Source organism: Serinus canaria, chromosome 3 (assembly GCF_022539315.1).
Source record: "Serinus canaria isolate serCan28SL12 chromosome 3, serCan2020, whole genome shotgun sequence".
NCBI lineage: Eukaryota > Metazoa > Chordata > Aves > Passeriformes > Fringillidae > Serinus > Serinus canaria.
In genome coordinates this window covers 73183980-73328158 of record NC_066316.1, presented here as the reverse complement: position 1 = coordinate 73328158, position 144179 = coordinate 73183980, and the positions used below count along the sequence as shown (strand labels likewise).

At 41.5% G+C, this 144179-nt stretch overlaps 2 protein-coding genes across 2 annotated transcripts; one reads left to right on the top strand and one right to left on the bottom strand.

The window, feature by feature from the left end:
* The first annotated feature begins 40931 nt into the window (after nt 1–40931).
* POU3F2 (POU class 3 homeobox 2) lies at nt 40932–41656 on the top strand. Its single transcript, XM_050972696.1, is given in 2 exon segments — nt 40932–41327; nt 41329–41656. Coding segments are annotated over 2 exon segments (645 nt in total). The 3' UTR covers nt 41578–41656.
* An 18864-nt stretch (nt 41657–60520) lies between these two features.
* FBXL4 (F-box and leucine rich repeat protein 4) lies at nt 60521–119516 on the bottom strand. The gene is made up of 9 exons (XM_030235666.2): nt 119412–119516; nt 113121–113293; nt 111926–112515; nt 102711–103056; nt 95820–96064; nt 87401–87614; nt 74896–74967; nt 73867–74179; nt 60521–65918 (listed from the first exon to the last, which is right to left on the bottom strand). The coding sequence occupies exons 3-9, from the start codon at nt 112432–112434 to the stop codon at nt 65755–65757; spliced, it is 1863 nt and encodes a 620-aa protein (XP_030091526.1). The 5' UTR covers nt 112435–112515; nt 113121–113293; nt 119412–119516; the 3' UTR covers nt 60521–65754.
* Nucleotides 119517–144179: the final 24663 nt, after the last annotated feature.

Below are 144179 nucleotides of genomic sequence, written 5' to 3'. Positions count from 1 at the left end.
TTGGTATTCACCGACTTATTGTATATTACTTATGTAAAAAGCAGCTTTTAATTCCAAAAAAAATTAATGGCTCAAAATTCCAGTCACGATAGTGTGGGGTGGAAACACTTAGTCTCATTTCAACTCTGTCCTACTCTGACATAAAATGCAGGGCAGGGGTCTTCAGGGTTCACCTCTGTAACCTCAGCCCAGGAGCCATCAGCCTTGCACAGATTTCTCCTCTGTCAGAGAGTGAAGGGTTGGTAAGGGCATCTGAGCATCATTCTGTGAAGTGCCTACACCTGCAAATTAGGCAGGAACAAAGCACAAGATGCCCAGCTCTGCAGGTAGCAGCACACTCTCCACCTAGTGCCTGGGAACAACCTGGGATGTGAGGGAAAGACAGCTGAAAGCACACAGGGTTTGGGGAGAATAATGTGCAGCTCTCTTAAGCTACTTTGTGCCACATGTCCCAGCCCATTGCACTCTGGGGTTTGATGTGAAGGTGTGATTGCTTTCTGGAGAACATCTGATCCCTACAATGTGGCCATGAAGGGAAGATGGGGTGTGAAATAAAAAGCAAAGTGCTGTCCTCAAACATAGAAATGCACCTGGGGAAGGGCCTGTCAGCTGTCCAAAGTCAATAGCATTTGGACATCCAAACACTCCAGGAAGGCTCCTACAACATGTGCTGGTGTGTAGTTATTGTCCTATGCTCTATTTTGTTCTAATCAGGTGAAATCACCATATTTCTCAGTTTCCTACTGCGGGCGTGCCATCACTGAAGTTGGGATGGCCGCGGGCTCTGGCCCCTGCCCGGGAGCTCAGGTGTACAGAGTCTGTCAGCCAGCCTGAAGACTGATGGCAAGGGGACATGTTTTGGAGCTGAGGCCATTGAGTACTAGTGAGACAAGGACAAGTTTCCTTCCCAGGCAGATTAGAGATGGGACAGGGGCCTTTTACCTGATCAGCATATTTTTGCTTTTGCTGAAAACACCCATTTGTTTGCCCAGTGAACCATTCACTCACATTAGCTACACACAATTTTCATATACCTCAGCAGAAAGACTATCAGCTAACTGGTTTTCTGACTGCCCGTTGATTGGTTGTCAGTCATCTCCATATGTAAACCTCTTTGATTGTGCCAATGATCAAGTAAAAATTGAAGAGATTTGTCCTTTTGTCTCACTGTCTATTTCAGCAAGACACTTCCACACTGCTGGTCCCACAGCATACTCCTAGAAAAGCTGGCAGCCCACAGCTTGGGCAGGTGCACTCTTTGCTGGGTTAGGAACTGGCTGGGCTCAGAGAGTGGTGGTGAACATGGTGGTGGTGTGCAACCAGCAGCCAGTCACCAGTGGTGTCCCTCAGGGGTCTGTGCTGGGCCAGTTCTGTTCAGTATTTCTATTGATGACATGGATGAGGGTGTTGAGTCTTTCATTGTAAATTTGCAGACGACGCTAGGCTGGGAGCATGTGTCGATCTGTTGGAAGGTAGGAGGGCTCTGCAGAGAGACCTGAAACAGTTGGATGGATGGGCAGAGTCCAATAGGATGCAGTTTAATAAGTCCAAGTGCAAGTCCTGCATTTTGGTCACAATAACCCCCTGCAGCATTATAGGCTGGGAACAGTGTGGCTGGGCAGTGCCCAGGCAGAAGGGACCTGGGGGTGCTGGCTGACAGCCAGCTGAACATGAGCCAGCAGTGTGCCCTGGTGGCCAAGAAGGCCAATGGTGTATCCTGGCCTGTATCAGGAATAGAGTGGCCAGCAGGAGCAGGGAGGTCATTCTCCCCCTGTACTCAGCACTGGTGAGGGCACACCTTGAGTGCTGTGTCCAGTGCTGGCCCCTCAGTTTGGGAAGGTCGTTGAGACACTTGAGAACATCCAGAGGAGGCAACGAGGCTGGTGAGAGCTTGGAACACAAACCCTGTGAGGAACGGCTGAGGGAGCTGGGGGTGTTTAGCCCTGGAGAAAAGGAGACTCAGAGGTGTCCTTATCACTCTGTACAGCTCCCTGAAAGGTGGCTGTAGTCAGGTGGGGGTTGGTCTCTTTCTCTAGGCAACCACTGACAGAACGAGAGGTCACAGTCTCAAGCTGCACCAAGGAAAATATAGGTTGGATATTAGGAAAAAGTTTTTCACAGAAAGAGTGATGAAGTGTGGAATGGTCTGCCCAGGGAGGTGGTGGAGTCACCATCCCTGGATGTGTTTAAGACAAGACTGGATGTGGCACTCGGTGCTGTGGCTTAGTTGAGGTGTTAGGGAATGGGTTAGACTCGATGATCTTGAAGGTCTCTTCCAACCTTGTGATTCTGTGAATTCTGTGTCTTGATGTTACATTCTATTCCCCCTAGACTCTACTTTTCACAAGATCTCAAATGCTGCAAAACGAGAATTGTACGTTTTTAGAGAACGCTGAAAGGATGATCCTTGCTGACAGGCCTTCACTCGCTATCTGCCACAGGTAGCCCAGCATTGAATGCTTCAAGGCACTGAAAGGATTTGATCTAATCTTATGGTATAAGAAGCATCCAACATGGTACATTCTCTTTTCCAACACAGACACTTGTGTACAGCCTAAGGGCCCAATCCTGCTCCTCTAGAAATCGATTGGAGTTTTTGCCTTTGCTTCAGCAGCAGAGTGGGAAGGAGCAACTTTTGTAAGGGTGTTAATGGTGGCTGGTCCTTCAGTCTTTCCATCCTAATCACTGTCTAATGGGAGAAGGCAAACACAACATTGCCGGAAACACTACCTGTGTAATTAGAGCAACCTGACATCTAGCTTTTTTTCTGTCAGTTAACTTCTCTTTTATTATTCTTCCTTGCTAAAAATCTGAAATTCGTGCACTGACTGGTAATCTGGATTAAGGAAAGGAGAGGCCCTTTCAGCAGAGACAGAGTTGTATGAACATCAAAAGATTCAGGGTTCTTCTGTAATAAAAACAAACTCATTAACTACATTAGAAGAACATGCACACAGAATGCAAATACTCTCAATAACTAAACACTTCTTGTAAGCAGCTGATGAATTGTGCTTATTGAAACAAAGCCTGTATACAGAAGCCAATGACTAAGACTTAAGAATGCTTTTCATTTTCTTTCCCATCTTGTTAGCCAGTAAAATGCATTTATTGTATCCCATCATGGCCATTCATTGTAGCACATCAGACTTTAAACCAAGCAGATATGTTACAGATACCGTGCAGAGCTGCATAGCTGGGAAACATGAGGACTTAGTTGAATGCAGGTTTTCTCTTCCTGATCTTTGCTAATAGGAGCGTTGGAGCACTCATAACGACAAACCCAGGGACTGATCTGGCAGTGTTCATGCTGGTGATCCTTTCTCTTACAAATAACACAGGTCCTTAGAAACTGCCTTCTAGCTGCTTGCAAGAAGCACTCATCTATTTTGTTTTTTCTATTGCGTGGAACTACAGGACTTGGGTCAAAAATATGCAAGTAAAAGAAAATATTTACCAAATTTAAGGACTGCATCAAATGCTTTTAATAGTTTCAAACACAGAGACAGAAACAACTACAAGACTGGGGTCCAAAATACACGATTAAAAGAAAATATTGAATAAATTTAATGACTGCATCAAATGCTTTAAATAGCTTCAAACACAGAGATAGAAACACATATCAGTTTGAAAAAACATCCAAAAACATCTGTTTTCATATCACATTATCCATTCCTGGTTGGCTGTAAGCAGCAGAGCCTGATCCAGCTAGGTCTTATTCATGTAGGTAATCCCTTTGACCCTAGTCATAAATACATTATTCTAGTTCAAGATAATCTCCAAGTATCAATCTGAACTGATGTCTGTGCTCTTGAACACAAATGCACATTTTCCATTTCTTCCATCTCAGAGCTGTAATGCTGAGCCGGCTGTCTTAACATAATATTTTGCTTAAAAAAAAATACAAAAGTATCCCACCAGAACTGACTTTTAAAAAGAAAAAATCCAGGTGGCTCAATTTGGAAAGAAACTTTGGATTTGTTGTAGTTCTCTTTCCGTGTGCTTTTTTTTCCCAAAGGCAGACATTCATACACATATAATTCCCTCTTCTTGTCACTGGGCTTCTGGGTCAGTGAACATTCCTTTGCTGTAGTGTTTTTCAGATGAAACTCCAAGAGAAACACTGTCCTCAATGATGGGTCGGATACAGAAGAGGAGGATGGGCAAATATTCTAAGATTGGCCTGGATTCTTGCCAGGAGCAGAAGAAAAGAGCCTTTGTGTTTGGACATCTGAAGGCCAGGCATAAACATGTTAGCCGATACTTAACACCCAAAGCCAGAGCCAGAACCGTTAGACACCCTGAATAATCCCCGCTAGGCCTCCTTTGGGTTTCAACTGCCCATTACAATGGGGCAGCCTCCTCCAATTACCAAATGTGTTTCTTCTAAAAACATCCTTACAGGAACTCCCAAAATAGCAGCGATTAAAAGCAAACAGCCTGTAATTCATTGACATATGCAAACCTTTTAACGTTTTGCAGGAGACAAGTTGCAACTTTTTGTACCTACAAGACTATTTATGCATTTTTAATAATTACCCTTGTATATTATGTGATACAATTCCTTTAGGCATTTAGTTAAGAGAAGCAACAGAATTCACATTCAAAAGAAACTGTTAGTTTTGCTGCAAGAAGCGCAGCTAATTTATGTGGTGAATTTTTTATACATTTTTCCCCTGATTTCTCTTCCCTGCTGTCCTCTTTCCCCTTTCTTCTTCACTACATTAAGAAATTCTGATGTGCCTGCAGCAACATCCACTGGTGGGGAGTGTCTGCAGTGATGCCAGCCCTGACTTCCCAGCAGTGGAAGCCGGCAGTGCGTGCTGCTTCAGCAGGATGCACTCCCTTCCAAGCCCCCTTGGGAATGGCCTCACCTTAGGGTCCTCTCTAATCACACACCCTCGGCGAGCTGGGGGCTCCCGTGTCACCTGGCAGACAGCGACCCCCAGCCCATCTGATCTGCACAGAAAACAGCAGGAGGAAATCTTTCCTGCAGATCAGGAATAAAGATGCCTTCGTGGTCACAACCAACCTGGTCCTGCAGGCTCTGACTTTTATTCGAGTTCAGATCCTCATGTTGCCACCCAGCTCCTCAGCTCTAGTTTGGGATGAGCTGATCCAAGGGCCAGGCAGGGAAATTCAGGCACGGGGCTGGGCATGGCACGCCTGCAGTTCCCACCACCAGCACGGGCACACACAGGTTTGGGAAAGCAGTGCCTGGACGAACAGCACAACTCGTCAAAGATTCTAGCAACAGGCAGTGCTTTACCCTGCCTCGAGGGTAAAATGTAGAGTGCATTCCTTCCTCACCAGAGGCAGAGGACCAGATCGCCAGCTGTATTCCTGCACTGATTTCATCCATTAATACCTGCTGAAAACCTGCTCCTCTCTCTCTTCTTATGACAACAACCAAAGAAAACCAGGTCAAATACTTTCTTGTTACTGTGGTTTGACAATATATTTGAGGAGAGATTTTCAAGTCAGCCATTGCAGATACTACACTTAAGGGAAATAAATTTCTATTTCTTAGTGTGTGCAGGTCACAGTTATTGCACAATAACATTTCTCTTGGCCTCAGAAGGCAGTTTGTCAAATCAAGGACTTAATCCTTCCATTGTAAATTAGCAGTAGATAATTAGGAACTGCCCACAATTAAATATTGATGTTAAAAAATAAGTAAATCCCAGCACTTCCCTGTTTAGACAGTAAGAGGACTTTGCATCAAACAACACAGGACATATGAGAATGTGAATAGTAAAGAGCTCATAACAAAGAAGGATAAACTCTTCATTGTGTGCTTACAGCATTCATTTCTTTCTCTGTAACTGAGAACCTATACAAACAAATGGGATAAAAAGACAACATATACTGAGATATCAGCTGTAATCTGCCAATTCTTCAGCCAAACCTACTGGAACACAAAGGAAAGGGGCAAGGTGTACACAAGGTGCACACTGAGTCAGCTCTTGTCTCAACAAAACTCCTCCTCAGCTCCTATAGCTGCAGCAGGACAAGTCTAGGTAGGACTAACAAAACCACCTGCCCAGCTCTAGCAGGATTTCAGCCCATCTCTTTGCTCATCCCTGGAGTTCACTTGAGACTGTGACTCACAGTTATGTGGGTGAATCCTTTAGTGGCTACACTAGCAGCAATTTCAAGCCCTGCATCATCAAAATTCCTGGGCACCCTGCTGCGTGGGAGGCATGGATCTTTGGCTGCAGAGCACAAGGTAGCTTCAGTATCTGAAGGAAAAAAACAATTGAGCAAGAAATATCTAATCCTGTCTCCAGTTCTCAAGGCAGGACTTGGGCCATCATTCAGCCTGGAGTGGAGCCCCTGAGTGTGTGCCACAGAGGATGCTTGTGCTCACTTGTGTGTGCCCACAGCCTGCTTGCAGCCATAGCAGAGGTAGGGCAGCCAGGTGGCTGGAAATCCTCAGCAAATGTGCACGTGCTCCAAAACCCTCCTTAAGAAGTATTCTAGGTAGGGGAAGACAATCAGCCACAGAGAACCCTATTTGTATGGCCTTGTGTTCTTTGGGGGAGTCCTCTCCTAAACTTAGGTACCTCATCTGTGGCTTCCTACCTCCAAAAATTACCAAAGAATTCCTCAATCTCACAGGAGAGCAGGGCTGTGCCTGAACACATAGAGCTACTGGATTGCAAAAAGAACTGTTTTCCCTGACCTCATCTCAGTCCCTTGGAACAGGGATCACTCCCCTCCTGTGACTTTACTGCCAGGAGTAGAGGAATGGAAATGTAACACCGTTTCAGTGCATCACAGTGACAGTGTTTGTAGCAAAGTTTGGCAAAGTTTTATTTTGAGAAGCAAAAAGACTTCATGCTAAGAAAGGTTTACCAAAATATCAGCAGCAGCAATTCATGTAACAGCAGCAATTTAGAGCAGAAGTGCAAGATCATACCTGTTTCTGCCTCTGACACTTCAGGCAGCATATCCTAACAGGAGAAATTGTGAAAGAATTACTGAACCAACGTTGTTTTCATTCACTTTATGGGCCAAAATTATTGTCTCAAATCCTTCTGAAGCACCCAGGTGCTCAGGGTACTTTGCAGTACTGTCATCCCAGTCCAGGTGGATTTTCTACCACCAGGGAGAAGCTAGACAGGCTTGTCTCAATCAGTGATGCTGGTGTCAGCCTGGTGAGCCTGATGAATTGGCTTTGGTTAATGGACCAGGCTTGCTTGTGGCACCATCCCACCCACCCAAGTGTCACATTCCTCCAGAAACCCTTAGAAATCAGTCACACAGCAGCTAAATGGAATAGTGGACGCTCATTTGGGATGGCAGCTTTCCTGCACAATTCAAGAGCTATAAGGAGGTAATTATTCACTGGTTTTTCTCTGTGACAAAACTATTTAGAATGGATTGCAATCTGATGAACACAGCTGAGGGAGGAGTGCCCTCCTTTAATTCCCCAGTAAAATGGAGTCACCACCCAGCATCGTTCTAAGCCTCCTTATTTCTCATTAACCTTAGCATTTCCTTTCTTGCCCCTCAAAAAGCACAATTATGTCGACTGACAGTATCTCTCCTGCCCTGACTACAGTATATACCTTTGCTTTTGACCCTCTCTCCTGAGCCAGATTTAAGCCCCTGGTAGGCTTCATGCTTACACCTCTGTAAGAAAAGCAGGACCATTTAGGAGACAGGCAGGAGAGTTATCAAATAAACTTTCCATTTTATTTACAGTTCAGGAGCCTTGCAGAATGACACACACTTATGGTTTGGGATCACTAGCAATTATTGTAAAGGTGAAAGCAGATACTGCAAATTTAACAAGCCTTTTGTATGAACTAATTGCATTAGAATACATTAGTAAGGGTGCACATTGTAGGTTTTATGTTTCATTGGAAAGGTCATCCTAGATTCTGGTTGAATAGTGAAAAAGAGGAAACCATATTAGCAGTTTATCCAGCAAGTGTCTCTAGGATGAATTTCCTTCAGGTCATTTGCATTATTTGATTGTAGCTGAATAGTTCTCCCTCTGCTAAGCAAGTAGGGGAAGACCTACAGTGACAATAGGGGAAGTTCAAAGTCTTTGAGCCTTATTAGAAGGCTCATTTTCTGCACACATTTTCATGCACTCATTTCCCAGAACTAGGCTAGCAGCCGTATAATCAGGACAGCAACTTTACATGCCTCCTGTGAAATGCCAGCCTCCCAGGGAAAGCTGCTGTTGGTTTTCAGGAGGCAAGAGGGCTCCTGCTTCTTCAGAAGTACAGCACCCTGTTATGCCACACCGCACAGCCCCCCTTGCTGCTCCCTCTGCAGATGATTTGTGCCAGTTCCAGCCCTGCTTTAGCTACCTTGGGTGTCTCTAAAACACTGATGGAGACAGTCACTAGACCAACTCTGCCAGCCCCCAGGGCTCCAGTGGCTTTGCGAGCCTAGGGGTGGGGGCAGCCCTGAAGGGGTTGCAGAGGGCAGAGGCCAGGTAGCAACAGAGCCAGTTTCTGGGGAAGAGAGAGGGAGAGAGCAGCCTCCTTGAGGAGGTTGTGGGGTGGAGAAGCTGAGCCAACTATGGCACAAAGTTTTGGTTCAAAGAGAAAACTCCTCTTCCCAGACAGACAGAATTTCTGGGAAACCATCTTCCAGTGCTGCCTCATCACATGGCTGCAGGAAGGGGACTAAGTGACAACCAGAGAAGGGCAGAGACTGTGTCTATCCAGACATTGTTGACCAGACAGTATAAAATCTTCTAGTTACTCCATGAATACCCATCAGGATTTCCAGAGGAGTAGCTAGTGTCCCCTAGTTTTACTGAGCTGTGTATTTCAACAACCCTCCAGAAAAGCTTACTGGGTAAAAATCAGGAGGTGGCATTCCACTAGGTTAAAGAGTGCCAGCAAACCTAGAACAGAAGCTAAATTGATGCTAAAAGTTGTTCCCATCCTCCTCAAGCCCCTCCCTGTTGTGTAAGTACAAAGAAAACACAGCACCCTCTGGGAGGCTGTAGTGGCATTTACGCTGTTGCCAGCCACCTTTGCTCTGAAAGGAGGTGGCTTCTGCCCATCTGCCACTCCCAGAAGATGTAAAAGAGAGGAGCATATGGTTTTGAGAAAATGAAAGGTGCTGGTATCTCAGCTTGGTAAAGCTATTGACTTACTGTCTGACCTCTGGCAAGACGCGTGCCCTCCATCTGCCCAGCTCAGGCTGGCGAGACAAGCCAGAAGAGACTCGAGTGCAGAGATGCTGAGTTTGAGTTTAGCTTGTCAGAGCCACAGCATCTGGTCACCCCTTTGATGCTGACAAGCTACATTAAGGCCCATTTCAGTCAGCTCATAGAAGCTGGGTCTCCTCACCCCACAAATTCAAACTGGCTCTAAGGCTCCCAACAACATCCCAAGCCCAGGAGCACAAGGAGTGTAAAAATGTGCTTAGTATGACTGCTGCAAGGGTGAGCTGGGCCCCCCTGGGCCCCAGCTCCTCTTCCCTCAGCTCCATAGCCCATTCTCCAGCTGCTGCAGCCCCACAGGCTGTCCACATCTGCTGGGGCTGCACGTTCACTCCTCGCCTATAGCTCCTTTATACAAATGCTATCACTCAACCACGGCCAAGGGAGCGAATCAATCCACTCTGCATTGAACGTCACCTCTGGCAAGGTTAAAACTTCTGTTCAGCAAAGCCCTTGTGCATTTGGCCATGGGGACACGTCCTGTGCTGCAGCACATCGTCTAGGAGAGCTCTGATTGTGCAGAGGATGACTAAGCCCCATCAGAAACCAGAGGCACCTCAGCCTTCCAGAACCAAGACAGCAAAATCATAACATGAGGATTGTAAATATTGCCCATTCTTCACTAAAGCTGCATAGCAGCCCAAACATTAATTTCTACATATTTTAAAAACATAATACTTCAAATTTTAGTGTCCCATAATTTCCATATGGAATTCCAGGGAGAAGATTTGATGGAGTATGTGCCATAGCTCCTGTATGTATGTACTATATCCAAAGGACATGACAATCTAGCATAACACCAGGGAAGTCCTAATAATAGCCATATTTTAAGGCCCATTTTAAATATTTAAAGATACAATCAGAAATGGAGTGTGAAATGTCCATATTAATAATATTATCACCAACCATTACTAAAGTCAATAGCTTGAGTTTACATCACTGCTACAGTCCCCCATTAATAACTTTATCCTGATAAATGCACCCAGGACCTCTATTTTCCTCTTCTGGGCCTGCTTTATCATTTCTTTTCATAGGGAACTAAAAGCTGCAAGTTCTAGAAGAGAGACGAAAACCTCAATATCCCATCAGGTCCCATCAGCACAAATACCCTGAGGCTGCTTCTGGTCCCTTCTTGGTGCCACTGAAACAGGCCTGACAAACCCTGTAATTCAGTGGCACCCAGCACCTTTTTCTCTCCCACCCTACACTAATACAAACATGTTTTCCCTGCCCTCCAAGTTCCCTGATGAATTAATAGCTATGAAACATCTGGAACTTGAAAAATATTTTTAAGCACCCTCCTCCAACCCGACTGGTGCCTGCCACCTCTGTCACCCCCTTCCTAGTTCACTTCACCCCTCTTAGATCCTGGTGCTTCTCTCCAATGCAGTAGGAATGGGAAGGGACAGTGCTCCTCACTGCTATGAGTATGATGGGGATGAGGAAGAAAGGATTTATATTGGTGGTATATGGGCTAAATATTCATTATATCAATGTCTTTACACAGCAACAAAATAAATATAAAACTTTTAACAATGTGTTTTGAAAGGTCATGAAAATACATTGAAATACATCAAATCAATAACAAGAACTTCAAACTACTCTCAGAAAACACTAAATAGCTACATATAAGAATGATAAGCATTGGAAAGAGTTCCATATAAAATCATTTCTCACTTCAGTACCCTCTCATGGTCTGATGGAAAGATTTTTCTGCTCTGAAAGAAAAATATTTGTTTGTAATATCAGTCTAATGCTATTAGTTATATTGATTCATGTTTGACTATAGACTGGAGGAGTTTTCAAAGCTTTAGCATTACACAACTTATGAAAAACCTCTCACAGGAGCTTTGGGCTGGGCAAGGTGCATAGCAGGGTCCACCAAGTGATGTATATTTTCCTGGATTATGTTTAATCAAGTCATGCAATAATTACTAAATTGTGTTGAGTTGCTGAAATAATTTTATTAATACATCAAAATCTTGAGCCTGTTTCCTTGAATTATTCTACAATTCCATTCCTCCTACTATTCTCTTATTCTTCATGAGAATAAATACAGTGTTCTTGGTAAACACAAGCACCTGGAACATGCTTGCACAGGACACTTCTAAAGACAGCACATAATCATTGAGTTACAACAATAACCCTAACCCTTATATAAAGGAAAACTGCTGTGTGGGGCTTCTGTTTGCCAAAGCTCTCTCACTTTTCTGAATATTATATTTCCAAGTGTCATCACAACAAATTTGCTTCTTGGGATGATCCCTTAGCCCTCGTGCTCCAATGATGCATGAACACCAAGGACTGAACATATTGTGCAGGGCTCTGCAAACGTGGATTACTTTTTACCTCAAAATTCACAACTGAAAAAGGTAATCTCCTGTGGACCTGCTTCCCTGAATTGTTTACAGTCTTGGTTGTATTAAAAAAACCAATTATATTAAAATTCCTTAAAATAAAAAAATAAAGGTTTGTTAAAGTCTAGAAGATTAACAAAATAGAAACACTGTTTAGGGTGATGGATCATTTAAGGTAATCACTAAACTCTCAGACTGTAAAACAGGATTACACACCATTCCTTTTTTTTTTTTTTTTAATTTTCTCTCTTGGACACTGCAGTATCAACTGCTGTAGTCCTAAATTTAGCCAAACACTGCAATTATCAGATGTATTCAGTTGCAAAAGCTTTTGTCACTTTCGTGGTTGTCTGTCGGTGTACGGTTCAATCATAAAAGGGCAAATGACAGGCAGGTGTAGGAAATGAATTTTCTTCTTTTTCCTGACATACCAGGGGAAGGCCCCCTGCTGTAATATGGAAAATCTTTTATGCAAAAGAGCACAGCAACTTACAGCACACAATCACTATGCAGACTTTTGTTAGAGTATTTTTTCACAATTCAGCAAAGGGAAGGGAAGAAAAGGCAGCCTTAAAATCAAGTTTAAAAGTTCAATTTTGATTTTAGCATTAGGGTATATTTTTAGGTTTAGGGATCTGGTAATTAAAATGCAGCAAAGCTCCTTCTAAGTAAGAACACGCCTTCCTTAAGCAATGTTGCTTTTCTGGTGATCCTGAGGCCACAGCAGCAGAGTTTTTCACACACAGCTGAAGCAAGGTGAGAGGCACAGAGGGATGCTGAGTCCAGCTGGAAGCAGTCAGGGCAACCCCATGTTGTCTACTTGGAAAACAAAGAGAAGGCTGTATATTTAGTATTTATGCTGGTATTTCTGAGCATTAAATCTGGGAGAATCTGGGAAAACACAGAAAAATATCCTTCCTGCAGGTTTTAAGTAACTGCCTTTGGAATAAATAATCTCTCCTCCTTTCCACAGAGAGGACTTTAACACCTTCTCAGAATAAAGAGATTCTTAAATTCAAAATTCTTAAAGAGGGGGCAAAATTAGCATTTGTCATTTTAAGGTCCTGGTGTGTAGTGTTATTATGGCAAATAAGCATCACTCAGATTATCCACAGTGTTTCCAAATGAAAACAGGTATGGCATAAAAGCTTATTATTTGCCAAAAATACACTTTGGCTCACAGTCACTGCTCAGCTATATGAACCACAGGTGCCAACTCTGAAGCAAGAAGAAGGTCTGCTCCTTACACAGCAGCTGACAGGGGACACCGTGGCAAATATTCTGGGGTTTCTCAAGTCAGTGACTCTTCAGCTGGAGGGAAATTGGCCAAACCTCAGGGGCATGGCACTGCCTCCTGGGCTGGCCTTGGGAGCTTCTCAGGCTCCTGTCCTGGTCAGGGTGCAGACCCTGCAAAGAAAAGGAAGAGCATACAGAGGGAAGCAGAGCTTTTACACCCCCAAACTACACTTCCCATCAGGTGTTGGCACAGTATTTCCAGATCAAATGTGGGGTCACTTTTATTTTTTTTCAGTCTTAATAAAAAATAATACCTTTTTTTGTTCAAGACATCTATTTACTTGGCACTTTTTTTTCCAGAAAAGGCTTAGGTTTTGTTTCTAAAAATCTTTTTTTACTTAAGAATCCACATTTCTGGTGAAAAACAGTCTCAATGAAAAATCCCTTTTGAATGGCTCACAGAAAACAGAACAAACACCAACAGCTAGACATATTAGGAAGGAATATTTAGTTCCTTAGGAAAAAAGTAGCCCTTCAATAACCAATGGCTAAAATACAGCAGAACTGGTCCCAGTGAGTGCAAATCAGCTACTGATTCGATGAACTTGTGTCAGTCTACCCCAGGTGAAGTTCTGGCCCACCGAGCTCAGAGAAACAAAATGTCACCTTTACTTTCTAAACACTCTTTCTCAAATCACATTTCCCTTGTAATAATGTGCAGCAAGTGTTTAGCTCAACATGCCTCTTATAGTTTCTGTTTGGGAGATGATTTTTCTTTTTAATTTCTCTGTCAGGCACACTTATTGAAGCGCACACGCTTTAGACAGATGCAATCTGCAAAAAAGGTTTGAAAGACAGTGATTTATTTATGAAATTCCTGGTTGAGAGGGTGAGGTAAGCCACACAAAAATTTTAAAGCTTCTCACTAATATGAGGCATATGTGTTATATATGTAAAAAAGGGGGAGGGAAAACATTTAGAATATTTGGGCACAAATCCTTCACAGGGTGGAACTGCAGTGGGAGAAAAGGGGCAGCAGGTGGAGAAGAAGATTTAAGGACAAGTTCTGCTCTGCCTTTAATTTCACTTTGTTACCTCAGGGCCAGCAGCATTTATCATATGGGCATTATACATGCATCAATTTTTTTTCTTCTGTGTTTTATGCTGTGTAGTCAACACAGCAATCAAACCTGAAACTCCATGGTGGGAGCTTAAATTTACTAAAAGCATAAATTCATTGAAAGTCCCTGCAGTAAAATGTTTTGGTTCTAGCTAAACACTTCTCCATGACAAAGTCCTTTGCTCCAGCTGGGAGGTGTTTTAACTTGCAGATGCCTTCCAAAAAAGTGGGCACACCAGAGTCCAAAGTGTGCACTGGGGAAACAATTTTTTGGCTGGGAAAGTCCAACAGCTGCCAGTGCCAGTGTCCTGGGGTAAATGTGCTCTCCCTGCACAAGGCTGCTTTTCCTGGCACTGTGGAAGGTGGGAGGTCTGGCAGACACACCCCAGCAATGCCACTCTGCAGCCTTAAGAGGGATTTGTCCCCGTCTATGCCCCACCACTGAATGCCCCTGTGACAGAGCTGGCTGAAGAGAAGGTGCAGCCTGACCCTTGAGAAGCAGCTGGCTGGGAGCAGCCAGTGGGAGCTCTCTCCTTTCCCATGCCAAGCCATGACTCACCAGAGATTGTCTATACTCACTGGGAAAAATTAATTGGAGGACACACATGGAGAGGAAAAGCACCTGTTTCATGCAGGTTGCAGCTAAAAGGTGGAACTGAGCATCCTGAATTATGGGAGGGAGAATGATGTAGGGAAGAGCAGCAGGAACTGGGGATAGAGAGATTCCACTGGAGGCTAGTTAGCCAGGGATATATCCAAGCATCTTTTAAAAGCACATCCAAAAAAGAGATTTTTAAAGGGCTTAACAGTCCTAGCTGTAAGCAGGTGGCAATTTTTGCAGGCTTTTCAGCTGAAATGGCATGGAGAATTGTGGAGGTGAGGTGGCAGTGGCTGAACTGGCTGGCTCAGAAAGGACAGCCTCTGCACAGAGGCAGGACCATCAGTCTGCTGACCCTGGCAATCAGAACTGCTAAAGTAAGGCACGACAGAGATCAGGAAGAAATTGGAGCTGCCCTGTATCCTACTGAGGACAGGAAAGTTGCACTCAGTAGTGCAGCTCTCAAGGTGGAGAGTGGGGCTTAGGCAGAGGGATTCAAGGTGTGAGGTGAAAAGGAGAAATGTGATGTGGAAGACCAGGGAAAATGATGATCCTAACAGGGATAACTGGGATGCATAGCCAAAGGCACTCTCACCACACTCGGGGGAAAATCTGTACTTATTATAAAATCAGGTTCTGCTCCACCATCTTGTCCATCTTCCTGGCACATAGTATGGAAAACAATGTCAAACCCTGTGGGCACAACACCAAACCACCATCACAGAGGGCACCAGTGCCAGGAAAATGCAGAGCTGGCAGAGGAGAAATCAAGCCAAAAAAGATCCAAGGAACTTCCTAACACTGGACAAGCCTTTGAGTCACCCAACCCTGCTCCAGTGGTGAGGAGCAAAATCCTTTCTGTCCTCCAAAGGGAAGATCAGTGACTTAGGAGGCTGCCACTAGCTCTCCACAAGAGAAAAAGGTTAGAAAAGGAGTCCTCACCTGCAGTGTAAGAGCTATTGCTGGCGAGATCAGAGCTGAGGAAATTAGAATCTCAGACTAGAAAAATCATATTTGTGATGTTTTCTCTTTCTCCCTGAGGGGTGGGAGAGTTAGATGGAGGCAAAGGTGAGGAGATGCTGAGTGTTGGGAGTTGCTGTGAGGATGTACAAAGGAAAAGATGACATTAATCAAGGTGGGAGATGAGAAGAGTTTTTGCAGTGCCCACAGAGTTAAGCTGGAAAGATATGGCAAGCATTAGAGAGGACCCCAAGGGGATGGGGCTGGGGGTGGAAAGGAGATGAGAGAAGAGGCACAGAGAGATACCAGATGTAAAAGATAATAACCCAGCAGAATTTTGCCAAGAATAAAGGCTTCTGAGCCATCACTTTGAATTTACATGTCCACCCTCTACTAGTAAAACCATTAGACAGACAAGAATTAAGAGGAGAGGAATCAGTCTCCTGCAAACAGCTTGCTGAAGACATGACATTCCTGAAGAAAAATGTACACAAGCCTAAGCAGCTTACAAGAGTGAGCTATCTCACCCAGCTCACCCCCCACGAGCACTGGTAAATCCATGAGAATCAGAACAAGGAAATTGTCAGGGAAAGGCTGCGATTAGCCAGAGTCTTGACTAGAAAAATAGTTTATGAATTGTCATAAAAATTTAAAGCTCAACCTCACATTAGCTGCTGCAGTGTCTCTGCTCCCACCTACAGTACAGTTCGTCTCCTTCTATCTTCATCACTGACTGTGCCAGCACAAGGGGGAAATCTTCTGAATGTTTCCCCAAAATTAAATGCTGAAACAGCATATCATTATTTTTGATATTCGAATCTATTATTAATAAGCTATACACTACAAAAAAGATTCTGAACATGAGTGATACATCTCATAATTCTGACCTATTAACAGAAGTACATGAGTCTCCCTGGACCAAAAAAATAGTTGTTCAAAAAGATTAATCGCTTACTCAAATCAAAATAACATGACAGTTCCATGAAAGATTTCAAAATAAAAGTTAATAAGTTAATGGATTCATTTTACTGCTCCTAGGATGCAAAGAGACAATGCAGAACAGTCATCTTCTTATTAAATAATATGAATCAATGACTCCATCATGTTTGTATTAAGCAACAGGCACCAGAACTCTATTGGTGTATTAGGGTGAGCGTGTCAGTAAGAGGGCAGAGCCAAAGCACATTCTGAATCTTTGCCATCAGTGACCAGGTACTTAAAATTTTGTCATATTCCTAGGTATTATCCTGAATGCAGGGGCAGAAATGTCACCCCAGCTGATGCCAAAAAGTCTTCCTGATTTACAATTGCTCCTCATCCTCGTGGTTTGTGTGAGACTGACCTTAGCAGCTGCCCTTTCTTCTGCCATGCAGCAGAGTGCTGGGGGCTCCCTGAGCCCCTTCTCCTAAACACCTCTCCCCTCCAAGAATACCCAATAGCTTCTGATGGAGCCCAGGCAAGTGGCTTGAACCAGGCTGCTGGTTTTTCAATAGCGAAAATGAGGGGAGAGGAATACCATGCTCAACGTGCACTAGAGGAAAATGTTTCTCAAATTTTGGATTTTTAAAAAAGTAGGTTTTTCTCCAGTATGAGCAGGATAAAAATAAAATGGCATTTCCCTGGTATAAAAATAATTCTTCTGGCTTCTTACAAGTGCTGTAGCCTAGAAGTATTCCTAAGGAGAGAGAAGATACTTGGAAAGAAAGTTGCCCTTAGGGAGTGGTAGAGGAACTTTCTCCAGCTCCATGGATATCCTGTTCAGTTTTGGCTCCATTATGTGGGCTTGGTGACCAAATTCTTTATATGCACAAGAGTTACTTTAATAGGAATGAGGGTTAACAAGAAATCTTCCATTTGAAAGTGGACTACATTGTATAGGCATAAAGGATTTCACTGCCTGCTCAGAATAGGTAGATGGGAGGCTTTTAATGTAAGAAATCAGGTGGTGAAAGGACAGGACACAAGTGACTTGTGGCTCCTGCCATTTAAGCATGAAAGGGGCATGTGAAGAGGCACTACTTTCAGCCACACTGGGCTGAAGGGTAAGGACTATTCACATGAGTAAGGCTTTGGAGGGCTGGGCTCGTAAACCCCAGTGCTTAAACAAAAGTCCAAGGCACCTTTTTTTCAAGAGCACCTAAGTCTGGTTTTCTAAAGGACCTTCCCCTCTAAACTTCTTAGGCTACATCTACCCCTTCCACACTGGATAACAGGGGGGCTGTGCCTGGGCTGGTGAGGAGGAGGGCTGAGGGAGGCTGTCAGTGAGTGGGGCTGTGGGCTCAGCAGGACCTCCACAGGCTGCTGGTGCAGGGCTGGAGGTACTGGCATGGGCAGGGTACCGGGATCTGCCGCTATCCCACATCTTTCATTCCCTCAGGCATTTCAAAAGTGCTGCCTTAAGCCTGCAGCAGGATTTCAGCAGAGGTCTCTTAGGCTTTAAGCAGCTTCTAACTGTATTTATGTGCTTTATCCCTTGAGTAGGATAAACAGGTTAGCAATTAACTCTGGTTTTCTGACCTCTAGCTGGATAACCAGATCTCTAATTATATTTTCAGTGGCAGTGAATCTCAAGAGTTGTGTGACACTATCTGAAAGTTTCCACTCCCATGTAAAATCTGCAGCCCTACGTGGAAATTGGCAGCCAAGAAATTATTGGCAAAACAGAAAGCAAATTTTTTCCCCCTCCGCAGTGCTTCTGCCTCCTCAGCACTTCCAATCATTTCTCTCTGTTGCTTGGAAAATATTTACCCTGATAGGTGATTCCTGGTATGCCAGACAGGTCATATTGAAAACCAAAAAATCCTGAGAAGTATTTTATTCAAAATACCATTTTTTTAAATAGGATCCTTGTGGTAGACAATATTCACAGGAATTGGAGGCAATGAGAAGCCCCATGCCTTGATAAGTTCTCTTCTATCGTTTCTCAACAGAGCACTATTCTGTGAGAGAGCATGTTTCTTAGGGTTAAAAAATATTATTTATGAAAAAGAAAAGAAAGAAAAAGAAAAAATTTAATGTAGCATTTTCTATAGAAGCACAAGTGACCTTCAGAAAGGTGATGTAGTTGGAGGAACAGCTCTGGAACTGGCAGAGCACACCTCAGGAACAGAGTCCCTAGATGGCCTGATGCCGGGAGTTAACAGTGACAAAGAAGAGCAATTTGGAAAATCAGCTTGCTGTCATCCTGTATGCATGTAACTCTTGAAATAAAACAGTGATCTAATATAGGGGAAGTATATGAATTTACTCTGACAGCAATGCCAAGTGTTCATTCTAATCAAGTGCCACACATATTCTCATTTTAAAAGGGGTAAAATAGACAGCAAATTAGCTACGTTCACATCTTCAGAATGAGTGGTCTTTGCACTAATTTGTCCACGTGGATTCCTACTACAGAAAATTCTTGTCTGTGTCTCAGTCCACTTCTTACTTCACTGCCCTTACAAATTATCCTTTCTGAAGACAGATGTGAAAGAACTGTTGAAGGTCTGCATCAAACCAGAAGAAAAATAAACTACTTCTTACTTACATAGAACATGATAATTTATTGTAATAAAAGCTGGTTTGGACTCACACCACAATCACTTCCACGCTTCAGGCTTTTGTGCTGCAAAGATTATTTTGTAGAGCTGTGCCAAATTTTCCTGTCATCAGGACAAATGGGCAGTCAGACACTGTCAGATGCCTTCTCAAGAAGGTGAAATCTAAAGTAAGGTGTGCACACCATCAGATGATAACCTACAAAAGTAAAAGCCAGGAGAAGAAAATAAAGTTCACACATCAACTGGAAAGTTAATTATACAGGTCTAGAGGACCATGACAAAGTCGTTTTAGAAACATAATTTTGATTCTCAACGCAAAAAACAGAGGTCAGCTGATCAGTTCCTGCTTAGATCTTTTCCTTCTCAGTGCCTTCCTAGTTTCTCACAACTTGACATCATTCTGTTCTTCAGGGGCCAGTGCATTACACACCCAGGACCAGCCAAGTCCCTACTTTGCCTGGGCTACCCCCACCACCCAGACAGAAACTCACAACAAAGGTTACACAGTGACTCTGAGAAGAGATGCCTAGTGAGCCACTGCTGTTGGAAATCACATTCCCTCTATTTGTGCAGAAAGGAAACAGTGGGAATGTAGTAATGAAAGCAGGTAGGGATGCAGTGCAAAGGGATGCACACCTGAAGGAGTATTCAAGAAAAGAGAAAAAGAGGGAAGATCAACTGAAATTTTAATTGTTCTTATCTTTTAAAGTAGTGGGCTAATTTTTTCATCAAAAATTTTCAGACGAGGACTTAAGGAACAGCCTTAAACATCCAAATAAACTTTGTGGAGGATATAGCTAGAAGTCACTGTACTCAGAACACCTTAGCAAGGTACAAATAGTGTTGCATGAGGGCAGACTTAGCAGAAGTACAAAAGCACCAGTAAAGCTCATGTTACTCCTGTGTCGAGCATCCAGCCTGTACAGTGCCTGCTTGGCTCACATGGCACAGCTGGAGCCATGTAGTTGCCCTTCTGCCTCACATATAGACAGACACATAAGGAACAAGAATCCAGGAATGAAATTGTTGCAGATCACAGATTCAGGGCACAAAATATTCTGAGTACTCTAAATAAAGGTCTAAAAGAAAAAAAGTATTATACTGTAAAATTTATACCTCAGAGAACAAAATGATGGGGATGATTCTGTTCTTTAGATGCTTGAAAGATTCCAAATAAATCAAGACCAAATAAGTAGGCAGGATATTCTAAGCTGAGCTTGTAGGGTAATGTGCAAAAAGAGTTGTTTCATGACTGAGCCTACCCCATAAGTGTGTTCTCATCCTCTATAACCTGCTTCTAGGCTAAAAAAAGACCAGGCATCCTTCCTGTTTCTAAAAGTTCTGCCCTGTTTTTGTTCTTGGAAGAGGTCATAAAGGCTGAATTCTGCAACTACCTGTCCAGCCACAAATATTTTTTAGGTGGTAGAGCAAAGAGGGGGATCCAGTGGTTGTGGTTGAATAGCAGCAGTAACTGTTCATGCTCTCTGAGTGCATCCTTCTCCAAGAAGCTTTGCTATTTCCCTGTTCCTAAAGTGGAGAATAATTGCTTCATAATTGTTTGCTTTTTAACAGCAAGTGATATACATACACCAGTATTCAGATAGTCTGAAAATTAATACTAATCTCTGTGGCAGTTTCACATGCTTGGTTTTCCCCTTTCCAGCCTGTGTTAGTTTTTTCAATCCCATTAACAAATCACCTAGAAAACTAAAAGTGATCCCCAGTGATCACAGTGTAAAGTTAGTAATGAAGAGTGGCACTTGTCCCTTGTCCAAAGATGCCATCTCACCTAATCACACTTTTAATGCATAAAAAAGCAATATTTATGGAAGGGAATAAAACCGATCTGTTACTGGTAGCTTTTAGTTTGGTTTAGTTTGCTCATGAAACGATGGCTTAATAAGAGCCCTCTCACAGAGAGAATGCAAGTCTGAATTAGAAGTGTGAAACTGAATTTATGAAATAACCTTGGCAGTAAATAATAGCACACCTCAAACCAGGATTCATCACACACCTGTGTGGTAGGGAATGGAAGTCAGCTTCATCCCACTCAGAGTATCAATCACTCCCAGGATGCAAATTCCATGAGATACAGAAAGATTACTTTACATAAACTGCAGAAAGTATTTGAATCAATGTAATAAAATTTTCAGCACGGCATTGTACAGCCTATGAGTGTCCTTACAAACACCCTTTTTTTCATCATTTTCCATACAAACACAAGTATGTTTGTAGACAGATGAACGAGCTTGTAGCTGCAGACATACTGCACTTCATTCAAAGATTTATTCAAAGCTTTCAGTAATGAGTCTTGGCTCTTCATCAGAGGAAGCCTCACCTTCCTTCAATTAGCAGCAAAAGGCCTGTGACCTTCACTCAGGGTGGGTCTTCCACCCTAAAAGTATTTTGAGTGCTCTGCTTCATTCTGACAGCATTTCTGAGCCGTGCCCAAAGGAGGCTCAGCCAGCAGGACACGCAGCACCATTCGTGTGTGTCCCAACCATGCTGGCTGGGATTGCTGTTTTGGAAGTGCTCCCTTGGGACAGAGATCACTTGATGGACTGCAGCTCTCTCTCACAGACCTGCCTCTGCCTATACTCCAGTATAGGCACCCTAAGGAAACACCTGCATTTCCAAGCAGCCCAGAATCCAGTAGCAAAGCTCTTCTGAAAATCTGAGTGGGATAAGTACATTAAAGTCAAATCCTTTTAAAACACCAGTCCCAAGACATTGGGCAAACCCTTCTAAACCCCAGTCCTTGGTGGCCATGCCAGGTGCCAGGCAAGAGGGAGCCAGCACAGCACAGTCAGTCCAGACAGCCACTGCCCCCTGAGCTCTGTGTGGCAGGCACAAGCTTAGCCAGGCATGTTGCTGGGAAGGCAGACAGGAGACAGACTGAACATACAGCCTCCTAAATACTCTGTTATTTGGCAAAATTGTACCACAGTATATTGCAAGGGATTTCTGACGCCAAGATACCTTAGGAAAAAAAAGATGCATGTGAAATGCACAGTAAAAAAAAAAAATATGAAGGTCACTTCTTCATTCTCATGGTTTTTTGCTGTCATCAAAGTATAAATACATAAACATAAAAACATAAATCTTATAACTCATTTTATATGTGTCTTATGTATTAAAAAGAATTGTTTACCTTCAGTTTCTTATTGTATTCCTTTTGAAAAGAGACTAATATAAAAAAGTTTTAAAATTAGTCATTCCACTGCCACTTCTTTTCTATTGTGCTATTTATTACCTCTTTGAGACTGCAGAAGAGGGATGCAAATAACACTTTATTCCATAAGTCTTTGGGTCAAACTCAGATGCCTACCATGCTGATCAGATTTCCTTATTTTAATTTTGGCAAGGGCTAGTTATAACCCATCTTCATATTAGATTTTGCAATATAATCCTTGTTACCTAAGCCCACCTACACCTGTGAGCACACGGCTGTCAATTTTTCTTGCAATTTCTTTCTTTTCTTTCTTTTTTCTTTTTTTTTTTTAAGATTCACACACAGAATTCTCAGCGTACCTGATATATGAAACATCAGGACAAAAGATAATAAAATTGTTTGCAGCAATTTGGCAAACCTGAGAGGAAGTGTGGGGCCAGAGAGCTGGGAATGTCCAGGTCCTGCAGTCACATCCAGAGTTAATTGGAGCCACTGCCAGCATCAGTATAGCAGAACTGGAAGTCTCTATTCAGAAAGGAGGAAAAAAAAAACACTTTAAAGACGTGCTTAATTCAGGGCACATCAGATCACCAGCATCACCCACCTGCTGGAAATCAGGCCCACATCTAAACCTTGAGAGCAGATCAGCTCTCATTGCTATTACATTTCCATTCAGGGGGGCTGGGGAGGCTGCACCCCAGAGCACAAGGGCAACATTCATAACAGCATTCATTCACTGTGCTGCAATAATTCTTCTTCCTGTATTCTACAGAAGAGTCATTTAATATTTGCTTCTGGGTAATTAATTTTGGAAATGCTCTGCATTAAAACTGAACTGATCACTGTGTGTTCTGCATGTTCTGCAGGCACCCAGGTAACCCGGGGCTTGTGCCGTGCAAAGTTGGAGACAGAGGAGCTATGGGTGGGATGGAGAGACTGCAGATTTACAAGATTGTTTTTAAAATGTGAATGAATTGGCAAACCTAATTTTTATTGGTGCAGCAATGGCTCATCTCTACTTAAAACTTATTAGATGCAGACCTGTGTTGAATATTCAGTGTGCAACCAAGACTTCTGTCTTTGCTGTGCCCTCACTGGAAATTATTAAGCTTGTAACTCCAGAAAAATACTAAACCTCTGTTCCCACAAGTTATGTTCACTCTGCCCACCTCAAATTGTTATTTTGGAGCATGATTGAAAAGTGATTGAGAAGGAGGAGACAAACAGCCCTCAAACCAGGGCCCTGGTTATGGCTCTCCTGCAGCTGCTCCTTGCCCGTTCTCATGGACAAGTTGGACCATCAGAAACTTCTCCATCCTGTTCTAGGGTAGTATTAACCAGTGTCCATGGCTCATCTACACTTTAGAAGTTTGGGATACCTGATGAGGATAACTCATTTCACAATGCTACTCTCTATTCTCCCCAACAAATTAAAAAAGTGATACTTCCTTTCACTTCCAGCCAGAAGACTGAGTATAATGAGCTTGTGTTCCAGCAAGTAACAGGTCAGATGTCTTATCCTGATGAAGCCTAGTAGTGTTCCACCCACATTATAAGGGAGGCTTTGGAATAAAAATAATACACACACAATGTCTAGTTGCTGTCTATCATTGCCAAATAGAAATAAAACCTAAAACTAATTTGTTCATTTTATCAATTCCTCCCAAGAGGTTCACTCCACTTCAGATGACCAGTCTTAGTCAACTGGGACCACATATGTAATCACACAAGCACATATTTATTTATGTACACAAGAGAAGAAACTTAATTCTGATATCCTGTAACTTTTGAAGGCTCAATTATTCAACCTTCATACCCCTCAAACAGATGGAGTTCAGGAGGAGGAAAACTTTATGACTTGTTTTAAAATAAACCTATCACTGGGTAGGAGAATTAAGTCCTCCACTCACAATGAAGTCTGTGCCGTCATTCATTGCTTGAAATAATGGCAGTAACAGGCTGTTATCTTTGAAGTGCTGCTCACCAGAGGTTTATTAGAGCAGGGGTGTACGGGAGCATGTTTAAGACTACTGCTTAAACATTTCTGTTTGTCAGAACACAAATGCAGAGAGATGACACTCTTGGATCCTGTTGTGGATCCCCTAGGGAGCTGCACACCCTTTGGCCTCTTTCCCTCTATCCCCCTTCAGCGTCATATTCTATCCTATTTTGGGCCCTGATGTTTCCCTCATCCTCTTAATTTCATCCTGATTTTCCACCTTCCTCCTCTTTTCCCTTGTGTGAACCCCCATTCTCCCACCATCTTTCCACACTTCTGGTAATTCTCCCCCTCCCAGCACTCCTGCCTCCTCCCATAAGATTAAACACATAAGATCACAAGAGAACAACCCTTGCTGGCTACTCCCCTGCCCAGAAACACAGAAACATAAAGTCATCACAAACAGGGGTTGCAGGGAAGACCTCCCCCAACCCACTCACCTGTGTTCTCTTGCTCCATCCAGAGCCTGGTCATGACCTGGTGAGGGGAGAAGCTGAAGTGTGTTAGAGGTACCTAGAGCCTGCAAGGACTGTGTCTGGCCCAGGATAAACAACCAGCTGTGAGCTCACATATTCAGAAATATCAGAGTTTGGTTAAAAGCAAAATTTTGCAGTTCTGTACCAAATATTAATGTGCTAGACTTTCATAATGAAAGAATAGTGATAATTTTTCAGGATGTTCAAGTGTATCAGTTTTGCCTTAATTTCATTCTCTGAAACCATGGAACCAGGAAACTGACTGCTTCCAGGATAGTTTGCTTTGAGTCAGAGACTAGTCAGAGAAAGCTCTTTAATTTTTATAAGTTTGACAGAGCTATAAACAATAGTGCCAGTCCTGTGCATTAAGAAAGTACAAATCAGGCTATGCACAATAAGCCTCATAGATTAGCAGTAAAAATTAGTCGTTTGGGGTTTTTTTTAAAACCAGTAAAAGCAGACACCTGTTGTTGAGGTGCTCTAGATTTCTCATTGCATTTGCAAGGCTCCCCTTGCAAACTTTGCAACTTTTCAAACTGAAGAATCTTTTCTTTTGCGATGAAAGATAGGCTGCTTATATTTTCACTTGTCTCCTGGATCCTGATCTGGATGAAAACATCAAGCACTGAAACACTCAAATCAAGACAGATGGCACAACTATATAAGCAAGAGGAAGCAGAATTTCATGATGAAAAGCATCAAGGAACATATCTATAGGTGATAGCACCAGTGTGTCCATCAAACTCCTCATATCTCTTATGATAAAATTCCAGCCAATGAATCTCAGCTCTGTGGTTAGCTGTGTGCTCCTTTCCAGTGCTTTGGATAAGATTTCACTGCATGACAAAAAAAGTGATTTAGGGGTAGCAGTACTCAGAAAGTAAGAAGAGAGTTCAACTTCTTGCCCTGATCATCTCCTTTCCTTGCATCATGTCTATTTTCCTACCTAAAGCCATGAAAAAAAAGAGCTGTAACATTTTTAAACCAGCAGCAACCCCAACAAGCCCCAGTAAAGTACAGAGGACCACGGCTGAGGCAGCAGCTTACATGAGCAATGCCTGAGAGGGGTCAGACCCTTCTGGGGCCAGGCTCAATAGAGAAATGGGCATCAGTGAGCACAACTGTGTGCAGCCCCAGGTGCTCCAGGAGCTCCCTGGCACCCCAGGCTACAGTGGGAAGAAACACACCCCTGTCTACTACATTTACAAGAAAGGTTGCTGAAGAGCTTGCTGAAAAAACTGCTTCCAGAGATGCCACGTTTGGCTGCCCTGGGAAGCAGGGTGAAACTCTGTGGAAGATGGAGGAAGGGATGTCTCCAGGGTATGCCCCTCTACAGTCACACCCTCCATCCCACTGGCTGCTGTGGGCACTTCTGCCTCTGCTGACCCTTTTTCCAGAAAGTAAACCTATGCATAGCACTATTTGTGCTGACTTGATACCGCAGGGATTTGTTGAAAGAAAAAACAGATATGAAAACAGAAAGTAAGTGGATGCTTGTTCCCCTACTTCTATATTCCAGTAGCTTCCAGAAGAGTTTCCTCAACATGTACCTAACCCCTTTTTAAATGGCACACTGACTTTGGCCACTGCAATGCAAGGATGATGCTAAATGATGCTAAAATATCCAGAACTTCCTGGGACAAGTTTATGTGGAACTGATAGCACTGTCAGCAATATATGGGACAACAGTCCAGTAATAAACTGGGCTACATGGGCATAGAGATGGAAAAAAAAGATGCAGAAAGCAGAAGGCAAGAATCCCAAACCTTCTTATTTTTAAAAAGGGGAACATTTCAAAGTGAGTATCAGGCACCTGTTGTTCTGTGCTAATGGGGAAATCTTTCCACCAGATCCACAGGGCAGGTCTGAGATAAGCAGCTGGAGAATGATAAGTTATCTCTGTTTCGATTCAGGAAATATAGATGCTTCAGATGCTAATGGTGTGTCAGCAGGGAGCCAGGCACACAGTGGACTGCGGTTAAGTAAGCCCAGGAAGGTGTTTATTCATGTATAACATTTGCAGAGAAGGTGACTCCCTGCCTCCCTCCTGGCTGCCCGGAGGAACTGCTTATGACCAGAAATATGTTCAAAGAAGTCAAGCAGAAAGGTCAGGCGGGGCGAGAGGTGAATCCCAGCCGTGACAGCCCTGCCGTGAGCACCGGCACTCCCCGGCTCCGCACACCGCCCGGAGAGGACGGGGGTCTGTCCGCCTGCCCCTGCCAACCCCAGCACCTCGGCCGAGCCCGGCCGGGCTCCGCAGCCGCTGCCGGCGCTCAGGGACCGTGCCGTGCCGCAGCTCGGAAGAATTAGAGGTCACTTGTGCATCCTTTGGCACTGGGCTGGATCGACTGCAGCTAAACCATTCCCAGCAGACTTTCGTCCAATCTATTTTCAAAATCCTCCCACTGTCACTCTAGGCAATCTATTCTTGTGCTTTGCAACTGAAAGTTAGAAAGCTCTTCTTAATGTCTTATCTAAATCATAAGTCAACTTTAAAAATGACAAGCATGGTTAAAAGTTTCGAAATTTTTCCTAATAATAAATGTGGTTTTCATTCTATTTCTCTGTTGGTTGCTGCACATTCAGGGTACTTTCAAATAACCTTTTAAAACATCCCTCTAGAATCATGATGTATAGAAACCAAATTTATTATTTTTCACAAGAACTGAGATTTTAATTTAATTACATAAATCCAACAGTAGGAGATTCAAGGAGGAAAAAAATTACAGTAAGGTCCTGAGAGAGATGCCAACACTTAATTTAGCTGTAAAAGGTTTTCAGGGGTTTTTCTATCTGTATACCTCACAGATCCATTGCCCAAAAATATTCTGAAGTAACAGCAGTGTCAAGCAGAAAAGACATTTCACCCCTAACTAATAGAGAAAAGTATCTCAGGTGTGGGAGACAAATATTCCAGTGTATATGCATACATATTCCTTCATTTACCACTCATCAAAGTCCCTTCTAACTGTCCCAATCATGTGAGCACAGTCTTTCTGTGGATACTTTGCAAGATCCCATTCAAACCAGTTAATAGCAAGAGAGGTAACTCTCTCCTGCCTCACTGAAGATGAAACCCTGGAAAACTGACACTTTGCTCTGGTGCTTGATTTGAAAAATATAACTCAAGAAAACCTGGACTCACTTTCTGATTCAAGCTTTTTGAAAGTGCAGCCTAAGGTGGCTACCAACCCTGATTCAAACACAGAAACACAACAAAAACACAAATAGGAGCTCTGATCCTTTATATCAACAGCACCAGATATGAAGGAAAACTACACTGGCTCAACTTTCTAGATACACATGGCTGGGCACTGATTCATCCCTGGAGACAAACATGCTCAAAATTTACATCTTCAAAGCTTGTTATTTATCACTGGAAATTCCTAGCTTTTTAACTAGGGTGTCACATTAATTTTGCTTAACTTTAGCATCCGTGGCATAGTCAGCTGTATCTGAGTGAGTTACCCCAGGCACTGCACTTCCTCCCAGAGCAGACACAGCAGCACAGCAGATGAGCTGTGCCTCCCCTTGGCTGCCAAGGGCCCCTGCACTGCAGACATCAGGAGTTAGGGGACATTGCCATCACCCTTGCTGCCTGCATCCTTCTCTCCAGAACTACCCGGGGAAGAGCAGAGAGCAATTCCTGGTAAGAGACGAGCGGCTGTCTCTGCTTACTATTTCCTATCAGCAGGATCAGGCCTGCCAGTCCTGTTCAAGGTGCCTGTTTATCAGAATTGTAATTGGGATAACCTGGAGTGCACTACCAGGCTGAGAATTCCCTTGGAAAGCCAGGTATATAAAAATTAGGTATTGCAACACTGAGTTTCAGTCTCTCTCTAGGTATCTAACCTGAGATACCTAGAGAGTGCATTGCTAGTTTCTTTTCTGGACCTTCAGCAGACACAAGGGAGGGAAGAGGGCTTGTGGGTGTTTTGCTTTTACCACATCACACCGGACCTATATGTAGGATGTGTCTTTTTCTTTATGGATATAATACATTATTTACAAATTACATTCAAACCAAGAAGCAGTGTCTATGGTCTTGCCTTTTGCAGACCAACCTAAGATGATAAATGCAGTACAATGAATGGACCAGGACTGCACACTCCTAGAAAAGAGGAACAACCATTCATACTCAGCATGTCAACCATGCACTTAGAATGTCAAGGCGTATAATTTCCAAATGGCCCCAGTTTCCACCTTCAGCATGCCTGCAGGATGTACAGCATCAGGCTGGGTGATCTCAGCTGTGTCTGGAAGAGCCAGCTCTGTTATGCTATGTACATAGCTGTGTATATAAATACATACAAAGGTATGCTATGTACTTAGCATAACATCTGAAGCCAGTCCCTTTCAATCTGTTCCCCACTCCCTAGACTTTTTTCTTTGCCCCATTGTAGATTAAAATCTAAAAGATGAAAATTTTTGTCCTCATTTTATAAGTGCTGTGTGGCAATAGATAATCTGGGCCTTGTTGAAGCAATCTAGCAACATTATAAAACCAAAAATGTTTAACTGGAAGTACCATACAGCTGTAACAAGGAGCAGCTCTCCCGTTCCCACCTGTAATGACCAGGATGCATTCAGACAGGAGGCAAAAAAAAAGAGTGAGGTCTTCATCTCCTACCCTTAAAACCAAAGCAGGCAGATTTTTTAATTAATGCATTTATTTTTTGTCAGCAGCCATGAATACAGACCTCTTTCAAAATAATGTATGATCACTGGATGTTGACCAAGCTTCTCTGGATAGTTACTACATAAATATGTTTGTATAGTATAAAAAAGGACTATAAAAAAATGAAGAAAGGAAATAATGGGGTGGAGTATAAGAAACCTTGCAAGAAATTTGGGAGAGCTGGTAGAAGCCACTACACCACTAAACTGCCCTTGAGTAGTCCAGTCTAACTATGTTTTACCATCCCAAAAGGTTTGAACCACCAATGGCAAAACTCTGGAGCAAAAGGCCTAAATCAGAGACCCTTTTGGCTGCAGGGAGATTTTTTATTTTGAGCAGAGAACAAATTGTTGTGAAGACATGGCAGGGAAAACACACTGATATGGGGTCCCCCAGGATTGCTGGTGCCAAACACAGAAGCTACTGTCAGCTCACAAAATGCTTTACTGACATGCCAATGATAAAAATTCTATATTGCCAACCACCCTCACCACACATCCCAAAATGTGCCATATGGCCGAAAGTGCGACAATGGATTTTGCCATTCCTCGGGTTTGGGTGTGAATTGACAATGAGTCTAACATATAAATTACATCATCTTTTAACTTTTTGTGATATATAACATCAGACAGCTTTGTCTGGGACAATCCATCATGAACTAGTCTTGTTGACATTCTGGATTCTCTCTGCTGACCTTGTCCTTTCAGCACAGGCATAATTGTGCTTATGATAATTTTATTCCCAGTTAGGCAGTGATTTTGCACACCTTTGAGTTACAGAATAACTAAGAAGCCAGTTCTCTGTACGACTGCTGAAACAAGGCACCTTGAACCAATTTATGCTGAAGCGCAGTCCGGTAGTGTAGCAGTAAATAAAAGTGGATAAACTCACCTCTCTCGGAGTGCATAAGTAGGTTAACTCTTTACTCCTGTTTACTGCTAACTCTACCACAGGTGCACTCTCAGTTGGGGGGTCTCCACTGAGGAAACACCAACCATATGTCTGCACAGCAGAAAGTGGAGGGGGGATTTACAACCCAGTCTTCATGGTCTGAAGGGTCTAGCGGGCAAAGGGAAGGGATCCAGGTTCATTTCTGCCACCCAGCTCACATGCAGAGACTCCCATTTAAGCCACGGATCTCTAGGCTCAGTTATCACCACTAATTTCTACATGCTTGCGTATCATCATGGGGGTTTAGGGATTTTTTTTTTTTAGAAATGTAACTCTTCAGCAATCATCTGGGGTGATGGGCAAATCTTTTTTGTTGAAGGATCGACTGTTCAGTGTCACTTTAGTGGGAATATACAATTATTATGGTACATGAATTATTTGAGCTGTTCCCTACAAAGACTGATTGCCTTTCATGGGCTGTGTGTGGGAGCAGCAGAGAAATCCCTGCTGCTCCAACTGGTGTCAGCACCCCCAGACAGTCAAGCAGAGCTGTGGAAATGCAACTGCCACGTCACCTGTAGCAGTGCCTGAGTCACGGTCCCTGCCCACCCTGCACTCAGAGCAAGGGAGTGATTTAGCTTGTTTCTAACCACTGCATTTACACAAATGTGAGAATTAAACTTTCAGCTGTCACTCACCACAGCAGAGAGAAAGGGGCATCCCAGCACATCCCCATCTGCATTTTCAGGGGAGAAACAGTTATGTCAGCTGTAGCCTCCTCTCAATATGAAACTTGTAGACCAGTTATTAGATTTTTATAACAAATAGGCTATTGCACTCCCACTGTGATATCTTGGTAACCAGAGGAGTGCCAGTGTGTTTTAGTTGAAGACCACTACCACCCAGTCACTTCAGCCCTCTTCAATACTTTTTTCAGCTCTGCCACTGAAGCTGACAGGAGGATATGAAGGAACATATGCTGCTATGAAAGAACATATGCTGATATGAAAGAACACACTGCTTTCTGCCTCTGCTTGACCAGAGGCAGAAAGTAAGTTCCTACAGAATAGGTGGTTCTAAAGCTGGAAAGAGTGGACAACAGTGGGAACTCTGCAGGTTGCTACTTTTTTAGCTGATTGCCACAATATTCTTTTGTGTGGTTTCTAGATCTGTGTCTGTTAAATGTGTTTTTCAGCTGTTTCTGGTGAAACTTCTTTTTACTGGATGTGGATGTGTTGTTGAAGATGCTGTTCAAGTTTGCAGACTGCTTGTGTGTCGCAAGCTAACTTTTACTGCCCTCAGTTCCTCTGGTCCCCTGTCTATCCAACTTTATTTGCCATCAAATTTAAGATAAAAGGTATTTGTTATTTATTGGAAAGATTAACTCCTTGTGAAATAATTACTTGTTTTTAGCATTAGTCTGACTGCATGGCCTAGGCTTCAGACATGAAGGAGAGGTGCTTCTGGAGACCAGGACGGAAGAACAAGACAATTTACCCTTATCTCTTCCACAGCCTCCTCACCTACTCCATTTCCCAAAGCTGTTACTTAACATAGCATTAAACATAAATGGTTATCAATCCAGTCCAGAAAGTGGGCAAGAGACATTAATAGACAAGAAATGGATGTTTTTGACAAATTCTGAAGCTCATGGAGGAGCAGTAACACTGCAATAACAGAAACCGAGTTTCAATTGAGTTAAAAAAGCAATTATCTGGTACTACAGAATGAAGTGAGAACAAGGAAACATTTTAAATGTTATGATTCCTGTTCCTAACAGTTTTTCGAGGTGGGTAGGGGGTTGTTATGACTTTTGCATTTAACCATGAAGCTGCCAAAGGCCACCTCAGCTCTACTGCACAGTTGCTCTCCCAAAACAGCCTCTGGGTAGTAACGTTTGTCTTAGTCTGGCTTTCTCGGACTTTTCTTCAGGAGCTTCCCGAGAGGCTCAGCACAAAGGCAGACACAATGAAGAGCCATCGAGGCACAGCCAGTATCCGACCACCAGGCAGAGGATGCTGCCAGGAGGACGGAGCCGACAGGGTCGCCTGCCCCCGGCATCCTCCGCCCCACGGGTGAGCACCCTGCCATACGCTCCCGCCTCTCCTTTTTCTCTTTTTTTTTTTTTTTTTTTTTTTTTCCAATTTATTTTTCCCCTGCAGAAGTCGAGGTTAAAGCCCTGAAACCCGAAGCCCTGAAACCGAGCTGCTTGGCCCCGCCGGTGGCACGGCCCCGCCACACCCGCCCGTGTCCGCTCCGTGGCCCGGGCGCCGTCGGGAGGGGCAGGGAGGCGGCGGAGCAGGGAGGGGACGGGGCCGGGAGCGCCGGCAGCGGGCGGGCGCTGCCTGGGGTGACCGTGACCCGTGGGTTATGCCTGGGTGACCGCGGAGCTGGAGGGGTGAGGGAGCAGGGGAGAGGGGTCTTCTCATGGGCAGGAAAAGGCAGGATCCCGTGTGCCTGCGTGGGGGAGGGAGGGAGAACCGCTGAGGTTTTATTCTTGAGAGAAGCAATTAAACTGAAATTAGTTGCACTCATGAGCTGGGAAGATAGCCCCGTCTCTCTGCCCTTACTGCTCGGGGCTGCCGACGGGGGCAGCCCCCGGGGCAGCGCGGGTGTCTGGGCCGCTCCTCAGAGCATCCCCGGGCGGCGGGCGAGGCGCTCCCGCATCTCGCTCCGCACCCGCGCACCCGCGGCGCGCCCCCGCCCCGCCCGGCCTCGCCACCACATCCGGGGCGGTGGGTGAGGGAAATTCAAGTTACAGAAGGGCTGACCCAGAGCTGCTCCCCGGCCCCGATCCCAGCCCGCCGTGAGCCCCCGGGATTCGGGAGGAGCGGGACGGGGCCGGGAGCTTTCTGAGAGGCCGCCGGCTGCCGGCGACAGAACAAGTCCGGTCTCCCCAGCCTGCATTTTAATCCTGAAATCTGGAAATGGAAATTGTTTGATGTATGAGGAGACGTTATCTAATTAGGGCGTAAGAAATTTAATCTTTCCAGCAGGCAGGTCATATAATTAATGTTAATTTAACGCTCAAATTCTCAGTCATTAATTTTTATTCTCTTAAATGTAGTTTGGCAGGGCCCCCTGATCCATGGCAATGGATTTTACTGAATGTAAGAGCACACTTGGTCTTCGGAGTGAATTACTGCAGCCCTTCCTATCCCAATAACAAGATCACATCATGTATGCATTATTAAGCCATGTAATTGAATGGTCCATAGTTTGCATATCAGACTATTAAAGTAATGTGTTTTGCTTTTCTTCCAACACGTAATGTTAAAGCCTTTGCGAATATTTGGTGATTCTGATAATTATCACCAAATTACTACAAATGTTCTCTTCATTAACGTGATTTCTCTCAAGCATTTTTTTAAAAAATGTCAATAATGCATTAAGTGGTAGCTTGTAAAGTGTTTTTTTAAAATAAAACTTGTCAACTACAATTCGAAAATTAGAAAAAGAAAAGAAAAGAAAAAAAAAGAAAAGAAAAGAAAAGAAAAGAAAAGAAAAGAAAAGAAAGAAAAGAAAAGAAAAGAAAAGAAAGAAAAGAAAAGAAAAGAAAAGAAAAGAAAAGAAAAGAAAAGAAAAGAAAAGAAAGAAAAGAAAAGAAAAGAAAAGAAAAAAAGAAAAGAAAGAAAATAAGTAAAGAACAAAATAAGATAACGAAAGAAAGAAATAAAGAAGAAAGAAAGAAAGAAAGAAAGAAAGAAAGAAAGAAAGAAAGACAAAGAAAGAAATAAGAAAGATAGGGAGAGAGAATAAACAGTTATGTGGAAAGAAAACAATTCTCCTCTAAGATTAAAAAAGACGACTTCCCTTTTTTCCCTATTTCAGATAAGTGACTATACACCTTAGAAGTTTCACTTCATCGGGAGCAAAAGTGCATGCAATCTAAAGAACTGTCGATTGCAGATGATACAGAACAGATGGAGGAACAAAGTTGGAGCTTTTCCCTTTACACGGAATAGATGGGGACATAGGCAGACCGACAGAGAGATTGATTCGAAAAGATACTGACCTCTCTCCTTCAGCTGCAATTTAACTTGTCCTGGGAGAAAAAAAAAAAAAAAAAAAAAAAAACAAAACTCCCAAGTGAGACCTGCCTCCTCCCCTGTCGGCCTCATGCCTCCCCCCGCCCCAAGTTCGCACTGTCATCTGAACAAACTGCAGCGCAGATCTCAGAAGGTGAATAATTCTCAATTAACTAAGTAACTAACTTTCTTTGTGCAGTCTTGAGTCACTCACTTAACTAAATCTTAAGCCTTCGAGACCCTTCATTATTGCCTTCCCCCGCCACACTATTTTGAAAGTTCAATAGCAAGGCAACAAAAAACACTACTGCAAAATAAGAGTCTCTTTTAAAATTAAAGAGCTGCTCATTTGCATCGGGAGAAGTTATTTTTTCCCCTGCTTTGAATTATTTAGGCACAGAAAAAAAAAATAAAATAAAGGACACCCCACAAAGCCTTCCGCAGTCCGTGTCAGGATCAGTGTCACGGATGCTCTGCGGGGTGCGAAGCCACTGTGACCAAGTGGGTAGGCGCTGGATCAGGTGTGCTGTAGTGCTGTGCGACTCGGGGCATCCCGCCGCAGCGCTGGGAGGTTTCTGTGCTCAGCCCGCAGCGCTCGGACCCCGCCGGGCCGGGCAGCGGAGGGTGCGCGGCTGCGGGCACGGGGCGGGGCGGGGCGGCTGCCCCGCGGGGCCGGGGCCGGGGCCGGGGAGGCGGCTCGCCCCACCGGGAGCCCGGGTCGGCCCGCAGCCCGCTCTTATTTTGGTTGGGAGCGAGGAGCTCTACCGGCTGGAGCCGGGTGAGCGAAAGGAGGCGAACTGTGCTCCTCTGTTTGGTTTAGGGTCGGGTATTTTTTTCTTTCCCTCTCCCTCCTCTCTCTCTCCCCTTCCCTCCTCACTATAGCAACCAACGCCAGCCTGACAAAAATGCACCCTCTGTGGACAATGGGCCAGCCTTCCTGCTCGCCTAGCTCCTCTTCTTCCTCGCCAAGCGAAAGAAAGTTTCCAGCCCCCCCGGCCCGTTCTCGCCTCTCTCCTCCCGAGGCAGGCTCCCGTGCAAATCCCGCTCAGCCCCGCCGGGACTGTGCCGACCCCCACGTGGGAGGCTGAGAGCGGGGGGGACACAGAAATCGCCCCCCAGCCGGGGCCCCGATCCCCTAACCCGCCTTGACAACGGGCTGGCAGAACGCCCCTGGGCCACCGCCAGCCCCGCGTCCGTGTGCGGGGCCGCCCAGGGCCGCAGCGGTGCTGCCCGCCGCCCGAGCGGGGCTCAGCTCCCGCCTCCCGGGCTCGCATCTTCCCTGGCGAAAAACACCATCCCCAGTCTGGAGCGCTCCGCACCGGAGGGAGCGCTCCGCACCTCTGCCGACTGGGGCAGGGGAGACCGAGAGCCCTCTAAGAAGGCGCTTCTGAGAGTGAGGAGCGGGAGTGGTGCTCAAAAGTGCCCCGAAAGCTGTAAGAGGGGAGGGAGTATCACGTCGCCCGGTGAAGCAGGCACACCATTTATCTGAGCTCTTCCCGAGGATGTCTGCTTGTCTCCATCAGGCGTGAGCATTGACAAAACAAACAGAAAAGCGACCGTTAGATTTGTCAGAGAAAGCTGGGCACTTCTTTTCCATTTTTTTTTTTTTCTCTCTCTTTTATTTTTTCTTTTCTCTCTAAAATCTGTTGCTGTGTTTTGTCCCTCACAACTCTCCGGACAGAGCAGGCTTTGGAAAGACCTTTGTGAGACCGCTTTCCAGAGCCAAAGAGGCTGAATCGCCTCTCCTCTCCTTCCAATTCACCTGCTTTCCACGCCAACAGAAACGCCCTTCCAGCTCCAGCACGGGGCGGTCATTTCCCAGCCAGGCTTTTGAACACTAAATTGCGAACTCCCTTGCACCAATCGCATCTGGGTCTGTCTCCAAGAATTCAATAAACAAGCTGTATTAACTCCAACCAGAATTTATCTTGTAGACTGATGGAATTCGTCTTTTTTTTTTCCTTTTGCTTCTGCTTCTTTTTCCCCCAAGGCCTCATATTCACCACTCAAAATTTAGCAGCCTGCCTTTGATAAATTACTCAAAGTAATCCCTGCAACAGCTAAGTCTGACTGGTTGACGTTGCGTTAGAAGTCTTCATAGCGGTATCTGTCTATAAAATATTCACTTGCGGACTACAAAGGGTGGATCATTTTTAATGACAAGATTCAGAACTGGAGGATGAAGGGAAAAGATTAATATCCGTGAATTCAAATAATTTAATTTCAAATACTGAACTTAGAACATTATATCCCACTAGTTTAAACACTGATGCAGATAAAATAGCAGATTCTCAGATGAATGAAGTGGCCGGAAGAATAGAGTTGAGGGGAATGATGGAAATGAACATTAATACAAACTTTACAGGAACTTTTTTTTTTTATAATTCTACACCTTTCCACGTTCTGTCTTCTGGGATAATCAGTATTCTAGCAGGGCAAAAACGTACATGATATTATATGTACACATGTGTATATCTATATACGCAGGGAGGGAGGGATTTTTTTTTCTCTAGAGATAGGTGGAGAAATCTATTTAGATAGAGGATTTTAATTTCAATGGGTAATGTGAGCTTGTGCAATCAAAGTTATCAATTTCTGTCCTTTTTGTTTAGATTTCTTAGTTAAATGTGTTTGTTATATCTACCCGGAGGAGAAGCAACTTGAAAGTGTAGCTTTTGAGTCATCTTATAAATACATCCCTGAGGCTGCGGTTCTTGCCGCTTTAAGCAGTTTTCATTAAAGCAGCCAGCTGCCTCTTTGTGTAGATTGGATTTTTTTAAAGCAATCACTTGTGAAGCCCCGGCCTCAGTTTTGTCTCTCCGCAGGCCCTTAAAGTTGAAGTTTCATTCATGTCTTGGGTCTCCCCGCCGAATCAGACTCCTCGGAGCAACGCTGGAAAGAGCCACACGAAAGCACAGGCTTGAATACCTCATAGAGAAAGGTTAAAAAGGAAGCAGAGATCAAAACAATCCCATCTCACAAAAGGTGCATTAAATGCGCCCCAGCAATAAGCACAAATCTTCCAAGTTGGCCTTTAAAGCGAGCACCAGGAGTCTCACGTTTATTGCACCCAGCAATTCTCTGAGCGACTCTCCACGTCTTTGCACTCCTGGAGCATTTCCTCCTAAAACAACATCTAATGGGTAGATAATAGAGACGCGGAAAGGAGGCGCGGGGATTTCTCCCCCTCCTCCTTTCCTTTCAGCTGCGTGAGTCTATCTCAAGGTTTGGAGAGCAGAGTTTAAAAAAAAAAAAAAAAAGCTTTTCACCTCTAAACACAACAGGCATATGCAAATACGTATTCCCCACCCTACAGCCGCACGCATCCAAACGCACAGAGGAGCGCGCCTTTGGGGAGCGTTCCCCCAGCCCCCCGAGCCGGGCAGGCTGACGAGCGGCGGCTGGAAGCCGAGGCTCGCTAGGAACGAGCCGTGCTCTTGTTTTGCTGCTGGAAATTCAGCTTTCTCTCCGGCACGCACGGAGTTGAAACACCAGGGAGTCCAACATCTCGTCAGCCGGAGCCCGCCGCGGCAGCTGGGGGCGGGTGGCGGGCCGGGAACCCCCAGGTGGGGAGCTGGGGGGGGCCGGAGAGGGGCGGCCAGAGGACTCCCATAACCCGCCCGCGTCCTTCTGGATGCACCTGATGTGTATGCAGCACCTCGCCTCCCAGCCAGGACTCAGCTCCAGTTAAGTGGCGCTCTATGTATTTTATAGCGAATATTCTCGAGTAGCTGCACTGCAATGAAGGAGATATCAAGGAGGCCTGTCAGTTCAAAGCTTTTGGGGTTGTTTGAAAATCTTCTTCACGTCAAAGTAAGCAGCCCTAGTATTTGAACAGCTGCTTTGAACAGTGAAAAGGGCTGAGCTGAATCAAAACACTGCAGTGTCTGCCCAAGACACCGCATCACCTTCAACCTGCTTTTATGCGAGCAGAGAAAAGGAAAGAAAGGCTGGTGAGACCTCTAATCCCGCGGGGTCAGCTCCGCCAGAAAGGGGCCACATGACTGTCTCTTTTACATCCCTAGCGGCCCGGACCTGAGCGGCGACCAGAGCCGGAGCCCGCAGCGGGCAGCGGCGAGGCGACAAGACCGGCGGTCGGGCGCTCGCTCCCCGCTCCCCGGCGCTCCTCTCCACGGGGGGAGATGGGAGCGGAGGATGCTTAAGGAGCGGTATTAATGACAGGGCTAACAATGATGGGGAGGACGAGGAGGTGGAGTCTGCGGCGGCTCTGAATGCACCGGCCGCGCTCCTCGCTGCTCCCAGCTGCGCCTCCGTAGGCGTGCGCTCCGCCGGGGAGGGGGCAGGAGGGACGGCGGGGGGCTCTGCCGGGGACAGCGGGTTTTGTCCGCCTCCTAAGGCCGCGGTGCATCTTCGATAACTGTGATTACCGTTAGCCCGTGAGATACGCTGCTGGGGCGGCGGGGGGAGCGGCACGCAGAACGGTGACCGTAGTAGGCAGCACCTGCCCAAGGGCCGGGCGGGACAGAGAGGGCCGGGGAGGGAGGACAGGAAACGCACGATTGGGGTAAGCCCCGGGGGTGGTTCCCCCCCAGAAAAGTGTTGTTTGAATCTCGTTGACCCCGTGTCCCGTCTCCTGGTGGCGGCGAGACGCGGGGAGCGCGGTGCTTTCGGCACTCCACGGGGACCAGCTGTCCGTGGGGCGGGCACACGCCGTGGGGCCGGGGCACAAGGGAGGTGCCTCGGGCGACCACCGGGGTAGGTCCGTGCTCGGCGAGCACCACACGCTGGAGGCGCCCGCGTGGAAACCTCGCTCTGAAAATGACGCGTGGCTTGGCCCCTCGTGTCTCTTCCACGCAAGAACTTTTGACAGCGGAGCTGGAGGCGGGCTGGCGGGAAAGCCGCCCCCGGCGGAGCTTCGGCGGCCCCAGGAGGGGGGCGGGAGGGCTGGTCCGGGCTCGGAGAGTGGGGCGGCTCTCCCAGGACGGTCCCCGCGATGCCTTGGCAGATGCCTGCTGCGGACTTGCCCTGTTGTTTTGTTTCAACTCACTGGTCTACACCTAATTGGGAGGAGAGAGACGAGAAAATGAGCATCAAATTATAAAATTCCTGGGTGCCCAGTTGTTTACACACGGGAAACAAAAGGCACAGCTTCACTTCAGAGACACTGACTTCCCTCTCCGCAACCCTCGCAGAAAAGGCAGTATTGTTCTTTCCTTCGCCTGCACCTCGAAGAAAGGAAAAAAAAAACCCCAAACCTTAGGAAGAATCTCCACTCTTTCATGGACAAAGTTTGCGCCCCCCTCCTCCTATCCTCCTCCTCCTCCTCCTCCCTCCCTCCCCTCCCCATCCCCCGGCAGAAGGAGCTCTTGATACGCCGCTAAACTAACGAAACGAGGTAACTCCTGCTGCGCCCCTTGTCTCAGGGCACTGGATATCCTGTTTATGCTGCTGCTGTGTATATGTTTATGTGCAGGAGCCCATCCCCCCCTCTGCTCCACCCCCCCACGCAGAGGAATATTTCCAGGCAAGGAGCCTTTCCAGCGCTCACGTTAAACACGATGATTTATAAACAACTCGCAGAAGAAAGCTGTTTCTTGTTAGTAGTAATAAATTCCCCGGTCCGCCCTATTGTGTTATTTCGATGAAGATAGTGGGAGCCTGCGACGCGCACCTACCCCCGTGAGCAGTTTATTTTCGAGACAAAGCTACGGCTTTCAGCTCAAAAATGGGCAGCGAACTCTTTTCGCGTCGGCCAGCCTGGCGCTGCTCATTCCTAGGAAATCCGAATCCAGCTCCAGGGTCTCCTTCCTTCCTGTCCGGGCCGCAACTTCTTTTCTTTTCCCTATCCCCCTTTTTTTTCCCTATTTGTTTTTCCATTTTCCACCACCCTCTCGTGCCCATCTTCCGCATCCATGCAGAGTGGCCAGCGCCGCTGAGGCGGTCCCTCAGGCACCCCGTCCCCACGGGACGGGACAAGCGGAACAAAACCAGCTCCGCAGCGCCGAGGTGCGAAGCCCCGACATCCCCGGAGGAGTGGTGCGCCCCGGCGACCACCGGGTGCCGGGAGCAGGGCAGGGCCGGCGAGCGGGCAGGGCCGCTCCCCGCCCCCGTGGGCGCGGCGCTCCCGGGCCGCTCCGGCGGGGCTGGCTGCGAGGTGGCGCTCAGAAAGTTGGGGGCTGGAGGGCGAGCAACCCCCCAGCCCGCAGCTCCCGCTCCGGGGCGGCGCGGCCGCGCTCCGCGCAGAGACGCGCGTCGAGGCGCGAGCAACAGGAGCCGGCGGGCGCCCGGGCAGCGGCAGCATCCTCCCGCCGGCGGTGCGGTGCAGGGCGGGCCGGGGCGGGGCCGGCGGCAGCGGCGGCGAGCCCCTGCCCTCCCCTGCGCTCCCCCCGCCCCGCGGCCGCCGCTCCCCCGCGCCCCGTTCCCCCTCGGAGTTGGGTTGGAGCGGGGGCGTGTCGGGGGCGGGGCCGGGGCGGGGCGCGGCCGGCGGGGCGCGCCAATGGCGGGCGGCGGCGGCGGCGGTCGCCGGGATCGCCGGCGTCCGTCAGGGCGCGGGGAGCCAATGGCGTGCGGCGGCGGGGCGGGGCGGCCGCGCGTGCCTTCGCAGTGGGCCCCGCCGCGCGGGCCGGGGGGGCGCGGGCGCCGCGCGGCGCCCGAGGCGAAAAAGTAGCTGTCAAATGCGCGGCGCCTTTAACCGGCGCGATCAGTGCGGCTCGGCGAGTCATGGCGACCGCAGCCTCCAACCACTACAGCCTGCTCGCCTCCGGCTCCCCCATGGTGCACGCCGAGCCGCCCGGCGGCATGCAGCCCGGCGGCGGCTACCGCGACGCCGGCGCCCTGGTGCAGGCGGACTACGCGCTGCAGAGCAACGGGCACCCGCTGAGCCACGCTCACCAGTGGATCGCGGCGCTGTCCCACGGCGGCCCCGGCGGTGGCGGCGGCGGCGGCGGCGGCGGGGGCGGCGGCGGCGGCGGCGGCGGCGAGGCGCCCTGGTCGGCGGGCGCGCTGGGCCAGCCCGACATCAAGCCGGCGGTGGTGCAGGCGGGCGGGCGCGGCGACGAGCTGCCGCCGCCGCCGCAGCACCCGCCGCCGGGGCGGGCGCCGCACCTGGTGCACCATCGAGGTGAGCGTCAAGGGCGCGCTGGAGAGCCACTTCCTCAAGTGCCCCAAGCCCTCTGCCCAGGAGATCACCTCGCTCGCGGACAGCCTACAGCTGGAGAAGGAGGTGGTGAGAGTGTGGTTTTGTAACAGGAGACAGAAAGAGAAGCGCATGACTCCCCCGGGAGGGACGCTGCCGGGCGCCGAGGACGTGTACGGGGCCAGCAGGGACACGCCGCCGCACCACGGGGTGCAGACCCCCGTGCAGTGAACTCGCGGCGGGGGCGCCCGGCCCCTCCTCCTCCTCCTCTCCTCCTCCTCCTCCTCCTCCTCCTCCTCCTCTCCTTCCCCCAACTTTTGATTGTCCTTTTTTTTTCTTTTTTTTTTTCTTTTTTTTTAATTTTATTTTCTCCTATCTTTAAAAAAAAAAGACAAAAAATCAAAAAAAGAAACAAACGCGAAAAAATTAAAAGAAAACAAAAAGCGAGCGAGCGAGAGGGCGAGCGCGAATCACAGAGGACAGACAGATAGATAGACAGACAAAGCACCTGCACCACACGGTCCCTTAGACTGTAGGAGGTGTGATGCTGTATTTTGACCTTTCCAGGCGAGTGCCCGTGCACGGGAGTGGAGTGGGTACCGCGCACGGGCAGGCAGGCGGGCACCGGCAGGGCAGCGGCAGGCACCGGCCGGGCAGCGGCAGGCACCGGCAGGGCAGGCGCAGGGCGAAGCGATTCGCACAAAACTCCCTCACTCGCTGGCCAAAACAGACGGCGCTGCCCTGCCGGGGAGGGGGCGGAGGAGAAAGGGGGGCATAGCCACCTCGGGTCCCCTCCGCAGCCCCCTCCCGCCACACAAAGGCAGATTGCATTGTGGAATGTCGCTCGGTGTTGGCACATGCTGCTGTGTTTATTTTCTGTGGATCCCCTGTATGAATATATGTTAAAAAAAAAAAAAAAAGAGGAAAAAAAAAAGGAAGAGAACTGAAAAGCTATCCCTTTTGATGTAGACAGTATTTAACCGTACCAATTTGCACTGCAAGAAAATCGAAGTTTACATAAACAAAATGTTTATTTTTTTCTTTTTTCCCCCTTCCTTTCCGACCTTAATTTTGCAAATGACTTGCATTTTCCACAGTGAGCGTTAGTCAACCAGTGACCGGTCTACAATATGTTACTGTGTTTTAGCCTTTGCTTTATGTGTATATGTGAACTTTTGTTATAAACAAGTATTCTTAAATACGTGTAATGCTTATTTTCTCCTTTTACCATAGCAAAAAGAAGTAGTATATGTGTGTGTATGTATACATGTGCATGCGTGCATAGACATACATATATACACATATATATAATCTTTCTATATACACATATAGATGCACCTCCAGCTTCCATTCTCCAGAGATGTGACTCTCGTAATTGTTTAATACATGCCTTCAATGGCAGGAGAGTTTGGAGAAGGGAGAATAATGCAAATCAACAAAGTAAACTTCATTTTCAGGCAGTGTGTCCGGGGGTCGAGGTGCAACCAAAGGGGGAGGAAAAAAATATGTGCAACCCTTCCAGACCGTGTCAGTGCGGGCAAGCAAGGCCTGGTGTGGGGAAGGCGGAGAAGGAATGTTTCCAGACTTTTCCCAGAGAAAGTGGCATTTCCTTGAGGGGGAAAAGGAATTATTTAGCTCCCCCACCACCGCCCCCTCAGCGCCCTTTCCTTCCCCTCCTCCCCCCCCTGCGTGCCTTTGGCATCCCCGGTCTCGCCTCCCGGGCCGATATCAGCCTCTAAACTTTCTTTTATTGAGCAGTTTTATGTCAAGGCAGAGCCAGGGAGAGTCTGAGGAGCTGCTGGGCCCGAGGTGGGGGTCGGGTGCTTACACCTGCCTGTAAACACACGCTGCCCCTCCTCTCCACAGAGACCGTGTGCATTTCTTTTCACTTTACTTTCCATATTTATTTTATTTTCTATTTGTATCCAGCCCCTCTCCCTTCCCATCCTCCCCTTGTCCTTTGGTCAGATTGTGGTATAATTTATTGAAGGAAAGGACCAGTTTTAACTTGGGCAGCCTTGTGTCTTTCACTGGGAATGAAATGAAGTGGGAAAAAATGCCATTTTTCAATCCGTGTTTCCCACCCCCCCCCTTCGCTAATAGTTTTAAAGTGCATTTCGTGACATTATCTTGATGAGAAATGGTTAACTTTCCAAAATAAAAAAAGAGAAAAACCCACGGGGACAAAAAGGAAAAAAAATGGAAAAAAAAAGGAAAACAAAAAGCTCTGAAGGGAAGCAGAGGAGTGGGACCTCGGAGCAGCGCATGTATGTGCGTGTGTCTGCGTGCGTGTTTGTGTACTTATGCACACACACAGCTATGCATATACATTAGAGGAACTTTATGATAGTTATAAATTCATAAAGGGATCATTTAGTCAGCACAAACGGGTGCTATAGAGACAAAGCATTTTTATAATCTAAAAGTTTACTTAGTTGAGTGTTGGACAATTATGGAGAAAAAACAGTGAAGCATTCTCTCGCAGAACTCTCCTATAAATATTGCATTCAGTAGCTAAGGCTTTAGAATATGTTTCTCATTGTCTTTTAAAATGCCTGTGACACTGGGTTTTCTTTCCTTCTTTCTTTCTCCCTTTCTTTATTGCTTTCTTTCTTTCTTTCTTCTTGGTAAGACAGATGATGATTTCTAAGAGGCATATGCATTAGCCTTTTTCCTGGTTTTCCAACAATTGTTAAAAAGATACGGGCACGGAGCTTTTCTCTTTTCTTTCTTTTTTTTTTTTGTTTGGTTTTTTAAATTTTTTGTTTGTTTGTTTATGTGTTGAGCTGCTTGTTATTTAAAGTGTTGAGGACTAGCGCCTAGTGAAGTGAATCAGATCAGGGCAGATCCAGTGGTAAAGGGAGGAAATGAACTTTCAGACACTTATTAATATGTGCGTAAGGTCAGACAACGGAGTTGAGAGGATGTTTGAGAAAGCCTCAAACTCCAAATAGGTTTACTAAAAAAAAAAGTTACCAAGCAAACCTTACCACTATGTATATATGTTTAATATTTGTCCTTTGAAATGCAGAAATAGTTTCAATGTTTTCTTTGTCTATTTTTCTTTTTTTTTTTTTTAATGCTACCCAGGGAAATATTTTCATATCATTTTTAAGTGGCCTGCCTCAATGTATATTTATTTCTTTTAAAGCAAACAGGTTCTGGAAACTGTTTTTCTGTAGCTTTAAATGAGTAGGTGAACAAAATCTATATGGGATGTAATTTTTTTTTTTGTTCAGTCTCTTTAAAAATACTTTGTTTTGGTACATTTGGATGTGCTTGTGGGGAAAAATAAAAACGCAGAGATCCTTATATATTTATGTTAAAGTAATATTTTATTATCTACATAAAACAGAAATGCACAATACCTTCATAGTTTCTTCTAATTATTGAAATATCGTTATTTTATTTTTAAAGATAGCACAGATTTGCATAGTTCTTAAGATTTGGAGGGAGAAGACCCCAGTACCTATACTGAGCTGAGTTCTGTGTGTAAAAGCACCGCCGTTCCTTTCTATTTAATGGAATTTTTGGAATAAATTTGATGCCTATACCGAGAGGCTCCATGCTTATAACTTTCAGGGTCTTGAAGGGGAGCCTCGGGAGCTATGTTCATTATGTCTCTCCGCAGATGAACCACAGCCGTGTGTTTTGGAGCATTGATTTCTGTGCGGGTAGGGCTGTCCTGCCTTTGATGCTGGTGGGGAGATCTCAAGTTTTTTGCATGCTCTGGCGGAAGGCATGGGGGAGAAGAGGTTCGACTCTTCTCGTCCCTTTTTATAATTTAACATCTGACTCCTTAAAAAAAAAAAAAAAAAGAAGAGAGAGAGAGAGAGAGAGAAAGAAAAAAGCAAAACAAAAGGCGGGGCTTAATGATGGGAGTACCGTTTGAAGGAGGAAGGAAGAGCGCGGCTGCCCAGCGGGGCTGCGCACCCTCGGGCCGGGCCGGACCCCGCGGCGATGGCCCCTGTGTCACGTTCAGTGTCTGCGGCTCCGTGCGGTGACGGGCGGGTCGGTTTTCCCGGAGGGGTCCCGGCTGGGGACCCGCGGGGCTGGCCCGCTGACAAGCGACATCCAAGTGCGCGGTGTTCGCTCGCGCGGCGGTGTGTTCAGGTCCTTCTTGGCTGGCTCGGGTTCCCATGTGCGATATCCTGCTCTGCTCCCCCCCTCCGCCCTCCTTCACGATAGTTTCTAGGCTTATTAGATTTAATCATCTTTTCTAACTTCTAGTCAATATTACACTCATCCCGAACAGATTCAGCTAAATGATCTTATCAATAGTTTCGAAGAGAAGTGACAGAAAGAAGAAGTGTTTTGTGACCGCAGACGTGCTGACGGGTAAAATGTTGAAGCTGGGTATGGATTTAAAAGTCCTTGGTCAATAGCCCGCGGAACGGGCTGCGGAAAGCGAGCAGCCTCTGCCCTCTGCAGGACACTCGGGTGGGCGCCCAGGGAATATTTCGCCTTTGACGACAGGGCCCCGCTCTCGGGGAGCCCTCCCGTGTCGGGTGGACAGGAGGTGACTTGCATGGACCTTGGCTCGGTGGAGCAGGCCGGCGCCGCGGGGGTGGCCGGCTCCGCCGGTGGCGGGTGGCGCGGCCGGCCGCTGCCCGGGGCCGGGCCTGCCCCGGCTGAGGTCCTGGGGCTGCTCCTCCGGGGCTCTTCGCCCAGCGAGAGGCTGACCTTAAGGGAGGGACTTCGCTCCTCCTTCCAGACTGGTTGTGGGGAGGCCGGCTGGTTCAGGGGTCATTCTTTTTATCGCTTTCTATCTCTCTTTTTAAGAGAAAGAAGAGGGGGAAATGGAGCAGCCATGGGATGCTCCTTCAGATGGATGTCAGGGTGTGCAGCGCCTCCTCGGCTCTCATTTTCAGGCAGGGACACTGTCGTAGGTCAGATGTCAACAACAAAAGCCCTGTTTCCTCGGTTCGCTCTCTCTCTGGTGGAGGCTGAAACTGGGAGGCGAGAGGAGAGTGTATATCCTTAAGTCTGTCAGTCTTGATTGTCATCCCCAGTGTGTGCAGCCCCGCAGGGGCCAGAGGCAGCAGTCGGTGCTGCCCGGCCCGGGGAGCTCCTGCCGCCGCCCAGCTGCGCCGTCTTTCTTGAGAGTGGGCAGTGGGGGCCGGGGTTTGGGAAGAGGGAAGCGGAGAATCCCACAAATTCCCCAGGCTGCGGGGCAGGCTGGGATGAGGTCCGGCCAGGTGTTACTCTCGGGCTGGGCAGCTTGTGAGAGCCCCGCTGGGGACAGAGGCCACGGTGTCTCTCCGTCGGGCTTTGTTGGCGGCAATTCGGGCCTCCCCCCTGCCCCCTTCTCCAATGCCCCGGCTTCCGAGCGCGCTTCTGGCCGTCGCCGGGCAGCGGGGGTAGGGCGGGTCGGTCCCGGCTGCCTGTGCCTTCCCGGCCTCCTGCCCGCGGCCTCGGACCTCGCCCCAGCCTGGGGCTGCTCCGGCCCTCCGGCTGATCCGATGGGGGAAAACCCTCTCCCCCGGCTGCCTACCCTTGCCTGCCGGGCGGCCCCGAGCCTCGGGGTTGTGCCAAGCCGCGCTGTTGGAGGTTTGGTGGCTCTTTGTTGCTGTGCCGTCGGTGTGGGGATAGAGGACGGGTCACCCGGCCGGGGAAGGCTGGCGACGGCCTGCGGTGGGCGATGAGGCCCGGGGGGAGAGCGATCACCGGCGAGCGGGAGAGCTGGGCTTAGTCCGGCTTAAACCTCTGGCCGTAGATACAGCACTGGGGAAGGGTGGCGGGCATGGGGGGACCCCCCAGCCCGAGCTTGGGCAGCGCCTTGCGGAGCAGGGAGTGGGGCGTGAGGAAAGAGGGAAACTGCCCGCGGCTTTTTGGCTGTGGACGGGGCAGCGACGGCCTTCTGCTGCGTCCAGAACGGAGCCTGGGCGCTGGGGTCTGTCTAGGGAACCGTGGCTCTCCCGCCTCCCCTCCCCTGTGCGTTTAGGAAGGGACGCGACCTGGGTTGCCTCTCCGGCTTTAATTCTCGACACGGAAAATATAAAAATCCGAATTTTCAGAGTTGCGGACGCTAAGTTGGCACTCTGTGCTCGGAGCATGGCTGGGCTGCCGTCGGGGATGTAGAAAGATGTTCTGCAGAAGCGAGTTTGCCCCTGTCTCGGACGGGCGATGCTGGGGGACAGGGCACTTCTCCCGGGCAAATTAGTTAGAGCAAAGCCAAAGGGTGCATTAGCGGAAATGGTAAAACAAAAAGCAAAGACTTGTCTTCAGACCCGACTCATCAAACTATAAACCAAACACGTGGGCTCTCCGGCAGGCGAGTCCCAGCTGCAGCGCGTGGATTCCCACGCCGCAGCCGGCCTCGACCCGTGGCCTGGTCCCAGCTGTGGGTGTCTTCCTTCGAAGCGTTTATCTCTCCCTGTAAACTCCCTGTAAATACCTCCGAAACTCGGCCAAGTGCCCCGAGTATGCCGGGATTTCACGCAAGGCCCTCGAGGCCGGGAAGGCCGCCCGTGCCGGCGCGGAGCCCCTTCCCCCGCAACCCCTGCCCGCAGCCGCTAAGACCCGAGCATCCCCGCGGGACCTGGGCGTCGGACCCTGCCCTCCCGTCGGCGGCAAAGAGAGAGGGATGAGGCAAGGACAGCGGCAACAGAGCGGCCGAAACTGTGCCAGCGTTGCCGTGAGGAGCGGCGAGTCGGTGGCGGGCGCTGCTCCCCGGCCGGGCCGCGGGCGGCTGGGGAGGGGGTGGCCAGGACACCTTCGCCCCAGGGAGACCGCGGTTTTGGCCCGCGTCTGCCTGGCCCCGTCCGTGCCCCTGCCGGGCAGAGCCGCTGCTGGCCCGGAGCAGGAGCTCTGCCTCCCTCGGCCAGCGGGCATGCAGGGCGTGGGGGCCGCCCGGGGAACCCCATCGCTTCTACGGCAGGGCCCGGGCGGTGCGGGCCGTCCCAGCGCCGGGCTCCGGCTCCCGCCCGGCTGCAGCTCTCCCAGCCGTCTCGCAAGGTCCCGCCAGGCCGGGCTGACTGTACCGCCCCGCGTGTCCCTGGGCCTGCCCGCACAGATATCATTTTTAAGGATTAAAAAGAGAGCAGGCCGGTAGGAAGTTGGCGGCCAGTGTTTCTCCCCCTCCTCCTCGCACGGCTGTAAATCCTGGCAGGCAGAGGCAGCTTGTAAAAGTGATGACGAGACCTCTCTCCCCCTCCTCTTCCCCGTCCCGTCTCCTCCCGTCCCAGGAGCTGTGAGAGGCGCTCGTCTAAAAGTTAGGACTTGTTTTTAGCCAGCCTGACTCATTCATTAATTCTCTTTCCCCCCTTGATTCATTCATGTCTACAGTCATTCATTGCCAAGTCCATGGAGGCATCAGCTCCTTGGTCAGTAGGGGAGACGTACAAACAAGGATGGTGCTATTTATTTCCCTCTGCCTGTGGATTTCTAAGACGTTCAAGCAGGCACAATCATTAAACTAATTTGTATTTGATTGTCTGGGCGGACGGGGGTGAATTTTATTGCACTAAGCATTCAAGCACGCACGCATCGCTGATTACCAGTATACATTAAATAAAGTTGTTTGTACACATTGTCTTACCACATATAGGCAGTCTTATTATTCTAATTACTCTAATTAGTGCATTGAAATGTTTTCTACTTGATTTGAGGAGACAGTGATTAGTTCTATTACTTCTTTTAACTCTTATTTCATGGAAAACTGTTGATGCATGTTCCAATTACCTTGTTTTTCTCTTTATTATAGCGTGGGCCAAAATTATTATGAAATTATATTGTTGGCGGGTAGAAACATCCGTCTATTTTCCCTTTCTAAAATAACTTCCATTTTTTTGTATCCACCACCGCCAGATACAACACTCCAAAGCGTTCACAAGTAATTACTTCTAGCCAAAGCAGCACGTTTCTTCTTTACGATTTCTTCTGCTAGTGCTTTAGTACTTTGTGGCTGTAGCATTAACCTTTATAAATGTTTTTCCTAAAAAGAAAAAAAATAGTCTGACGTATACTTCAAGCAAAGCTATTTCATAAGTTTTAAATTAAAGTTACTATTAATTGATAGGATCAGTTCATCAAACATGTTACTTCGATAGGGAATTGTAATTAAAACCTTAATCCCATTTGAGACTTAGTTTTATCTTGAACACTTTCTTGAGGGATTTTTCCCCCCTTTTCCTTGGCGGTTGCAGCTTGAAGAACGGTGAGGGTACAGAGAGGAACACAGACCCCACCAGAGCAGGGAAGTCATTTCGTTATCGAAATACCCATCTTCACCATTGCGCCAATTGAGGTTTTGTGTCGAGTTTTGGGATGTGTGTGTGTTGGCCTTTTGTGTTGATGTGGCGGCCTCTTAAAACCAGACGGTGACAAAGCGGGCGGCGGGGATGGAATCTCGCCTTCCTTTCACGTTACAGACAGGGAGACTGGCTGTTTCTCGGTCATAAAAATACTGCTTTTTTTTTTGTTGTTGTTGTTGGCTTTCCCCCCCCTCCCCTTCAGGTTAGTTTGTTAAAAAAATACGAAGGAATGGGGGAAAAATAAAGAAGGGGTGGGGGAAGGAAAAAAAAGGAAGAAACGCAAACCATCCCTTAAATTCTTGGAAGTCCAGGTCTGGAGGGAAATCTATGGAGTTACATAGGTAAATATTGGGCCTAGGCTGCTTATACTTTTAATATTTAAACTGGGATTATAGGGGATCTAAAGACGCCTTCCTAACCTTTGCCAATTGCCTGCGCGAGGAGAAATCCCGCAAGATGCACAAAGGGGCGAGACGGCTTCCCACTGCCTCTGATAAACGGCTCCGCTGGTGTGGCCGGGGAGCGACTTTCCCCCAGGATCGGAGTGACGGGGGACAGGCAGCGCTGGGGTTTGGGGGCTACTTGAAGGCGGGGGTCCCGTTTCTGCTTCCCTCGAAGCATCGTCTCTCCCCGCTCCGTGGGCCGGGCTCAGCGCTGGCAGCGCTCCGGTCCGGGGGAAGGCGCCACGGGCCGGGGCCGGGATTGGGGCCGGGAGCGGGGCCGGGATTGGGGCTGGGAGAGGGGCCCGGAGCGGGGCCGGGAGCGGGACCGCGCATGGAGCGCGGGCGCCCCCCAGCGGTCGCCGCAACCGCCGCGGGGGCTCCCCCGGGAAGGGCCGGGCTCATCCCGCATCCCGCGTCCTGTATCCCGCGTCCAGCATCCCGCATCCCCCTCCCCGCTCCCAGGGCCCGCGCTCTCCCTGCGCGCAAGGACGGCGGGGCTGGCCTCAGGGACACCCGTCGGAGAGGTCGCTGGAGCCCATGGTGCCTCTGGGAGGGGGATGACAAAGACGTGAGTACGCTTGTTGTCTTTTATTCCTTTTTTTAAAAAAATGGTGGTTTGGTTATGGTTTGTTTGCTTTGTTTGGGCTTTGGTTGTTTTTTTGTTTGTTTTTATGTTTTGGGGGTTCTTTGTTTGTTGTTTTTTGTTGTTGTTTTTAAAATATACACAGAGAACCATCTAAATCCCATGTTAAAAGTGTTGCTTGTCCTGTGGCCTGGATGTGATTTTAAAAAACAAACCAACAAAAACCACCACCCAGGAAATCCATGGTTTATTTGCAAGCCCCTGAAAACTGGGAGAGATGCCATTTGCCGCCCCTCCTCCTCCCGCTGGGGAGGTGTGCAGTCCCTCAGACTGGCAATCCCTCTACCAGTTCAGGCATGTTGGATAACAGGACAAAGCTCTGTCCCTTCTCCGTGGCCCAGAAGGAGACCCACGGCGCGGTCCCGTGGAGGGGGACACCTGTGGGGCTCGGCTGCTCTGACCACGCTGCGTGAGTGAGCGCGGGGTAGCTCCAGCTGCTGCCCTCAGGCTTGCAGGGAGGTGCCTGGCAGGAGGAGCCCAGCGCCAGGCATCCAGCAGCCTCCAGAGCTGTTCCCTGCCGGCCGCACATCCCAGGCAAGCAAGGGCACAGCCGGGACAGCGGGACGGGGACAGGTCCCAGGGCCCTGAGCACGCCTCTGACAGCGCCTTCCCTTCTTCTCATAAGGCAGGGCACTCAAATCCCACCATCTCACCAAATGGCTTCTGTTCTTGCAAACCACCCTAAAGCCAGACCGGTGTCACCAAACACCTCCAAAAAAACTGCAACCACCCCGAAAATCTCCTCCATTGGATGAACCCCCCACTTCCCAGGAACAGAGATCCAGGGATAGCTCTGGTCTCCTGTAGGGCCTTTCTCATGCTGGCTGGGTGCTCTTTTTTTTATGCCAGCCTCCCCAGGGTGTCTGAGATGTGTCAGGGGTTGAGCTCTGCATGGGCCCACACCTCTGGTACGACCACACAGGTTTACATCTTGTGTTTGTTTCAGTGCCGCCAGTTTGGAACTACCACTTGCCACGCTGTGTATGTAGGTGCTGAAAATGTTAAAATATTGTGAATATCAAGAACCCAAGACGTTCAGACATTCTGCTGCAGCAGACTTCATTGCACTGAAAACTGATAAGTGACATATCACGATCTCAGAGTCTCTTGTTAACTCAACAAGCAAATCGAGTTGAAACAAAACAAAACAAAACACCCAAGACAGATTAAGTTTTAGAAAGAAATAAGCATTCTGCACAGAGCTAATCACAGTATAGGCAGCCAATACTGTAGCACTGAGCAGACATAGGAGAAAACGACCTGTTTTCCAGCTGAACATCAATGCTGGACTTGTTCAGATAACAGAAAGGAGATGCTGTGGGTACAGCAGGAATTGGAAAGGTAAGCTGTGGCTCCATCTTCAACTGCAGACCAAGCCTGTGTTCGTCCTACCTGTGGAGACAGCTCTGTTCACAGCAGGTAAAAAGCCATAAGGTCCAGCCTCCAAAAGGAACAGCTGGCTTTGTCCCAGGGACCCTTCCTAAACCAGCTGATAAGTAAGGATTGATTTACTTGCTAATAGGTCTGAGGAGATGGAGAACGTCGGCCTTTTGCATACCAATTTTGCATACATGCTCAGTATATATATCATATCCCAAACCAGCAGTTTTTAATTTTGTGTGGAATCAAGGCCTTTATCTTAAAGCAGCTCTCATTTAATCATGCATGTCTGCCTGTTTGGATTGGGCAAGGAAGAGGACAGACAACCCAGCCTGCCCACATGCCTTGTATAGCCAGCCAAGAGAGGTGAGTGTTTCAGAGGACCTGCAGAGAAGCTCTCAGTCCATTTGGCTTTGGTCCTGCCTCCCCTCCAGCTGACCATTCAGGAATACAGGCCCAACAACAGCTGGGGCCAGGCCACTTGAGGTTTTATATCCATAGATTCGATTTTACTCCCCTTCACTTCCCACAGGCTCTGCCCACAAGGCTGAAATCAATCTCCTTCTCCCCTGCCTGGCCCAGCACCGTGACTCTTGCCCTCCTGCCTCTACATCTCCAGTGAAAGGGCAGAAGGGGGCTCACCCTGAGAACACACACATAACCCAGCAGCTAAGCCTCAGCTGCACTTTCAGTTAATTCCCCTTGGCCTAAATCCAAGGCTTCCCACATTCCAGCACTGGTCTACTGCCAGACTTGCACCTAGCTCTCACCAGAGGAAGAAAGGCTAGCTGCAGCAGGCTCCTGCTAGTCCCAAACACACAGCCACAGGCAGGGGAAAGCCCCATCATTTACATGTGCTGAACGACTTCTAGTTAAGGTAAAATTCAGCAGCAAGCAGAGAGTCTGGGGTGAGGACTCACTGTGGAGTTTGCAGGAGACCTTAGAGGCAGTGGCTGCAGCAGCTGTGAGTGTTGTAAAACACGAATAACAGCCTCATTGAAATGTTACAATTCCAACCTGTTACCCAATACAGAAGAGCATCCCAGGGGAATATGGACCATTTTCTCATATCTGTTTTGAGACAAGATACAGCATTGCTATTTCTCGGCCAGAGGGAACAGCCTCTGCCTTCCCTGGGTAGATCCTGCTGTTGTGTGTGAACAGAGCCACAACAGATATGAATCATTCAGCAGCAGACAGAAAGATGCAAAAAGCTGGAATTCCCTCACTCTTCCAAATTTAAGCTCATTATTTTAGGAGACTTCTGGGGAAAAGTGTTTTTTGTAAGGCGACAGTGCTGTTCTGAGGAAAAATATATGATAGGGAGCAAGGCAGTACATGTACTCTTCCTTGCAAAAAGAGAGGAGACCGATGCATTCACTTAGTCTCCTACAATATTAAAGGGAACTGAAAGATGTAAAAACTGCCTAAGGATTGTATATTTAGGAAAAGGCAAAAAGAGGGGTTGTAACCCCACCGCCTCACAAATGACTTCTTCCTACCAGGGCACAGACAGCACTGAATCATTAGCTGGACACCCTTAATCCCTGCCTCCTTTATGAAGATCTGCCACTTTGAGCAGAGGAGACACAGACGTGAAAGCCTCTGCACCTTTTGGAGAGCAGCAGAACACCCATTGATCAATACTTTAACTTGAAAGATGCCATAATTCTCTGAAAGTACTGAATTATTTAAAAGTATAGATACAAAAAAATCAGAACAGCATTGTAGATCTCTCAGTTTGATCAGTGCCCATAATATTTTGATCTTAAAAATTCTTTCTCTTAGCCAATTCAAAGATAGTGATTTACTCTTGCATAACATTTTTCTCCATTAGTAACAGATACAGTAAATACTACCTGGTGACACACAAATGGAAAATGAATCAGAACTGTTTTAAAACTCCTCCCCAAGTCCAGCAGCACAGATAAAAACAGTCCAGGCTGAAGGCTGGTCTGAAGGCTATGTCCCACCATTTTTCTTCCCTTCCACAAACATTTTAAAAAGAGGAGCATTTTATACTCAGCACTAAGCAGGGGTTCTAGAAAAGATATCTGCTGGGGGAATCCAAGTTACTGCAAGGCACTGTACCAAGTCTATCAATGAATGTTATGGGGAAAAAAAATAGACATATGTTGAAAATAGCATGTCATCACCTTCAATAAACCCTCTCTGTGACAGATAATTTTGCAGACAACCCCTTTGCAATTACTAAGCAGAAGCAATGGCAAAAACACAATGAAGATTTCTCTAAACAGAGATACCACACAGTCAGTTCTCTGAAGTTTATCCCAAACACAGTAATTTTCTTCTAGGTTTTTCTATGATAGGCCTTCTGTGCTACAGTAATGTTAACATTTATTATTAGACACAGGTACTAGAAAAGATAACCTAAGTAGACTGCCAGTCACATCTTTCTGTCACATTCAGTTTTTAAATACAGACAATTTAATGCTTATTAATTTTTTTTAAATATTTTGCCTGTGGTGCACTTTTGAGCCATGAGCTTGTAGCCAGTTAACAAGGCTGAATCTAAGCATGATTCATCCTTTTCCAAAGAAATTATGGAGACTGCATCACTGGCCTCCAACTGCATTTAGAGACATATTGGCCAGAAGTTTGAACTAAAATTTTTTCTGCATTTGCATCCAGAGGGGTGGACATGACCTTGCTACAAAAATGCTGCTGCATTAATTTTACCTTCTGAAGATACTTGTCAGTTCAAAACTGCCTGGTAACAGTATCAGGACATTTTTATTTCTAGCTCTAAAAAACTGTGAGGGAAAGCATTATGTTAAAATCTGTTTGTAATAAATGTTTGTAATGAATGCCTACATTGTATATAATAACATTTGATTTTACCAGTGAATAAACAACTGCAGCATGCATGGTATCAGATCTGCAGTGTTCTGTTTAAATTTCAGTCAAGATTGCCAATTGCATTGCAAAGTAACAGAGATAAGTTTGCATTTTTTAATGTTTTCACAGAACGCTAAACTTTCCCCCCTCTGTCTAGATATAAAGCAGGTAAAAGTATGGGCATGAAGAACACAAAACTCCTTAAATTGCCCAAATAATAATGCACATTTGCCAAACAAGAATGTAAAGAAGTGTATTACAGGCTCTCAGACATTAAAGTCTGCAAATCCTGAAATATTTTGAAATCTGGCTTTATCTGTGTAGGTTTTTAAACTGTTTGCACTACCGGAAATGCTCCACAGAGGAAAGACAGACACGTGACACATTTCAGATTTTTGTGTGAATTTTTAATACTGTGAAACAGGTGTCACGAGAAACAGGGCCACCAGAAACGATGCCTGAAACTGTACTTTAGCAGGTGTCAAATGTCAGCTGTGTTTTGTCCAAACTCACAGAAGCCAGGTCCAGTCTTGTTCATACACTTCTGGATAATTGTAAGCACCAGCAGCTCTAAGTTGATGCTAGAAGACAGTTTTAGCACATTTGAAATTAAACTGGCCTGAGGCAAAGCTGTGATACAAAAGCAGAACCCTTCAGGAGGTGCTGGAGATTAAAAGTCTTATTAAGAGTTTCTTTAGAGATGTTAGAAAACTCAAAGCTCTGTATCTGGTTAAGTTAATTGCCTTGAACAATTAACACTATCAGGAGAACCTAGCACTCAAAAAATTTGTCTAGAAGAAAATGGGCACTGATTAAATCAGCATCAACTTTGGAATCCATAAAACCACTTTAGAAAAAAGGACAAACTCCTAGCAAAGCAGTTGCTCATTTTCCATTCAACATTTGGGTTGATCTTGACAAGTAGAGTCCAGCTGATCACCTGTCCCCTTCTGATGCCCATATTCAAAGCTGCAGAGCCTTTAACATTTATGCTAAATTCAGAGTTTATCATGTTACTTAAGCTCCACATTTAAAAGCAACTGTACCAGTACGAACATAATTAAAGGGATTAAGAAATACCTTATGGTAACATAATTTGCACTAGACTAGGAAATTATTCTTGAAAGAAAGTCAACAATTATATTTTTCTTGGAGGTCTCTCTTGGTACATTGTAATCTCCATATTCTGCTTTATATCCCATCTGTCTACATACATCTGTTGTCTCTTGCTCTGTACCACAAACTGTCTCAGGCAGTGAAACATCTATTTTGTGTAACACACCTAGTTCCATGTGCTTTCATAGGACTAGAGGAAGCTAACCATTAAACAATAATACACTTTTCTAATATTAATTTTTTAAAAAAAGCTAGGTTACAAATTCATATTCAAAAAAAAACCTATTTCAAAATGAACAGTGGTAAAAATATAACCAAACTGTTTCTCAGAATGCATCATATTGTGTAGCATTTTATTGGTTTTTAAAAGGAATGCACGAAAGGTCAATGAATGTAGACAAATAATTTATTTTTTATTTATTCATTATTTATGTACACTTGGCATTTTGCAACACAGTCAAAGGGAAACAAATTAGGTGCAAAGCAAGATAAATATTATAAGTTGAATATATTTTAACACATTTCTGTCATCTCTGAATTAGCAGACACTGACAACTCAGGGAGAACATTAATTTCAACTTATTTATATTGGGAGTAATGGAGTAAACTGCACAACACAGTATTATGATATTTTAAATGATCCAACACAGCAGAAGAAAACAGGCTTAATTTCCTACATAGAAATCATTGGTTAACTTTTAAAGATAATAAGATTTTATCTTTGAATTAGCAATATAAGGCATTAGATTATTTCTCCATAATAAATGAAATCCTTCATGAATACAGGGCTAACATCTCTGTTTTCTGTTTATGTGTGTATTCAAGTCAATCCATACTTCATACCCCAAAAGCATCAGTCAAATGAGGAGGAGCCAGGGATCCATGCCAGAGCTGTGTCTGCAAAAGACACATGTAAAACCTTTGGGTTTACACACGGAAATAAAGAAGATACAGCAGCCAAACCTGAAAAGATGGAATACACCAATAACATTATCTTCCACTTACTTTCAGTCAAGCAGAACACAGATCAGAAGAAAAAACTTGTTTTGAAATGTAATCAAGTACTTGTGTAAGTATAAAAGAAAAGCATGAGTCTCAGAGAGGAATATTAAAAATAAATGTAGATGTTAAGATAAACACCGCTAGTATACTAAGAGGAGGACAAAACTAAAAAGTGGAATGGCTAATTACTGAATAGGAACACAGAAAACAGATATGGGATCTGAGACTGCACATACAGAAAGAGCTCTTGGAATACTGACCATATTTAGGACTGCAAAGGGGTGGCTGTTGGCTTCACGGGACAATGCAGCTTAAGATCAGGAAAACAGTCCTGAAAAACTCATCAGAGAACTGCTGCACCTCCTTCCAGCTTAGATTTGCTAACCACTGCCTTCACCATACTTTAGATATGCTCTTATTAGCCCTTCTCATCTAAAACTTCCAACATCTGTTTGGAAGGAAGGATCTTTTTTGGGGAATTTATTGAAGCTGGTTAGGACCTGAATGTTCTCATATGTTCACAGTAGCATTTTATACTTTAGGGCTTGAGTCACCACCATGAGGTACAAATAAACCTCACTTTGGACATTTTTGTGGCACAGTACTGAGATGAACTATGTAAAAATTTAGAAGCTTTGGATCACAATCAAAAGTGGCTATCCTCATTTATGCTAATTTGAATTAAAGCATTTGCACAACCAACATGCTCCCACCTGCTGCTTGTTATTCTTTTAATTGAAGCTAAATGCCCCCTTCCTTCTGCTTGCTTTAATAGCCAGATTGGGAGGGTACAAAAACCTCTAACAACCAAAAGGACAACTACTAGAAAACAGTTTTCTAGTTTTAACTGAGCTATTTTGTAGGGAGCAATCAAATCCAGTTCAACTAATGGAGCAAAGCAAGTGGTGGCCTTTGATGGAAGCAAGTCAAGTTAGGGGACTAATAGAGAGCACCAAGAGGTAAGCAACCTCTTACTCTGAATCCAATCATGCTAGCTTCCAACAGAAATTTTATTGGGTCTACACAGACCTCTGCTTCTCCAAAGGTCAATTGAAGACCTCAATTGAAGACTAATCTGATCCAAATCACCCTATAGAAGAACCTACCTATTCAGTTACAGGACCCTAGAAGAATAGTGTCCTAACTTCAGTATCTACTCTAGATATTTAAAATTCAATGATATAAATATCCTCCAGCTACAGAAAATGTGCTTAGAGGCAATTATCCCTTTTGTCCTTCTCAACTTGTTATTACAAAAAGGCATAACTTGTTTCTGGTGCTTACAGGCATAGCATGCACTGCACAGGTATTTACAGATAGTGTCTGGAACTATTCCCTCTATTGCTGCACTTCCACCTTTACAGAAATTAGTTTCTTTAAAAGGTAATGCAGTAGGAGTTTCTCGTTACATTACTCTAACTCCTACTGCAGAAGAAAATGGAGCCTACTATTAAATCATAAATACAATGCAAGTATTTTGTTGCTGGTTATGTGATGGGGGGCAGGGAGAGAGACATGTTTAAATGAATCCAGGTGCTGGATTTAGGTATTTAAATGTGAAAGTCTGGAGATGCCCTTCCTTCTCATCTGCACATATGAATAAATGTGAGCAGGGAATTTCCCCAGGCTATTCACACACCTCACTTCCAGGGCTAGGCCAACCTCCACAGGCCTCAACTCCACCATCTGCCTGGCAAGGACATAAATGCAAAATGCCACAAGATGCTGAAGAGCTGCAGTGGCTTTATGTTCATTAACAAAATCCAGAAAGATCACCATCACACAGATTTCACTATGACAGCCAAAGGGCACCTGTAATTGTCAAAGTTAAATCAGAAAGTGCGAGGTCTCCCTGTGAACACATAAATTCCTGGTTATTTTAATTTACTTAATTTTTTCTGTTAATTTCAGAACAGTGGGTATGTGCAAAAATCTGTGGCACTGCCCTAAAGAAAAATCTAGAGAGACCAAGGTTGATTAAAAGGAACCCATCTCTGATGGTGAGCAGAGACAACAACTCCTGACAATGGTAAAACAGTAAACATTCAAAAGATGGGAACTCACCACAATTATACACAGTACCTCCCTAAAACAGTCAGTCATCTCACTGCTTCGTAGACTTGGTCCTCTTTTTCACCTGAATTTGAACATTTGTGTTTGACACTATGAACAGGTAACTGCTATACCCAATAAAGTAAATAGGAATAACTGTCACCTAAACCATGGCAATCCCAATTCAGTGTAAGGTCTACACAAACAAATACTAAAGATATGAAACTAAACCATTCCTAGTATATTATAAACAACTCAATTTCTACCCAGAAACTACTGCCAGTGCCCAAGAACAGGGTTATTTTTCTTAGTCCTTGGTGTAACTTTCAGGCTTTGGAGTGACAATCATACTCCCATAAAACAGTTGTGTGTTTTGTATGTCACAGATCTGCATGTTGAAAACGTTACCAAAATTTTATTCCAGTTAAGTTGCATCAAGATTTTCATGCTAACTTAAATAGGGAGATATGTTACTTCTCCTAAAATAACAAAAAAGGAAATGTACAAGATTCTTGTGTCTGTTCTCAACATGCCTTATGACAGGTACTCTTTCTTTTCCCCTCTCCCTACCTTCTTCAGCAATCAGTACAATGAAGCAAGGAAACCAACCAGAGGCATATCTCTGATGATAGAACAAAGAACAGATGAGGCTGGAAAGGGACCTCTGGAGGTCCTCTAGTCCAGCCTCCACCAGCTCAAGTAGGGCCACCCAGTCAGTTGCCCAGGATGATGAGTATCTCCAAGGATGGAGACGCTCCAGGCTCCCTAGGCAACCTGCCAAAAAATGTGTCATTTTGTGTGTTTCAGTTTGTGCACATTGCCTCTTGTCCTGCTCATGGGCATCACTGAGAAGAATCTGGCTCCCTCTTCTTCATTCTTTCCCTCCATCAGGTATTCCAATACATTGATCAGATTTCCCTTGAACCTTCTCTAGAATTTTTACCATTTTTACCCCCAAACTGCACTTTGTCCTCGGAAAAGGATCAGTTGCAAAAAATCGGAGCAATTAAGTCGTATGTGTGCCTGTGTGTACATGCATTAAATAGTTTCACTAAATAACAAAAACCACGATTTCACAGTGGTTGGCAAAGAAAAAGTATTTTTATGTAGTTGATAAAAATGAAACAAAGAGACATTCTGACTTACTGCACAAACATGTACACGAAAGGTCACTCTTAAGAGCATCTACCTGGTAAATCTTGATTTAGAAGTACAAGCATGTGATACTATGTGGAAACCCATGTTTCTGGGAAAAGCAGAGCTGACCTAGAGCAAGGCACTTACTTTCCTCACATCTGTAAACAGCTCTGGCTACGCTTCCATGAGTTTCCAGATAAATCAGAAGAAGTCCTCTTTTTTCCTTTCCTCAATCTTCTTGACATTTTCATTTCTTCAGAATCTAAGGAAAATGAGTTTTCAAAGAGTTGAGGGTATTTTTATTCTTTTATTTTTAGAAAAGATGAACAAAACATGCAACAGAAAAACTTCATTCCTCACAATGGATGCACTTCAGTTTAGGACGTCTGTCCTAACCACGCCTTTTACCATCCTTAAGTGAAAACAAGACAGAGAGAAACCAGAGCTATGTAACTCAAACAAAAGTATTTAGTCCATTAGCTGAAAGCGAAAATCTCACCACTGCCTCCTATTACAGAGGCTGAATCTTCTTAATGAGACTCTTCCTGCTGATGCATTTCTCTGAAGATCCTGAGGATGTGTAACATGCAACAACACTCATTTCTCAGCCCTTCCAAATGTCAGTTACCACAACTTGTCCTGTGCTGGTAACATTTATTAAAGAGCACCTTCTTGCACTTCATTATCAAGTCAGATATCTAAAAATCACAGAAATCATCATCTCAGTGAAGAACTAATGCCTTCATTTGGGAAAAAACATTGGCTACATCTGACACAGCAAGTGCAGATGCATTAAACCAGGGATTTCTAGTCTAGTAATTTCCAAAGCTACAACTTACAGAATCACTGTTAAAGATCAACAAGGAACATATAAATAATATATATAAAGTCGCTCCCACAGTCCTCATAATAAAATGCTACATTTTATTTAGTTTTTGTAAATTTAGCAGTCCTGCTGAGGTGACATGGGAAATATATCCTAAAAGATGCAATAAGTACACACAGTAAGAACCAGGACTCAGCACACAATTTTTGCAAATGCACAGTGGGTGACATTTCTGATGACAGTAGAGCAGTTAAACTACTCAGTCTTAATTATAGCAATATGAAAGATTATCAAAATAGTGGCAATACATTAATTATCTTTGTCTGTTCACGCATTTACAGAACTATACACACAGCCAGTTAGGCACATGAGATTTTGGAAAAGGGAAAGAGGATGCATTTCCAAAAAAAACCCAACCCCAAAAGCCAAATAAACTAACAAAATAAAACAAATGATATACCACAGGTATTAACAAGGGGCAGAAGCAGATCCTGGCATTAAGAAAACTCAAGGTTTCCTCCTCAGAATTTCTTTTTTTTTTTTTTTTTTTTGCTTCTCTCTGGATGGAATTTGGAAGGTTTGAAGGTTTAAGGATGGATGTTGTTTCAGTCTTGTTTTTCAAGACAGGTAGTACAGCACTGGATGGAATTAATCTCAGTTTAGTATCTAACCTGAGCTAAATCACAGCTTCCACAGTCTCCAGAGAGGCTCTCTAGAACATGATTCATTCTCCTTTCCTGAAATGTCTGCCTTAGGAGATTAATAACTCTCTAGAGGTGCCCAGATTCCTCCCTTGAAGTAGATGTCTAACTTTCAGAGAACTAACATTGAGTGAGATGAATTCTACTCACTGTGTACCATGATTATTGGACATCTTATATCTGGAAAACTTAGCATAAGAGTTCTAAGGAAATACAAAGGTTTTGGTAGGTTTTGTTGTTTGTTTGCTTGTGGTTTTTTGTCTGAAACTTGGACCTCCAAGTACATGGGAGATTATAAGGTCCAAACTCCCATGCAAAATTGTTCTATATAAGTCATGCTCACTAATGGACTTAATCAGGTGTATAATTTAAAGAACAGAAACCCCATCCATTTCATAGAGCTATGCAGCCAGACAGCTCAAAATTATGAATACAAGTACACTACTGAATTAAAGCCTTGAAGAGTTAAGAAGATGCTTTAAATGGTAAAGTTATCATATTAGTTTTTAAAATTACCCAAGGAATTACATCTTTACCTACAGGCCATCCTATATCAATTTCATACAGAGGCTATGGAAGACCCCCTTTAGTTTAAAAACAGGAGCAGTTCAGAGTAAACTCCTTCTTTTGGACATGTTAGTCATGTTTTTTTTAACATTTGTTGCCAAAGCGTATCTTTTACAAAGCTTCAGAAAGACAGATAATCAAACAACAGGATTTTAAAAAAGGAATATCCTTAACAACAGAATTCAGATAACATGACTGAGGGCAGTCTAGTGGTGGAGATGAAACCCAGTTCAAGAATAATTAAATTCTGCCAGTGGAGGAACTGACATAATTCATTTTGGATCAAATGAAACCAGAATATAAGTTTCCCTCTATATGACTGCTTTGCAAGGAGACAGTCCACAGTAGTGATCGGACTTGCCATTCACTCTTCATACCCTGTAACACCTTTCACGAGCAGACAAACCAAAAGGCACTTTGGCAAAGCAACACTGGAAATTCAGCACATCTGTCCAGGCTTTTCCTACTGCATGGTAAAGATGAACTCAGTCTCCAGGTAGAGTAAAGCAATAGTTGAAAGCAGAACTGCTATGAAACACCTTTTTTCTATTACACTCACTTTACAAAAGTAATTCCTACATGAAAAACTTTGAGATTTATACATATATGTTTATGTATGTACACATATCCAAAAGAATTCATATAGACACACAAATGTATGTGTCTGTATATATAATTTATGCATACATATATATAAATAAATAGACACATTTAAGTATAAGAGAGCAGAACTAAAGAGACAGCAACCTATTCTTGCTTCTCTGTGACGTACGGGGAAGGTCTAAAAGCAAGTTGTTTTCTTTATCCTACAAGTATTACAAATGTCAAGTCTGGTCTTTGTTTTGTTGGAAGACTTCTTGGACTTATAAGGCCATAGCTAAAAGAGCTTCTTACTCTCTGACTGAAGGCTGAAGTCTACAACTATAGATGGAAGTCATTCCCAATTGCTTCTCTTCTCTTTGAATTAATTATATGTCAGTAATAGCCAAATTTTAAACAACCCAAATAAAAACTCAACTTCAATTTATCTTCCAAGTGGCAATAGAGAATTCCTGAAGAAACCATTTTAAACAGAAGATGCAACATAAGAAAGAAAAATCCTCCAGTATGAACAAAATTTCAATTCAAACCTTCTGTACGCTACCTAAAAAGCAACAGAGAATGAAATTCTTTACACGTATGTGAGTACAAGACCACTTATTTGATTCACTGATGAGAAAAACTCTATTATCTACCAAGTTTACCAGTTTGAAGGCACAATGGCTATCACTTCATCCACATCCCACTCTATTTACAGTGAAAAACAAACAAAATGAATCTCTATAGAAAAAAAAAGGAGATAAACTCAGAACAACCCCTGAGAAGTGAAATTTTACAACAAACACATTTGTTTTGAACTCTGTTCTTTGTAAACTCCCATTACCTGTACCTGTGTTCTCATGTAACTAGAATAATAACATTTAATAATTACAGTGAAAAATATAGACTAAAAAGAGTTACAGGTTCACAGAAAAACAAATGAACCCAAACATGATTGAGAGAAATGAGGTCTCACAGAGAAGCATACCAAAGCTGACATCTTTCAGTATGGAAAAAAAAAAATCAATTCAAAGTTCTCTGACAATGCTCAGATTTCTAAAGACGAAAAAAAATTGAATGGCATAAACTAGTTGGAAATCCCATAGTGCCATCTGTGTGGAGGGAAAAAAATCAAAAAGCCAACTGTGCATGCCCTTCTTTGGATCTGGAATTCCCCAGAGATTCAGCAAAATTTAAAAATCTGAAGAACTAGGTCTTTCAATAAAATCAGATAAATGTTCTGTAGCTGTTTCATGACATGGTTTATAAAGTACTGGCACCAGCACAAAGAGTTCAAAGCAGTCATTCAGGAGTCACAGAGATTGTCAGATTTTTAACGATTTGCAGCAGTCCTCTAGTAGCAGTTGGTTATTTACTGCATGAACTGAAGTGTTCTTTGTCACTGATCTTCAGTACAATACTTTACTTCTCTCAGACAAAGTATTTTTCTTCTTATTCCAGCAGGTAATAAGTGCCATCAATACAAGAATAACAGAATCAGTATCAAAAGACAGCCTATATTTTATGGTCCATATGCATCAACAATGGCTAAAAAGGTAAAATTCTAAACCAAAGCTGTACAGAGCAACATACTCTAGCAGTGATATTCAAGGAAAAAAAAAAAGATAAAAACTTCTTTCAAGAAAGTGCAAAAGGAAGAAACTTCCAGAAATTGTCCATCAACAGAGTTTACCTTCTCCAGAGGTTAAGCAGTCTTAAAGAGAGAGTCCAGTAGTACTTTGAGCTACTTTCCTCTTGGAAAAACAAAACAAAACAAAAACCCAAACAAAATAAATCCAGTACTAAGGTTTGGTGATCATAAAATCATCAAATTGTATTGCCCTTGTTTCAAACCCATTATATTTTCATTGCTGTTTTACTGAACAAAGATGCTTGTTTTTACACCTGACAGTCGATTTGATGCCAGTGAAAGGACAGTTGCTAACACATTACCCTAAGTTCTACTTTTCATGGTACTCTGCACAATAACCAGATATATCACAAATAAAGTCTTGACCATGACAGAAATTTGAAAAAGAAAACTACCCTGGAGTTTTCTACACATTACCAGTTATGACAATAAGTACTTGGCTTAAACTTTGTATCTCAATATCAAGAAGCAGCTGTCAATTTTATCTTTCATTTCTGCTCTAAGTTCAGGTGGTCCAGGCTCTTGCATCTATCTGTTGTGCTGCTTAGGCTGGACTGTAAAACATCACTACATCCATTTCAGGTGAAAGAAGGGAGGAAACTGTATCAGATACAGTTCATTGCCAAAACTCAAAGAAGACAAAGTGCCTTTTCTTTCTGTTTTTACACACACTTAAACTGGTTTTCAAATAACTAATTTTAGGCCAGATGATAAAATTTTACGCTGCAGGCCAAACTAGAATGCTACAATATCTGTGTATGTATATACAAATACATATGTATACATTTATATATACACACCCAAACACATGAAAAGGAAGCACCCATATTTTCCCTACGGATAAATATTGAACTTCAGCTTTCACCTGGATATTAACATAGTGTATTGTGTATAACACCCTGTGAAGGGACATTTAAGAAGACATTCATTTGCTTCTCATTAAAGCCAGACATATGGCTAGTATTTAAAAACATGCAGTGCCACCAATTAATAGAGCAAAATAATTCTTAGGTACAATATCAACTTAAAGAAACATAAAACATTTAAATGTATTTTACCCATTTGTGTAGATAATTAATAGTTTCCAGTATTTAATAGCAGATTTATATTCTCTTTAACAAAAAAAAAAAAAAATCAGCACAAATTTACAGGAAAACAATTCTGTCAAACACGTTCCACAGCAGCATATGTAGGGAGTCACTGGGTGAAACTCTTTTTTATGAACACATTAGGAAAGTTGGCATTCAGTTCTAGCACAACTCTATTATCGATCTGTGAACAGAAGGACACATCAAGTAAAGAAAGATCTTTACAAGACTCCAGCAATTTTCTTAAAGATGCAGGGCTCACCATCCTCGTTCCTGTTCAAAAACAAAAGAAAACAGAATTGTAAAGTTACCAAAAAAAGTGCAGGGTTTTAAGCTATTAATACCATGTAATGAAAAAATGCTACTACAACACAACTTTTATCTAGATAATTTAAATGAGTTTTCAAATCAAAAGCTTCTCAGAGGGCACATAGAACTTTTACCTTTAAAAACCCTAGTGTGTTTTCTTTTCTGTTTAAGTCACTGTCATTGCCTGTTGGGGGGCAACTTTATAACTTCAAGGGGAATTTCTTACTAGAGTAGCAGGTACCCAGAGCCATGAGACCTCCCAGGGACCAGATGCTGGGCTTAGGCAGCAGCATGGAAGGCTACAGTCACGCTCTCCTGTTGAGCACACAGACCACCAGCACAGCAGACGAGTGACTGGGGGCTATTCCAATTCCAAAGGCATCAGCAAGGCTTCCAGAGCTCCAGAGCAAGTATGGGTATTACACACATGCAGGGGCAGTTATTCAAGAGACTGCTGATCAAACATAAATGTACGTATAAAACATACTAGTTAAACCCTGCCAAAAACAAGACCAGAGTGACTGAACTCCCAAGTGTCACACAGGTCAGAGCAAGCATAGGATTCACTAATAAATAAATAAATAAATAAATAAATAAATAAATAAATAAATAAATAAATAAATGTTTATAAGCACAAATCCACACACCCATTACAGCTGATGGACATCCAGACAGTCCAGTCCATGGTGCTTAGCACCTGGCTCATCTGACTGGGCACTGGGGTGTGAGCCAGCTGTCTGAAGTACTCAGTGCCCCTTGGGGACCTTACACCATGCAGGACATCCACACACAGCTGGCAGACAGGACACTGGACCCAGAGGAGGAGATTCATACCATACAGGAAAGGCTGGAAGCCTGGCAGGTTACCCTAGGCAAGTGAACTGAGCCTGGGTGTCTACAGTGGGCTAAACTGCTCATCAAGCTTTCCTTCTAGAGAGTTTGTATATCCAAGACTACTGCAGAAAACTCCTGGCAGACTTGAACTCACACAGCTCCATCTTCAGCTAACTAGCATCCCAAAAATTCATCTAGTTCAGGATTTTGTCTAGTGCCAGGGCCAATTATGTTCCCTACACTCCTTACCTCTCCTGCAAAAACAGTAGCAGATTTTCACTGGTGAATCTTCTCAATTGCCAAAAATTATAATTTTAGGGTTTCTAAAGCTATCTTTCATGAATTCTACTACTTTTTTGAATTTCTTTATACTTACAGCCCCTTCACAAACTCCACAGTTTAACTACATAATGTCAAAAAAAAAAAAAAGAGAAAAACCAAACAAAAAACTCCAGCCTATTAGTTGCAATAATTAAGGTGCAATGAAAGAGGCATGAGATCATTCCCAATTCACTATTTCTAAATCATTCGTACTCCCATGCACATCTCTTCTGCTCCCATCTGTTTTCCAGACTCCCTTGCATCTCAAAATGACCCCTTTTGTGTAGTTTCTGCACTAATTTAGTACTTTTGAAACTGGATGACCAGAACAATACAGTGCACTGAGCAAACAGTCAGTAATTTTATAGTAAGTCTTACGGTGTTTTTTCCATTTCACATCTAAATAACCCTAATCTTCTCTATTCCCATTAGAATGATGCTGGACAATGAGCTGATGTTTTCCAAAAATTGTCCACAGGATCTCTTTCCTACAAAACAGTAGCTAATATAAATCCAGTCCCCTATATATTTAGTTGATGTTATTTTGCCTCATATGACTACTTACTCTGTACTTGATTCACAGTTTTCCTCCTGCTGTATCACCTGTTTAATAAGTATCACAAGACCATTCTGCCATTCTTCAGTGTTAAGTTCTTCAGTTTAAGATTTTTCTACCCTGAATACCTGTGTGTTATCCTCTGGCATTATTCACCCCTCTACCTGAATTACTTATAAGCAGATCAGAACAGACCTGGTGACCATAGTAGTGGCATAACTTCATTGTGAAAAGAGATGATACATTCTTGTCCTCTAAAACACCCATAATCCAGGAAAAGACAGCTCAGTTACAAAAGCAGCACAACCTTGGCTAAAGTTTTTGAAAACCCAACCTTCTATGGACTGGAGTAGTGCTCACTACTACAGTTTAAAGGAAGTTTAAAGGACCGGAGAAGGCAAAGCTATCATACTACCCTTGCTGGGATGCAGCTCTTCTTCAAAATATGGTAATGTCCTCTTTATGTCCACTGACTGACTTTCTCATGGCTGCCACTGGTTTACACAGAGAAAAAGATGATCTTACTGTTTTGTAGCTCCTAACCCAAGCTCTTTAAGGAAGGTTATGCCATGTTTGTTACCCTGCATTACTCTAGCACTGAGGCTGATTTGAGAGACAGACCACACACCAGAAATAAGATTTCCAGAGCCCTGTATTTGAGCTCATTTAGAATCACTGCATAAATACCATTTAGTCCTAACAATTTATTATTGTTCAATGTATTGATTTGTTCAAAAGGTTTCTGTATTGGCATTCCAATTTAAGGCAGCTTTCCAGGCTAATCTCCTGGAAAGAATGGCTCTGATGTAGCAGCCTGCTTGACCCCCTCTGCCATGAGCACCAAGGGACACACAACAGCTCTCCCACAATAGCCTTGTATCGGGGTGAGCCTTCACACCTGGACTATTTACTGAGCTCAGCCACTCCTGAAAACTTGTAACACAGCTGAAATACAGTATCATTCACCTCTAGCCAGTGGTTCCTTAATATTTCCTACTGCCTTACTGTGATTTTGTTTCACTTTCTAGAGTTCATCTTCCTATTTTCATGCTCTGAATGAGACTCAATTTCAGAAAGACTGTGGATGGTTTCATTAGTCTCCAGTACTCTTCTGCATAAGCAAGGAGGTATCTGAATCTGGTCTCCAATTATCCTATGTGAGGCTCTCAGATTAGTTGCTTTGAGACATTATTGAACATCACCCAAGGACAGTCTTTGCTATCATACTCCCAAATTTTATCTCCTCTGCAGAGACCAAGCTTGTCATTATCACTGTGATTTTTAACTGCCTTACCATTATATAATCACCATCATCAGCACTGTCTGGTAGTTCATGCAACAGTCCCTAAAGATTTACACAGAAATTCAGTAACATGCTTAATTTATTCACTTCATTTGACCACACACTTTACCACAGTATCACTGTTCTACCATAAGGACCTGCTCTGCCATTCCAAATGCAACTCTAGGAACAACACATTATGCTACTTATCTTTTTCTCCACCAAGCCTTAAAATTGCTACTACATCAGCACCTTCATCTAAACCCAGCCTCATTTATGCATCACAGCTTTTATGCTTCAAGATCCAAACGTGTATTTCTACAAAAATTCTAGATTTAGAAGCCTAGCCACAGATTTTTTTGTGTAGGATGTTCTTCATTCCTTCCTACCTGAACTTTGATAGTTCTCCTATCATTTCATCCAAGACTTTTAATAGATTTGCAACTAAGTAGGTCATCCTAAATTGCATGTTTTATTGCACCTGAGATTTTTCCCTCCTCAGACTTAAAATTTTATGTTAGGAAATACCTTTTTCTACAAGCAATCCAGTTGGGGTTTGGTTATTCACACCATAGGATAAATGCACATCATCTGTAGTCTTACTTTTATTTATACAATGTACAGTTAGTTATGTATGTATCCTAAAAGCCCATTCAAAAGCATTTCAGAATTTTAATACAGCACATTTTCCTTTGCTTTTGAAAGACTGGCAATGTAGCCTGTTAGTTAATTATTTATATAGAGCATTTTTCTTCTAGAATTTGGAGGCTTTCGGACCTTTATTATTTACTATAACTTCTCCTCCATAGACTAATCAGCGATTTTTCAGAATACAAACATAACCAAAGCACTAAAATCTGCTATTTAATTTTGTTGTTCAGTCAATTCTCTAGTACCACTCTTGTAAAAGGCACCTCTGAGTAATGAAAATCGTTTTGCTCAAACAATTATGCTTATTAGCTGTAAATAATTTAATTGATATCCATCAAAGTCTTCAAAATCTATAGCTGTTTGGGAGACCTGGGCAGGACCTCTATAAAAACTGCAGAACCCAAATTTCTAGAGCAAGAGACACTACTACACACCAAATAATATTTCAGAGTACCTACTCTTGAAAATAACTAGCACTCTTCCCTCAAATATTCTTACTTTTCTTTCCTTTCTTTCCCTAGACCAGCCAAACTAGCTTTTTATTCTTTACATTTTATTCAATCTACTGCACACAACTCAAATTCAAAATTTTAATGTGCTACACATTTTCATGTTTGAATTGACTAACTACGTGTTGATGTTCTCAAGATAAAGCTGAAAACTTTGACAGCTGGCAAGGGGGCAGTTGGGTTTTCTGTTGCTCAGGAAGGTGTGGGAGGTGTTGGAATGCAGCTAGGAATACATGAATTTTGTGGTAACGAGGGTGTCTACTTTTCATTACTCTTTTTGTGCAGGACAGAGGCAGTTGGACCTTTTGGGGAGCGAGGTGAATACAATTTACTCTTCACTCTTGACAGCACCTAAGAACTCCAAAGGAAGAGAACTAAGCAGCTGATGTGACGTGCAAGAAAAGCTCTTGACACTGTCAATTCAGGTTGCCATCTGACTTGTCACATTGCTCAATGCTGATCACAGTTTCAAGACTAGTTTTTTAACTACTGGTCTAGAGGTGTCCACTTAACTTTTGATAGCACTGGCTGATGTACTGCGTCACTACAGAACTGTCAGATGATCATAGCTGGATCATTCTGGCAGAGGGTGGAAACATGCCATGTCACTCAGCAGAAAAGATGTGGGCTGAGAAGGAAATGATACTTGTAAGCAGGCAGTTCAGGATGTAGTGGGTAAAAGAAAGCTCAGAACTAAAAGTTCAAGAGAAGCACATCCTCATGCATTCAGTGACACACACCAAACTTCCTCTTCCAAACTTATGATACAGCAGATATGAACCAGCCCATGATTTTTTTTTAACAGAAATTTTCTTTCTAAGTTTTACACAGCACAAACACAGCCTGACATCCAACAATGAAAGCATTGGGCCAGAAAGTATATACTTACTGGCCCATACTTACATGGGCCAGTAAGTATATAGAGTCCTTGAAAACCAGCAATTTTCATCTTCAACAGAGTCCTCTGACTCTGTAAAAAGGAAATTACCAAACAATTATGGTAAAGGACAGATGGGTAGCAAGCCTCAGGACCTATCACCTTCAAACAGCATCCAGGCTATATATAATGCACATTTTTCATCCCTTACAGTTCAACAAGATTTTTTTCAGAAGCTTAGACTCCTCCATCCCTGAAGCTATTGTGATGATAAATAAGCTATAACTGAAACAAGAATTTTTCTCTGTCAAGTTTATAAGTTCTGAAAACTGCAGAGAGATATCAGTATAGTATCTTCAACACTGGTGAGTGCAGTGAAGGGAAGACATTCTGACCCTTACTTAGGTAAGTGCTTGTATGTAGGAAAAAACCTCTCTTTTACACAGCTTTGTTGAAGCAAAAGAAGTTCCCTTACAGCACACAGTGCTAACCCAGCAGCAATACCTCAATACCCTTCACAATGCACACACAAGCCCGGAGTTTCTTTACTTGGAGATGACAAAGGACATAATGAGAGCACCTCTCATTCCTTCACATCACAGAGAAGACCCACTGTTCAAGGTTACTCTTGCAAAGCTGAGCTCTGACCTCTTATAGCTTCAGACGTGTTGTCACTCTTCTACTGAAGGACAAAAACATCCTACACATTCATGCAGCTTAAAGCAACAGCATGGCCCTGTATCACATGCCCAAAGCAAGAGCACATTCAGAGATTTCAGAGATTTATGACTTCCCTGGTACTCCTGCACAGTGAGAGACTCACTCTTTAGTTCAGACAACAGACTTCTGCATTTACATGGGAACACCTGGCAACTCTACCTCCAGATGACACAGTGTGGTTCTACTTGACAGCTCTTCCTTGTAACCACAGACTGTAGTGATTACTACATTCAAACAAAAAAAAAAATTAACACAGTTTCCTCACTGTTGCCAAAAAAGCAGGCTAAGTCCTTCACGTATATAGTGAATATCACCTTGTACTGACTTGTTTACAGAAGAAGACAACCTTTTTTTCACCCTACCAAGTATTTCTCTGAAGGAGGAAAGAAATTATTTTTTGCAGATTATTCATTTTGCAGGAAATTCAACTGGATATCCCCTAGAAGGGATTTATCTGAACACAACATGCAATCTCACAGGAAAAGTTTGACTACAAATCCATCTGACTCAGGACTATTGGTAAGCACCAGGGAACAGAACAAACTCCTTTTCCACTTTCACATTACTTTTAAAAAAAAATCATTAGGACGTCCAACTGAATTAAAACCTGAATTCAAACACTAAAGAAATGTGGCAGCAAGCCTTCCCTGCTGTAAGACAGGCAACAGAAGTAACAGACTATCCATAAGTTCAACACAGCCAAACTATTCTTTGGGGAGCCTCTGGTGCAGTAACGAGGCCTGACCACTTTGTGGGCAGACACGAGGCCATTGCAACAAAAGCACATGGAAGTGGGTGGTCAGGGGCACCTAAGTGCTTCTTAGAGACTTAATTCCCTACACCATTTGGAAACTTCTCATGTCTGAACAGGGCAGTGTGCCCCTGATAATTTAGCTGCAGAGCAGACTCTCTTAAAGATACACAAAACACAGTACCCCTGGGGGGCATAAACATATCTACAACTTGAACTAGGTGGAGTTAAGGTTTATTCTGTTCTTATGTCTTTCCCATGCTGGTCAGAAGGCAACTCAGTCAGAAGTGAGTAAAACTCTTCATCATTATAGAAGAGGGTACTGGAATGCCAATCTGAAGCCATATGGTAAATACTTTGAAATCAAAATGCTGATAAGAATAAATCTATAAACTTGCTTGGAAAATTATTCATGTTGATGGTTCTCAGTTTTTTGCAGTAACCCTCTCAACTGAAATGTAATATTTTCATTACAATTATTAAACATTAGAAGTATACAGAGCAACTACTTTATTCCCTTTCATTTAGATCTTCCTTTTTCAGCCATCCTGTGAAACTAATTTGGTAAAACCATGAAGAATTTTCTCCCACACTGATGTCACAAACATCCCTGCTGTCCTACATTATTATAAAAAGAAAACCTTATATGCCACCGTAAAAGAATAAATTCAGCATCACACAAAACTACACTTTTCAAAGTCCTTACTCAAGAGTTCAAAGTATATTTACTTTAGATCTCTAAAAATATTTTCTACTATGGAAACTGTAGAAGATTAGAAATTTCAGGTTTGCTATGTTTTTGACCCCCATCACTTCCTTCCCACCTTACTAGAAAGTCTATTTAAGTATTGCTTTAATTACCCTTTCATCTTTAATAACTCAAATTCACTTACCGATAAAAGTGATGAAGAAATTCAGTATTGCATAGTACATAATATATATTATATAATATATAACAAATATTTATTGCACAAAAGCAAAATGTTTATTGATGACAAACTCATGCTATAAATATACTTTGTCACACTTCACAGAAATAAAAATACAAACAAAAGCAGAAAGAATTATAAGAAATTTGATCTTCTGATAATCAAAAGAGAAAGGCTTCAGTTAAAAAAGCTGATGTTCATGAAAATAAAAGTAAGTGGAAAAAAATCTTGCACTTAAATTCCAGTTTAAGCAATTCATACTCAGCAGTCAAAATACACAGCTGGTATAAATCTACTGGCTTCTGAGTCAGAAATCATGCAGTGAGCAAAACGTCTCTCCTTTCTTTATGTGCTAAATCATAATTTGAAGAAATAATTATTTACCAAATATCTGGAGGACAGTTTTGTCTTAAGGACTCCTTTTTACCTGAAGGGCTTTTGCGACACCATAAAACAAAACCATCATTCCCCCATTCTCTTACCCAATATATCCAGCTGCCGCAAGTGCGTGCAGTTGGCAGCGAGCTCCTCGATGTCTGTGTCACACACAGACCTGTTGGCCGTAAGAAAGAGCTTCTGCAAATTCGGGAGTTTGCGCGCAAGGTTTGTGAAGCAGCCTGTACTGCTCTGGAGAGTAGGACACCAACCAAGGTCAAGTTCTTCCAATAGCTGGCAGCCTGAAGCCAATTCTGCAATCCCGCTTTCAGTGATGTTTTTACATCTCCACAAATCCAGACTGCGAAGCTTTTTGCATTTTGCTCCCATCATGCTTGCTATAAGGTCATAGTCTTCAATCTGCAAGGAAAGCAGACACTCTGTCATGTGCCAGCATCGTTCCAGACATACAGAGGTGTTTCAAGTTTGCTTCCTAACACACGTAACTCATCTGGCTCGAGTATTTGTCATTTCTAAAGAGCTCCAAAAATTGTTCATTGCATGGTACAGTGAGATCTACTTTTATAAAAGACAAAAATAAAATTAAATTCCTATAAACCGCAGACTCAGCTGTTTTTAAATTCACTTAATAGTGAGAATCCAACAGCAGCAAAAATTGTTTCTTTGAAGAAACATTTTTTTTTGCACAGTTGTTTTCCCCTTAAAAGATGATTATAACAGCTTTTATGACCACAGGAAATGCAACTACTGAAGAATGATTGAGGACTGTATTCATTTCCATTTTATGTTGATCAGTTGCTGTATCTCCTTTCAAAAGTCTCATTACTTGTTAAATGATTACACATATAGAGACTGCCCAAAAACTTAGAAACAGGCTGAAGAACTCTGAGAAAGCCTACAAGCCATTTAAGGCCTACCAAACTAGTACCTAACCCTTAAATATATGACCAAGCTGCATTCATCTTGGACCTTCCAAAAGAGCAGAGTCTTGTATAAACCTTGCATTTAACACACTTTGTGAAACAAACCCATATTGGTTCCAAAGCCACTGCACACACACACACAGACACACACACACAATCCCCTCACACACTCTGAATGGTCCAAGCACTCACCATGACGCAGCTGCCCAGGCTGAGGTGCTGCAGCTCCGAGCAGAAGTTCAAAATACTGAGCAGGGCTGTTTGCTGCCACAGAGGAACACATCAGAAGGAAATAGGGAAAGTGAAACAAAGGGAAGAGGTCAATTAGACATTAAAGGCTGTCACCACATTTCCTGAAATACAGCTCAAAACTCTTTTACAGGTGCCTCAAATGCCACTTAATGAGTCTCTGGGTACTTTACTCATTGATTGGCTTAAAGAAATGGTAATCGTTACAAACCTTTATGCAAGTCACTCTGGATGGGCTTGTGTGCTGCCCTGAAGATACCCACACACCACTGACCTATCTGCTCATTTCCCATAGGAGAGCTGGTGAAGAGTGCAGCAAGATCAAATAACAGGCAAGGCCAGTCTGCAAACACAGAGGGCTGGCCACATACCAGGAGAAGAGGGCAGGCTCTGACATTCTCTGATCAGCTGCAGCCTGATGGAGCTGCCAATAGAGCTGCACAGCATCAGGGCTGGGCTGGGGACTTTAATGTCAAAGGCGGCTTCGTGCTGACAAGGATGCTGACAGCCACTGAGCACTTGTCACTACTATCACGGAGACTGAAACAGATATAATGGGTACTTTACACTCCTGTTCCTGCCATTTAAGGTTGCCATTCTTTTGCAGAAAGTACTGCACATTGCTCAGCCTGAAACTGACTGCAACATCAGATGCACCTTACAAAAGTGCACAGCTGGTCTGTTCCACAAAGGAAACTTTTACAGATTTTTTTACCTGTGTTTCTAAGATACAAAAAAAATCCTTCTGCACTGTCTGTAGACATATTTTGTTTTGTATTTGGAAATGCTCACAATGTGAAAAAAAGAATATAATCTGGGATTCACATCACAAATACCTATGCATCATAATTAAAACATGACTTCATTAGGGCTTTGGGATCTATATGAGCTTTAAAACAGGAATAGGCTTCACAACATGTTAACAACAAAAATGAGTGCATTTCTACAGGGTATACAAGTTTCTAATAGGAAAAAAACCAAGCAATATACAAGTGACAAAGTAATCTACTGCTACTAAGTGTAAATACAAGAACACTAGTCAACAATGTTTGTATGCTGGGGTAGTATAATTTATAGTTTCTTTAAATATAAATTTACTTGTTTTCAGAAAGTTCATAGTTAAATGCTTTAGTTAGTTTCCTCTGTTACATTCCAGTGGAACTTGGCAGAAATATGATCCTTTGCCATATCACCAAGAAGAAATATCTGATTCCTGGAAAGACTGGCAGACACAGAACAGGGACATAGCATGGGGCATTCACAGAGACCATTTCAGACATTTAATTTAGGTGTCTCCAAGGAGCAATTATAAATACCCAACACTTGACGTGCTGACTCTTGATTCCAGATTGGCCTTCTAAGATTTGATTTCCCAAAGGCAGCCTAAAAGTAGATGCTAAGAGTAAGCTTTCCTCACATATATCTTGGTAGAAGTCCACAAAGTCACTGTCCCTTGCTTGCTTGACTTTCATTTACTTTTTAAAGGAAAAGGTAGCTAGGGAATGAAACACAAGCATTAAGAAGTCATTATTCAAGAGGTTATTAATACTATTTTAAGGTTGGTAAATATCCAATAAATTTTAAATTGAGCAGTTAATAAGCAAATGGTTCATTTGGATCATGAAAGAGTAGTAAACAAATAACTCAAAGAGAATGAGACATAGTCTTTGCTATTCAAGTCAATGAAAGCTATGAGCTTCAGAACCTACACAGATGCACAAATTAAAAGCAAAATCTCCAAACCCCTGTCTGCAAACCTTAAATACTGGAGTATAACAAATCAGTCTAACAGCACACAGACCTCCAAACAAGGTTTCTAGAGGTATTCAGATGTCTCCACAGGAAAGCTGAACATATTGCTGCATTCTACCAAGTCTTTCAGTAATGGTTTCCAGATTGGAATTTAAACACTGGCCTGAAAGGATGGGAAAGAGCAATCTCTTTCCTTAATTGACAAATACAGTACAAAAGTGAACAGTCACTCTGAACAGCTAGTAGGATGTGAGATCAATTCCATGCCTCTTCTGAGAGGGGTGAAATTGAGAGGAGGACTAGTATTCATAGTTATCTTGATAGATAATTGAGCTCCATGTGTTAACTCCAACAGGAATGTCACAGATCTCTCAGAGTACCTTTTTAGTTCCTCTCTTTTTTAAGACAGTCCTTCCTGTACTGCCATGCACTGAGGCTACATTTTCAAAGGTCTTTTCAAAATCTATTACTTTAAACCATTATTTAGAAAACAGAAACAACTTTAAAAATCTGAGTAATATAAGGGAGCTTGGTAGAACACCATGTCATACCATCTCAAATCATGCCAAGTCAAGCCCAAGAGTAAACAACCACATACTCAACATTCATTTCACTGGCTATATTAATTCCTCTTCTAGGGCTCACACATGCCCACACACAGCTAACCAGATTTCCTTCAGACGCAGTGTCTGTTCTTCTGTAACTGAGGTGGGCTTTGCATATGTCATGCAAGAAAAAAAACCCCTTTGTTCATGCCTAGCTGTGTCTCAGTCAGTTGAGAATCCAGGTGGCAAAAGACATGAAAATAGCAGGAGAGAATGGCAGCTCACAGAATCCATATGCACTCCATATAGGAGGATGATCATTGTAATAACCTGTCTGTGTCAAGCCATCTGTCAGTAGAGCAACATGAGCGACAACACTCCTACTTCAGTGAAGGAGAACAGCAAGGCAGTCACCCCATCCTGGAGCTGTAACAGGCCAACTTTCCAATGTTAGAGTGCTTCACAAGAGGAGCTTTAGCCTGGAGTCTAACTTCACTTTCTTGGCCAAGCAGAGACATTCAAATCAAAGACTATCCATCTAACAACATTCTTTAGCCTAGCAGCCAAGACATTTATAGTTTGGAGATTTCTTGAGTTTCCCCTGAAACAAAGGCACGTTTAGCTTTGTATCTGCTCCCTTTTAAAGGGATTGAGTGAAGAGTGGATGATTATAAAAACCCACAAAAAACCACCCTAGAAACAAACTTTAGATAAGATTTACTTTTGCTTAATGGAATCATGGCATCAGTGGTCTAAATTTCTTTTATCATCCAAGCAAAACAAAAGCTACCAAAATAATAAATTTTTATAAGATGCCATAGACAACAGGAAAAGTTCAAAGTGGGTGAATAAAATAGTCTATCCCTATGCTCCATTCCCAGTAAAGAGTTTTTTAGATGAGGAAAACAGAGTGAAGAAGTAGTTTTTAGAGAGAAGACCGTGATGTCAAACCAATCAGAAGGATATGACAGTGCTGCTAAACACAACCTTACAGAGCAGATTTCAGAAATATTTTAAGGCATAATAGTTAGTCATAAACCTCAGAAAAAGGGAAGATGGCCTGAAGATTCTCTGAAATCTTTATATCCCGGTACAATAAATGTCTCTCAGAAAGGACATCAACACAGCTGATCCTGGCTTGAACAAGAGATGAGATTACCATTTGAAATCCTATTTTACTCCACACAAGACAGGTGACAGCTCTGTCCAAACATCAAAGTCCTCCACCCTGTAATACACACCTGGATACACACAATAATACTGGGAGGCAGTTATGTGCTGTGTATACTTTCAAATAAACAGGTGGTATTGGACTAAATTGTATCCTACCTGTCTTTGTAAAGCCCTTGGCCATCACACAAGTTTTGACTTCAATGTTGTAAAAGTACTGTTGGTTTGAAAAGACAACCCACCAGCACAAAAACCAAACACTGGTGCCAGAGCAATACACTTGGCAAGACTGAATCTTGCTTGGCTTTTTCCAGGATTTTTTAACATTCATGATCCAGCAGAAAGCACAAATCATTTCTGATGTTAGTATGATCAAGAAAGCATCCAACAGATAGCCTGAGCTCAATGTCTGTTCAAACAGAAAACCCTTCTGTGTCTGTGGCAGATGTGACTCACCTGTGAAAGATGCACTTAGAACATTTAACTATTTACTCATTGCAGTTTCATTGCCAAGTAGTCAGAGATTAAAAAATATAAAAAGTGTTAAAAAAATACAAATGATGCACTATAATATGACTACTATATAACAACAGCACTACCATGCAAGGCATGAAAATAAGTGCACCACAGTGTGACTCTGAAAGATTAAAGGTAGAGCTTAAGAAAAACAAAGTTTTGCTTTGGGTTAGGGAAGAAATAGTCTGCAGCTTTTACTTAACTTTCTATAGATAAATCTTATAAAATACTTAAAAATTTGTAACTGTTTTACTGGAGACAAACAACAGGTTGTTTCTTCCCCTTCTCAGAAGAACCGTGTCTGACATAAATTGGGAATTCTTCCAGTCCCTCAATAAAACAAGAGCCTAAGTCTTTTAAAATACTTTTATTCTTCTGCAATTGTTTCTTCAAATTTTTCAGTGAAGCTAATGCTAAGACAAAGGAATCTAAAAATTATTTCAAGATAATTAAAGACTGCTTCCTCCCTTCCCTTGCTTGCTATGCTTTAAATCAGAGTTACTAATTCTCCAGTTAACCTTTTTGTTGAATAAAAAAATGAATTATGTAGGAGTTAATTTTGTATTTTTAACATTAAAAATCCAAGTTACTAGTAGAAAATATTTCCTTCAATAGCCATCCCGACAACCCTGCCTCAATGAGGAGGGGTAAACGTGATTAAGAGGAGGTAATTCTGCAGGGTGCTCTAAGTACTGTGTCTTCCTAAAAGCTATCAAAGTCAATGACTTTTGAATGAATTCCTTAAAGTTTTTGGAACCTGAGATACTGAAAGAAAAAAAAGCAACCTGGAGAACTGTGAAGGCCAAGCCAATGAAATCTTTGTCTCTCTCAAGGCTACGAATCACATCCATAATTCTCAGATGCTGATTCTTTAGTAGAAAAATCAAAATATTCCTAGAACTACACAGAAAGGCTCCTCTGTTCATGATCTGGGCAGAAGCTAACCTTTTGTTCCCAAAAGGAATTGGCTGACTCACCCAGAGAAACACACAACTGTAGGAACAGATTAGCCCAAAACATCTCTAACTTCAGCACAGACACCATGAGTGCTACTTTCTGTTGTTAAATAAAAATGTATTTTCAAATAGTTCATGTATCAGTCTACCTGAAGCCAGTGATATAGCATTTCATAGGTACCACCCCAATAAAAGTTTTGGCATACTAGAACTACCTGTATTAAAAACCCCAACCAACCAAACAAGGAAGTCCTCAAAAGAAACCAATTCTATTTCGATGTGTCACTATTGCTATAAATATTTGTAATGATAAACACCCCCCATACAAATGTAAAATACAATCTTGTTAAGACTGTCAAAAGTAATTAAAAATCTACAAAAACTCACAATACTTTTTTCCCCTCCCTTTGGCATTATACAGCACTATAGGAAAGCCAAAAATCAACTGTATGGGTGAGGGGATTTTCTTGGCACAGTCTGTGAAAGAACTAAGTCAGAAATTACTTGGCATCTGCTATTCTACCACAATGATTAAAAAAATCATTGGATGCAAAGCCAGAATTCTCTAAACTTCTGTTGAACCATGCCTTTTGGAAGGTACAACAGGGCAAACCAATACTGCCTGTAAGTAAAAATAAGGACTACTTCAGGAATTTCCAGGTGTCATACCTCTGCATCTAAAAACCTACAATCATGCTGCAGAAGTCTCTAAAAGCAATTGTTTTTCTAACAGAAAGGAGAATGTAATACATTAATAATGCAGAAAACCAAATGTAGGATAATTGTAAAACACAACTTTCATCTAAATCTGCTCCAACAAAGAAATTGCACAATATGATTCCAGGATGATTTTCCCCCCACACCCACAGTATTTCAAAGCATCAAGACAATTTCAGTTCCAGACTTCTTGATTTATGATATTTCAAAACAATTATGCTAAAGATACGAGGTAGTGTGAGATGTTTATAGAGATGAAATGCATGCTAATAAACACGTGACAGTCAGTGGTTTAACAGATGAAAAAAACACAAGATTAATTCTAGATACCTATAAAGTACTAGCCTTAGTTTTCTGAAAAAGTTTTCAAACCTGCTGGTTGCCCAGAAAGCACTCATTTTCAGACTGCTTCTAAGGTTTTGAGTTCTGAGGATAAATACCTATTCTCAGTAGCTTATTTTTTACAGAAAAAGCCCACATCTGGGGATAGCACACAAACATTCAATAACATACCAAATATATAATACACTATTTCTTGGATCTAGAGGTCTACAGAGCTATTCAAGTTGCTCACCTTCTATCGGTCTATTTTTCACTATATATAATTTTCAGCTAAATAAAATGTTAACAGGAAATGTCAGGGAATCAAATGTTACATTAGAGCTAAATGGTGGCCAAATTTGTTTAATGCTTAAGTCCTCCAGTTCCCCGAGCTATTTCATAAAGAAACAAATAGAAGAGGTCACCTCACCCTTTACCATGTTGTTTTTATGGCCTTTTGGAAGAACAAGATGATGTCCACGATGTCCCAGAGAGAGAGAGATATCTCCTGCAAGTATCCAATCACTTTCTGCCCAGAAATGATAATACTTCTTAAACAACCTTAAGCAATCCCTTCCTCAAATTTTCCAGATGAAAAAAGGTTGAGCTTTGTAACAAACTGAACTTCCTGCAACTTAGAAAAGCGTAAGTGTTATGTTATGTACATTATTTCAAGTCCTTACACAGACCTTTATGTAGAGTATCCTATACAGTATCACATGCCAGAGTTCCTCAGTCTTCTTTGTATCTCTCCTCATACCACAGCTACAAAATGAGTAAGTTGCTACTACACAAATTTTATTGATAGAAGAAGTGTAGCATACAGAAACCGTGCACCTTGCAACTGGCCACAGTCAGAGATCAGGAACACAAAACTCCCAGGTTAAGTTTCCAATTATTGTCATCAGCACTACAAGAATCACAGAAGAGCTAAGTGTGGCAATGAACTTCTGGAAACTGTTTAGCTCAGACCACCTGGTCCCAACTCAGCTGGCATCTCCAAACCAACTGAAAAATGCTGGCAAGAGATATAGGACCCAGTCCCTACCCAGGATGAGGCCCCCACCCTCTCCTTAAGTACCACGATCACAAGGGTAATGAGTAATGTCCTCTGACATTAATGCAGACAGTTTTCTTTTATAGATTCCAAATAAACATGGCAGCAAATAATTTTGGAGCTGGCATTAGAACAGGAATTCTACTGTCCCCCAAGTACCCATCAGCCATCACCTTGGAAGATACAACATGGAAAGAAACATGATGAAAAGGGAGACAACTGAAATGCATTCGTTAAAAATCTGCTGTCCATATCTCCCTAATGCACATGGATTATAGGACCATTTCTGAGATATCATTTTTGAGACAGCGATAAAACTTCTGTCTCCAAAATTTTATACACATTTAAAAACACTGAATGCAATATGGACACTTGTAAGTGTGAGGTAAGAGAAGAATGAGGTGGAATGAGTCTTATTAATGAGTGCAGGTGTAGCCTTTCAAAAGTCAGAACAACTTGCCTCTTCAGAAACAGAGCCAGTATCATTGGCAAGCTGGGATTCAGAATATACAGGGGTACCTTTTTGTTCTCTACAGCTACTTGGCAGTGCCAGGGGCACAGCAGGGACTGGGACACAGCAACACAGCAATTACTGAATTAATTCAATGAAAGTAATAGTCTCTGCAGTTAATTAAATTACTGTATTTTGATTTTGCTTTATTTGGTCAAATTATGTCCTCCCTTATGTCTGCAAATCTGTTTTACACCTTCATTCTTCCCCCTCACTTCACATTACAGGCTCAAACAACAAAATTCCATGCTGTGAGCCTGACATGAAATCAAAAAGCACCATCAAGGCCCGGTGTCACATGACTGTCACTGACTCAACTTGATTCCAAGAATCCACATTCCAGCTAGAGCCTTTCACCTTTTTTTCCCCCACTATTTGCTTGCAACTCTTCATCCTAAAGATTCATATCCAAGCCAATGGAACTTTGCCCAAACTGAAAACCCTTTAAACAATAGCTCTCAAAATATGATGGGACCCATAATAGGTATTTCTGAAAACAATGTAGGACATTTTTATGGCAGCATTAACTCTTATATTGCTCACAGTATAAGAAAATAAGAGCTATTACATTTACTGCTATGATTCTTCTGCTTCTTTTTGGTATCCAAGATTTCCAGTGTCCTCTCTTGCAGCTGCCCAAGTTCCAAATTTGCTTTTTGGTCAAAATTATCAGAGATAAAAATCCATAAATACGACATTTGCTTTAAAATGTGTGAAAAACAAAGTCCTTTGTCCACTGCAATTAGATTTGAATTTATTTCATTTTGTATCTCAAATATAATTGCAATACAAACTTTAATTTTTTTTCTTTACACATTAGAAAGATTTCAGAATATCATGCAATATGAAATATATAATCTTACATTAAAATTTACAGCCATCAGTAAGAAGACTGACCAGTTCTCCTACTGTAATTGTGGCTTTGGTTTCTTTAAAATACATTTTTGGCTGCATTATTTATATGGACTAAATAGTTCACAATAAGCATTAAATTAAGATAATATTCATGCTCAAGGATAAAGATGTGCATTGCCAATTACTGTATGCAATAACACATTGTTCATTATATTCTTCAAAAGTATCAAGGCCAACAAGTGCTTAAGTTATGCTCTGAATACACTCTCAACAAATAAACATTAAGGAGTTAGTATCAGTAAATACTAATTCCACCAGCACAAAAATCCTACAAGTATTACAGTGGTGTTGAGTACAAAGAAACTGCATTTATAAAAAATTGAGATCAGTTTCTCAAAGCAAGATACAAATTATTCAAGCATATACATAATCAAACAACCTTTAACAACCTTTATTAATGAACTTGAAGCCCTGGAAAAATGAGCCACATTTGGTGGGGAGGAGGATAGCCATGCAGGATACTATTTTTAGTAATTGAAAAGTTACTGAAAGTCACTGGACTTTCTTTCTTTTAACAGAAAGTTTGATATCATTCAAAGGTATTGGAAGTTTCAATTCAGAGGTTAGAAAACAATTCTATACATACAACCTCACACTCAATATGTCAAGGAAATAAGATTACACATGGTCTTAAGAATTAGCAGGGTTAAGACCAAAGACTACAACATTCTCCAGAGGGTACAGCAATCCTCCAAAGTAGCAGTACACTAAATAGCAAAACACCAGCCTTGCCCATTTCACTAAAAATATACACTTAAAAATTCCAGCTTTGATTACAGAAACAATGGCAAAAATTTTAAATACAAAACCTATTCAAAGAAAACAGCTGAAGTAAGACGAAACTGTAATTACAACTGCTCAGACAACATAATGTTATTAATTTTCTTAAGTTTCCATTGTCCTCAAAAATCTACGCACCTAAAAATAAATCATTAATAGTACTCAATTTTTCAGCAGAACGTTTCCTTGAAATTTATCTATTACGTGTAGCAGTAATCACATACATGGAAAAAGCACAACAAATACTTTAAATTTAGATGTTGAAAGAACTTTTTTCCTCTTTTTTAGTATTAAAAGTCAAACAAGTAAAGGAAAAAGCTACAGCAGGACTCAGACTGCAAGAAAATACTGTATCTGGGCAGGTACTTGGGAGTGTGTGTGGGAGAAATACCATTTATTTTATTAAAATGTTAATTCTGTAGTTTTTATTATGCATACTAATGCAAAACCAAAAACAGCATTATTACATACTGACAAATTGGATGGAGAATCTTCATCTCTTCCTATGTTATTTAATCACACATCCAAATCCCCAACCAAAAGTAAAAACTTTACTATTTACCCAGATGTGCTCTAACACATGAAAATTTTGTAGTTTATTTTGCTCATTGCTGGGTTCAGGAAAAAAAGCAAGCCCCTGAATTATTTAGAAATACTGCCTAAATGAAATGAACAGATTTTTCTTTTGGTTTCTTCTTCTTGGATTTTCAGACAGACCTTTAACAGAACACCATACCAGCTCTGTTCTTCTCACCTTCTTATTTTCTCTTAATAAACACGTACTTGTTTTCAGTTCGCATTTTTTTCTTAGTGGATTCACAGCCTCAGATTCTTTTCAGTGAGCAGATCCAGTTGGCAACAATACAATGCCAAGTTCTTGGTTAATCATTAGCATTGTTCCTCTGTTTGCTCCTCAGAAGCTCCAACAGTGAAGACAGAAGTAGAAATTTCACAAAAATCAAGAATACCAACAGCTCTTTGACAAGTTTTAGAGAAGTCTCAATCACTTGACAGCATGCTTGATCAATCTATCCTTTTTTGCACATAGCCACCACTTACTAACAAGCATTTCTGTACCAGAGGAAAAGTACAGAAGGAATGGCAGCCTATTTTGTACAGATAACCAAAGATTTGCACTAAGAGAAGCTCATGTTGACAAAGATAATGTTACTTCTACAAATCTGTGACTTTTGTAGTTCAAATGCTCTAATTCAAATCCTATGCCACATCTTCTTTCTTTCCTTTTTATTTTTTTGACCTGTGATGCGCAATGTATTAAGTGGCTTCATATTAAAAAGTAACACCCAAGCATTGTCTCAAATTTAAAATTTACCTATTTAAATTTCCAGTAATTTCTCTTCCACTGTTTATTAGGAACAGTGCCTTTTGTTCATACAAACATATAAAATGGAAGCAGACTCTTATATAAACTTGATTATGAATGAATGTTCTTGGCAGCTACAAGTAGAGGCATGTCCATACACACAAAAGGGAGAAGTGAATCTTCACAATGTAAGGGCTTCAAAGTCAAGAAATATTTACCTACATTCAATCTAATTTCAAGCTCTGCTCAGTAAAGCAATAGCAGAGGAATGAGTTATCAATCACCTCAGAGTGTATTTCATCTGCGGCACTATTACAACCATGAAGTCTCAAACTTCAGAAGTTACCTGAGTAGAATCAAGAAGATTCTGATCAATCAACAGTAAAAAATAAAAAAAAATTATACAATCACTACCTCTGTTACAGTGATCTTTCCTGGATCTGAAAAAGCTTTGTGAATTAGAGCCAATAGTCAAAATTAAGTAAAGTGATTTATCAAAGATTAACAAAAAGACTAGTATTGTAGAAACAGAACAGATACACCCAAGGCACCAATACAGATGTATTAATGCAGGGTCACCAATTTTCTTTGTGGTTTGAAGAAAATAATAATTGTTTCAATACAGAGAGCAGCCTCCACAAAGTAACAAGTTACTGAGGAGCACTGGCTTCATGGTGACTGCACAGCCCAGAGTAAGCACCACTCACACCAGGCAGATCACCCTTTAATGTAACTACCTTGAGTTACCCACTCACCATTACAGACACCTGGCTGGAACTTGGGCACAAACAAACTTAGGATTCACCAAATAAGGGACAACAAGACCCAACTAACTCTAACACGTGTCAGCTGGGAACTGCTTATGAATGCAATACTGTAGTCTTAACTTCAGATATCCCTTGCACATCTAGTTGACAGAAGCTACTGTTCCATCTTCATTCCCTTCATCTCACTACAGATTAACACCCCACACAATCCAGAGTCACAGCCTGACTTCTTTGCACCAAAAGCACAAACACAACTAACACACACAACGAAACCCTTCTTAAAATGTTTAATCTAGAATTCAAAACTAGGAAAAAAGCCTGCAGAGACATGGGTGTGCCCCCATTCTGGCACAGCTTTTGCAACACAAAAGTAGGACCATTTACCTTTTACGGCCAGGTAAACTATGGCAGCAAGGTTGTAACACCTAAGTAATGTAGCTTCTGAGAGGGAATGGAACTTTTCTGATACAAACTGCTAAGTTTACAAGGATACAATATTTGTAAAATGTACCAAACTACCACACACTTCTCAGCTACTTGTAGCACACAAACCCATTTTATCTTAGAGAGGAAAAGTGTTGCAGCAAGCAGTAACAACTCCGATTTGGGTAGTCAAGTAACTGTATAAAGGAGTTATTTTTAGACTAAATGAGAAGTTTTATAAAAGACTTGTGTTCTGTCTCAATTACTGCTAATAAACAAAGACTGTAGGAATCTAGAAATTAGCAAATCATTTGAAAGCAGAGAATGTTGAGAATTAAAGGAAGTTACTAAACACGATAATTTTACAATTATATTTGCCAATACAGTTTGTCTAGAGTACACTTCAAAATACAAGAAAAGCTTTAAACTTGTAATTTTACCACATTGCTTAAAACAGGTAGTGGAAAGTCACCAACCTACCATGAAAGTTAAAACATGCAGGCCAAAAGCTATTCTGAAAATAAAAGACCATGCTAAAGTTTTTAAAACTACCTTTGGATTTTCCAAGTTTAGCTCTGAATTGACACTCAAAATACTAATTTACTTCTTCATTATTGGGAAAAAACCAAACCCCAAACCAGCTTTATCAGGATTGGAAATATTTATTGCAAAGGTTGAAAATAGCTGTTCCTACCTCCACTTTCGTTCTGTAGAGAATGAGACGCTTCAGGCTGCCCACTTTGGCTATGTGGTTGAAAGCCTGGGGTGGTATTTTATCACATGATGAGAGATTTAATTCCTGAAGATTTGGACACATTTCAGTGATGACCTCCAAGCATGTTTCATTGAGGAAATGGCCACAAGACAACTCAAGACGTACTAGTTCAGAGCCACAGACTTTCAGGAACCTGTAAAAGAAGCCCATGTTTTAAGTGAAAAATTAACATACTTTCAGGTGAGAGTCTGAATACAGTCAAAACCTTAACCATGTACACCAGGAAGCAATTCCTTTCAACAAAGTAAAGGCAACAGTCTTGATAATTCTGTTTTGGTTTAGGAAGTTAGAACATGCTTTGTTATTAACTCTGAGATAATGGAGCAAAGTAAAACACTGATCATGTTTGAAATATTTTAAAACAGCTAAAAGCCAATTTTGACATTGGCCTGCAAGTTTACACCAATAATTTCATATTTACCTCAGAAAAATCTGAAAATATAAAAGTGAAGTTAAACAAATACTTCTAAATGGATGACCTATTCAAAATTGTTTTAAGACTTTCAGAAAAAAAAAAAATCTCATTCTTTTAATTAACAAGTCAGAATCAACACTTGCTAGCTGTTCTAGAACACAAATTCCTGAGGAATATTTGACTTTCGTTGGAACTATAAAAAATTAATATACCATATGAGAAGACCAAAAATGTAGAAACTTTGATGGTCTCTATATTTTGCTTTCTCATCAGAAATCTCGTGTCGGAATCTCGAGCTCTTTTATCTCTAATCCAAGCTTTAACCAAAATGACATAAACTTAGTCCCTTCTCATATCAAAGATAACCTTCAAACCATAAATTAACCACTAGGCTTGTAAGCTTGATATTTAATAAGATTAAAAAGCCCACACAATTGCCATGCTTATGTAATATTTTGATAGTTCCCCCAGCAGAAAAAACTAGTGTCTTAAACTACAGGTTGTAATGAGTTTCCCACGTTATTTCCTAGAATAATGGTTCTATTTGTGAAAGAGCATGAATTCGTTTCTCTTAATAAATATTCTGATCTGCTCTCTTACCAGTTCTACCCTACAAAAACATTCAGGCAGACAAAGTAGCTTCAGGTTCTGACACTTCCACCACGAAGTAAGTATTACTTCTTGGGTTTAACTGATGTATTAAAAATGCCAGGCAGACACAAGGCTCCTGCTTGCACAAAAACTCCTATTGCTACAAGGAAAGAGTTATTAGCCTTCCCAAGCATTTGTTCATGCTGAAGCTTAGTATGAAATTGCTGCCGGTCTTAGAAGACACATTCAGGGAGGCATTCCTTAATGACACCCAAGCCCAAGACTTGAAATCCATCTTTCAAGATCCAAGTTTTCAAGCTGCCTCCTTTCCTTATTTTTTCATTACTCACTCAAGTTGTACTTGCTGTTCATTGTCACCTTTCTTTATTCCTTTCACCTTGCACATTACATGGCCTTAGTGTGATTATGTAGATCCTATGTAATACAGAGGGAAAGAGAGATGCCAGGGTGACATCTCCATCCCTGGATGTTCCCAAGTCACCTGAAACCTTGACTGACCTGATCTAGCGTTGGGGACACTGGCACTTCAAGTGGGAGCTTGGAGTAGACGACCTTCAGAGGTCCCTAACATCCAACATTTCTATGAGCCTAAGCAAACAGAAACAAAGAGAGGGTCTGAGACACAAAAGGGGACACATAAGCCCCAGAGCCACAGGAGTTCTGCCATGTATGGTCTGCAAGTCTACTCCTCCACTGGTTTTTTCTAACTCTGTAGTCTCTATTTAGACTCTATTTTAGCTTTTAAAGTCAGAGTTTAATAAAACACCAAGCAGTTTCCATACTGGATATAGTGAATTCACAGAGACTGGTAAGCTTTCCTGTGGGACTGTCAGGCTGAAATGACATGACAATTCACAACAATTAACATCAGGTATTTAAACATTTAAGTGCTATTTTAGACTAGCAATAGAGCTCAACACTATTATGGAGAAATGCAGGATGGAAATCCCCTGGAAATCAGAGCAGAGATATATGGATACATTGCTGATTACCAATTAGCCAATTCCTCTATTTAATGAGTGCTTTAACAATACATTCACACAGCTTCTTTCATCAACAAATTATCAGGTTTGTTTGAATGATGGTATTTTCCATAAAACTTTGTCAGTCACTACTTATTATACATCTAGCTTTTAATTTGTTAACAAATAAATATTTTATGAATGACTCCATTACAATAATGGATGTTAGTTTAACTGCCATATAATTTAACAGGGCTTGGCTGTTATAAATGTTAGTAGAGATCAATGCTTTTCTCCTTCTAGGACTATTAAAAGTTAACATTACCAGGTCAGGGAAACACTCAGTTAACCCCCTAGACATGAAGAACTCCAAGCTCACCAGCTGGAGGAATTATTATCCTCATAACATTTTATTTAAACTCATTACACTTGAAACACACAGGCAGAGACCAAACACAGTAACAGCAACAAGCACTGCCCTTCATGGCTTTGCTGCCTTGCTGGAAAAGGTTATTTAGGAGACATGAAACAGAAATGAAAGGGGGATAAGGTACATGCAGCAGCAGGGTACAAGAATGAGTGGATATGCATGTAGGAAAGAGAGGAACAGAAGGAGGAATCTGAGGAAGTCAACAAACAGCACAGGGCAGAGAACACTGGGCAGAAGTGCACAGCTCTATGTGGACACCTGATCTTTGGTTGAATTAAACAGACTGCTCAGGATAGAGGTTTTTGCTGCTGTCTTTCCACATGGATCCCCATGCAGAGCCATATGGCAAGGTTCTCATACTTTCAAAACAAATGTGGCATGGTCTTCATACTTCTGAGACTTAACAGCCTCTGAGTGACTGGCTTGATTTAGCTAATCTGAAAACAAACACACCAAAAAAAGCACCTTCTACCCAAATCACAATTTCTTCACATTTCTTCACATACCTCTCCTTTAATCACTGAGGATTGACTGGTTCCTGTTCTCAGTCTCTCCTCTGTTCTGTAGTCATCCATCCCTTTAGTTTTGTTTTTATTATCAATATTTTATACACACCATTTCTGAAGTGATTTCTCTTCATCCCTTCATGTTTGCTATAAAATATGACTGAACAACCTAGGATAATGTGAACATGCACATTTCTTTTGCTAGACAGTGCATTGGGCCTTTCCCTTGAAGTTTATCCTCCCTCTAGACAAACAGCATTTCAGGTCTTTTGGTTGTTCAGTTTTGTTTCTCTCTGGTTTTTGGAGGGTGGAGAGGGGCCCTGTTTTGTTGGTTTTGTTTTTTTATTTTTCCAGGGGGGAGGGGATTGTTGTTTGTCATAAAAAAAGGAATCCCACTTTCCACCACCTTTTGCCTCTTCTCAAGAACGGCTGCTTATTTTCAACCCCTCAAACTTTTGGGAAGTAAGTTCTAGTGAAGTCTTCCTGAAACATCAAATATATCTATTAGCAGGGAGGATGATATTTGCTCATGGTTAAACCCATCATGATCACAGGGTCACTTAGCCCACTAACAATTCCCAATCTTGTAATTCATGTGTACATCATAAGCACATCTCATGATCCAAAATTAAAATCCAAAGTACAAGAAATAGTACTCTTCATGTCAGAATGTAAGACCTCCCAAACAAAATTCTCAAAATACCTTTAGACATGTGCTTATTCAGGTACTGAACACATCACATTTCCTCCAATGCTTTCTGGTGGATCTAGAACCTATAATTAACTCGTAGTTTAATGATCCTCTCCTAATCTGTATGTCCCAGTACAAAATTACTGAAAACTCCACAAGTAGGGATCAGTAGTAGTCCTGTTCTCTTTCATCTACACATCCTCCCTAAATGCAATTAGCTCCATAGTTTTACATTCCTTTACTGCAATTAACACAACAGTTTTCTATTATGCTGATTTTACCAAATCTTTTTTCAGTTAAAATCTTCACTACTGATTTTATACTCATTGACATATATTTGAATTTGGTATCCAAGAGAGAGGGTGGAAAACGGAACCAAGTTCTATTTGTGAACAACACAGGGTTGGACAGAATTCTTTTTTTTTTGAGCACTTTCCCTTGAAGTGTTACCTTACATTAGCATCCATGTTAGGCATGTTATCTCTGTTACTTGACAGATACAGTATTGCCCCATTTGCCAGGCCTTCCTTGGTATAAGCCTCCTAGAATCAGTATTTCATCAAACAGCTACTTATGTCTGCTTCAAGCTAACTGCATGCTCCCTCCAGCTACTCAGGTCTCCTGTTTCCAGAGCCTGACACCAGACAAGCAAAATGTCAAAACCCACCTGGATTTTATTCTTCCTCATTTCACTTCCAAGATCTTGAGATCCCCTCTTTCTTACTTAACTCTATCTATATGATTACTTGCACAAGCTCACAGAGCACTTTCTGCCTTAAAATTACAGTTTTGCATATAATAAAATGGTTTGTGGAATTCCATTTTAATATCCTTCTTAAAGACCTGTTCATATATTTTTTAATTCACAGTGATGCTTTTTCTTTCAAGACTGCCACGTTACATGACAGCAACAGCATTCAGCACAGGTAATTGTAACAAAAGTGTTAAGGTTGGTATGAGTAGAGAACAACTGGGTACACAGAGGTGTAGGAGAAGGAAAAAGACCAAATGGCATCACAAGGGCTGGAAGAGATTGTGTGTCTTGGTGGAAGTCAGATTAGCAGGTCACTGACACCCTTGAACACTTGTTCAGGCTGTTTCTCAGGGCACACAGATTAGGAGATGAAGGATAGGAGCAGCACAGGATGGTGAGAGCACATGCCAGACAAATTGATTTGGACACACATCCTGGTTCTCTTGGCACATGCAAGTATTCATGCTTAAGAGTGAGACTTTGTAAGGTAATTTGGTTTTAAAATTAAGTCACTTTCCCTTCCTCTAGCTAGTCTAATTGGTACAATTTTATTTTCTACTCTAGCATGTATTACACTTCCTTTTTGGTAAGTAAATCCTAAAACATGGCATATAAGTAAGTAGAATATCGAGTACCTGATCTTGTGATTTTCTCAACACAGACTAAACTATATCAAGAAAAACATGGAAAAAAAAAAAGTAACTTACTCTCAGCCAACCTACTTTTACTAAAAACCTCTGGAAATTAAAGCAAGAGACAGATCTGATTGTCAAATTGAGAATCCTTGTAAAGTGACACATTACTTCCATTTTCTATGATGTTTGGTGCACATTACAGTAATTTCTCTGACCCTTCCTGCTAGTTTGACTTCTAGCAAAGCCTCGCCAAATAAATATTGTCAGAACACACTTCTACTAAAGGCAATGAAAGCCTTCAATCATCAACAACAATAAAACTGTTAAAGAAATAGTCCTGGATGTGCTTGTCATACAAATACTGCATCACTAACCTGAAAACAAGACACTATCCATTCATTTTCACAGTGTAAAATGTCAGATGCAAATAAAAATCCTAATTCCTCAGATATTTAAAGCAAAAGAGTTTAAACAAGTTCATGACATTATCAGTGATCCAAGGAAATCTGCATGCAGAACTCCGTTTTTAAACTGTCATTGTCCTTGAGCTGTTTAAACCTCAGAGCATTTATTCAGCATCTCAATATTTACTACTCCTCCAATAAACTCCCCTCACTCTTCCTATATAGGTCCTAGCCTCCCACACTGATATTTCCCCCTGGCATGAAGAGATGCACCAGACCTCTAAAGCAAAAGAAAAAAGCAGAGCTGCTTATGTAATGCTCGCTGTGAAATCTTTGCTTATTCCCTGTCAGTTTGTATTTCAGGCTCCTGAGACTGCTCAGACACTCCTTTCACTTTTTGGTACACTTTTAGTTCAATCTAATATAAAGTTTAGTTAATTTATATTATATGCTGAAATGAAAAATTTATGATAGTAATTTTTAGCCCTAAGGAGTAGATGTTATCAATAAGTTAAAATACCTTCAGCTTTGCCTCAGGATGTTCATATGCCTGAAGCATTCTGTCTTCTCATGATAATACAGTATTTGCTCCAGTCACATTTCCTAAAATTACTTTTAACTTCTTTTCACTCAAATACATTTTTGAAGAAAATATATATTTCCAATCATTTCTTAGTATTATTAATCATTTCATGCATATATGAACATTTTAAAATGACAAATTTTTAAAAGCTACTACTTTTAAGACTGTCGTAAGAAACAACAGATAAAAACATTTTTGAAAGATATTTTCCAAAATAAGATTTAAGCAAGACTAGCATTTAAACATATACTGACTTGTAGAAACCATCATTTAAACTGTACAACTGTAAGAATTAAACCAAACCTACTGGTTTTGAATTCAACACTGACAACTGTAACTCCAAATACTAAAAAAAAATGCAAAAATATATGTGTCCTGGTTTTGGACAAAAAGAAAAATGGTGAAAAGGAAGTCTTGTTCTAATGAGTCTCCTCTGTTAGTAGATACTTTCATAGCAAATGAGCAGCAAAGCTTCCTCTCCTGGAGGCCAGCAAATTTGACAAACCTGCTGATGAAGACCATCAAAAGAAAAACTTGGGTTGGGGATTTTACTAGAAAAGACTTTTACAGAAGAAAGGGCTGCAAAATCCTTTCTTTAACAGAAGAAAGTTTAAAACCAGACCTCGTTACAGTGGAGAAATTTTGTTTTACAAGCGAAAATGATAAGCACAGTTTAGACATGCAAATTATTTAGCTTATAACTTTGCTTCTAAAATTCACGATTGAACTGCATCTCCCATTCCCAGACTGCATCCATCTCCTCCAAGAAACACTTTTTCCTAAAGCTAATTTCAGAATTGTGACAATGCCAAATTTTTATTCCCATTTGTTACAAATAAGTATAATCCCTTATAAGAAATAGAAACAGAAAACATTTACTCACAGATTATTAATAGACAAATAATGAAAATTTATTATTTAAAAACACTGCATACACATACATGTTACTAGTAATCCAGCACTGAAGAAAAAAAATTAGTAATAATAATGTCATTTTCAACTAAGTAGAAGTCAGAAATGCCAGAACTGTGAAGTTTACAAGTCTTTGAATCTGGCAATAATTTCTTCCAAGACTACAAAGATTTTTCACAGTACAGTATACTGAAAAAAAAAAAGTATAATCATGGAAATGTAAAAAAGTTGCCACTAAGATTCACATATGTTAAGTTTTCAAAAGACTGACTTAATAGCTAAGCATCAGAAAGCAGGCACTTCATTATATCAGAGTTGAATTCTCAATTAAAGCCTGCATATTTATCCTCTGCATAAAGTATCTAACACGAAATCCAAATTTAGGAGAAATTTTCGTACCTAATTCAACAACTAGCCAATGTCTATTTTTTCCCCCTACCAATAAGCACAAAAAAGGCATAGGATTCTTGCACTGTACTGGAGGGTCTGGAAAAACAGAAGAGACATTCCCATCTTGACAAAATATTTCTTCAAAATATTTTACTTCCTCAGCTAAGGAACTTAGGCACAAAAGGAAAGAAAATGTCTGCATACTCGAGTTAAACTTTTTATTTAGAAAACAAATGAGAGTTAAGACAACTTTTTCAGATATATTAACATTTCTGTTTCTTATCAGTCAATTTCTGCTTTCACCTGCCATTGTTGATTACCCCTTAGTTAAAGTAACAACTTTTGCTTAAATGAAATGCATTGATAGAAGCTGTTTAACTAATGCAAATGAGCAAAGAAGCAAGAAATGATATCTTAAGAAAGCAGAGAATATGGCTGTTATGCAGAGAAGAATCCCTGCAAATTTGCTATTTTAATGACCTACCCCACAGTCATATTTTCAGCTCATTGGAATATGCACATGCAACCCCCCTGTTTTCCAACAGGGCTAATGTTTTAAATCATTTTTATGAAAATATTTGCATTTACATTGGACTCCAGTGATTACTTGGCTCATACCATGTGAGCATGCAATCAGTTTATTACTGCAGCCATTCTAATACCATCCTACTGATGACTCATCTGTACAAAGAACAACTACAAACATTTTCCTTGCAAGATGGATTTTTGATAGCTCAGTTCTAGCAGAGTGTTTCAGAAGCCCAGAAGAAAGCAAAACACTGCTCCCCCTGGAAGAAGCCTTTCAGTCACAAGCAGCTTGGAACATGCAGACTCTACAGACTGCTATGGACTTCTGCTGCTATATTTAGTATCTCCTACTGTTTTAGCTGTTCCTTTTTTTCTGCATCACAACAATCACACCCTTTACAGTAAATCCAATGCATTTCTTGCCTTTTAATAAAGTTTCAAATACTTAGTGAAACTACCGTGCAGCAGCTCTGCAAACAGAGCTTGTCAAAACATTTCTGTACATTTGACACTGACCTGCTAAATCCAGAAACAGAGATGGCTCCCCTGTTTCCAGTCCAAGATAAATTCAGCCACTGGATGAGTGTGCAGCGAGACTGTAGGTACTCCAGGGATGTGTCATTAATCCTTGCCCAGTAAGGTTGTAAACTGAGATGAATGTACTGTAGAGGGTCACAGCAATGTTGATACAGTAGCTTACAAGTTTGTGCTAGTCTACACAGGTCTGGTACTGTAAGGTGACTCAAAATCAACTGGATGAGCTATATTAAAAACAGGGGAAAAAAAGTCACAGATGGTCATATAGCACTTGAAACATTAAGGGAAAACTGCAAAGGAATAAGAAAATGCATTCTAACTTCATGGAAAGTAAAACCTTTTACTCAAAAGAAACTTCTCAAATAAATCAATTAACTATTAAATAGAACTGCACTGCCTTCTCAATTTGACAACATGCTAAACAGGAAAGGAAAAAGCAGATCAGCATATGAAAGTGACAGGAAGCTTTCAAATCAAAAGTTTCTTTACCCATGCTAATTTAAACAGTGATATATACGTAAACACTATGTTTATATATTTCCTTTCACTGTCTGCTCTTTCATTGAGCAGAACACAGAACTGGCATCCTCCTTCTTCTCTGTATTTGGTTTTTAAGATGGGAGATATTTGCAAAGTACATGGGAAAACTATACCACATACCAGTTTCCCCACACCCTAAACCAATTTCAGATTTATTCCCCTTCTCCCTGCTTTAAAAATCAGCATTTTGTCTTCTTTCTTATATCCTCTCCTCTGGACTATGCAACCGGGTAAAAAATTCAACATAATCAGATCTCCTTTTACAATCTCTTCCTTGCTGCAATACTTTGAGAGCATTTTTGTTCTATACCAGAGTCAAACCTGAATGGCAAAACCCCTTTTTAACTGTATCAGTTGAATCATCTCAGCTTCAGAATAATCACCAGCCTTGCTGACTAGCATCACTGAAACAGTTTTGGTAATAACTTATGTCACACTCAGAAACTTAGAAATATCCCTCCTCCCCTATCACACTCTGTTTTCCTTTCCAATGAATGATCAACACGCACAGAGACATAAAAACTCTCTTTAGGAAATAAAAACGCCCAACAAAATAAAGAAATCTCCTTTAGCTTAGAAACTGAGAGAAAATGAAATCTAAAAATTAATGTTTACTTTACCAGAGATGTCTCTAGCAGATGTAAGTACCTGCACTCAAGTTATATAACTTAAATTGACTGTTATCAAGCAGAATGGGAAACAGTAACTCACTGAAATGAATCAGTGTAAATTAAAAAAACTACAACTCACAAATCAACTCTAAAGGAAGAGAATCCTGTGGTCTGTTCAAAACACCAACATTTTATCTTGATGTCTTGGAACAATTCATAAGAAAAATAGGCCAAAAACCAGAATAAAATCCATGACGTAAAATGAAAATGGAGCTTTTTGTAAGATCCAAACAGATTGTACTTCCAATGCATCTCTTTATTATGCTGCTACTTTCCACCTCCCCTCCTCCCCCCTTCATTTTTGGAACAACAAAACAATTCAACTTCCTGCAAAATGGAAAATGTTACTTCCTACTCAGCTCCAAATTTAGTATTTAGATTTCCAACAAGATCTACGTATCCGAAAACATTTTAGTTTAACTCCAATGCAAAAATACAGTGTTTGATACACTCCAGTTTCTGTCATACTTGGTTTCAAGCCTCTTCTCTTCTCATTCTCATTGCTTGTCCTTTCCCCTAAAACGAGCCCAGGCTTTTTTTCTCTGCAGGTGTCTGGAACTCTGATTGATGCAGAAGACCAGCACATTTCAATGTAACAGCATATATATATATATATATATATATATATATATATATATATATATATATATATATACATATATATATGTGCATATAAAAATATATATGCACTTATATTAATAATAACTGCAGATATATTATAATAGCAAAGTTTGCACCCAACTGACATTTAGGAACCTGTTGATATTTTGAAACTTAAAATATCCAAAATAACTAGGAGCTAACAAAGACATAATCACAAGTTAATATCTTGATTTTTGTAAACTTTCAGCTAATCCTCACTACGTAAGTCAGCTAAATACCTATTTTATTAATGCCTTTTCCCTCAGATTTTTCTCCCATGGTTACTCACTAAGTTTTATAGAGCTGAAAGCTCAGCAGAGGCTGCTAAATTAGCAGAATTTATGTCTACAAATAATGTGACATAATATCTGACAAAAGCAAAGTAACACAAATTTCATTCAATGAGAAAAAAGTTATTTTGTAACTTCTGAGCAATACAGAGAATGGTGAATGAAACTATAAATGACTGAACAATGTCCATTCACACTAACTGATGACTTCAGTGAGTATTTTGTAACACACAGGATGTCCTTCCACAACTGAGATGAAATTGCCCACGTCTCAATCAAAAAAATCTGCCTTTATTTTTTACTGAAATTGCACTACTTCATAATATATAGAATGAAAACATACAATGAAATGTCACTCCTATGATAATATGTTATAAAGTGCTTTTTCCTGGCTTTTGATTAAACAAAAATAACAGGTTCAAAACGTACAGGCTAATAACCATTAATCACCATTAGCCTGGAGTCTGGTGTCTGTCAGGAACACACTTTTTGTGTCTGTGTACCCTAGCATAAAGCACAATTTGATATCATAATGAGTATGTGACATGATGTGCTGTACTGCACTATGCTGTGTTCATGGTGATTCCAAGAATGCTACAGAAATGAGTATCTGCTTTGAAAGCTAATTTCATAATGCAGTTTCTCACAAACAACAGTTTTTACTGTGATTTTTTTCACAGTTTTTACTGTGAAAAATTATGACAATCATTATTATTTCACACTTTCTTATAAATCAATCAGTAAAAACAAAGTTTCTTGGAAAAAAAAAATAGAAAGAAAACAAAATATAATTTATACAACACTGATTGCCTTTTTAGGCTATGATGGACTAAGAGTACAAGAGTATTTCCTCTCCCATTTCCAGGGAAAGCATGGCACATGATAGCTTGAAACGAGGCATATTTTTTGAACTACCTAATAAAAAATATAACATCTTTAAAAAAAAAAAAAAAAAAAAAAAAAAAAAAAAGCAGCTTCTCAGCCAGTACAAAGTGCCTGTAAGCCCACAGAGAACTCCCGCTCCCCACTACAGGGGGCAAAACTTTACCAACAGTGTAGTTTCTAATAATACTTACTGAACCAGAAGTTTCTCTGGCTTTTTAAGCTTTTTTGTTAAAAAACAGCAAGCAACAACCATTTGTACTTACAAAATACTTTCTCTGGCTAGAGCACCATAACACACAACTTGGTTTTGTCAGAAAAGAATGTCTGGATGCTGGTCAAACCTACAATACTCGTCCTTTCTACAAATTTCCTTTTTCAGTTCTTCTACATGAAGATGAAATGGTTTTCCAATAAAAAAATAAACTGGCCTATGCAAACCACTCATTCAGAGACAGACAAATGAACAACTTGCAATTTTTTGACTCTTGCAGTTAGAGCTGCTACAGCTTGCAATGCATTTATTTAGAACTGATAGTAAAGCATGCTCAGGTACAGGACAAAGGGCATGTGCACAAAGAGACAAACAGAGAAGACATGAAGAAGATGGTATTCTAGAACTTTTGACATTTCTCATCATAGTTTAAGAAAACACACATCCCTGGTTCCACACAGTATAACTTGCACCAGCAAACACACACACATTTATTAGTGCATGTGAACACCAGCAGACACAAACAGCTCATAAAGCTTGTAGGCAGCTTTTGGAAAAATTAGCTTCAAGGAATGACAAAGATTTCATTTATATCTTTCTATACCAAAATTTTTATCAAAAATTTTGGACTGGAGCACACAGAGTCTTCTAACTCTCCTCTCTGGGGAAAAATAAGCTGGGTTTTTAGTAGCTAGCACATCTTGGTGAGTCTCAAACTGCACAACATGGAAGCTGTGGCAGGTATTCCCCAGCTTTCCCAAAAGCTTTGAATTTGTTCAGGCCTTCAGACCTCAAATATTCCTGCAAAGCCAACTAAGACTAAGGCCTTACTCCTTCCACTTTACAAGCAGCACAAGATGGTGAATGATCTGGGAGGGCGGACAAGGACATGAAGTCTCTTCTCTAAAATCCTTCCTAAATTTTAAGGTAGTTCTGGAGAAGAGATCACAGATAGTACAAGTACTTCACAGCTAATTAACAGCTGCTTAACACCATCCAAGGTTAGGGAAGGAAAATTCTCTCACTAGGTCATCACAAAATTTACAGTTTCTTCTACAGAAGTCTGGGCCCCAGGAAGCTGAGCATTTTCTGTTTTAGACAGAAGCAAAGCTAAAATGTCTTTGGAGTTTATACTGCAGCAAACCATTCCTAACGCCATTTTGAGGAACAACATATCCTATGAAAGGATAGTCTACGGAAGTTTCAGAAATACAAAGGCAAAAAACCAAAAAAGGCTGGAGGAACTGCTGCCTACATAGCAAAACCCACTCAGCTTGTATATTTTGTGAATTACAGAGGATAGTATAAAAAAGCTTCAAACAGCTTAAATAAGGAACATGCATGTTTATGAAAACTTAGGGCAGTTGCACATTGACCATCAACACAGACCTACAGAAAAGGTACAATTTTTTACGCAATGGATCAATCAAAATGGAAAGAGTCAGCAATTGCCTTGCTTTACCCACAGTGTGAACACTTCCTCTAAAAAGCTGACATTGGTCAGTCTTAAATAGAGCATGCAGAGTACTGCTTCCATGTCACACCACCAAGTACGACATTTTTGTTGCTCCAATGCCCAACCCTTCCAGCTGGACTAGAAAGCAGGAAACTGGGATTTTTGCTGTCACAAAACCAGTACAGAAATAGTCTTTTATGGTTTTCTGACAAATATTCCACCCATAGTTTCAGTTTCTTTAAACCAAGGCAGAAGAAAAAAGATGTTCTTGGTATTGACAGACCATATAAATTTATTCATGAAACCAAACATGTTAAAAAATGGATTAAAAAGGAAGCTGGTAGACAAAAAGAAGAGCAGAAAAACAAAAAGTATATGGAGACAGAAGTTCATAGGAGTAACAAGACTACACAAATACTTCCTAAATTAAAATTTTAATATGTGTAATCAACCATTTATTGTTTGATTCAATGATCTTGGAGGTCTTTTGCAACCTTCATAATTCTATGATCATGTGGGAAAGAAAGCAGATTGATTAATCTCTCTGATATTTTAGTATATTACAAATCAATTTATCCAGCCTTTTCAAACAAGAAAAAACTTCATTTAAATGTAGGAATTTATCTACAATTAATTTCCTTGAATTACTAAAACCAACATGTTTTCAAACTTTCAGACAATTATGCAAAGTACTTTCTTTACTTCAGTACTGCCATGCAAGTATCAACAGTAAAATATATTAAACACCATGTGTACTCTGGGGAAAAAAACAAACACTACTAGAGCTAACTCATGATAAAATTAGTTTCCTTACTTATTATTCCACTGCATCAACAAAAAAAAAGAACCTCAAAACAAACTCAAGAGGTTTGGTTTCAAGAGAAGTTTCAAGAGAAGACAGTAAGAGTTGTTACATTCTCTTCCTTTCTCTTCCATCTTTACAAGCACAGCAAACTTCTGCAGGCTACTAGGGCACATGGTCACCCAACCACAGCCTTCATTTGTCAAACTGGGGTACTCAGAGTCAAAAGATGTGGTAAGACTGAAATACTATTTGATTAGATAAGGCATTTCTGCAAGCACCATTTAATCCATGGCAGCACACCTCCCGTTCTCTTTCAAAAGCGAGTCTGGTTCTAGAAACAAGCACTCTGAGCATTTGCTGAGTTACCACACTGAATGAACTCTTGCTGCCTCTCCCAGACTGCAGCACACTGAAGAGCAGGAACAATCCTTTCTCTGCCCCAGTCTGATCAGCAAGTAAAGGCTCCTTTCCACTGATCAGTAAGTAAAGGCTCCTTTCCACAATCTGCCAACAATTTATTTCAGGGGAGATGAAGATAATTGTTTCATCTCTCAATTCTTACTCCAATCAGGGGTACCAGCCTTCACAAACAGCTGTACCCCACTAAGAATTGCCTGGCCTGCACATAGTATTCAGCAATCATATGCCACAATTTCATTATACTGGAAATTAGAGGAAAGAAAATACTCATCTACAGACTCTGAGCACATTTGCAACCATTGTGCTGCCAGGGGAGCTAAAAGGAGTTTATTCACAACTGTTTTCTGTGCCAATGACAGAATAAAAAGTAGCAAGCATAAAAAAAAGACAGTGTGCAGAAGTCCAGCTATAACATATTTTACCTGCATCACCATTCAAAACTTAGCTGGGTGGAAAAAGCTCATTTAATAATAATAATATAAAAATATTATGGCACTTTCAAGAACAAAGCCCTGTCAGTTTTGAAAGAGAGAAAACAGGAAACCAAACTTTTAGCCTATTGCAAACTCTTTCTACTTCCAGATGGTGACTGAATCTTTCCATCACTCTTCTGTATATTTTCTTTGTCAAACCTACCAGAAAACTGCTAAAAGCTTCTAAGTTCAAGAGCTCGAAATTCAAGGCTAGAATAACTGCTGTAAAAACTGTGTGTGAATGCAAAAATCCTTGAGAAGTAAGAGTGCAATAACTATGCAAATACTTAACATCCACCCATGGAAGCAAACAGACTTAAAGAATTCAAGCATACCTATACAGTAAATGCAGGAGATTCACAAGGAATGCAAGAAACTGAGAAAAAACAACAATCCTGACCAATACTTTGTAAAGCACCTTTTCACCCTTAATGATAAAGACAATGATTGAGTGAAAACAAAACATACTTTTCTTACCTCATAAGGCAGTTTATCAAAATATCCATTAGTTGGCCATTCCCTGAGGGTAACAATGCTGAACTGCTTATTAAGGGCGTCCATTCCACAGGCAAATTTTTCTTCATCCTCATCTTCATCTATGTCATTCATATCAATCATTGAAGTCTTAAGTGAAAGCACAGGCCTCTCTTTCACACCATGTAGTACTACTGCATCCAATTCAGTGTAATAGTCCAGTAGAGAGCTGTTCACTTCCAATCGGATCAAGTTTGTGGGGAAGTTGATCTGTTTGATACAAGGTGTGAACTGCCGAGCCTGAGGACCATTCACCTTTGTAGGTGCCTCAGACCAAAGTATTTCCCATCTGTGAAAAAAAAAAAAAAAAAAAAAAAAAAAAAAAAAAAAAAAGACACACATACAGTACAGGAATGAAAATCAAAGTTACTAAAGCAATTCCTGAGCACAGTAAGAGGGCAACATCATCTGTCAGAAGTATTTAACAAGCAAGAAAAAGGCTGAAAAGATGATTTATGATACTTACATTTTCTCTAGATTTGATAAATATCCTATGGATGAATTTAACTCCTGTTAAACTCACACTAATTCATGACCTTACCATATTTTCTCCACTGAATAACAAAACAAGCTGTAGACTCACAGTCACTTGTGTTAGTGTTATCTGTGCCCAAGTTTTTCTAACAACTCACAAGTAAGGTAATTGAAACAAATGGATTGCTGATGTCTTCACAATGATGGCATGTTAGTGTAAATACACAAGAAGCACTCTTGCCATGTAACCCAAAGAGAGTCATCTGACCTCTTATTTCCTACAAAATAAAAGAAAGAAAAACCCCACCACTCAGACTATTTAATATCAAACCTGTCCAAATTACAGTACTACAAATTACTAAAAAAAAATTTTAATTTTACTGTGTTTATCTGCCTAGGCAAGCAAAATGTTCCTTTTAGAAGTAATTCACAGACAAATTAGCAAAGAAAGTAGAAACTCCAAATCATTTTTGAAAGAGTCCTTTGCAAAAGATGCCAGAATTTCCAAACTGCTGAACTGAAAAGCCTTTCTCCTCTTTGGTCCAGTGACAGACAGAAGTTCAAACCATGCACAGAACTACCATACATACACAACCTTAGTTTCACACACAGACCCCAGATCTTCTCCAGGTGACAGGGAAACTTGCTGCCAATGGAGTAATCTGGAGGAACAAAGTCTTACATTCCTTAGATCTTCAGCACTCCCAAACTTGCCTACAGGCCTGAAAACAGAAACATGCTTTTTTATATCTGCATAGGTCCTCACTTAGTGACTGGAGATCCTTCAGCCTCAATGTATTTCCTCCCTCAAGTCTAGTTATTTCCTAAAGAAAGCCTCCAGCAGTTACTACTGCTGCTCCCTTTGACAACATGCTTACCTTGATACTAATCCAGAGACTTTCACATGCACACCATCTATTTCTGATCAGCCTAGTCCCAGCTTCAAGGATTTCTCTCAGAATTCTTGTCCTGCCACATGAATCTCAGAAGCACTCTATCTGCTCCCCAGTACCTCAGCATCTTGGCCTCCCCTACCAGACACCACTACTTTGAACTTACAACAGAAACAAATGCTTTAACATTTTCCATCATAACAGAAAGTGAAGAAAATACAGGGATTTTAGTTAAAACACTGCACACGGCATAAGTAAGGTTAAGAAGTTTGATATTTGGAAATAAAAAAGGAAAAAAGGGAAAATCAAGAAAATTAATCCATATTGGCCATAACTTCCATTTCACAATGAACATTTTCAGGTATGCACAAATTTTCCTATCCTACATCATGCTGCTCTCCAAGTATCTTATAACAGAATGGGAGACTTGGAGAATTCTTATGTCCAAGGGAAAAAAAACCCCAAAACAACAGGAACTAAAAACAAACATACAAGAGTAGTGAGCATGTGGCACATCAAAGTACTAACACAGGAGAGTGGAAAGCTCTACCCTAAAATTAACAGTTTTCATAAGAGAGACATAGTATTAAGAAAAGATTTCATTAATTTACAAAATGGATGTCTACTCATGGCAAAGTAACAGCTGCAGTCCCACTGTCACATCCTGTCACGTAGGTCGATTCACTAAGCAAATACTTGGTGCTGGCAAGGCACATGACCTTCCTTGAACACATCCAGATCACCATCTGACATTTTGCTTAGACACTTCCATGTACCCACTCAAAGTATCCTAAGGGAAACTCAAAGGCTATTTTTTCACTACTCTAACACACATTGGACCATCAACTTTTAGCAGAATGGGTCTGTTATTGACTTCTCCTTTTGGACCCTGGAGAGAGGATTATCTAGCAGCAGCAGAGCTCTTGAAAAAGTAATGTATCTGGAGATCTAGGCTCATCAAATTGCAGTGCAATAACCAGCTCCAGCAGGCAGTAGCTAGTTTCCAGTCTTTGTAATAAACTAGAGAAAATGGAAGACACGTAGCATGATTTCACAATCTTGTGAAGCTCCACATTGCATACCAAATGTGGATGAACAACAAAACCAGTGACAATTTTCCACTGTCCTTCTCACGCCATTTACTTCTCATCAACAGCCCACCAATCTAACTTCAAAGAAGTTAGCTCTTGGTTTATCTGGAAAAACTCAAGTTTATCAGGTTGATTTGATGACGTTCTCTGTCTTGGTGGCACAAACAAGAGCAGGCAATAGCAGTTGCTCTGAGTCAGGGCTGGCAAATCTTTCCCATGTGTAGGCATGGTAAATCCTTCCCATGCTCTTACCCCATTACTACAAGTGGAAGTGATCTCTTCCTCTGAGATCACCACTGTGACACTTAAAACAGACTGCATGTAATCGGAATGGGCGTGAAGAATTCATATCAGGATCAAAAAAGTCTAAATTTCCAAGAGGCTTCGGAAAGAATTTCATTCTTCTGTTCTGGAACACTGTCATGCTATGGTAATCCATGTAAAAATCTTTCATAAGAAAGGCATTTTTACAGTCAGTACTGGTTTGAGGATATGTATTGAAATCAGTTTCCCTAGGAAGGTCGCCTGTATCTGTTTCAAGCTTACCATGTTCAATAAGCTATTTAATCCAAAACAAAGAGAAACCGACTCCCAATAATTACCTTTAAAGAAGTAAAAGAATTTCTGCCTGCCCCACACCTGGAGTTAATTAAGCAGCTCTCAAAAAATCAAGTTGAATCAAATGAATTCAGGTAGTACATTGTTTGTCCTCCAGTCTTGCAGATATATAGTAAGAGGTGATCAAAAATGTCTCACTGAGAACGCTTTGATAAGAAGGTTTCATCAGCAAGGTGCTAGGAAGCCTCAGTGTTTCCAGCAAGGAGTGCCAGGCAAAGCCTGAATAAGAGTCAGCAACATCTGTGTTTTCTCTAGTAATTGAAGAAAAGGAGGACATTAAGTGAGTTTCTTCCTTCAGCCACAGACTCAGTTTTCCCATTAAATTTCTCTCTGTCCTATGAAGACCGACAGGAACTCAATTATCTCTGACACTAAAGACTTCATACACCTATGTGGTTAAAAAAAAAAAACAAACATAAATTCCATCCTTCTTCCTTTATCATGAAGAAAAATACAGTCTGGTGATTTCTAGGCTCAGAATCATACTCAGAAGGTCTGTGTCAAATGACAGCATGTATCTAAAGCTTGCCTAATTTTCTGTTGACCTAATGTTGTTGGAAATGTTTTTAATAGTTAAGATGATGCCTGAGCAGACCTGGTTACTTCTGAAGAAATATATGTAATAAGAGAGAGTCTTTGAAAAAGGGGCTTCTAGGAAAAGTAATCAGATTTCTCTCCAGCAATACAAGATTAAACATTGCTTGCAATTGCTGAGGTTTCTTGTACTGTCAAATCGAGAGAGGTGTAGAAAGTAAAAAACGCACTCCAAGCAATCCAATAAATGCCTTGCCTCAAGAAACTAATAGCTGAGTTAAAAGCCAATAGAAGGGAGAGTTCCAGATAGACCAACAAGGAGAACATAAGGAATCTCAGAGAATATAACCACCCTTTGATAAAAATGCAACTTGTGCAACAATTATAATCACATGCTGCTCTTAGCCAAGCAACTGCACAGCAGAAATCTGTAGATTACCTAGGAGAAAACATCTCCCTTCTGCAAGCATGCCAGGGATGCTTCAGCACACTAATTCAAATCAACCTGGAAAGTCTAGCCCTGACCTCAGCTGTGAGCACATAAACACAAAAAGCAGGGGAGACTGGGAAGATCATGAGCACAATTTAAGAATCATTCAGATTAAGCTGATAAGCAGAGTTCAAAGCAGTCTAATCATTATAAGAAAATACAAAATTTTCATTTCTATCAAGAGTTCAATTCTGAAATGCCAGAGACAGCAGACAGGACCCCAAGAATGGTCAGGACATTTCAAACAGCCAAAGGTATTTCAAGTAACTGCTCTGTCTACATGAGCTTTTTTGGAGCTTCTCAAAAATGACTGTATTCCACAAACTCAGAATTTATTTTTCTATGACAGGCATCGAAACAAGAAAAAGCTGTTTGCCTGAAGATGTCAAAACAAGTTTTAAGTAAGGATGCAAATGTCTAGAACTTGTGTGTTACACATAGGTGAGATACAGGCCCGAAGGTTCCTTATCACACTCTAATGTGTTGATGGTATCAGCAGTGTTTTGGGTGTTTTCATCTGAGATTCTCAGGGAATAAAAGGTAGAGTGAAAGAACCATCTGACTGCCACTCTCTACTAGTAAGAACTCATGATATTTTACATTCAGTACACTGCCTTTCTGGTTTCCCTCCCTTTTTTTTAAGGGGGGAGGGGAGGGGGCAGAGAGAGAGGGTCCATAAAACATTTTGATCCCTGTCCAGGCTGCTTAAATACAATAAATTTCCTGTTGAAAGGAGAGGGAGCCTTTTATTTTGTCCATCTCCATTAACTTGCTGCTCTGGTTTGTAGAAGCTTCTGTCTCTACTGGCTTTAAGACTTTCAGAAACAGAAAGAAACTCTGCATGCAGCAAACACAGTTAAACTTGGAAATACTGAGCCATGCTCAATTTTTTAGTAAAATGCTAAACAACATGAAATTAAACAAATTAAATAGAAATAAACAACAGGAATGCACAAGGCAGAATGGAAGTGGTCCCAGACAAATGATTATGGTATCTCATCCGTGAGAAAAAACCTAATAAGAGTCACACCTTATCTGTAGCAAACAAGAAAAAATAATCACAAGATAATCTCTAATTATTCAAGAAGCAATCACTGCATTGCAGGAAGTACACATGCTATGAAATATTATCCCAACTACAGCCACAGATTCTAGACTTGTTAGGAATCTTTGATTGTGAGCTTTTATAAAAGCACATGAATGTACAGTATCACTACAACATATATATAAAAACAACAGTCAAATCAAATTTTAGATGGCCACAACAGGAGAATAGGGACCACTTTTTTGTTTCATATTACAAACTTAAAAACCTAAGTTACTTTTATAAAAGGAAAAAGTTGAAAAAGTTCTGAAACAATTATTTTTGACTTTCCCATTTAAATGAAGACTAACAACAACTAACTATTAAGAATATCAAAATGTATCAAAAGGGCTAACACTGAAGAAGCCGCTAGGGAATCATCAACAGTAAGCCTTCTGGGTAAAAAAGGAGGAAAAAAAAACAGGAAAAAAACCCATTTTTCTCATCACAGAGGCTAGCTATAACTTACCCATCAATGTAATACACTATGAAAAACAAAGAAAACACTCTTGGGTTCAGCTTATGCTGCATTTGTCCCCACCACATGTGTGTAGAGCTCTGCCTCTTCCACTGGCTGAAGCTTGTGACAACTCAGCATTGTCACCAAACCCTACAAACACAGAATGTGCACTACCGTACAAAATCCCAGGGCCACACTATTAAGATAATCATGACACAACACAATCAAAAATAGGGATTGATTTCTTCACCACATAAAAATTGAGACTTTATGTTACAACATGTCCCCAATCTCAGACTATTAATTTTTCTTGAGTTTTCTGCACTTGGTTAATTCACACAACAAATCTGTACATGGAATGTTAGTATAGTTTAAGGAATTACCTATACTAATCAAGATATGAGAGGCACAAACGAAAAGCACAAAAGGTTTCCATGTGTTAAAACAGCAGTTCCTCTGACATTTTTGATGATTTTTAAAAATTGTTTTATGTAGAGAAAAGTGATGTAATGCCTTTTGTGTTTGAAGCAGTGAAAGATATGAGAGGACAGAGACTCCTCCAGTTGCTGGAAACTGGTTAAGCCATAATGAAAAAAAACATCAAAATAACTGTCATGTTTTAAGCATGAGTATTACTTAGAAACTGCAATCCCTCTGAGAAGTAAATGCTTATTCCCATTCCATGAAGATCTGACCCCACCTCTAAAGACACTGAATAAAGCTCACCTGAGACAGCATCATAAAAGTCTGCAATAACAGTACTCAGTGTACCAGCAACAAAGGAACATGACCAAAGAGCATTTTCTGAACACCTACATCAGCCGTTCTTCCATGCCACTGAAGCATAAAGTGAGTAATACACTGACCAAGTATGTGGGTATTAGCCATTTTTTAACAAAAATATGTAAAATTCTCTTGAGCAAGAACTGTGATATACTAGCTCCTCATAAAGAGACTTGTAGCCTAGAAGCTTTTGTACACAGCAAAATTTTGACTTCACTGACAGTTTGGCCTTCTTTGTATATCATGTAGGAGCTGGTGAAAGAGAATTTTCCTAATGACCTGCCCTTTCCACACTGGTGTTCAGAAACACGTACAGTGTCAGCTGATAGACAAAGTAGCACTGAAAAGTTTCATTGGTAAAAACCCAAGTATCAAAAAACAAAGTATCAAAATAGTCAGAAGAGGAAAACAAAGTTCTAAGTGCCTTTTGCGTAAGTAGGTCATGGCCTTTTTTAACGGAAGACAATAGCATGGCAGTGCTTCAAGACTAAAACATCAGTTAAACAAGGAATCACCTGAGATTACAGCAGTATTCCATCTTCAAAAAAAACAATTCTTAGCTGATATCTCAGAATTTTTGGAAGTAAAAAGAAGAGATCAAGAACAGAAGCAGAAAAGAGACTGCACTCTTGGAACTCTTCAGATTCCTCTCATAAAGGTGAGCAAATGAACAGAGAAAAAATATTGTGTCCCTCATGCGGAGAAAGGGTTCCTTCATCTTCCCTTCATGACACCATACATAAGACATTTGCCTCCTTTAGAAAAAAAGAGACAAATCAAATGTTCAGCTCCAAACACACAAGTCCTGCGGAGCAAAAGTAAGCAAACAGAAAAAAAGCATCCCTCTAAAACTTCTCTAGCATCGAGACTAAAAATTGAAGAGGCAGCACAGACTACTCCTTCCAAGGATGCCTGAGACAACTTTTTTCTAACCAGAAATGTTAACCTATGCAGGCAGGACAGGGGATATTCTTGCCTACAAATTAAAAAGCAAGATCCTACAGAAACTTCATCTTTTATTATGAAGGACATCTGAGCTCTCACTTTGACCACACCTCAAGAGAAATCATAAAGCACATACCCCAAAGTTTTATATTAGTATTTTCACTTCATTTCCCTTTAGCTCTCTGTACAATTTTGTATTTCTCTTTTTTTGTGTACCTAATTAAACAGGTCCTTCAGTTAACTATTTTTGAGCTTTCCAATCTGTGCTTCACCATAAAGAAATAAGATCTACATCACAAAATAAAAAAGTAAAATGGAAATTCACAGAGTAATTGCCCAGAAGTCATTTCACATTAGGTTCTGAATTTGAAAGTCTTAAAGCTGCCTTCACTACATACCATTCTGTAAATAAGTTCTGTATTACAGTGCCAAAAGCACTCATACTTCTAAAGTTAGGTGGCCTGTTATTATTACTTTGACCTATCACTGTTCCTTGAATTCAGATGTTTACTTTAGAGCTATACAACATATCATATTCTCATTAGATCTGTAAAACAAGCAACTGCACTTAACCACAGCAGATGACAGATACATACAAAATATATTAACTGGGAATTTTGAATATAAACCATGACACCTGATTTTCCAAGGGTTTTTGAATGAATATTAATGGCCCAGTATTAGAAAGCAAGGGATAATAAGTTAGACCTAAAACATACTTTTTAGTGGCATCTGTAAAAGGTAAGTCAATAAAAAATCACCCAGCATCCACGCTAGCACTGCTTATACCACCAAAGTGTGTGTTTCACAGCAATACAGTATTTGTTGGCATACTGATCTTTACAGGACACATTTTGTGAAGTATTTCTTCTATTAGCTCTCCCTTTATCTCTTTGGTATCATTTATGGATATGGAATATGGAATACTTCAATTGCATATGGAATTGATATGGAATACTTCTATTGCATATACTGACGGCTTTTCCCAATGTTTTCCCCACTACATGCTGTGACCTGTTCACTTTCTCCTTCCATTCCTATTTCCTCAACTCCTCACTAAGAGCTTCTCACCTCACACACAGTGTTTTTCTTTACTATCTTACCATTCCCCAGGTTACCACACTCCTGATCCTGCAACTGGAATTTCATCAAGACTTCCTAATATAAGGAAAACCAAGAGGATCAAACCTGCTTCTTTTAGATGACGTGAATGTAAAAACAAGTTCAGCTCACCACTGTTTGACCAGACCAAAAATAAAGATCAGACAAATGGTATCACCTTTTGTCTGACTGTTCTGTGCTTCTGGCTTCAGCTTCATTTCCATATGAATAGTTACAGTGCCTAATTGTACTATATATTCAACCTAAAGCATGCAGAGAAGAAAGAGTCCAGGGCTACTTGTAGCAGGATGATACAGCAGCCATGAATCCTCAACCTCTTTTACACAATTTCCTTTTCCTACTGAAGGAAGAGCTCAGACCTACCACTTCGGAAGTAGTGTTTTATACAGATATAGTAATTATTGCCCATAAAAATTCCAACATCAAAACTATCATTACACAAATTAAAGTTGATATTAGGAGATGCATTAATTCCTAAAAAATGTCTACATCTCTGAAGTTGCTATCAAAATGAGACACCACAGTTTTAAAAACATGAAGAAATAAAGAAAATTTTAGTCAGTAAGATATAAAACTGATAAATATTTGGAAGTAAAGTTCACTAAACAGCCCTATTTGTAGCATTTAACATCTTACAGGAAAGCATAAAGAAGAAAAAAATTACCTTACTTCAGCTGGTGGATTTTGTGAGTAAGGATTTGCGGAGCATGCCAAAATCCTGACTACAGCTCCAGGATGATAGGTTTCCAGAATGTGCACAGCAGTGGGATAAACTGGTTCTTCAAAAGCAAGTTCCACATAGTCTTGGCTACAGAAGGTGGATGGTGTCCTCTTGAAAGGCAGCCGAGCGCTCGGGCAGCGATCCCACCAGGTCCCGTAAGTTCGAAAGACAGCAGTCTGGGTAAAGTCACCAGAACTAGGGTACACATTGGGAATCCCCGCTAAATTCCACATGGTATAGGACATGCTGTTCTCACTGCCATAGTGAGAGCTGAAATCCAACACTTCTTTGGCATACTGAACTATTTCAACGTTGATAGGTAAGGCGCGGGTGTTCGATTCAATAGCCCTCCGACTGTTCATTTCTCCTCTCGTTGCTGTCCTAGCTCGGCGCCGAAGGCACATGTAGTAAAACATGCTCAGAACTGTTAACATGGGAAACACTGGTGGCATCTAGATAGGACTTAGGAAGATGCAAAAAGTCAGGAGTCCTTTATAAGTTGCATTAACTGCCTGTGGTGTTTTGGAAAAGAGCTGATAAAACAGAATAAATAAACACAGTGAGCAGATACAGGATTCCTATAAAGCAAATTGTGCTGTTTTGAATATTGTCTTAAACAAAGTACTGCTACTAAAATATTAATAAATTATTGTATTTTATTGTAAGGCAATTGTTTAGTTGGAAGTTACTAAGTGTGGCTTCCCATTTACTTTTTACCTTACTTCACTTTTTTTTTTTTTTTTTTTTTTTAAGAGAAGACTATGAAGAAACATTAGCCAAAATCAGCCTTCAAGCAACAAACAACGTAATGGTCAAAATTAACATTATCTTTAGGGATTTATTACAAGAAAATAAAATTGCAGGGACTCAGGGAAATGAATTCAAGTATGAAACGAAATGTGGCCCATGCTGTAAACAACTGTGAAAGCATATCGGAAGTTAGAAGTTATACCTTCCCATTGTAAGGATACAGCTTCTTAAAACCAATGTTAAAACCAATGGTTTTACTTTCTTTAAATAAGTGGAAATGGTTTTAAGCGTAAAAGGAATGAGCTTTTGAGCTGTTAATCTAAACTTAACCCACTGCTTCCTCTATCAGAGCACCAATCTGAAACAGTCACAAAAATACCGCCTTTACCGTTTGAAGCTGTCCATGACAGCACACACCAACAACAGAAGGGTCATCAGCCTCCTGAAGGATGCTCAGAATTCACTAACAACATCATCTTCCTTTAAACCATGCAATAAACAAGGTCTTCAAAAGAGTTCTGGCATCAGAAGCAGAAGTCCCCATAGAAAGCATTTTTAATTCTGACAAGAGAAAATATTTTCAATAAAGTAACAATTCAGTTAAACACAAAATGTACTAGATCTGCATACTTAAAAAACCCAACACAAAATATACTATTAATTAAGAATATCAATGTGTTTTACACAGATGACACAAACAGAAGTAAAACAATCAAATAAGCAGGCTTAGCAATTAGAAAAAGCTAAATTAAAGGTAAGCTATTTTAGTAAAGTTTTCTGTTTACAACAGTGAAGAAACATTTATAGCTGAATGTTTTCTACAGGACACAGGAGGGCTGTATCATATTCCCTACTAATAAAGATCCTCTTACATATGCTTGTCCCATATTGAGCAGCTGCTCCATACCTGCGTGATGTAAACTGTGAGTTTTACCAACACACAACAAAATGTGCAGTGTATTCTCCGATTTCCACTGGCACTACACAACACACTCGGGCTATGAATTCACATTCTCCAGCACCACAAACTGTTTCTCACAAACTGGCCTTCTCATTAACTAGTCCATCAGCTTTACTAGGAGAGAATAAGGAGTAATGCTTGTAACCCATTAGAGGCCAAACAGGGATGACTAAGCATGTCTCAAAATAGAATAAATGTTTTTTTTTTTCAACAGCCCATGCAGGAGTTGCCGCTTAGTTTACCACAGGATAAGCATTGTGGTAATCTCTGAACCAACAGATGTGACCCTTCTACTGCAGAAGACACCTCAAGTAACAGCGAACATGATGCTTCACACTGCCAGGCACACAAAGCACGTATTTAATGTTTGCAGTGGGTACAAGTGAGACCCTACTATAGAGTTTTTGGGAGCATAAGTTTACAGTAGGGTAAATTATTAAACAAATGGAAACTTTCATAAGTCTCTACATAGATCTACAGTGTATTTTTTAGGTCAGTTGCCTGTTCCCATACTCACAAACACACAGATATGTACAAACAGCTCTCTTTGGCATTAACATTTCCAGCAAGAAGGCACTTGTGGTAACAGATAAGGAGAGGCTGCACTATCTGCCCATTTTACTCATGACAGAAAGAAAGTTTACTAATGAAATGCTCAATTCTCACTTTCTTGCTTCTACTATTATTGGCCTTTTGTTTAGTTTCAAATGTTGATGTAGCTGTCCGAGGACATGAATTACTCCTGATACTCAGGGCAGAGGGGAATGCATAAAACAATATGCCAGATTTACTTCAAGCTCCCCTGAAACACCAAGAACCAATAATGTCACATTTTCCACAAACAACCTAAGCCACTTTTCAGAAAAGACACTGGAAAAAAAAAATAGTAGCACAACTCTGAACCCTTCCTCCTTAAAAGAAAAAAAAAAAAAAAAAAGAAAAAAGAAACAACTCCAAACTGAAAATAGTTATTATTTTATTTTTTCAAAGCAGAGATGCTTTGATGTAAGATGTAAGTAAAGATTACAAATATATTCTCCTTCTGGATTTTCCCCCTCTTAAAAAGAAAGATCTATTTAAAGAATATGCCAACAGACATTAAACTTCAACAAATGTTCTGCTATCAAGCCCTGAAATCATGGCTAGATCAGCATATACACCACCTTCAAACTCAAAATTTTACTGATTAAAATGATTTGAAGGCTTCTCCACAGAAAATATGGCTTTACAGATCTCAATTTTAAGAATCATTCAGCTGTGGTACTTGAAGATCGGTGGGAATCACTTATCTCACATATGCAACCTACACAACTTGACATCTGCACTGCAAACTCCAAGCTTCCTCTAGCCACAGCCTGCAGTTCTTGTGGCACTGTAAAACACAGCTGTGCTCCTTATCTAAGCTTGTCCAAGAGCAGCAAAACCATCCAACAGTTCAGAGGTGTATGTCAGTTAGCTGGCCAATTTAAGCCGGGTCTAAGAGAGAAAATAACCTGAAATCATTCAGGCTGCAGATTTTCCACTAGCAGTAATGTTAATTTGGGTCATTCTCCCTCTAGCAACTTAATAATTTCATAAAACCTGTAAAAATTTGAAATCCTTGACACTGACATAACTTCATCAATTTTGGCTGGCATTGGTCAACAGGTCAAAAGTAAGTAAGTAGGAACATAAAGCTCTCATGTAAAATTAGTCTAAACAACAGAAGTGAAGGCAAATTAGTTTAACAGTCAAAAACAATATCAGATATAGTAGCTTATAACAAGTAAGACAAAACTACTATAAAAGAAGGATTAAATAGCCATTAGGACAACAATACAAATAGGAATTCTTCTTCTGGCATTTTAAAAGAAGCACTGAGAATTGAGTGGAGTTAAAAAGACGAATGAAAAATTGCTTCAGAGGTTAAAGGATAATAAGCTAGTGAAAGAATTACATTAAATACAGATCAGTAGGGCCAGATGAAACAAAGAGATTTTTTCAGGAACTACCAGAAGTCAAACTGATTTCTAATTAACAGGATTTAACTTTGCAAAAAAAGATAAAAATGCAGTCACAGGTCTACACAAAGCATCGAGATAAACAGCACTGGAGCTCATGTACATGCAAAGTTTATTTATTATAAAGGGGGAGTCAAAATCTCCCTCTTCCCTCAAATTGCTTGATTATTTTAAAGAGATCCACTTAGGCCCATGCAACTATGCCTTCTGATCTCTGGCTGGGTCTTTGGCCTGTTGTATATGATTAATTTCTTTTTGTATAGGCATAATTATGCTAAACTAAAGCCTAAAGAGGATTCTTATAAGTGTGTCTTTTTATCCTCCTCCCAAGCAGCAGCCTTCTACATCCTCATCTTTTGTTTCTTTACTATCTTTTTTTTTTTTTCCTGTCAATACCACTAAATGGACTGAAATAGTGCTATGAAATACCAGAACCATTTTTCAGTCTGATCTCCCCAAATCATCTTGTGTGAGTGCTGGCTTGAGGGGGAAGCAAGACTGCACAGGCCACAAGTCAGACAAGCTCAAAGGACTACCAAAATGTTATCTCTACTTTTACAGACAGGACTCCAGAAAACCACTTTGGACTAGACCAGGAATAAAACTTTTTTAAGAGATATTTTATTTCAAAATACATTGGAGTCCATCACATTATTTACAATATCTCCTAATCAGACTATTATGTGATTTATAACTATTTCAATTACATGGGCAAACTTCCTTTTTCTAACCCTTCTTTTCTTCATGTTACACATACAGAAAGGCTTCTAAGACTGTAATTCACTATTTCCTTCTTCCAAGCACAGAAAACCTTGACAAAGTAAAACATCTTCCAGTTTCTGTAGAGATATCATGGGAAAATGCACTAATTAAGTTAAAGCGTTCAAAACCACTAGATCTCTTCAATCTATTTTGCCTCTTTTTACAAGGAGTTTTTGTATACAAATCTATTTTTCAGCTTTGAAGCAACCCATCCAATTAATGATTCCTGTACTTGAAAAAACAGCATGAAGCTCAGTCATGGCAGGTTTCGGCTGGGTATGAGGAGAATGTTTTTCACCCAGAGGATGGCTGGCCACTGGAGCAGGCTCTCCAGAGAAGTAGTGACAGCACCAGTCCTGTCTGAGTTCAAGAAGCATTTGGACAATGCTCTCAGGCACACAGTGTGATTGTTGGACTGTCCTGTGCAAGGCCAGAAGGTGGACTCGATGATCCTGATGGGTCCCTTCCAACTCAGGATATTCCATGATTCTCCCTATTCATTTTGGTTAGTTTGGCAAATGCAACTCCTCAATATCCATAATTTTATCTCATACAAGCAGAAACAGTACAGAGCTATTCACCAACCAGACTGCTGAGAAAAGGTGGGAAGTACACAGAAAAATACTTGAGATTTCAAGGTGCTGTGAAATGAAGGATGTCTGTGAAAACATAACAAGTAATAGATACTAGATTTAGGGGAAAAAAAAAGGCACAATTTATCCCTGAGCCATCCCTGGAAAAGCACATGCTAGGAAAGAGTTTGTACTATTTCAAGAGAAGCAAATGTTGTACATGCTAGTCATGCATACACCAGGTTTGATTTTTAAAGCCAGTGAAGTAATAATTCCTGTTTACACCAGCTCTGCTAATCTCACATTTGGGAGCAGTGAGCAGCTCTCCTTCATTTGACTATAAAAGAAACAGCAACATTGACAAATTACAAAGAATGTATAAATGACAAAAAACAAGGGCTTGTATGATCTCTGAAGAAAGATTAACACAATTTAATATGTGTGTCTTAGATAAAAGACAGTAAATGGGAAATCTCTTAATTATCTTTGTACACTAATACACAGAGGGAATACTGGATCCTTACATTACAGTCTAAAACAGAGTACTTTTACCACAGGTTAGCATCTCTTCCTGTTAATTACCAAGATTATACCAACATCTACACTCAACTTGTTGAAACTAGAAGCTATTATTAATTAAAAATTAATAAGCTATTACAGTATACTTTAAACTCAGGCCCCATTTGCTGTGTTTCTTCCCATAATATATTCTGGCACTAAAACAAGCCACTTCACACACACTTCTAACTTCTAATAATTCCACTGTTTGAAAAAAATTGCAATATATGGCAATTTTATATATCTAAAATTTTATGTTGTCTTCATGAGCACCAAAATGGGCAAAATCCAAGAATTTCAGATTACTTCACTGCCTGCATTCCTGCTAGGACCAGACTCATTGTGTGGTTTAGCACTGAGGTACAATAGAGAAAAAGTTCCTTTGGCACCTATTACACCTACCCAAAGTGGCCACCCAGTCTTACGGAGGCAGCTTTCTCAGAAAACAGAAATTGTTTCTCAACATGAGTAAATCATCATGTAGCCCTTTCTATTAACAGTCTAAAGTTAGCAGCATTATGCCACTTCATTCTGACCAACTACCCTTCCAGCTGTGGTGAAACTCTCCCCAACATGTAAAAATACAAAAAAAAAGAATTCCTCACACTACTTTTAAAAAGAAATTTGTGTGCATTTGTCTTATTTGTCTTTTCACTTTTCTCTTGAGATATCATACTGCCTCTCCATGCAGGCATACTCTGTATAGCATTTTCTTGTTGGTCAGCTGCTTCCTCACTGCACGACCGCAGCTTTTAGGCCATGTAGTTGGTACCTGCCACTGTCACAGATTTAATGAATCAATTGGGTTGGAAAAAGCCTCTGAGAACTTCAAGTTCAACCTATGACCTAAAAGCACCATGTCACCTAGACCACTGCACTAAGTGTCATGTTTCCTTAAACACCTGTAAGCACAGTGACTCCATCACCTCCCTGGGCAGCTCATTCCAGTGTCTAGCTACCCCTTCTGTGAAGAAATTCTTCCTCAAGGCCAACCTAAATCTCCCGTGGCACAGCTTAAGTCTGTGTTCTCTCGACCTTATCATGTCCATTCACATCCAACTGATGTCCATTTGTCAGCCTGCACTGGTAGCAAATAATCCACAAGAAGCAAAGCCCCCCAAAGTACACACCTAAAAATTAAAAAAAAAAATAGTATCGCTAGTTCAGCTCCTATCCTGCTTTCTGTCGTGTTGTGATCGGGCAACTGCGTGAAACCGTGTAAGTGTGGAACACCGCAGGGACCGAGCAGCGGCGGAGGACCCGCAGGGGAGAGGAGCACAACCCGTGCCCAGCCCTGCCCGCTTTGTCTGGTCCCAGCACTGTTGCTCCCCTCCTCCCTGCTCCATCCCATCCCTATCCCTTCCCACTCCTGGGGCGCCCGCGCTCTCTACCGGCAGGGGCAGCTCCCTTCCCCACAGGGGCAGCTTCTTTCCGCGGGGGGACAGCTCCCTTTCCGCGGGGGGACAGCTCCCTTCCCCACGGGGGACAGCTCCCTTCCCACGGGGGGACAGCTCCCTTCCCCCACGGGGGGACAGCTCCCTTCCCCCGGGGCGCAGCTCCCGCCGAGGCCTAGAGACAGCGGCGAGCAGATGCGGAGGGGACTGCCCGGTACTGCCGCTACCTCCCGCGTCCCCTCCCCGACAGCAGCACCGGTCCGGCCCGGCCCCGCCAGCCTGCCCTGGGCGGGCGGACGGGGAGCGCACACCCGCGGCCGCCCGCACCCACCGCGCAGGGCCGGCCCCGCACCGGGGCTGCTGCAGGGCCCGGCGCTGCGGCCCCCCCGCGCCCGCCCGGCAGCACCAGCGCCGCCGCCGCCGCCACCCTACCCCGTCCGGAGGGCGGAGCTGCCCGGGCCGCCGGAGCCGCCGCCGCGCCGGGCGCCGCCGGAAGCACCGCGCACGGAGGGCGGCGGGGGCGGGAACCGGGGGAAGCGGCGCGGCGGGGGCGGGGCCGCCGGCTGCGCCTGCCCGAGCTTCGGCGTGGGGCGGGCCCGCCCGGCGGGCAGCGGGTGCGGAGCGTTTGCTGTGGGATAGGGAAATGCTGGAGTTACAAGGGTTGGAAGGACCCTTAAAGGTCATCTAGCCCCAGCCCCACTGCCATGGGTAGGGACCCGTAGCAGTAGGCCAGGTTTCTCAAAGCTCTATCCAACCTGGCCTCGAACACTGCCAGGGATGGGCCATCCATGGCTTCTCTGGGCAACCTGTTTCAATGTCTCACCTTCCTCACAGTTAAGAAGTTCTTCCTGATGTCTATCAGAAATTTCCCCCTCTTTCAGTTTCAGTATCCATTACCCCTTCTCCTATCACAAGGACAGATGCAGAGTCCCTTTCTGGCTTCCTTGTCAGCCCCTTCAGATACTGGAAGGTTGCCATGAGGTCTCCACGAAACCATCTCTTCTCCAGACTGAACAGCCCCAACTTGCTCAGCATTTGTAGGGGAGATGCTCCATTCTGGACTTGCTTCAAAACTTTCATGTGCTCCTCACACTGGGAACACCGTAATTGTACGCAGTACTCCAGGTGGGATCTCACCAGAGCAGAGTAGAGGGGGAAAGTCACATCCCTGACCCTGCTGGCCACACTGCTTTTGATGTAGCCCAGGACTCCATTGGTTTTCTGGACTACGAGTGCACACTGCTGGCTCATGTTGAGTTTTTCATCAGCCATCACACCTGAGTCTTTCTCCACAGTGTGGCTCTCAGTCACTTCTCCGTCCAACATGCAGGTGTGTCTGGGATTGCCACAATCCGGGCGCAGGACTTCGCACTTTGCTTTGTTGAGCTTCATGAGATTCACACCAGCCCACCTCTCAAGTGTGTCAGGGTCGCTCTGGAGGGCATCCCTTCCTTCCAGGGTGTTGAATTATTGTGATGCTGTAGTTTGTGACTCAGGCCCACTCTGCTTTGTGTCTTGTTACCTCTGCAGATATGAAGGCCATGGTGACGTGAGTGCCATGAGCCCACCCACTCAGGATGAGCCCTGGCTTGATTTCTCACAGAAAACCAGGCAGCGTGTCTTGCCCTACCCCAGGCTGGTTGGGTTATGCTTTCAATGTCATGTTTGAGTTCCTAGCATGTGATAAGGGCAGCCCTGTTTTTAATTGATCTTAACAGGTACTTACTGCAGCACATTGTAGTGCCTCTTGGGTTGCTACCCTGTGTGTTGGAAAGGAATTGTCATATAACTTGATTTGGTGCGCAAGTGCTTTCTCTCCCAACCACCCCTTCCAGTCAGAACTTCTGGAATTATCACTAAAATTGCTGCTACTCCATCTGGTCTCCTCAGGTCTCTAGCAAGGCTCCATGTTAGATGGTACCTGGGATCGTTCAGATGCAGTAGAAAATAGAGTTGCTGACTTTTACTAGGTGGTCAAACGTAATTCTAAAAATCCAGAAAATATGTAAATAGTTGCTATGTAACACGCTTTTTGTATAATGCTTTAATATAAATTCTATGCATTTATATTAAATTTCAAATATAGAGATCTTTAAGTTTAATATAGAATATATTTTGGTTGCTAACTGCATGGCAGACAAGCCACCACACAACCCTGATTTCCACAAGGGACATGCCAGGATGACCATCTTCTAGGTGGTGTGTACACCTGTACGCACCTGTGTGCACACATGCAGAAATGCACATATACACACATGTTTTATGTGCCTCAGACACCACTCTACTATTTTAAAATAACAATTCCAGCCCCAAATTTAAAGGCATTGCTTCCATGGAAGACAAAGCCAGACTCTTCAGGTTTCAGTGGCAGCAATGTAGAGTGCCTTTGGCATCATTAATCCTCACCTGAATCCTACAATCAGGTGCAAGCTACAAGAGTATTCATAAAGATGCTTTCAATAACCACATTCCTAGGGAGTGTCCAACTCAGAATTTGAATTTTTAATACAAAATAAAATTGGAAACAAGGCTATGAATAAGTTTGGTGAGTCAGAAAATAGGTTGGGCATGAAAATTAGTTTTTGTAGTTTATTTTGCTTATGTTATTGCTTTCATTTTAGGTTTTATACCTTTCATGTTATCCTCCCTTTTCAAATTAAATTAAGAAAGAGGGAATACTTAGAAGGCGCAATTTATCTACCCATTTAATTTGTTATTATCTCACCCTTTCTATTAGCATTCAATCACCTAAGAAGAGGAACGCAAAAGTTTCTATTTCTGTCTATTGTCAGCTATGAAGAGAAAGCAAGCAAGAGACATCTGTACAGAGATCTGTGTTTGGCCAAATCATTCCTACCCTTTGTTTGATTTAATGTTGTGTGAAGGTTGAATTCTGTATCAGTGCAAAAGCTAGATGGATATGAAAAGTTTTTCTCTCAGTCCACTCATCTGCCAGCTCACAGAAGCTGGAACAGATTGCTCTTAAATTTAGCATTGTCAAAGTTCTGTGTTTGGTCTGGTCTGCTGGGTTTATTCTATAAATCACAGGGAGACCTGGATGCCTCCGGGTGATCCATTGTATCCCCTTCGCTCCTATGATAGGCGCCTAAGGGACATGGAAGTTGTCACTGTTTGGAGGTACATGTCTCTTCACTTCACATAGACCATCCTCAAGCTTTCAGACAGAAAATAAGGATGTGCTATGTGTGAACACATCCTTACCAAGCTAGAGGAATTACAAAACCAACTCCATCATTATTCGCAGAGGCTGCTCAATGGTATGTGGCATTTTAAAACTGCAGAAAGACTAGTATGTATTGAAGGGGATAGAGGGCATTGGGTGACAGTGTCCTTTTTGTCTAGTCTGCTGTCTCAAAGTCATGCTATGTGCATTCAAGATGTGCTCCAAATTACTGTCAAATTGTCATTCCACAGCCTTTGCAAAAATCAATTGATGATCTGTTTTTATTCAACAGTTATCCACATCTGGAGCTGACAGATAATTTCCAGTGAGCTATGGCACATGAACACTTTATACATATTTCTATATCCACATTAACAGTAAAACTAGGCATAGAGTACATCCCAGAAATAGTCCACTGTGCTGAAAGGAAATACACTGGTAAAGCAGTACAGGAAACCTTCTGTTTGTAACATAAGAGTGAGACTTGGCTTCTCTGTGTTAATCAAACTTTGTAATCACCAAATTCATATTTTAACAGCATTCCACTTCTTCTTCAGGTTTTTCTCATTATTTTAACCAGTGGTTTGTCTTGCTCATGAGGGGAAATCTTAACTGAAGTCAGTAGGAGTATTGCTATTTCAAAAATAGGCATAGAGCATGGAAAGGCCATGTAAGTGGCATGGATAAAGAGTTATGTCTCTGTGTATACCAAAGGCACATAAAGGAGTGTCTTTCAATGGTGGCATTTCAATTACTTTTGGCTCCCAAGACAGGTGACTAGACCTGTCAGGTACTTCAACTCATCCCAAGGCACCATTGTGATAACCAATTAAGATGTCCAGAGAGAAACTTTCCACAGGAGGAGGTAAAGATCCCACACACCAGCTATTGGTCTGTGGAGGTCAAAGGCTCATTTACATTCTACACTCACAAAAGATGTCCAGATCCCCTTTTCCAGGCAAAGCAGTTGTCGGAAAAGCACTGCAGAGGGATTTATAGTAAGAACAAATAATCTGCTGATGGAGCAGTGAGGCTTACCTGAGCCTTGTGCAAACACCTAGAAGACAACTCCCAGTGGAAACAGGGTAACACTTTAGTTAAGTTTGCAAACAAGGGAGGCCTGTGTTGCTATTTCTAACATATCATTTGTGAAAACGTTTTGTAAGTAAACAATTCATGCAGGAAACTAGCTGACTTTTAAGTCACCAGGTCCTGCTCCCAGCAGGGAACTGATCTGAATTTTCTTATCACTTTGCAAAACTTTGTATATTAAAGTGTTAAACTGAACCCTAAAAATAATGAAATCATTTTAATCAGTGAGTTATTTTTAATACAACAAACTTAGCCAAGTGCTAACTGCAGAGCAGCACAGAGTGCGTATGCATAACACCATTGCCACTGGTGTGAATTGTTCTTTCTGGCTTCCTCTGCATCCCAGGATATTAACCCAGCATGGGAAACATCTCACTGCCTTTTGGACCAGCTTTACTGCTTTTTGATATGTGAAATTACATATATTCTTTGAAATGGAAGAGAAAGTATACTAAGTCAATGAGACTGAGTAAGTTTGTAGGTGTTCCCATGAGCCACGCCTAGCAATTCTTTGGCTGTTATGTTAGCTGGAACTCTTTTTTCAAAAGGAAATCTTTTATTCCCTGTGGAGTTTTTTTCCCATGTACCAATATTTTGTGTAGCATTATTTCTTTCTCTGCTATATTCTATGAAAATGCTGTATTGTGTAGTTGATAATATTTACTGCATTTTATCTTTATTTTCTTGTATTTTATAAAAGATAAAAGAGAAAAATATGCCACAGTACAAGTATCTGCTTAAATTTTATATGCTATTAAACAATTTCTGTGTTTCATCTGCGTCTCTGCTGCTTGTTACTAATTCTTGGTAGATCACAGAATTTAGGCTACAGATTTATTGAGCAAGGGTGATGTCTTGCTTTGTCCCCCTAAAGTCCCTAGTATACATGATTTTATATATTTATAAATTATATGACAGTAACAGATTCAGCATTTGAATGGGTGTGCACTGCCCTCGCTGTGTAAATACTCCACATGATAGGTAATTAAGCTTTAAGAAAAAAGCAGAAAGAGTGAGAATATCCTGATTTATCAAAATACAGTATTACCTAGACATATCATGGTTAAACGTCTTTCTTTTTTCCTTTTTGTCTTTCTGCAGAAATATGAGCAGTAATCCTAAAGCCTGGAAAGGATGTGCTGACTGAGGTCTTTATGAGATTTTTAATGAGGATTAGGGAATCTGAGATAGCAAAATCTACTGTATACAAGGAGGTTGTTGTGCAAGAATCTTCAGACAAGTTTTAGAACAGAATCCTTTGTCAGCGACAGTAGGATCCAGTAAGGATAATATGCTAATTTTAACCAGCAATAGGCTTCATATAGGGATCTAAAGAGACAGAGATAGATACAATCTTATTAAGCTTTTGTGTTGACACTGCACAGCTTGTTCCTGCATTCAATTGAAATTTAAGAGCAGGGCTGTAAAACCTATACAACATTTTAGGAAGATATACAGTAAGGCTGAAACCTGAATAACAATTGAAAGAATAAGTAGGAAATTCCCTTAGCCCTTGGGCTACCACCATTTTTCTCTTCCAGCAGACAAGTAAATGCTCTAGGTGTCTATGCCATAAAAAATTTTCCCAGAGGCAATTCTGGCAAAGCACCTACTTTCTTCAAACCAGACTTGCTGCTTTAACCTTCTGAATGTCAAATTTCTAAAAGTAAGTGCTCCTGGTGCACTGCTGGCTGTTTCTACTCTAGGCTTTCCTTGCAACCTGCTAGCAGTGCAGAGAGGTATCACAGGCAGGTACACTCAAGGAACAGGGACAGTTGATTCCTGCCTTATAACAAGAGAGCTGTAAGGTACATTTAAACAATATCTCATTGTAATTTCACAATGAAAAGAAAGTTCTAACAATTAGAAAGACAATTAGCATTTGATCAGACTTATGATATTGATGGTAGTAATTCTTAATCAGCTCAAGTATCATTTATCATGCCAGTAATTTTTCTTTAGAAATTTATCAGTGATTTAATATTTTAATGTATAATGGCTGGATGAACAGTCTGGAAGCAAGGAGCAGAGGATGGGTAGTTTTGAGATAGATGTGTTAAATGTCCACACTGCATTTTTCAGCACAAAAACCAGGGGAATAGATACAGCTGCAGTGCAGTACTTCAGTGTTTGCACATCTGAGTCATATTGATCTCAATAGAGATATGTCATTTAGCCTCACAAAAAGACACTGTCATCCTCTCATCAAGCATCACATACCTATTTTAAACTCTCTACAATACATTCATATGACCAGAGATATTTTTATAGGTCAACTGTGTTCCATGGCTACAAAACAGTGGTTCATCCACTGCTGCCACATTTCACAATGGCATGATCAGTCAAATCAGAACTCAGCAGAGCTGAAGATTGCAGATGCTAAACAGAAAGATGATTCCACCAAGGGCTTAGAAACCTGGAAAGCATTGAAAAGGACTGTAAAGTTCCTATTGCTGTTCAAATTGGATCAATGTTAGCATTGTTATCAGCAGCACTGAGTGCAGAAGCTGGAGGTAGTTCTTTGCAACTGATGTCTTAAGCTTCTGTTATGAAATATCAGATGGGCAGAAGTTTTCTTGCAGAAAGAGCATGTGCATCCACAGATGCAGAAAAGCTGCTTTCAGCCATGTAAATATGCCAACAGTAAAACCATATGCTTATTTAGTATCTTTCTCCATCGCTAAGAATACCACATGTATGAAAAGTAAAACTGATGGATCAAAAGACAATATAAGAAAAGGTGTCTATAAAAGTTAACGTTATAGTGCTTGCTGTGTTTTATTAAAAAAAGTGAGACGAGGAAATGTACAAAGCACTTGGAAAAGCTTATTTTGTGATGGAAGAGTTCAGAATGTATATTAGAATTCAGCATCCTCTTTTGTTGCCTTCTTTTAAAACAAAATTATTCCTGAATTTTAGAGAAGGAAAGTCTGGAAGGTCTAAACATATGCAAGCTTTAAAAAGTCATGGGAAATCTACCACAGCTTGAGCAGTTAATGACCTAATGACCTCTTGGTTAACCTAATGAGTTCTCTTCAACAAGCAAGGGCACAAAAAAGGAAGCAATCTTCTCAAAGAGATAAGGTCAATTTGCCAGCAGAAATTTTCTCCTCTCAGAGCTGATGATAAATTGTTTCCGGTTGTCCATCTGAGCTTGTCATTCAAGCATTTTTCCAGACTGTAGAGAAAACTAGGGAAATGGATTGAGAAAGAGGGCTCATCTTGCTAGGGCAGGTGTGTAAACCTGGCAAGAAATCTCTAGTTCTGATCTTTGTCTTTTTTGTCTTGAGCAGATAATGTGTAAGTAAAGAAAGTGACATTTCCCTAAATACATAAGCTTTTTGCAGCCAATTTTAGGAAAGACTTAATGAGCTGGAGCTTTTAACTAGAAGCTTGTATCCACCTTCTTTCCCTGCTATACCAACAGCTAAAACATATGCTGTGTATGTGTGCTTGTAAATTCCATATGTGCAGACACACACACTCAGGAAACATTTCTGATCTCCTTAATTTGTGAAAGTCCCTTAAGTGTGGATATGGTACAAATACAAAATAGCACAGTGCGCAGCCAAATGTCTGACCCAAGCATTCTCTGCTTAGTAATGAACTTGCTACAGCAATAGAAACAACTGGACTAAGTGGCTTCTGAAGTATGCATGGGTACCATGTTGGCATTCAAATGACCAGAATATAAAAGCCGTGGGTGGGTCTTGGGTTTTTCCATTCTTGACTAATAATTAGACTGGAATTTTCCACCTTAGCAGGCTGGATACTCTATTTCCTTCTTACAGCTGGTTAGAAACAAGCAAGCTGTTAGTTACAATCTCCTTCTATTTTGGAACCTTCTAACTTTTGAAATTGTCATCTATTCTTCAAGTGTTTGGCTGGTTTTCCTAATTGATAAACTAGGTTCATGATCTAGGTTATATTTATAAGTAGAGGCTTAGTGGGAGGCAATATCAAGCAACATGATGTCATATTAGTACACAGGGGAACTGTAATGGGCAGAACATCTACATGTAAGTTCTCCATTAAACACTGCCAGGAGGAAATACAGAAAACTGGGAGTAAATTCTATCTGATCCCAAACAAGAAGAACTAGGCATTATTTTTAAATAATTCCATTTCTACATCCACACGTCATGATTGCTTTGGAGAGGTCTTATAGCAAAATGGGAGGTGACGGGTCCTAGCTATAAAATTACCAGCACTGAGAAACGTAAAGACCACAGGTATGTTCAGGCTGAGTCAAACACAACTGTAAAGGTTTAACAGTCACACACTGTTAAACCTTTACAGTCTCTGATTTTATCAGCTGTGGGTTGATTCCTGGTGTGTTAATGAAGACCTAGGCACAGTTTTCTTGATCAACATAAGGCTTATTTACTTAAGCACTAAAGATTTCATTTTTTGAGCTGTTGCATCTGATACCTCAATTTTTCATCCTGGGAATTAATGTACCATTAGCATGAATTCATGCTCTCATGGAAATCGATGGTCCTGTTGATTTGGAGGCAATTGTTGAAAGAATTCTGAATGATGAAAAGGCTAATAAAAAGGCTGATATCTTTGTATTGGACACAGCTCAGACTGTGTAAGGAACAATTTTTTAAATGTATAAATATCTTCACAGTTTGTTTTATTTGTTCCATTGTCCCTTCAGTTTCAGGCTATGAGGCACATATGCCAATGACTTCCCCTAATTATGACCATTCAATATTTTTTGACTACAAGTATATATAAAAGAATTGGCCTGCTTCTGTATTGACTTTTACACTTTGAAGTGACTGGAATTAACCCAGTATAAAGTAGCAATAGGAAGATCTTAGGTAGGTCAGTTCCTCCTGGAGGTTTTTCCTCCAGCATATCATGAGATTTGTCAGTGAGTTACCGGTAATGCAATTAATTAGTTTATCCAGAAACAAGGTAGCAGTGTGCAGTTGCTAAGAACACTGGAATATGTTTTTCAGGGCAGAGTGATTTTATTCTTAGTTTTTAAATAGAGCAGTTTCCCAAGAAGAATGGTGTTTATTTTGAATCTGTTGGTTTGGGGTGTTTTCTAATCTGTTGATTTCTCTGTTCCTGCATCAAAATCTTTCCTTACTGTTTGGAGGACATAGCTAGGGGTCACCAGTCCAAGCATAAAGCTGCAAAGACATCTGCAGCTCCTGCATGGGTTTGGGATGCACAGAAAACTGCTTATGTGAGAGCAGCCCACTCATCTCCACACAGGGGACACCAAATTACTTGGAATAACCAGCAAAATTGGACAGGGTTGGTGTTTTTTGCTGCCTGCTGTTAGCTTCCAGTACTCATTAATGAAAGATATTTAAGACTGTTTATGAATTTTTTCCCTATTTTATTATTATAACCCTTTAGATTGATTGTTGTCTTGGCTTGGCTTCCTGATGATCACTTATTCTGGGCACATAGTTCTGAAGGTTGCATTGTTATTGACTGAACCTACTAACTGCTTGAGAAAATGTTGATTATTTCACATCCCTGAAAATTAATCCTGAAACCTTCCTGAACTATATTAATCAACTCCTTTAACTTTTTCTCCAGTGGAGAAGGTAGAGGCCAGCAGTGTCATCGAAGAGCAGGTGCTCCTCCCTGCCTCATTAGCACCTTGCCTTCTTCATTGCAAAATCCTCAAACTCAAGAGGGCTATTTATAGCTTTTACAAAGCTCCCTTGGCCTGTCCTGTGTCTGCAGCCAACCATTTGTCTGCCTCTTCCACTGTGTTAAATCAGCCCCTTGTGACAGCACCCTCAAGACGCGCAGAAGCAACGACTCTGGGATGTCATGGCAGGTCTGAAAGAGATGGATGGCAGCTGGAAGGGGGGACCAGTGGGAGCATTTAAACACACCAGCTTCTGAGAGACTGAGTCAGAAATCAGGAGAATGAGAATGATCAAAGGGGAACAGGAAGGCGTAGGAGGGGGGAGGAGCAGGGACTCCCATGGTTAAGAACTGGATGTATCCCAAGACAGGAAGATGTCTTGTCAAAATGCCTACAAAACAGATGCTGGTAGCAAATTACTTTTAATTTTTTAATATGTGTATCCAGAATTTATTATGATCAGAGTAAGAGAGGGCACTTAGCCCTAATAATAGAAGCCATGTTAGGAAAAAAATGGGAATATTTTCTTCCCTGCATTTGCAATAATTATCTTCTGACAGTTATCCTTGCACAATGTCTCAAAATCAAATACTACTGTTGCATTGTGATGAGCAAGAATCTTTGTAGTCCTCTGTCTGCAAGCTATGTCTCAACAGCTGTCCTTGTGGTTTCAGGATATCTATGGATGATTTTTCTTTCCATAAGCAAGGCAGCAATGCCTGACTAGCCAAGGGTATTACTCTCAAGCACCAGGCCAACCTACCTCCATACACACAGGATACTGGGAATAAGAGTCAGTATTTCAGGTTGGAATGAAAAATCCTGTGTTTCTAATGACAGTAGTGATAACCACAATGACAAGTGCTTTTTTATGACATTAAAAAGTAGGAACATTTAAATGTTGATAGCAGAGGTGTGCAGTGCAAGTTAATTTTCAGCATGTCGGAAATGTGTCTGTACATACTCCTGCTTACAGTAATAGCTATGCACACACATGGAAATCAAATGCTCTAGGTTATAACACCCAGGTTGGCTGCAGCCAGCTGAGTGACCTTAAATATCTATCACTTATCTATGTATGCAGATGCTCCCCCATCACAAAGGAGGATTAATGATGTTACTTCACAGAGCTAATGAGAGAATGAACCACTTAATGTTTGATTCACAAGAGCTGTAAAGCATTATATAGACAGTGTTTGTTTTTAATTCCTCCCTCTATCATTCTGGCTAATAGGTAGTATTTTTCATATTCATGCCATTATTAAAATCACATTCTATTTCCTAGACAATCCAAAGCATCTTTCTGATACTCTTTTTCTTGCTTCTTTTCCACTTAGCATTTCTCCTTTAGGCTACCTGGGTTGCAGAATCTCAGTTTAACAATATGCATTGGTTAGAAGATGCAGGTGGGCAGAATCATATGTGTGTCCCCCTCCCCCCTTCCCCCAAGAGTCACAACCAAAGGACTTTATTCTCCTCTTGCAATACCTAATGATCTCTGATTTTTCTTCAGTTTCAGGATCTCATTATTGAGATCCAGTTTACTCTTCTGGATGAAAAGTGTTTAAAGGATCTGACTCGGAATTTTTCCTTCCACTTCTATAAAGCTGAAAGAGGTTGTTCTCAAACAGACTATGTCCACATTTGGACAGAGCATACAGGCTTTTCCATCTGGCTCTTGCACCAGCTAACAAACATGAAAATACAACATCTGCAAATGATATGGAGCATCATGTGTCATTTCTTGCTTATTTAATATCAGGGGATTTAGGATTTTGCAAATATTTTTACAGGGTCTTAGAACCACCTGTATAAAAATTGGTTCATATTCAAAAATGACAGATCACCTGTCCTTGTTAAAATAAAAGGTAGCAGCAATTACACACTTCTGATACAAATAAGAATTCTGATCTATGTTCTTCTGCTTTTTTTTTGTTTTCATTTTTTTCAGTAAAATTTCTCATTGTCAAACCCATACTTTCATTGCACAAATCAGGCTATGTCCTGTCCTATTACAAGCATAGGTGTTCTAGGAACATAGTTTAAGGATGAGGCAGGTCCCATTTAGAACTCCCGAATGGCTCTTGTATTTCCTTTAAGACAAAAACCAATAAATCACTCCTTTATTTCCTTCTGTTACAGGCTATTAGCCTTGCCAATGTGAGATGCTTTTTTGAAGCAACTGAGACAGCAGTTCATTTGAAGCCTGCATTAAAAATATCTTTCCACACCACTGTCTTTCCAGTCCACCCAGTTAGACAGTTTCTTTTTACATCTGAATTTCCATCTGGATTCAGAGCATTCTGAAAAATCAGCTCTCCCTCTTCCAGGGGTTAAATTTCTGCTAACAAATATGGACTATTTGATATGAAAACCATTATTGTTTGATATGTCAAATAAAACATTTGTCAATCAAAAGTCTTTAAGCACTGGGCTGTGTGACATTTACTCTTTTATAAACCGACCAAGTCCCTGGTGGCATGCCTTTCTTCCTCTCATTTAAATAGTGGTAGAAGAACAAATCACACTTCAGGGCAAGTTGATAACTGCCAGTCACGATTTCTGCCTTGTTTACTATAATGAGCAGGGTAATAAATGCATCTGACCATTTCAGCTGGCATTTGCATAGATGAATGATTTGTCCAGTCAGTCGCTCTCCAGTGATTTGGGCCTTTTTGTCAGCACAAAGAGCATTCAGTCTCCCTGGAATTTACAGCAGCCAAGCTCTCATTAGCAAACATCCTTTACCATGAATGATTCAAATAATTACCACTGAAATAATAAACTGTTTCACAAAAACATTTTATTTGATGGCTCCAAACATCAACTTTTCTGAATTGTTGACATTCAAATAAGCCAGAGAGCTTTATTGTTGAGCAACAATGATCCCCTTGTAAAAGGGTGGGCATTGTTTTACCTCCAGCAGACCTTTAAACTTGGCCAGATATCAAATGTGTCCCTCAAACAGCCAGCCAACGTGCTGGGTAATTGGAGGGCACGTACCAGATGGAGCTATAGCAAACCTGTATGTTCAGGCTCCCAACTAATTTTCACTAGATTTACTAAGGATATTGTGAGTGTAAAATTCCAGACTAATTAGCTACAAGTTATCTCTTTGCTTCTACAGGAGTTTTGTAATTATTAAATGGGTCTGCTTGCACTGAGTGCTCAGTTCTGAATTCTCTTCTGTAATGGTATTCTAGTGCATAATTAAGTGTTATTTGATATAGTTTTGGAGTTCAATCAAATGAGCAAGAAACAATTATATCCCATTATGATCTCCTCTAGTGCCTGGCAGTGAGAATGATGTCACTGTATTTCCAAACCCGTAGCATGAGGCAGAAGGAATTTCCTGCTATCATTCTCTTTTACCCTTTTAGCATGCATAATTAGGAAAGTTTTATTAGTTAATTTAGAGTAAGGCCATTTACTACAGGTTTTCATAGGCTGCAGGAATGTATTCAGTTTTCATTGCAGCATTGTTTGTATGGGTATGTGCATGAAATTACTATCTTAATATCAAGAGAACGGGATTCAATTGCACATTTTATGCTTCTCTTAACTGTAAGGAAACAAAATAGAACAACAGAAGGGGGAAATATTTTACTCATTTTAGCACACCCTTCATTGCATGACTTCACTTTCACATTATGGTTAGGTAGGTTAAAATAATCTCAAACAGCCTAATACCTGAGACCTTGATATTCAGAAATAGAATAACTGAGCCCTGATTTTCATTTACAGGCCCTTTATATTCCTCTGGCAAGATAAATTTCTTCTGCTGCCAAGGAGAGGTAGAGAGCTCTTAAAATATGGGAAAGTCAGGCCAGTAAAATTAAATACATTAGAACACATGACTGTTATTTGCAAGCCATAAAGCATATTCCCTAAGATATAATGTCTAATAATTGTCCTGAGTCAGGAAGGCAAATATTTAGAACTCAACTTTTCATACTTAGGTATTTGCAATAGGATGAACAAAATCTGCCTCATTTTTATTCACCCAAAGGTAATTGCCCATTACAATATCCAAATTTGGGACTATATATTCTATTTAAGCATCAAGCTTTGTGAGCTGAACCCAAGCGAGCAAAGTTACTTAGATAAATTGAACACCATCTTTGAGCTTTCCAAATTTGTCCATGGGCATTTCTTCTTCATCCAGCCAAGACCATTCAAGTTCTGTCTAGTTCAGTTATTTTTTATTTCCTCCTGCTGCTTCTCTAATTTATAGTTAGTACCTAGTTTAAATAGACTGTTTCTCATCCTCCTTTTTGACTTTTCAGGCGCAACATCAGAAGAAAATCAAGAAATCCCTTAATAATTCATTTTTGACTGATATATAGGGGTTTTTTTCCTTAAATTTCTGTTCCATTTTGGTGTTGATTGTGCTAAGGAACAGACAGAAGTGGCTGGAGCCATTTACAGATGACCAAGTGTGAAGAATATTTTCTTTGACTTCTAGTAGTCTCATGTTCTTTTAGACTGAGAGGAGCTTGCTTTCTTGCAATGAAGAAGAGCAAACACTCAGTTAAAAGCACTGCTGCTTCCCAGCAGAGCAGTCCACTGAACACATCAGCAGGAGGAGAACCTGCCTGCTCATATTTAACTCTCAGTTTGCTCTCTGTAGTCTTCTGTACTGAATTGTAGATGCTGTTACTATGCTGCCACTGAGACACAGATGAATGTTCTGCTTCTGCCACCACCAAGCTAGACTTTAAAGTTGAGTTAATTAATGACCTATTCAATCTCAAACTGCAGACATCTTAGACATCACCACAATTTAGACAGCAGTAAAAAAATGTCCCGTTTCAATGAGAACAAAAAACCCCAGAATTTAGAGTGCAATTCAGCTCCAGATGTAGGTGTGTAGGAGTCAGGTATGTAAGCTCTCATCTGAGTGAGTTGAGACCTTGCCAATACTTTCAGAGGACCATGGAAAGCAAAGTCAAGTCTCTCTTGACTGTAAACAGTAGAACTCCACAAGTTACAAAGGAAGGTGATGTGTCTTGTTCACCAGTAGAGATCTCTGTGTGGACACCTGAGTCTCAGCTTAGTCACTTAAATATAGGCACTTTGTGCTATTTTAAATATTCTGTGGAATCTAAGTCATCTGCACAGGGCTATGAGCAATTTCCACACCTCTGGAAGAGCATCTGGAGGCTTAGTGCAAGCAAAACACCACTAAAACTCATGTCTGCCACTCTAAAAAAAAGCATCTTAATCCTTCCTCAGGTCTGCAAATCCATAAACAGTGAAAATTCCAGCTCTGACAAAACTGGAGCACCCTGAGTAGAGTTGATTTTAGACAAAATAGCAAAATGCTTTCCTGCCTAATGCTGCACAGTGCTGCTGGCAGGAAAAGAGCATGCAAAGGACCATTTACATAATCTTTAGCTTCTTGGAAACGTGGTGCCTTCCTCACATCTCCCCAGTCAACCTCCACTGCTGCTCCCATTTCTACCTGGTAGGAGAGTACAAGGTATGGTCCCAGTACAAAAACTACTTACAAGAAGAGGTTGTATTTTACTTTTCCAGCTCACCTTGTTGTGCTTAGACTAGCAGCATGATTTATCCCATCAAAGCATTACAACTCCTTTTGATTGTAAAATGCAGCTGCAATTTATTAGTAAAATATTTTTTAAATTTTTCACGTGTTTTTTTCTTTCTAATTAGGAGACTTCCTACACTATGTCTGATTGTTGTTCACTTTCACAACACAACAAGCCTAGTGATGTTAAGCAAGCCTAGTGAAATGAGTAAATCAGGCCAGTAGTAGTGAAAGTGCCATCTATAAGCACTGGGATGTGTTTTATCAGAAGTTTCTTCAGATCACCTTCTGAATAATCCTTCATTGTGACAAGGAAACCCCAATAAACATCCATGCAACAGAAAGATACTCCCTTTTTTTGTTTATCCACTGCTGTGACAAGGTTTTAACTGGCAAATTTGAAACTCTAAACATAGAAAGCTTTCTGTAAATGTGTTTTGTTTGCAGCTATATTATCTGTAGCAAAATTGGCAAATTAAAAATGGACTTTCAAACTATCCAAAAGCTGTCAATCTGGAAGTGTTGTTTTTTGAGTTTAATTCAGACCATTTCAAGTCATATTTTAGTGAAGCAGACCCTAAATTTATCGTGAGCAGATATCAAATAATTTTTAGTCCTATGTAAAAGAGATTTTTCTGAATATGGAAATGTTACATTACAAAATGCCTACCAACATTTTTATATGACTTCTTAAATGGAAATAAATGCCAATTTATTTTAAGCCATTTCTTATCCTTTTAATTTACTGGTGAGGTTCTTTTTGAGAAGAACTAGTTACATGGCAAAAGTGAACTTTTCATTAGAACTATCACATATGATAATATTGCCAGTTTCAGACAGGAAAAAACTTAATTAACAAAATTAGTTTTCAGTGATATCCGGGGTAAGTTAGGAGTTTAATGTGACATACGTGGTTTATACTGCAGTAAATGCTAGAATGACTTAAGGTATAAACTACCGCACAGAATGTGAAGGATTTCAAGGTAATGCAGCTTTAGAGTTATGCACCAGTTAGCCCACAGACACCTTGGTCTGTGTCTGGCTGTTTGTACTGGATGTTCATACTTTTATCAGTGTGCTCTTTTCCTGAACACTTTGGCCCTTCTTTGGCAGTATATTTAGGAACTGTCAGAGTTAGGAGTACACTAAAGTACATTTGGTGACTCAGTTTTGTAAGAACGCTCTCTTACTTGAACTCTTTGGCAAAGCTTCAATGAGACCTTAAGGAAAAAAAAAAAAAAAAAGACATTTCTCATAAGAAGAAAACTTCTATCTTCCAGGATGGATGCTTTCACAGATGATGTGTTTATAACCAGAGGCAAATGCTCAGCTTGCTATCGTCACATAAACAAGCACCAGGGTCTTATGATCTGAGCAACAATAAGATACTAAAAACCTGATTTCTCTTCTTTTGTGTGTAAGTCACAACAAGTGGCCATTTATGAAGTCTGTCCTAAAACCTCATGACTCTGAAGTCTGTGTTCTTTGTGTATGCAGATTTACTGCTTAAGAGCTAAAAAAAGCTCAACAGGCCCTGAACAATAAATAAATCCCAGCTACTGAATTTCCTTCTAAGTCATGTCCTCTGAAAAACTGTCTGACTCCTCCAGAGGTGAGTCATTTGGCCTGAAATCTCTTTGTCAGTGAGCCAGATCCTGCCTTCTTTTATGTCCCTCCTGTAATGATCTCTGGCAGTTCCCCAGTGCAGAAAGAGTAAATCAGCCCCATGGCTGTGCCTTTGCCACAGGGCAAGTGTTCTCAGAGGCTCTGCTAGAGAGCATTAGAGCTTCCTTGCTTCTATGCAGTCCAGGCCTTGCTAGGATGCTAAGCCAGTTTTCTAGTGCTGCAGAATCTACATTTCCTACATTTGCACTGCTCTTATGTCCATGCCATATAGTCACAGATGAACAAATGTAGTGAAGAGAAGAAGGTGGCTCATGAGTGGGAGAAAATGTATTTAATGTGCAAACTGTTCATAGTGGCACAGACCATAGCCAGTACACAAGGTTGTCAAAGCAGAAGAGCTACAGATGGCAGGGAGTGGAAGAGCCACTGTGGCACCCAGATTAAGCAAAATTAGAAGGTAACAAAATCACAATATTGTTTTATTTTCATTCCAGTCCAAATACCCGTTACTTCTACATCAACTTCTACAGCCATTACCCTGACTCTGGAGTTGGAGAAGTACTGGGAAATAAAAGAGAAGCTATGCAAAAAGCTTGACATAGAGATATTATGCCTTATCCTTTAGATCTATAACAACTGAAAATGCAGCCTGTTAAGCCTGCAGAGCCTTCCATCCTCAGAAATCTAAGTGCTTCCAGGAAGCCTCCCTATCCAGCACCAAAATTATATACCTTTCTGGGACACAGCACTATAGAGTTTGTGAACACAAATAGAGTTTCTTCCCTTTTCCTCTCATCTGCCCTCTTTCCAGGAGAGCAGCAGCTGCTGGACTTTCCCTTGAAACCTTCCCCCTGCACTGAGCATCTACACTACAAATTCCCTATGTTTGACTTAATTTTGCTGGAGACAGCAAGGAGTTAAACTCCCACTGTGCTAAAGGAAACTGTACAAAAAGGATGTGACTCCCACATATCCCAAACTTTCAGATGCCAAGCATATTTTCTTGAATGAAAGCTCTTTTGGTATTTTTCATTGGAGGGGGGAAAATGCATTTCAGAAGAATCAAAACCAACAAAGAGATTACAGATATCGAATATAATACTCCACATATTATGATGAATAAGTACAGTAAACATGGATGGCTGATTAAGGGAATTCTTGAGAATGTCTTGAAACAGGATTGCTGTATACATTTCTGATGAGCCATCCTTTAAAGGCATCACATTCAGGAAGTATAATGGAAAGTCTTATTCTTCCTGCCAGAAATACTTGATCAAAAAGGTAAACTCATTTTTATTATTTACTGAGCTCACAGTAGTGCTTACAGTTTTCAGGTGTTAAATCTAGCTGGTTCACAAATCTTGCTAAAGACAGCTGCTGACTCAGATTTCTCAGGGAGAAAAGCAGAAGGAGATACTCCTCTCATCTCTTTCCAGATCGTCCACCTGGGTGTCTCCAGGGCCAAGTAGCATCTCTGCTGATCTTAGATATAGTCATTACTTCCTCCTTGTATTTCTTCAGTTTGAACTACTGGATTAATATGAAACTTGTGCTGCAGCTCACTAGAGCAGTGTTTTTACAAAACTGAGTGTAAAATCTTCCATCCTGCTTTTCAGGGGCAGACCTAAAGGTGAATTCAACCAGGAAGAGCCTTGTCTGTAAAGATTTGCCTGCAGTGACCCCAAGCAAAGCCAACAGTGGGAAGGCAATTTAGAGGGTTCATAACTGGGGCCCTTCTTTGCTCTTCATTCCTTCAGTAGTTCAGTTTGACTCCTCCAGAAATAAGAGAAGTTGCTGGGACAGAGCAGAAACTGAAGCTGCATGTCCTGAATCTCAGCCTTGTTAAAACACCCACTGGAGAATCTCTTCCTCACTTCATCTCAAAAGCCATCATCCATTATCTATATTAAAAACCCAAAAAACCCACAAAACCACAACACAAGAGTTCTAGCTTCTTATTTAGTATTTAGTGCTCTCAAATGAATAAAACTCTTTCCTCCATGCTGCTGTCAACCACTCTCACCTCCCCACTCCTGTCTTCCAGGGTTACAGCAGAAAACCTGTGCACAGAGTGGATTCACTAAAGGTAAATTATGCTTGGCCAGCCTGGTCATTAGAAAAGAGCAAAATGTCACTAGCAGAATCTAAAGCACTCTGACAATCAGCATCCCTACTGTAAGTAGGAAACATTCCTACTTACGGAACAACTTTTACAATTTTAGCTGGTCTGCTTCTAGCTCCATTAAATCTAATGAATACAAGGGCCATCTAGCCCAAGACGCTTTTTTCAGCAGATTGGAGGGCAGATGGCTACAAAAAAGTATGAGAATATAGAAAACACATAGTGATATTTCCCAAAAATACTCTCCTAGCAACCACAAATTGTCATCTCAGAGGCTTTCTGAGCCAGAGAGAGTGTTTGGTTTTTAACAGCCATTGGTGGATTTCTCTTCCATGAATGGCTCTGAAATAGAAGCAAGGAACAAGCCAGAGACACCACTACATTTACCTATCTTAATGCAGGGGTCAATGGAATAAAAATGTCATGAAACAAAATTCAACTTTTTTGTCTTAATGCAGAATGCACTGTTTTTCATGCTGATGGTACCCCAGTACGTAGTCCCCTAAAAATTTAAGTATGTTTTATTAATCTCCATATTGTGGATGCACCAGAGGAGTCATGCTCTGGCAGTATAAATTACAAGAGTTTTTATGAAGTCATTGAGTTTTCCTGCATAAACGACAGGAAAATTTGGCTCACCATAGTTTCCCCTGCTTGAGATTCTTTTGATAAACAAGACTGTTAAGAAATATTGCTTGTATTCTTGAGTTGCAGATAAAAATGATGGAGGTTTGTGAAGAGAAATTGCTCAAAAAATGTCAAATAAACAGATCTGCATGCCCTGTGTTGTAATTAAAGGAGTTAAGGAGTATCGTGGATAGCCTTGTATGGCGTTAGATAGTACAATTTTATACTGTTTAGGAAAGTTTGCTATCCAAATTTATCAGGTTCCACAAAATTTCAGTATGATATTTTAAAATCTATCTAAAACAGCTAGAAGACAGATATGTGCAACACCATGAATATAAATGCAAGCCATTTAAAATACATCTAAGGGAGCAATCCAGTAACAATCTGATCATGCAGGAGAAAAACAGATAATCTGAATTTGTCTACATCCATGTCTCTCTCTGTAAATATCTATCTATGCATACTCATAAACATTTCATCTGGATCTAGCTTGAATTTGGATTCAGCTCCTAACCTAGATGGGCAGAGTTCACAAATTGCCTGTTCAGTGATCCTGCTTTGTTTGGTAAGTGTGTAAGGATGTGATTCTCACAACTGATAGAGACTCAAAAATCCTCAAAGAAAAACTCCTGAAGGACAATATCTTTGGTTCTGATTAGCCAAACACCTTAGATTCTTGCTGCAGGGTGCATTATGGAAGGTAGTGAATTCACTGCTCAATTTCATATGACAGGGACTGAAGTGAGGGCCTGGTTCCTAAATAGCTTTTTCTATTGACCTTTGCAGCTGACCACCCAGGGCACTCAGTTGTAACACTGTTGAGTGCCTATGGAATGTTTGTTCTGTGCTTGGGAAGATTTTTCTTAAATCAGGAGCAGTATGAATAAGATATTTTTATCCCCAACGAGGTTTGGGGTTTTTTTGTAATACCTGAAAATTAAGCACACCTGTGACATTTTTTATTTGCTTATATAAAATTAGTTTTCATTGGTATGAAATACAGAACAAAGAACCGCTTATCTTTAGCTCGTCTTTTCTATGAAGTTTTTCTTTTAAAAATTTTTCTGCTGCAACTTGCATGTTTGCATATCTGGATTCAGGAAAGACAATGGTTTTGCCCATAAAAAGAATTTTAGGGTGAAGATCTCTGGTTTTCTATATCCTGCCCATTCTAAACTGGCTACGGCTGAGAAGAAACACTTGAATTTCTTTCTAAAAGGTCAATTTTCAGGTAGATGTTAGATCTTGAAAGCAAGAACTTGGCAATAACTCTCTGCTCAAACATAGTTATAGCATTGCTACTGTGATGTCAAAGAAAACCTTTCAGCCCTACATGACCAGCCTGACTTGAGCTGTCAGCACCTGCAGTGCTGCCCCCAACACATTGCCTTAGCTGAGCTAACAATTTTTTTCTGAAGACTTCCACCAGATCTATTTTTATACATCACCTAGATGTGTAGCACTAAGCAAAAGTAAAAATATCTGGAAAAATTAACTCAAATCTCAATTGTGTCCTCGTAAAGCTTCACAGAGAAAAGCACTTGAAAAAAAAATTGCCCAGTTGTCTTTTTATAGACCAATTTTTAATGAACTTTTTTCTCTTCTTACACTTTAAACCAGTTGAAAACAGACTGTGTGAAATGTACCTCCTGTTACATAGTACTACCAAGCTCTGGAGTAGCTGAAATGACAGCATGCATGGGTAGCTACAGCACAGAGAACTCCAGGCGAATGTGCACACAACACAAATTCCACAAATTCGTGTCCCCATTCAGCAAAGTCCCTAAAACATGAGCATAATATTAAGGGTACGAATAGTCCCAGTGAAGCCAGTGGAATTATGTTCCCTCCAGTTCAGGGCTGTATTCTGAGGCACATGTGCACAAACAAAGCCATAGAAAACCCCATCTATCTTTCAAACAGCCGCCGCTGACAGCTGCTGAATGCGGGTGAGTATGCCCAGTGCCACTCCGGCTTCTGCCGGCGTTATTGCTTGTGTCACCCCGGCGTGAGGCCAGGGGAGCACTGGCAGCTGCTCTCGAGGGCCAAAGGAGACTGTAATGAACAGGAGGGAAGCAGGCAGAAGAGCCACATGGAGCTGTAAGGAGCAAGGGAGAGAGATGTGTTGGCTGCAATAAATCCCCTCGCTGGAGCCATAAAACTTGGATTTTTCTGTTAATAGGGCTCTGAGTTCCTCTGTAATGTCATCAGGAAAAAATTACAGCATTTGAGATGAGGACAAGGAAGCATTCTGAAGGTCTAGGCTGATTCAAACTAATTTGACCAGACTATTTCTTCATTAAGACAATATACTCTTAAATACATCAGACAATACTGATTTCAGAATTCTGTTCCCTTAAAAGCATACAGTCTCTTCCTAAGCTCACCTACATACACTAAGAGAGGAGGACTGGAACAAAGATTAATCTCTGAAGAGATACCTGATGTAGGGTTATAATTTACCACAGCATTGAGCAGTTACCCATGTGCTTCTAGGACCCCTGTCCCCTTAGGGAAGAATTAGATAAGGCTGCCAGGGCCTCTACAGTCAGACTCAATCTAATCTTAAGACTGTAGATGTATGTCTTGAATGTATAGTGTGAAGAAACCCTACCCATCCTGCATTACCCTGGTTTTCAAAGGAAATGAGGTCAGTGTTGTCATGTTTTGTAATTGCATGTTCATTCGCACCCTCTCTTCACACCATGGCACCATCAGAACGTAAGAACCATCAGAACTTTGGTTAGTTCTGACCAAGTTTGGCAGAGGGGCAATAGGCCCAAACACATGAGCTCCTGTTGTTCTGTGAAGGAAGGCAGCTGCCCAAGGAAGGGAGATCCACCTGAAAGAAAGGCAGGAGTGTGTGCTCAGCCCTTCTTCCATACGGAGAATCTGTGTGTCAGAGGGAGGCTCAGAGCGCTCAGCTGTGACAGAGGCTTGCTCAGGGCAAGTCCCTCAGTATCAGAGACACCCACCAGTCTGTAGGAAGCCAAGCTCCTGCAGTCCTACTGTCCAGGAAACCACCAGAAAGCTTCCAAAGAGGAGAGCAAGGCACTGGCTGGAAGATAACCATACTTATCAACTGATTTAATAACATTTCTACTGGTAAAATCTTAGCACTTGTCACAGTTTGAACTTTCTAAGGTAGGTCCTGGGCTCCACCTGACAGTGCTGCTCACCCTGCCCACTGTACAGCCGGGGGAAGATAAAAGCAAGCATATTCTGCACATCAAGCTGGTTCAGTTCCAGTGCCGAGCGTGGACCTGCCTGAGTGCAAGTGGAGCTGTCAGCTCATACAGGCTTCACTGTCAAGGGCTGTGTCATCTGTCAGTGTCGGTTCCAGCTCACTGTACCACATAGAGGCGATGCACTGGTGCCTCCCAATTGATAACACGCTGCCAGAAGCATGTTACTTTCTCATCTGTCTTCTTGTAGCTGTCAAAACTGGAATCCATTAATTAGTTTGTTGTTGTGAATTTTATTTGTTCTGAGGACATGTAAATTTCAAAGTAAGACACGGGAAAAAAAGAAAAAAAAAAAAGCAACCAACAAACCAGGAGGAAGGTGCCAATGGGGGGTTCACAAACCCTAAGTGGCAGCTATTAGGAAGGGCAAGTGCTGGTTACAAGAGCCCCGTCTAAGTGGGTATAATGATGTGGCTAGTTTCACCACATTGCTTTTAATGAGACTGAGCTGCTTACAGGGGGCTAGATGTAGTGACAGCTCAGGAGAGGCAAGAAAGCAAGGCACAAACTAGGAAAGTCAGCTGGGTTAAGGAGACTCTGCTTATTGTTTGTGTAAGGGGTTTTTCATAATTTACATTGTTACTTAGTGGAGGGAAGGTTCATTTCCCCATATTTTACATCTCATGAAAGGCATACTGTGATTTCAGAATGAGATTTTGCCTGCTCTGTGTGTTAAAAATGAGATGCTAGCACTTGAGTGCACAATGCTATCTCTAAGCAGAGCAGCAGTTCCACTGAAATTTCAAATACTGAATAAGTTTATTTTATTTTACACAGGTGTTTTTGTCCACTCTCACCTTTTCATGGTGTCAGCAAAGCGACTCGACTTAAGGTAAAAGTTTCAGAAGCCCCCCAAGTGAGTCTTCAAACTGAGTCTGCATGACTGGAGAATCAATGGGACCTTAGTGCAGCTAAGCGTAGTGTAGCAATGAAATGGCAGCACATTGAGCACAGCCTTGGAACCAGCCTCAGCACAGGCATCAGGAGAGCTTGCTAGCTCCCTCACAGGCACACAGACACCACCAGGCAGAGGCAGACTCAGGCAGATGCTGCTGCAGCTCACCTGAAGCAGCCACCAGGATTTGCCAAGCCATTGCTGCCACATGCTGTCTTGTTTCTAAGCTCAGTGGCTTTCAAATTTCTAATCAAGCTCATGTACTACTTAGTATTTCTGAAATTCCCATCATAAGGAAAATCACACACTAGCTAACTTCAGCCTGGCTGTCTTTCTACAAAACCCTACAAGGTAAACTACTTATAGGAAACCATGTGTTAAATGTTTTGGTACTCTAATTCCCACTACTGGAAGGGCAATTTGCTAATGCTGTGACTAGAAGTGATTTGTTTTTACATTTTCTTTAAAGAAATTACAAAATACTTTCCTAGATTCTGTCCTCAAAATAGCTGCTTCTCTCTGAAAAATCAAGATATCTCCTTCTTTTTGTCCCAAATTATGCCAAGCAAGGGCATATAAAAATATTGGCCCAACGTAAAAGGTGGGACTATATATTAACAGATAAGACAAACCTGCTTCCAGGAAATCAGATTCTTTCTTCGCTTTTGCAGTGGTTACAGAAAAGGAAATGAAGTCCAAATTTGCAATTCAACAAGGTTACTTCGGTGTCAATAAAATACCTTTCATCAACGCTTTATGGCCATTGTACTTGGATATCTTCATTTGCATGCATTTGCCTCGTGTGGCAATGCTCACTTTCCTAGGAATGTGTTCATCTTTTTTAATATCCATTGAAAATTTGGCTCAGAATCAGCTCTTTAGTGGTTTAAGTTCATCTGCTCACACAGGTAATCCATGAAAGAACAGGTATTTTAAATGCTCCTCAGAGAAATAAATTGCTGCTTTATGTGTGGTTTGGGTGTTTTAGGTACTCCCATAAAGAAAAATAAATACTGTTTATGATCACTGGTTATATACTTGAATATCTGAAATCCTGAAATCTCACAGCCTGGATGATGATCTCAATGTTATATGCAGGAATAGAGTGTTTGAACTTTGTCAGAGCTGTTGTTGTTGCCTGTGCTTCCAAAGCCACCCAAATCTGGCCAGAGCAGCAGATTGCACACAGTCAGACCCGGGGCTGGAAGAAAAAAAGCTAAAAACCAAATATT

What these genes read in the sequence shown, in the direction of transcription:
- FBXL4 (XM_030235666.2), bottom strand. Translation starts at nt 112,434, where the DNA reads ATGCCACCAGTGTTTCCCATGTTAACAGTTCTGAGCATGTTTTACTAC. An exon ending in TCTGTTTCTGGATTTAGCAG is followed by an intron (nt 87,615 to 95,819) that starts GTCAGTGTCAAA and finishes CTTCTTTTACAG; the next exon opens with GTTCCTGAAAGTCTGTGGCT. An exon ending in GCCTGGGCAGCTGCGTCATG is followed by an intron (nt 74,180 to 74,895) that starts GTGAGTGCTTGG and finishes CTTTCCTTGCAG; the next exon opens with ATTGAAGACTATGACCTTAT.